Raw genomic sequence first — 141832 nt, forward strand, 5'->3', positions numbered from 1 at the left:
GCTTCTTGCTTTCAAGGTATACTTCACACAAATGATGCTTCTAAAGAGACAGGCTGTCAGGGATCTCGTGGGCACACGTCCAAAGGGCCTCTACCTGATAATGTCACCTCCTGAAGATTCTACGTAGAAGCTGCAAAGTGCAAAACATGCTGGTTTAGGCAGAGCAAAGGTGGAGCTGACCCACCTGGCAGCTGACCTTGCACTTCCTACAGAGCTGAGCTATTTTCAGATCACAAACCTCTTCTGGCTTTTCCCTGAGCATCAAGATAATGACTTTCTGGGAAAAAGATTGTTCCTGCTCCAGTAAGCAAACCCAAGCAAACCAGAACATGACCCCACACTCAGTTTTCTTGTTGTAGTTGAAATAAACATATGTTCCAACAGCCCTGATGCAAGCTTAAGTGTGAGTGGTCACATGGAGCTCCTGGTGCAGGCAGATGTCCCCATTTACACACAGACAGGTTTAGGACATGTTTGCCTTGTTCAAAGTAATCCCACCAGTGCTTTGTGTGGACTTCTCCCTGCTCTCTTGGCTGTGATATGGAGCTTACCTGCACATAATTGGTGTTCCTGCTCTGGCAGGGGGATTGGACTAGATGATCTTTTGAGGTCCCTTCCAATCTCTAACATACTGTGATACTGTGATAATGGAACTTTTGCCTGTATCTACCCCAGAACAGCACACACCTTATCGCAGCTTTTCTTTGCCTTCCCTGATGGACACTGGGACTCTCCCAAATGACAGTGGCCTCACAGAGATCCCCATGACATGCAAAAGGAAGAGCCTTCCAATTGCTGTGAAGCGGCACAACCCCCATGGTACATTTGCAGTGCTCAGGAGCATTGGGAGTCCAGCTGGATCCCAAGTGCAATCTCTTATTGTTACCACTGTGATCCTCCTAGAAAAGAGATAAGGTTCTCAGACAGGAAGCATCGTAAGGGGCATAGTGTCCTGTACCTGGGCCATTAGACTAATAGCTCGGAGCTCCAGCTCCCTGCACCGACCTTGCCCTCAGTGTGGTGGGGAAATCTGGGCTTTTTAGGGTGTAGGCTCCTGCATCCTCTCTGGAAGCATCCCGCCTTCTTGTGTCCCACACTCAACTGAGACTGAAGCGTCTCATCCCAGATCTGACTAAAGCTCCTTTTTTGCCTGCAAGGACATTTACACTTTTCTTCCCTCCTAAAGAAACTTGTTCTCTGTGAAGAAAACATGGAGTAAAACACAGATTAGGAACTGACAAGCAGCAATGCTAAAACATGCAGTGGAATCACCCAGACCCTCTGAATCATCATTAGCTATGAGGGTATTTCAGTCAAGTTTGCAAGGTGCTTTGTATCAGCCAGAAGAGACTTTCTAATCAGCAGAGTTTAAAGCCTTTTGGATTGGGAAGCACGTCCGTAGGAACCTGAGCCCGAGCTCAGATGTATAAAATTGTAGGTGATCAAAGGTAGAGCATCCAAGGCAGGATTAAAAGACATTTAATACAGCTTTTCCCAATAAGCCTCAGAGATGAAAGAACTGCCACAAGGCCTTGCTGGAGGCTTAGAAATTGCTCTGTGAAATCAGCTGCAATTGGTAATTAAATGGAAACCTTGGGGGTGTTCTGAAGACTTTTTTCATAACCCGGTATAAGGGAACTCATCTTTAAATTACATAGACTTTTACCTTCACAGAGGTGAAAGTAAAATACCATCCTGCTGTTCCTACACGTCCTGCCTGGCTTTATGCATAAGCAGAGGTGGCTCCTCAGACCTCTCTGTGAGAGGGCCAGCGTGCAAGGTGCTCAGGAGCCCCTCAGGACACTCCTGTCATACCACAGCCCAGCTGTGAAATGTGTAACTCACCACTCACACCGAGTCTGCAGTTGTGGCTTGGTGCTGCAATGACTGTGCCCCCACCTCATGCAACACACACAATCAGCTGTGCTATGGAAGCCTCCCAGTAGGTCCCAGAATCTCCTCCTTCTTGGAAGTACACATAGCTTCAACACAACTTCTTCCAGCCTAAGTCTTTGTTCTCCTACAGGGAGAGCCCAAGGCTGGCAGGAGGTCCCGTGGCTGGCTGAGATGTGGGGAAAGAAAGGAAAAGCCTAGTCCTGGTTAAAGATAGGAGAATGACTGAAATGAAAGACTGGAAGTTCTGAGCATGCACAAGAAGATGAGGGAGGGAAATCAGACCATAGCAGAGAGCACAGCCCTGTGAGCAGAGTATCCAAATGGACCTCAGGAGGTTTTGCCTGGACTCTCAGCTCTGCTACCACTTTCCTCACTTTGACTGAAGCACAGCCCTTCTCATGGCCCACTTCCCTTCGCTGATAATAAAAGAGGTCAGTCCTTTTTGATGTACTTGCAAGAATGGATTATTTACTGTTCACTTGCAGAGTTCCTTGGGTAACAAGAGCCATAAACAAAGTGAACCTTGCACTTTGGACTGTAGATTCAGTGTTTAAAATGCCTGGTTGATGCAAAGTGCTTTGTTTTCTGTTGTAGCCCTTCCTTTCTAGATGGCATCACGCTCTATGGCAAAGTACTCCTAGGGAAAGCTGCATGTGCTGAGAAGCAGCCCTGGATATCCCATTCTCAGCAGAACAAGCAGCAGCAGGTGAGGGCAGCTCAACTCCAGACACTGCATCAGCTGCTGGAAAACAAACTAGGAGAAAACCTGTTTGAAAAAGAATTAAAAGGAGGTTTAATTTCAAAACAAAGTGCTAAATCTCCAGCGAATACAAGTAGCCAGAAATAGCTGCCCTGGGAGAGACCGACAGCTGATATAAATAGGAGTGAGTTATGGTGTAAGGGGGAGCCAGTTCAGGGGAGCAAACTCCTATCGATTGCTCAGACAAAGCCTCCTACAGCAAACAACCCTGAAGGTGCAGGCCTAAATACTGCCAGGCATCTGGAAATACAGAGCTCAGGATAATATTGCACAGGCAGACAGGCCTTTGTGCCAGCCTCCTGTGCAGGAACTGCTGAGGATGGCTTCGGTTGCTGGGGATGACTTTGATCTGTGGCCCAGGACAGAAGGATTTATGCAGAGTATCTCAGACAGATGTCCATGTATCAAATGTGTTCAGCTGCTGCTGCAAGCTCTCCCCTGAGAGTCCCTCCTTGAGGACTTCACACGCACATTCTTTTAGGTGAATGTGACCCACACACACATACAGGGTTTGGGAAACAAATAACTGTCCTTTCATTTCCCAAGGACTATAGCTGGGAAGCAGAGCTCCAGGCCTTGCCACCCACTGGTTTGCAGCAGCTGCCTATCTTACACCAGCTAGCAAACAGCACTCACACACACACGCAAGTGATTCTCACTGCTGCCCACCTGCAGTCAGAGCCCATGGGCAAAGTCAAACCAACCAGAGAGGAGGGATATAACAGGGAGAGGTAGAATTAGTCACAGAATCCCAGCCTGGTTTGTGTTGGAAGGGACCCTGAAGCTCATTCAGTTCCAACCGCTGCCACAGGCAGGGACACCTTCCCCTAGAGCAGCTTGCTCCAAGCCCCATCCAACCTGGCCTTGAACACTGCCAGGGATGGGGCAGCCACAGCTTCTTTGGGCACCCTGTGCCAGTGTCACCACCCTCACAGGGAAGAACTTCTGCCTAATATCTAATCTAAATCTACTGTCTTTGACTTTAAAGCCATTCCCCCTTGTCCTGTCACTACCTGCCCTTGTGAAAAGCCCCTCTCCAGCTTTCTTGTCTGCCACTTTAGGTACTGGAAGGCTGCTCTAAGGTTATCAAGAGCAGAAGACCATTCACACCTGGAAGGCATCCCCAGGATACCAGTGAAATGTTGACTATCTGGTACTTGTAAATTCTTTACCTTCCTTTTACTTACAGGGCCCTAGTAGCTAGGCCTGGAGGAGATGCCAGCTCTCTGCATCCAGTACTTCCAGCCTCTGAAATTGCTTCCTGCCCTGTGCTGATGTTGAAGTCTATCCCACACGCAGAGCAAGCCTGAGGAATAAGGGAGTAGGAGCCAGCACAGGCAAGCCAGCAGCTGGGATATTGCACAGAAATGGCAGTCCCTGCAACACAGAGATGCTTTTAGTTCAGCTGCTTTCATTTTTCCACCCCTCCATATAATTCTGTAATAATCACCCTATTAACAATGTTCCATTTGCCACACAGCTCGGGATATTAATCCTATTAGTTCATGCTAATCCTCTGCAAAACAAAATAGAAATATTCATTTTCTCAGGGTAAAAAAAAAAAAAGAGAGAAGGAGGTGGGGGAAAAAGAAGACAAATTTGCTTTCAGAGCTTTGCTGTTCTGTAAGGAAATTGAATGGTACTGGGTCTCCTGTAGTCTTCATATAGGATTCCATTATCACATAATGGGGTGTCACATACAGCCTGTTGATAAGAGATAGTCTGTCAGATTATGCATTAACTATCATATTCGGAAACCAGGCATTTTTCTACCCATTGGGGCATCAAAACACAATATCCCATTTCCCTTTCCTTCCCCAACCCCTTCTTCCTTTATTACCCACTAATTAAAGAGCAGGGGGAAGACTGGGCTATGCTGTGAGCCCAAGATAAACTTTGCTGAGTAGGGAAAAAGAACTGAAAAGAGCATCCCAGAGAACAGAGGTCTTTCCTATAGGCTTTCTTCTTCCCTCCCACCCCCTCTGGTGCTGTATTTTTTCCTACTGCCGTGCAGGATTGCTAGCAGCTTCCATTCTCCCCTGCTCCACAAGGTGAGACTGGCACCTACTGGAACCCGCCTGGAAAGGCTGAGCTATTTTCATCACATTATTTTCCCCCTCCATCAGACAAACAACCAGCACAGCAGACATAGCACCAGACAGCACATGCTGCATTAAGGGTTTGACACAGCTCTAGCTTTTTAAAGGTGCTCAATTTTTAAGCTGTTTTGTAGTATTCGGTGGTAACCATCATGAGTCACTTCATTTGTGTCAGCCCATATGGAGGGAACTGCAGGCACAGGTCCTGATAAAGCTCCCAAGGTTATTCTGGGTCTTTAAGGCTATTCAACTCTGCTATGTCTGAGTACCTAACGGAAGCAAGAGCAAACATCCCTCCAGGTACAACATCTCTCTTCATTAGTTTCATCTCCCCTTCCTACACACACTCTATGCTGGTATTGAGTATTTCCTTACGTGATGAGTTCATATGCTGGCTCATTCTCTCCAAAATGCTGCTCTTCCATGCTTTTCCCCTCACCACAGACTTATTCTTTGATGTCCCTTCCAAAGCCCCACTGGCCAGCATCAATGGAGCAGCAACTTGGGCTTCATTCCTCTCCCTGCTCCCATCTTTCTTTGCTGGCCCCACTCCCCGCCATAAGAGCAGCCTTGTTTCAACTCCAGACCTCCAGGACAGCTCACACAGACCTCCAGCAAAGCCCAGCCATCCACTCCTGTTCTCCAGGCTTCTATGAGCCCAGGAGAACACATCCTGACTCCACCAGGATCATGCAAGAGAGCAGCTGTTTCACAAAGGTTCCCTGCTCGTTTTGCTCTGTACTACACTGTGTATTTTATCATTTGCTTCAATGCATGGAGCAATGTGCCTCCCAAATCAGAGATCATCACACCAAAAGCCACAAGATAGGTGCCACAGATAACACAAAGGCACACGAAACAGGGGGGAGGAAGAGCTGATGCCACAGCATGATCAAGGAAGAATAAGAGAAGGAAAACTGGAGAACAGAGCGAATCCAGCAGATTTTTAGCTGGAGGCTTGCAACATCTCATGGACTGGAGGTGCCTCCATTATAGGGCTGCAGCTCTTGTTAAGGGGTGGTCCTCTCTCTGTTTACACTCTGTCTACCCTAAGGCTGCCAACCTGAGCACACATGACTTACTGCTATGAATAAAGCTGTTCCAACACAGGGCAACACACACCTCCTGATTAGTGAGGGTAATCCTCCCCCTCCAAACCCCTGCATTAAGGAGCTCTGGCTCAATAGACTCCCCTTTTGTTTGAGAAGCAGGGGGCTTGTCAAAGACGTGTCAGCACCAAGGGCTGAGACCTGACTCATGTCCCCCAGCCGGGGATGTTTCATATCCTCTGTCCTCAGGAGCAGTGTGCCTTGCTTTGAAAAACACAGAGTTCAGGTGTGGTAATTGCTGTGGGCTGCACAAACACACAAACAAACAGACATTTGTTTGCACAACAGCTCTCCAGAGCAGCCTCCGCAGCTGTGTGTGCACAAGGCGGGTTGAGATGTTCTTCCTCACCTCCCAGACTGATCTGCTCTCAGCTGGGAAGAAACCAGAGGTGCACAGCATGGAGCTGCTCAGCAGCCTCCTCCTGGGTGCAGCAGAAAGGAATAGAGACAACTCCTTCGAACAGAGCTTCAGAGTGTCCTGCTGCCTTCAGCAGTGTACTGGATAATGACCAGGGATCAGACACAAGCCAGAGAAGAAAGGGCTCCATTACTTCAATGCAAGCTTGAAAGGGCTGTTACAGCATCTGTGAAATTCCTCTGGATTTACGGGGGGGGGGGGGGGGTAAACCAGAGTCAGCACTCAGCTGCAGTGACCATTAGCACCTACAGCCACTGATGGGAACTGGACAAAGAGAATGATTTGGTCTAGGGAAGTACATAAGTGTTCAGGCACCAGGCAGCTCATTGCCTGCCAGCAATTCATAGCCTGGTTCTGAGATCAATAGATGCTGAGAGCGCACAGCAGACAGGCGAAGCCAGGTCTGTAATTCTGAGCTGCTAGATTATTTTCTTCAGGTTTTCCAAGAGGAACAGTTAGTCACAGTGGTGAGTTACTCCCCTTCGTAGGCTCAGTTTTCCTGACTGTCAGACCTCAACTTCCTTTCCAATCCTGGAAAGTAGAGTGTTTTCCAGCCTCCCATCGTGGCCCCTGTTACCTCAGTGCTGTCAGTCTGGGGGAAGCAAGAAGGCTTTGCTGGATTTTAGAGTACAACTTACTCGAGAGCTTCATGGATGTCATTCCTTACACCATTCCTTACTCCAGCAGCTACACAGATCTCTGAAGAGGAGCCAGCTTTACTGGTGCTTCCAGGAACAACTACATCCCAACCACTACCAGGCTTCCTGCAAAATCCCACAATGGATTAAGCCGGAGGACCAAATGCTCAAGTAGAGCATTTAGTGTCTTGGATTATCTCCTCATCTGTGTTTGACAGCACACACTTAAGAGACCCACCTATGGGTCCTACGGCTTAAGACAGACTCGATGGGACAATGGCATTCCCTTTCATGATCCACATTTGGGATTTATTACTCCAAACACCAGCCTATACCACAAGCCCTCTCTTTTGCAAAAGATGATGTTTTATTCTCCTGAGAATAGAAGACTTTTCCACCAACTACCAGTACTGAGCTGTGACTCTCATTGCTTTAAAGATACTGCTTTGTGTAGCTGGTGACAGAGCCCACTGGGCTTCTTTTAGGAAGGAGAACTATCCCCAGCACATCTATGCACTTGCACTGCCAGAAAACTGTAGCTGGCTCTCTCACTGCTAGGAACAGCCTGGGAAAGAAAGATTTTGACCTCTTTCATCTTGACTGGGTCAAGAGAACACTGACTCTGGTGATGGATGGTTGACTGTAACTCCTCCCTACCCATTTAATCAGTGTGAGCAGACAGCAGCATGACCATGCTCAATAGGAAAGCAGTAGGCAAGGGTGGAAATCCCAGAGGCTCTGCAGTGCAGGGAGGTGTGAAGGTGAGGTGCTGGCAGGGGAGCAAGGCACTGGGGTATAGTTCTGAGATAAGAGACCACGGGGAAGGAACCTGGGGCTTCTCCTTGGATGAGCCCTGTAAACCTAAAATCCCCTCTGCTGGCTGTGCCATTTCAGAGGCTGAAACCATGCTGCAGTGAAAGAACAGCCCCAAGAGTAGCATAAACCACAGCATGGCTGCATCCTGCCTGCCCACAGGCAGCCTGCCTGCCATAAATACATGGGGGCACTCAAGCATGGAGGAGAAAGGAGGGGGTCCAGCCATACCCAAAGCTACTTTTACAGTCTCATGACATGAAAGGCAAATAAATCTGCTCTTAAGGGAGCCTCCCATCTATCAACAGCCAACACACGCACAGAGTTCAAGGCCAGAATAGACCATGTAGTCTGATCTCCTGCCTAAAAACGGATGACCAGTAAATTTTCTCTGTTTCCTGACCCCAGTAACATGCCCCAAAACCAAGAGCTCCCCACCTCCACCCCTCAGCTCAGCAGCAGTGTGCCCGCAGGACCCTGGAGCCATTAGAGCATGTTCAAATCAAAGCCGGTGGTGTGGTGTAGGGGACCCTCCACGTGCTCCCTGAAGCTGGCACTAACCTCAGCTGCCAGCCTGAGGGCCAGTGGGTCAGACACACTGGAGCAGAGTGCCATGTAGCCAATGAAGTGGAGACAGGAGAGGCCAAAATGGCATTACAGCATTTCTGGCCCCCTTCACAACCAGCAGCAGTGAAGCAGCCACAGCCACTGAAGCACGGGAGCAGCACGATGAACACATCCAGGTTGTGCTGTCAATGAACAGCCTGCTCAGAAGAAAAGGGACGCATTGCGAACCAAGGCCAGCCCTAAATGTCTACTCATGTAGCAGGAGTACCCTCTAGTGGGAGAACAGCTCGGAGAAAGCCTTGAAAATCATTACATGGACACACAAATGCAGGATTTTAGATCTCAAGGAAAGAAAAAGCAGTGAAACTGAGCATAAAACAAACAGAATGGGCTTGAAAACCAAGGGAAAAAAAATATCATGGGAAATACAGGTATAAAGTCTGATTATCACTTACAGTGTTATTTTTTACTTTTCAAGGAAAGCCAGCTAAAAACATAGTCAAAGCCACTCCTTCAAGGATTTCTATGCCAGGAGAGCACTGGCTTGGAAACTAGATAGAAGTGTACTCATATTCATGAAGCCAGGTCAAGCCTATTTAAATACCCAAAGGTCACAGAAAAGCCTACGGCTGTGTGTCTTAATCCTGCTTACTGCCTGAAAGCTTCTGGGGGTGGAAGTAGTCTCTGTACTCGTGGCAGAAGCCCAACACGTTTCCTGAGGATATCAGAGCTGGTGAAGCTGCTTTGCTTTGGCTCCTGGATGAAAGATTTTGCTGTTAGAGCAGGGGGGGAACTGGGCAATGACTGATGTGTTGGACATAAAGGATGCAGAGGATGCTGTAAACTGTACACAGATGGCACCAATATGTTCCCCCCAGTGCCCTCTTTAATATCACACTGACACCACAGTGACAGGTGAGTATTAGAATCTCAGCAGAGTGGAATTATGTGGTACCTCCAGCGCCCTTGCCATGCAAAAGCCTATCTACACTCAATGGTATATATCTAGACATCCCTTCATCCACTATTGAAATGCACCTACCTCTAGGGAGACATTTGTGGTGTCTAAACCTCCAAATCTTCTGATTTGGGCAAAGATAAATACAGCTGGGGCTTCTGAGCTCTTTTTTTCAGATTAAAGAGCGAAGCATTGTTTTCTGCAAGACAGCAGTTGTAAAGGATTTAAAGAAACAGAGTCCACTCTAACAGCCAGGGATAGAAGGAAACTAAGAAAGTCCATCCCAGACTCCACGTAATCTTTTCTATAGAGATGTCACTCAGTTAAGAATCCCACAGAAACCCGTGCTGGTAGAAGTGCAATCAGGTGAAGCAGGAGTGGGAGCAGAGCATTGGGATGCTTCACAGGTCAATTTAGAAATGGTGGGAGAGGTGACAGACACAGGAAAGTGATGGGTTAAGCCCAGCATCCCTCCTGAGAGACGTCACAGTGCTCCCTCTGCATAGTGTGCCATGTGCAGCCCACAAATTCCCTACTTCCTTCAAGCTCCAGTTACCCCCAGAAAACGTGGCTAAGTCAGAGTCCCAGTTTGTGGTTGTAAGTACGAAATTCCCTTTTGGGCCCACCTTCAGTTCAAAGAGCCTCCTCTCAAAGAGCAGCTGCCCCACAGCAGAGCTCACTGCCACCTTCCTGGGCCAGACTCAGCACCCACCTGGCTGCTTCAGCCTATCAGGACTTCCCAGCCAAGCACTGACACAGCAAAGTACAACGTGACAACCACAGGAGCAGGAAAAGATGCCAGTCCTAGACACTGACTCCACCTGGATCCTTCTTATTTCACTGGGAAGCATCTGGGAAAAGATAATTACTCATCAAAGAGAAGGGAGGAGCCTGGCCCAAGGTGACTGGGCTGCAGAACTGGACCAAAGCCCAGACCTCTCCCAGAGGTTTTCCTCTTCCAGAGGCAGAGGGAGGGTTTGGCTCTGTGGAGGGCTACTTTGCCTTCCAGAGCAGAAGGCTGTGAATTCCCCATTCCCCACACTACACACTCAGCTAAAGTGACAGACGACTCTGTGTGTGTGTGTGTGCATGCATGAGCCTCCATCACTGTAGCAAGGAAAGTGCAGATGACTGCTCAGAGAGAATGGAAGAGAAAAAGAAAGAAAAGAAAACAGATGAGAGAAATTTGACGTAGACTTCTGAGGAAAGAAGTGGAAGAGACTCCCTGGATGCAGAAGGTGCCACTGCAGAACCAGGGACACGCAGTGGAAGAGATTCCCTGAATGCAGAAGGTGCCACTGCAGAACCAGGGACATGCCAAGGAAAATCCATAAAAAGTTTAAACTTTAAAGGAAAAGCAAAGCAAAGAAAAAAAAAAGGCAGAGAAAGGATCCTATTAAGATTAATGCTTTTTGGCTTTCCATCTCCCTCCAGCATGGCTCTTCCATTTCCATAAACCCATTATCCTCACTGCTGTTTCACTTAATTGGAAAATGCCTATTGCAACCAAGCATGTTCCAAGACAAACCTTGGATGTATATAGAACAGGCACTTAAAAGCTTTCAAATATTTCAAATTTGCTCAACACAATTATGTTAACAAAAGCCCTGTGGGACTCTGGTTTGGGTTTTTTTTAAGCAAAACAAAACCCACCAAAAAGAACAACCCCCACAATAGTCATAAAGCATGTGTTCACAGAGCTAGAAACACCATTACACTGCTCCTGATTAGCATTCACTAAGCTTTTATGTGCACACACAGTTATTGCCAGGGCAGGGAAGAGGGGAAAGGAGGAAATGACAGTAAATTATTTGTCTGGTGAAGGTCAGGGAACTGAAACAAGGATATTAGTTTCACTGCAGTGGCACAGTGTCAGCACAGGGAGGCCGTGCTCCAAGGCCCCTTTGAGCTGTATCCTCATGGGAAGGCCCTCAGCTGAGCTTGGGGAAGGCAGGTGGGAACTGGGCAGCTTTAGGGGCAGTGAGCAGAGCTCCAAGTGGCTGCTTAGGAGCTAACTTGGAGGAACTGGGCCTTCCTGGTGGTTCCTGTCAGTTTCACAACTCTAAGAAGCAGATAAACTCCTTTACCACCACTCCTCCTGATGTCTTCCTTCCCCCCATCCCCACCTACCTCTCACAGCAGCACTACTTTGGGGCAAGCAAGGCATCAAGACACTTTACATGCATTCAAATGTTCACTGTGGGAGCTGGTACAAGGCATTACCTGGCTGCAGGCCAGCAGGAGTTGCACGAATCAGGTCAGGGATGTGGTATTTTCCTACCCTGTAAATGGTGGCTCTACTGGTTTTTAGCTGGTAAGGATCTTAGCAGAATATTTTGAAGTAGACTTCTTGCACATATGCGTGGAACAAGCTTAGGGCTTCCTTTAGAAGATAATGGCTAATTTTTCTATTGTCACATGTCCAGCTAGTCTCATCATGGTCATATTACCTTGATAATGAATAAACTGCTACTCTTGTTTTGTACAATAACCTCCATCCCATCACGCCCCAAGTGCACATCACTATTTAAGTGACAAGAATGACAAAGATTTCAGTGAGCTTTATAAAGCCCTTTGGGGATGAACTCCACAGTACTCAAGGTAAGTGCCAGCCCTGGCCCCAAGAGCTGTGTTAGGGAACAAATCTCTCCGATATTTGCTCTGCTCTCCTCTCCAGCTCATCCAGGCTGCTGTCCACAGACATTACTCTCCTGCTGACGTGCCCACTGTGTAATGATATTACACCATTTCAAAGTATGAGATTTCCCCTCGCTATCTGTGCATCTGGCTCAGCCCAGCAATACTGTGAAGAGAATGCCAAAAATGTTTCCCATCTACAAGAAATGCAGGAAATCCCCTTGACAGTGTCCCTGACTGCACCAAGAGTGGTGTTCCTGGCCCTGCACCTTCATCCTGCCCATTATACAGAGCTGAACAAGCCAGGGTTTCTACCAAGTATATCGCAGCATCTTCACCTCCAACCTTCTCCCTCCTCATCCACACTAATAAAACACCTCTCCTCAGACCTGCCTTTGCCTCTTTGGGGAATACTGAGAGCTATGGCACAGGCTGAAAGTGGAGGCAAGCCATTATTTGGCAGCAGCACAGAGACAGCAGTCACCAAGCTGTGTGCTGCAGAATGGCATTGCCTGTGCCAGGGCTGGGCTTTGTGTTCTCAGCTGAACATTTCCTGAGACAGAGCTGCTCCTCTTCCAGCCCTGTTTGACAGGCACTAATCCTTCCTGTAGAAAGGGCCTGTGCTGTGTTTTGGGCTTTGCAATGTGGAGAATCTGCGAGCTCCTAAAGTCTTTTTGCAAGAGTTGTTAGGCCCAATGAATGAATGTAATAGCAGCAGCAGTGATGGAGATGGTGGTGGAGGGCATCCAAAGCAGTACCTTGAAGGTGGCTGCAGTTGGGTTTGTAAGTGAAACAACTGCACACCTTAGGTCTTTTGCACTGCAATTGAGTGTGAGGTCTGAGGTAAAGAGATGACTACCCATTCTTGGGGTGTCCAGGCTGAACTGAGAACCCCTCTTCTGTAAGGGACCAAAGAATGAGGGCTGCCAAAGGTAACTGTTGCCTTAGACTATTTCCAAGGCAGCACATCACCTAAAGTCCAGCTTTGTGTGGCACATCTAGCAGCCAGAACTTACAAAAACCAATTTGTGCTGAAAGCGAAGTGTGAGGGGGCATGCAGTTAAGAAGCAGGTTGTGGAGCATTAGCAAGATCTGAGCACTGTAGGGGGAGGACCAGGACGAGGTGAAAAGAGGGTTCCTCCTGGCCAGGCAGAAGACAGCCCATAATAAATCATTACATAGTGGGAGAGAAATTCAGTGTGAGGTGTACCTGCCCATGGCAGGCGGTTGGAACTGGATGGTCTTAAGGTCCTTTCCACCCCAAACCATTCTGTGATTCTACGATTCTATGAACCTAAGAAACAAGGATGTACGCTTTAGAGGACCCAGTCCCAACTTCCATCCAGCCACAGCTATATGATCCTTTTGCTCCAGCTTTATTCTTGGCTAACACTGAGGCCTGATATGGCTGGTAGAAAGATAAACTCAGTGCCCAGCTAAGGAAATGCTCCTCTAACTTCTGCAGAGACCGCAGAGCCACGTTTCCTGTGGGAAGACCACAATTACTCAGCAGCCTGTTATTCCGTGCCAACAGAAAGCACACGCAGGGTGATGGAAGGTACATACCAAAGGTACTACAGAGACTGAAATATGACCACATTTTTCCCTCCCCAAGCATCAGGTGCTGGCTAAAATCTTGCCCAGACAAGCAGAACACAGGAAAAAGGCACTTTGGGTTTATTGCTAATTCACACAGGGAAGAAGAGGTCTCAGTGACCACCCAAAAGCCAGGCAGGGAGGTGTAGAGAAGAGCAGCAAATCAAGAGAAGACAAACAAGCATCTCCCCACAATTCAGAAACTCACCGCTTCCTTCCCCCTCCACTGAAGTTCTGTTTAACCCAAGAGACAAATTTATTGCTCAGCACAGATGTCCAGACAGTGCAATTTATTGTGTCCAGACAGAGGCCAGAGATGATAGGTCACTACACCTACGTATTTATTTTAACTGCCAAGACAAAAGGGTTATGCTACAGTCGTGCTGACAGCATGAGTGAGCAGGAAGAAACAGACATTTTGGAACACAACCAGAGAAAGCAGCAACTTCACTGGCATCTGATGCTGCAGCATTAATGCTTTGCAGGGCTTTGCACTACATCAGCAACTAATTTCCTCATTTAGCTACCTCTAACTCTTAGTCATACCTTCTCCTCTGCTAGTTTCAAAATCACTGCCCCATCTAACCGGTTTTCAAACATCTCCTATCTCAGATACAAACATAACTGGGGTTTTTTTGAGGCCAGCACTACATTTTTATGTGAGAGAGATCCTATGCATGTCTCCAGAATGACTAAGAGGAAGTGGAGGCTGACCTGCCTTGCTGCTGCACAGTGCAACATGCCTTCAGCATGTGAAGGCCCAAATGCAGCTGTGTTAGCTCAGCTTTTCTGCACTGCCTCCTCTAAGCCTGCTGGCCCATCACACTGACAGAACAGCAGCTCCACTATCTCTTGCCCTCAGGCTGTTCTTCCCTTCCCTACCCTCCTCTGGGCCCAAACACCATTTTCCCGACATGATTTCCTCCTTCTCCATCACAAGAAGAAAGCAAGCTTCCTCACTTTCTCCTCTAATGGAGGCTGCACTTGATGAAGCAGCACTGTTATTAAGGGAATGGACTGTTAACAGCATTTGGGCATTTCTTGGTAATAGGGGTAGTGAGATGGAAGGGAGGAAGTAATCAAAAGACACGTACCAGATGAGCTGTTTCAGGCACATTTTTCTCCCTTAGCACCTGTGAAGGGCATTGGCTTTCAGCAGGGATACTTTTTGTAATGAAGTTAAACCCACAGAGCATGGTGGGACAATTCGTGTCTCAGACGAGAGGAAGGAAGGAAAAGCACTGTCCTCAGAGGAGTCTTCTGGCACTAAAGTGATTCTCCCCTGGCAAAGCCCAGAAGAGGGGGCTGAGAGCCCCATTTCTCTATCTATTCCCACCACAAGCAGGTTGATTCAGTCTCCTCAAGCTTGTCAATGCTTTCTCTGTTATGGGCAACCATTAAGGGGGACAAGGGAACAGATGGAAAAGTTCTAAGCAGCTGAATGACACAAAGCTGTACTGCATCTCAGGCTGAGAAGCCAAAACCACAGCCCTAACAACAGGACATCAACTGCTGCATTAGCTCAAGTCCCACCATTCCCTCAGACTTCGCAGTGGTGAAACACATCTTTAGGACAACACAGGGAACAGCTCTCCTTCACTTCAGAGAAGCTCAGAAGTGCAAACACAGGGCAGGGTGAAGCCTTTCAATGTCTCCAGGAAGCCCAGACACTGCTCTGGCAAAGCCACAGCTCCAACCACTTGTAGGGGATTGCAGGCCCTGTAAGGAGCTGCTTAAGGAAAGTTGCTTCAGACAGGGAGAAGGGATGTCAGAACAGCAATAGATGCCTCTGAATATGGAGAGGGTTTGCAAAAAGATGCTTGCAAAAGGATGGGAAGTCCTGGGTGTGAGATGGGGACAGAGAGTGCAGTGGGTTTCACTGCTGAATCAGGGCATGTTTGGGTAAACCAGACAACTCAGCCAGGGGCCACCATCTAAAACCAACAGTACCTACATCAGTGCTGGGCATCACAGGACTGTATCTATCTGCTACAGAGATGAGCAAGCTTTGTGGGCAGCTTTACTACAAGTGCCAGGACTGAGGCAAGGACTGTAACAGGCACTGAAATGCAGAATCTTTCCCAGCCACCCCAGAAATTTCTACACGCTACAAGTCTCCAGCTTTCCACCACTTGTTGAACTGAGTGCATATCTCCAGCCTTGAAAAGGGAACAGCGATAATTCCAACTCATGTTGCTGAGAGGAGAACATAATAAGATGGTAATCCTGCCATTTGCATATGAGCTTTATTTACCCAGCTGTTACCTGCAGATATGACAAGGGTAGAACAGGCAGAGCTCCAGCAATGGCAACAAGCAAAGATGTTCCATTATCTTTAAGCTGACACAGTGAGGACGGAGCTTTAACATGTCTTCCATATATTGTGCTGCAACAACTCTTCCACTGCCCTCATCTGTTTGAAAACCATCTCACAGAAGACAGAGGGTCTAAAGTAAAACAACAAAACCCAGCTCTCAGTGCACTATTTATATGAAAGAGGCAGCAGGAAATGGTGGGTAAAACCTGCCCAAGGCATTTGGCTTTGCAGGACATCAAAAAATCCCAACCAACTGTGCTTGCATTCAGAGAAGGACGCAGCCACAGGCTGTCAGCACACAACTGATCACCAGAGGACTGTTGTATTGCTCAGCTTGTTTTGCATTTATACAGAGATAAAGTAGCAGGAGTTCCTCATGCAGGAAATGGTGGTATCAGCTCTATCTTTTTTTAAAAGGGAATTTAAGGTGAAACTTGGGAAAAGGTTGGGGTTTGCTTTATTTATTTATTTGTATCCCCTCCCTGGTCCTGTTTGCTTTCTAGTCAAGAACTCTGCTTCTTCAAGTGTGCAGTCAATATTAAATTGCCTCTTAGTGTACTAACAGGCAGACTTCTCTTGAAGAATATGCTCCAGCATCAAGAACTCACAGCATTCGTCAAGGAGAAAAGGATTAAGTGAACAGGGACTCCAGCCAAGTTTGCTTGAGGTTTTTTTTTCCCCAGGTACTGGTAGATAAAACCCCCACATTGCCTGGATTGTTCATTTGTTTCTTTTTCCTATGGCTACAAAAGCACTTTTTTTGTGGACAAAACCATCTCAGGCTCTAATCTCAGCCACCCACACCACCAGCAGGACTCACCCAAGGTCACAGAGTCACAGGCAGGGAATCAGACTCCATCTCCCAGATTTTAGCCTTATAAATCTGGCAATGGACAGATTCTTTTTGTCAGGAATATCTTGAGCTCACTATCCTAGAGCCGAACTGGAAAAGAATGAAACACCGCCTCGATGTTCAGAAAAAAAGGGCTTTGCCCCTGCACTTCAGTTGCAAGCACACTTCCAAGAAGGGCACTAGCACGGGCACTGCTGACAGCACCTCCAGTGCAGAGCAGCACAAAGCTAGTTGTCAGCATGGAAGAAACTCACTTCTGATAGGGAAGTATCTCTCAAGCCTACAAAGACTGTCATCTCTGGGGTCACCTTGTGATAAAGAGGATATTTTCCTCCCTGTATTTCAGAGTCAGCAGTTGGGAATAGCTGCCTTCAAACTAAGTTTTTAGACACACATGAGCAGCATCCAGAGGGAGGGATAATGTGTGAATTCAGAAATACAACGCATCCTTTGCAATCACTCTTCATGGCCCTGACTCCTTAAAACACTACAGGCTCCAGCAGTGTTCCATGGACAGTTCAATCGCCCTCCTGCAGCACTCCACCACCCACTTCCTGAGTTATGGAAAGGGGCTCAGCTATATTTCTAATGAGAACCACATTAGCCAGTAGAATGATCATAGCTATAAGGATCCACATTGATACTGCTCATTGCCCAAGAGGTCAAGATCCTTGGGATGAGGGCAGAAGAGGGTGAATCTCCCTCTAAAACCAATGCTGAAGAAAAAGATCTGGCAAGCTAGATCCCGAATATCAAAGCAGAAATGGAGGAAGGATCCCTCCGCTCTACAAAGGAGGCTCCTGTTTCCCCATCCATCCACAGAGTGAGTGAGAAAGGTTACCTGGAGGGCTGCAGAAGTCTGCAGAGGGAGGGGGACTGGTATTATGAAGACAAAATGCCTCCTTAAAGCACACTGTCTCTCTGAACTAGGTCCCTCTTTTTTAATCCAGGGATTTCTGCCCTCCCTGAGAGGGCAAAACAATGAGAGGGCTCCGTTTGCAAACCCTAAAACTGCCTGCAGGGAGAAATGGCACTGGAAAAGTCCAGATATGTTTATCCTCCCACATGTCATGTGGCTGCCTCTTAGGCAGGATAACAGCTAATCCTAGGTATGAATCCCCCTTCCCACTGATCCAACAACACTGCGGCAAAAGCCTTCCCATTCCTATCCTCAGAGTACCGAAAGCTGTAATCCTGATTAAAAAGCCTCCAAGGCAGTCCAGTTTCCCACCCAGCTTTTCCAGCAGCAACACAAATCCCAGTGCTTTTAACTCCATTGCGCCATAAACATGCAAGCACTAAAGAGTCCTGAGAAGCATATTTCTGAGTGAGCCTCAGGGACCTTGGGCAAAGCAAATAAAGTGGCAGAAAGCCTTTCCAGAGGTTTCATAGCCTCTGATTTCCTCACCCAAAGGTCACAAGTACAGCAGCTGTCACTTAAGGCTCTCAGCAATTCACACATTCCAATCAGGCTCTTGCTGTTCAGTGTTTGAGAAACACTCAGTGCCATCTCCTCAACGGTCTCCAGAGTAAATAACATAGCAGTATGACAAGAAAATCAGAGGCTGTAAAGTCTTGAGAAGCAGTGGTAAGGTAAACTGCCTTGCCCAGTGCAAGGTGCATTAACTTACAGCCCCTTGTAAGTCATTTCTCCCTGCCTAGAGTTTTTATTCAGAGCAGATACCAGCTGAACAAAGCAAAGCGGATGGTGTTGCATTCAAAGGACAGAGCACCTAAAGGCTCATTAAGGGGATTTCTCCAGCCCAGAGAGAAGGAAAGCAGAGGTGTCTCAAAGCTGAGTGCTGGAATGAAGGTTGGACAGATGCTTAACTGGTGGGATGTGCCTGGGGAAGAAGGGACTTCCAGACAAGTGGATAAGCAATACAAAAACCTGCAAGCACAGAGATGGAGGAAGAGCACTAGTACTGAGACAAGGCCTTGATATACAGTAGAGGTAAAATGGGAAGAGGACTAGGTTCTCTTCTAGGTTCTAGGAAGGGATAAAGGAACAACTTACAACAGAAAGGCAAATCAAGTGAAACAAAGGAAACAAGCAACACAGAGTGCCTGATTTCCATGATCACGGGCTGGGGGCAGGGAGTGATACTGCTTTTCAGCAGATCTAACCTGCTATTCTGTGCAGCACTCTTTCTTTGAGAGGGAGAAGGAAAAGTGAAGATGGAGAGGAATAAAGACAAGAACTGAAGGAAGCCAAAAAAGGCAAGGGATCAAAAGCAAAAGGCTCCAAGGCATGCAGTGCTGTAACGGAGCAGCCAGGAGGCTTCTGCCAGGAGCCCTGTGATCCACATGGGATCACAAAAAGATTGTTCTGTGATACCAGATGTGCTGCATTTCAGTTGTCACAATAGCACAAACAGGGCAGAAATAACTGGGTGACTGTGAACACCCAAGACACAGAAATAAGATCAAATAGCCTAGAACAGAAGAGGTTTTGGCACACACTCACTGCCTGCAAATAACAGAGGATCTAGGTGGGTTTGGAGACTCAGTCCTTCCAAGACCATCCAAAGGATGTGACAGGAGAAAGTGTGAGAGAGGAGAAGCATTTCCACCAGAGAACGAGCAGCAGAGAAATCTCATCTCCTGTAGCCCAGTTGAAAGCCACAACACGCAGGCACAGAGGACCACCACGAGGATGTGCAGTGGAACAGAAGGTTGAACAAATGGAGGCTGAGCTTTGCAGCATTTCCAGGTAACTGCACACATTGCTTCCAGCTCCTCCACTCCCTTCCCAGCCAGGCTGCCCAGAACCTGGAAAGCTGCACTGGCACAGTGCGAGGCCTGTCTCAACACACCTCCCCAGCAAATGGGCAAGAAGTTGAACTCTGGCAAAAAGATGTGCCTTTAGTCATGCTTTGTGCCTGAGAAGCTTCTGGGCTCCTTCCCTAACGCAGAGACATGGCAGAAAAAATTGCAGCATAAAAGTTGGGCTTTTAAAGAAAAAAGCTTTTTCTGCTATATCCATCATTACCCAACAATACAGAGTAGCTACTTAGGGTATCTCTAGGTTTGTTAAGAGACCTGATTTAAAAAGCCAGCCGCTCTATCCATGGCGCAATGTATCAAATGCAAGCTGAACTGACACTTATGCAAGTCAAAGCAAATGTTTTTAAGATGTGACAGCAGAGCCATTACTAGCTTCATATATTTCATTCTACTTTTGTGCACACAACCAAGCATATTATTGGCTTTTTATTTCCCTTCTCGTTTGCTTCAGGATTCTGATTAAAGCAGGGACATATTTCATGAACTGCCAGGTTGTGCTTAAACCATTAGGTCCATCTATGAGAAATATTTATTGTTTTAGGAGAAAAGGAAAGCCACAGTCCTGGTGATACATCTCGTTCACTTAGAAAACAGAGCAAAAAGCTTTTTTTGCTAGCCAAAGCTCAAGTTTGGGAGAGGCTGAACTTGGCTGCGTATCAAAAGCTGTAACAGCCAGATGATACAGAGCCCTGATCTGGTCTAAAGCTCCTGTATCTCTTCAGCTTTGTACTGAAAATGGTAATGATGATAACAGAATTTATGCTTGGTTAATGGCTTGTAATACAATCCCACAGGCCTCTGCGACAGTGCTTTTTACACTCTTCCCACTCCTGATGCTGTTTGGGGTCACTGTACATGACTGCATGGCCCCTTAACCTTCAGACTGAAGCACTGAGTCTTCTTTGGCATGAGCCAGTGGTGTTTTACTGCTAGCACTGCTGAAAAATACTTGCTTTACCTGACATGAGATGGCAGGAGGGCAAGCAAGGTCCCAGAGCCACAACCATCTGTGGTTTGTAGTACAAATGCAAGCAGATTTGGGTGCAAGTGCTTGACCTGAAGAAGCTCCAGGGAAGAAGAGAGCAGACAGTGCAGCAGTTCAGTGCCAAATGACACTTGCAGAGCAGCCCATCTCATGCTGGTATCACAAAGGTCTTGTGCAGTGCTGTTCTGAAGCTCTGAAGAGGGGTCACCCGTGAGACAAGGACTCCCAGCAGGAACTAGGCAGTGCCAGAGCAATGTTCCCCATCTCCAAGAGCACTGTTGCAAGGGGTCAAAATTGACCAGGAAAGCAAAAGGCAGGACCAGTAGATACTGTCCCAAGAAGTCCCACCATGCACAGGTATTCAGTATGATTCAAGATGGAGGGAGGTGCAGCATGCCAAAGGCTTACGTCAGCACACAGTCACTACGGTACCACCTTGCAGTGGCTGTGCAACTGCTTTATTTGTACCCACATCCGGGTTAACTGTGACATTACAACCTGAAAGACTTGTCCTCTAGACAGCTTAGCTAAGCAGAAGTGGGGAATATGCACATTCTCTCATTGCCAGATATGAAATAAAGCAGAGAAGGGAGGCACATCGTTTCTAGACTTGCTTGGGATAACAAGACACTCTGCTGGGTTCTTTTCCAGCCATGCTTGAATAACAACCTGCAGAGTTTCACCACATCTTAAAGCTGGGTGCAGTTTAAAACCTGAATAGCCACAATCAACATAACCAGCTCAAGGGCAGGCAAAACCCAACCTCCCCTTTTCATTCTGTAGGGCACAGCAGGAGCTGTTCTGCAATGAAGCTGGTGGACATCAACCAATGAAGTTTCTGTTGTTCAAGCTTCCCCAGGAGTGAGGGGGGAGTCAGAGCTGAGGTTCTGGCATCTCCAGGGCAGGAACAGAGCTGAATGAGAAATGGACAGGGGGCAGAAGAGGAGGTGATTTATTTTAGAGGTTTCTAAACCAGTTCCCTGACCTTCTGACAGTGACTTAATCAGCACAAAACATTGTCTTGATTTGTCACCAGGGAACGGCAAAATATTCTCGGAAGAGCATCATATTTTATCTTACGAACTATTTACATCAAGGAGGTTAAGACACAGCTTTAACCGCTCATAGAGCATAACCTTTGGAGCACAATCAGATTTGCTGTTCTTAAGAAATGCTAACTGGGAACAAAGTCTTTCTTGTCTTGACTTGTATCTGCTTATCCACAAAGCAAAAAGCTCTGTGTTGCACCATTTTTATTCATGAAGATAAATCCATTGTGTATTTTTCTAATGATCTCTTAAGTCTGAAATCTGCACCATTTTATAGCACTAAAAGTTAGAGATGCAGTAAGCCATGTATTTAATGCTGGTAACTTAATAGAAATGGCATTAACTACTATTTCAGATTTTTAGTTATGTCCCCTCCCCATCCTTTGTAATTACCTTGTTACTTACCAGCAGCATCAGCAATTTTATTGATGTGCTTTTAGCACAGGCCACTACCAGAGGACATGCATGCTGGAGTATGATACAGACTCCAGAGAGAGTTTTATCTCCTACTCTTCCTAAAAATATGAATTACCACCCTTACATATCTGCATGCACCACCCAGGCCTGCTTCACAGGCAGTTTTAGCCAAGCATTTCCTAAAAGATAAAAGATCCCTCTTGTCCCCCAAATCAGAACCCATGTTATCACAAGAGATAATATCCTTTAATAAGCCTGGCTTTCTCATTTCTCTGGCAGCCTTTTGGGGTGAGGGATGGGGAAACTCTGCAACCCCATTACAAGCAAGACTAATTCAGGATGCAAGTCCTTTTGACTAGACAAAAAGAAGTAAAGAAAGGCTTAACAAAAAGATCATTGCGATCCTTCACTGGCCTGGGTGATAGGTGCCTGTGAACCTCAAAATGGTCCATGCTCACTCGCCCTGCTCCCTCCTCCTCAGATGAAGGTTCTGTGGGACCCCACGTGAGCCTCCCACTCAGTGGCCAGGCCTCTTAACCAAGGAGAGACACCATGCCCACCAGCAGCCTATGCCTATCAGCACATGCCAGCACTCCTGCCCTGCTCATTTGCCTTCTCAGCCTGATGAGGCTGTCTTATAAACCAAATAATCCCACATTTGGCAGTGTCCAACCAACATCCACCTTCATTACTGCATTTTCTGCACATCCCCACAGCTGCTAGGGAAAACAAACACTGTCTTCTATCAGGCTTTATATGACTGGCAACAGATCTGGGGAGTTGTATCCACTGTTCTATTGTGCACTTTGTCCTGTACACATGCAGCAGGAGAAGACAAAAGGTCTAGCACAGAGCTTATCAGCATATGGCAGGCATTTGAAGCCATCTAGCAAAGAAAAAAAACCATTGTACATGTAAAAGAAGGAAATCCCTAATTGGAAACACAATTGTCTTGTAAGAAAGACTCCAAAATCAACAGCCACTCCAATTTATGTGGTGTTTTATCAAGCCAAATAGCCCTCAAGAGCTTTGCAAGATGAAACTCTAATAAGGCTTATAAAACTAACCCTCTATTATAGAGGCTAGGGTGGGGAAAGAGGGAGTTAAAGGCCTGGGAATTGTAACAGGAATGTAAGCTTGTCAAATCTTCAGCTAATAAAGGCTGGAGGAAGCTCAGTGGGGATATGCAATAGTTTCAAGTGCAGAGGTTCGTGGCAACAGGTAGAGCAGTTGGGATCCAGCCACCCGGACTGGGCAGCCAGGGCAGGCTCTGACGTGGGAGCAGGCACCGCTCTCAGCTGTTGACAGTCACTGGCTGGATCACTGCCACGCGTGCAGGACACACAGGTCGCAGCATTGCTGGATCAGCTCAGAAGACACCCCTGTGAGGGGGTGAGGGATGCCTTGTCTCACCAGCACCAGCCTTCCCCGTGGTCTCTAAAAAGAAGCCATGGCCTTCATCCCAGGCACCAAGACATTTCACAAGAGAATACAATTTTATGCCTTTTTTATTTCCTCTTTCCCTCTCCACCATGTATTAGAAGAGAGGCTGAAGGAAAAAGAGGGGACAATTTTATTTGAGCCTTTATGGTGCATCTGGAAGGCAATGATATATTACAGCAGTGAGCATGTGCTAAGGAACATGAACAAGATGAGGAGGACCAACTCTGAAATGTGCATGTAACATCATCTGCAGGAGCATACCCTTTGAGTATCATTGCTCCATCATCACTGTCCTATCCAAGTGATAATACACAAGTCAAGCAAAGCAAAACCAGGCTGCATACAAGTCACACTCCACTGCACACCTCTGCAAACGACACTGAAAAACCCTTAGAGGAAAGAACTGTTGCACAAGTAGTTTCAAGTCTATTTTGAGTTGCACACTGGGGTTGTCAATACCTTGTTTCTGGCAGGTCTGCAGTGGTTTACAGAAACACATAAATTAGCCATAGAAAGCCCAAGACATAAATTTATTGTAGAAAGAAACGTCTCCATTTTGCAACAGAGAGAACAAGTGCTTTAATTTGGTTTACATTTTCTGGTTGATGCTGTTTTGTGAACAAGTCTGTAATGGCAGCTCTGTGTTTTGTGGTGATGATCGAAGAAGGATGGACCCTGCTCGGCTGTGAAGGTTGCGCATGGCCTGGTTTTGAACCAACGCATGTGTGCCTGCCGCTCAGCTAACAGATTGAGTGAGGCTGTCACTAGTTTCAATGTCTTTAGGATCATCTTGCTGAAGTCGGTGGGAGGGAAGGGGAATCTGCTTTAACATTGCCTTAGACTTATAAGTAAGTGGTACATGAAAATCACTGTGGTTCCAAGGCTACAAAGCATACCCATCCATAGGGAGATATCTGTATTTCAGGAGCCACATGTCTGAGCCTCAACTGCATCAAAAGGCTCTACACTCTTTCCTACACATGCCTTTAGGACTCCCCACAGCTCAAGATTCCAAACCTTGGCAGAGACTCTGACCAGCCGATAGAAGCAACTTGTGTCACCAGACCTGCCCAGCTGTTGTTGCTGAGGTACTATGAGATTGCATTGCATGGCAGGAAGGCCTCTGCTTGTCCCACTGTCACCCTCAGCTCCTTGCTCATTCTCCCTTGCTGCTTCCTGACAAGAGAAGCCTGCAGTTATGCCTGGAGTTAGTAACATCAGCATTAGAAAGGAACAGAAGCAGCCAGACAGGCAAGTAACTGGCCTAAATAGGAGACCAGCTTCCTCTGAAAAACACAACTCAGGTATGACTAATGCACCAGAAAGCTCATGTCTCAAGTAATCCCCTGCTTAAGACTTTATCAATAATGCAAAATTGGATTGTGGAATACAAAACCCCTGAAACTTAACAGAAGAACTGGTTTAAGCACCACGTTAACATCATTGAAATTGATGAGTAAGGAGAGACAGTTACAAACAAATTACACCTTAGAACCAGATAAGGCCTAATCTCCAGGAGACTGGAGGAAAGACAAGGAGCTCAGAGTAGCTGTTCTCACATCCAGAGTGAAGAGGCTTTGAGCAGAAAACAACGGGTATAAGAATTAAAAACACTTCCCAACCAGATTCTTCAGAACTGAAGGGTTATAAATTGAAGGGGGGGTGGGAGGGGGTGTCTGTCTAATGCTATTTTAGACATTTCAGTAATTGGCAAAAATTCATCCAAACACAGGGGTGGGGATGTTGGTGCTATGCTTGCATTGTGAAAGCCCCGGAAGGGCCACACATGTGGGTGTCTTGCACCCAGCTCAGTTTCTCTTCACATCTGTAGATTCCTGTGCTAAAGTCTTTCTGCACAAACACCCTGGGACTGTCCTGGCAGAGGCATGTGCTCAGTGTTGTCATGAGGGCAGCAACAGGGTCAGCCACAGCCCAGCATGTTGACCCCAAACAGGCTTAGTCTGGCCCTGGAATGGGCAAAGCTGCTGTAGGAAAACAGACTCTGGGAAAAACTGGATAAAATCAGCACAGTGTAGCACACAGATAGGAAACTTCAGAGGCAGCAGTCACATGGGCTGAGAGAACAGGGAATGGACACTGGGTACTGTTCAGACTGGAGCCAGAACTTCTGGACCAACTGCGGATGGTGCAAAAAGGAGGGAAGAAAAGTTTAAGACGAACTTACAAAAAGCTGAGATGAATACATGCCATCGATTCATGCAGACTGTGCAAGCAGTGAACTGCTAAGGTAAAGCGTGCATACTACACCACAAGACCTGCCAGACAAAAATCACAGTTTCTAAGGCTTATCCTGATCCTGACCTTTGGATTAAGGCTGTGCTGGATTCTCTGTTACTATTTCAGTGAGGGTCTTCTTCAGAGAATACCAGCTCCCTGGCTCACTGAAGCCCAGGGGTAGAGTTTGGGTTGCATGTTCCTCACAGGAGCCACCCTGCACCCTTCCTTCTGACTCACAGAGCCCCTCCTGAGGTTGTACAGCTGTTCTACAGTGTCCTCAGAAGACAGCAAAGGCATCAGCACTTCACATCACATCAGCACCCACAACTGGCATGCAGCAAGCTCCAACAGTACAAGCAGAGCACCAGAGGAGCCTGTCAGGGGCAATTAGCCACACACGCCTCCCCCTGCTCAGGCACAGGCTAACAGGACAGAACAGACAAGCCCAGCAGTTCTCATGAACACTTTACACGTTGCAATCCAGGGAGAGAACATCTAGTCTGCAGCCAGGCTCCAATCCAGCTCCAAGTACCAACTACAGGGAGTAGCTGAAATTACAGGAACGCAATTTCAATATCCTCATAGAGGTAAATGTGCTCAGTTGCCTCAAGGGCTCTCTAGTCATTAATTATTAACTTAATGTCTGTCTTCCCTGAGGTATCCATTATCCTGTGTATTAATGGCCCTTCCAATACAGCAGGGGGTAAACAGCTTGCAGATTACCTGAGAGTATTAATGAAAGTTTGCAAATTGATTTGGTTGGATTAGAAAGTGCTTGGCAGTTAACTGATCCCAGGATTTGGAAAAACAGCACAGTACAATGCAAGATGCCTTCCTTCCTCTCAGCTTTATCTGCTCAGAAAATGAGAGGAGCCAGTCACAGGAATGCTGGCTGTTCTTTTGGATGCTTCTCTTTCCTGTCTCCCATCCAAAGTGTAATTAAGGGAAGCCTCAGGCAGAAAACTCAGTCATAGCAAGAGGTAACATTAATGCTGCCATGTTCTAAATGCCCCTTCACAAAAGTTAAGTCAATCTCATTCCTAAAACCCAGGCATTTTCTCCAGGCTGCCATATTTTCACTGCCAAGCTACGGGACAGGCCTGAGGGGTCAGATTCACAATAGGATTTTAGTGAACAAACTCCAATCCAACCCAACACTGTGATCCTCAGAGCTGCCTAATCCTTTAAATACCTCCAGATCTACAGACACAGAGTGAGGTAAGGGCGACAGGCTGAGTGTACAGACATCTACAATTTGCACCTTCTTCTTGCATAAGCTGCTGCTCAGCTTATTTCTGACTCCCAGAAAGCTGCTTTCATAACCTCCTGAGACATATCATTTATTCGAAGGAGTATTTGTTCATTAGCACTCCTTGCAGCAGGATGCATATGTCAGCGTGGGAGTTCAGTCCCTGAGGATATGACAAGACAATTCATACACATAGACTCTGGAGATGCTTCTGTTCCAAGTTCACAGCTCAGCTCTCACCCCAGTTCCATGGGCTGCCACCTCCACCCTGGTTAAGGTATCACAGTCAATTCACAAGCAGGACAACCACATCTGCAGGCTGGTCAAGATAAGACTGACCAGCATCCCCCATTCAAAAGATAAGGCAAGCCTGAGCAAATTACCAGTACTGTTTGTGATCCAGAATACCATATGCTTTTAACAGCCACATGCACAACAAGCAGCAGGCATATTTTCAATCTGCCATGCACATTGCTGGGCCCCTTCTGCTTGAAGAGAGATCTGTATTCTCTGATTCTATCTGAATGTCAGGGAGTGATTTAAAGTGAGAGCAAGTAATTGACTTCCATTATAGATTTTTGGATACATGGCAGTTTGCTGGTTAGTCAGGTGGCATCTGTTTTTCAAGCAGAGAAACATGATACTGCTCTTTCATGTAAATTTATGGAAGAAGATATGATTTTATCCTACATCCTAATAAGGATTCGGACTCAGTTTTTAAAAGGAGAACCTTGTTTGTGGTGTTTTGTGCCTGTTATTTTATCATAATTTAAAATCAAACCAGTCAGACACTAAATTATTTCCTGCTGAGAAATGTGCAAAAGCTCCTTTTATTCCTATATCCTCTTTACCGCTGGCATCTTGTATTTATAGAGTGCAGATGGAGAACTTAACATCCATGTTTTCTCCTTTTAAAGTCTCTCCTTTGATCTAGTCATCCATCCAGGAGATTGCTTTGATCCTTGCAGTTTTGCTGATTCGAAATATGCAATTATGCTTATCTTGTCCTGGAGGATCTGGATGTTTAAAGCTGTTCCTCATACAGTGCAGTTTACCAATACACCACAGCTGTAATCAAAAAGAACTTGTTCTTGCCCAGAGCACTGCAGGCTACAGACTGCTCATGTGCCATTCCGTAAAACCTAGGAGAGCAGGTTCCTTCTTGCCTGCCTGCATCACAGGGTAACTGTTTGTGAACTCATTGTGCTGAAAACTGAGGTTGGTGAGCAAGAAGAAGAGTCCCAAAATAAACGGTCATCATGAGGAACGGAGTTCTCGGCTCTCAAGACAGCTGCACCAGCAGGAAGCCTGTAAGGTCATGGGATCACACTGTCTTTCTCTTCCATCACTTTTCAGTCATTCAAAAGTCATCGCTTACATCTGATGCCAGGAACCAGGGGTATGTGAGGAACTGGACGTCATAGCCCATGAAGGAATAGGGAAGGCAGCAAAAATGGCACAGGAGCAGTTCTCCAAAAAGACAACCATACTCCCCCTCCCATCAACCACAAGAGTGGGCTGAGACTCTGATTCCAGCCTGTTTATTGCTTGTTTCTAAATAACTTCTCTCTTACAGTATCATTATGCCACACGAATGAAGACTATGGTTATCTAAAACTGCCTGATCTCTCCCCAGGGAGCAGGGAGGGAAGCAGAAGAGAAGGAATGCCATTATTTCATGATGGGATTTGAAGTAGTAGGAGATTTCCTTTCAGGTTCCAGAGGACTGAAACAAATTGAGACGTATCATCCTAATGCTTCATTGCTCAGTATTTTGACACTACATTGTTGCTTAGCACCTGAAACTGATCTGATGGCAGACGTGACCACAGCCATGCTTCCCTCTCTACTACTAACTTCTTGCTTGACATTCCCCATTCTCCAAAAGAAACGAAAATCTTTTCTAACATGTTAAAAGAGTTACAGGAAAAAACTAAAAAAAAAGGAAGAAGACAATGTGAAGAGACAGCAAGTGGCCACAACCAAGGTATAGCATTTAAACAACTTTCTTATGTGAGCCCAGCCAAGCCTGCTGGAACTGCATATTCCTCCCATTGGAAGATAAATGCAGGTTACCTTCTCTTTCCTCCTTACACAAAGATTAATACTTCTGTTCTTGCAAACTGAAGGTTAAAGTTGCAGTTTCTGCACAAAGATTTCTTCTACCAACAGCACACGGAAGGAAAATTACCTCCTATGGCTTAGCCCCACCCTGGCACTACCAGCAGCTTTTCAAGTGGCCGGTAACACGTGGAAGGTAGGGAGGCGAGCCGCTTATCACTCTCTTCTATCCAGCAACCCCGTCAGCAGCAAGGCAAAGCACATTTTTCAGGCTTTGCTTCAAAGACTGACAACACCCTGTGTTTAATAATCAGCTAGGAGAGTAAAGAGGACTTTATTTTGCCAGTCCGCCCTAATGAGAACTACTTCTCAGCAGCTCTAGGTAGTTCAGACAGGTACATGACTGAGGTTCAGTGTCTGCCCTTGCAGAGTGAATCCCGATGCCACACCGGAGTGCAAAAGAGAGGCTTGCAGCTGCGAGAAGACAACTGTTAAGTGATGCTGCGTGCCCAATCCTGATACACTGCTCTAGAGAAAACCCTTCCAGGCAAGTTGGAGCAGTGGAAAATGAAAGTAGGTGGCTGATGATGGAGCTCTTCTGAAGTCATCTTTCCTTGCACACTGCAAAGCTCTCGTGCAGGCAGAGTTCGCTGCCTCCAGAACTTCAGCAGCCACCATCACCTGAAGCTCCAGGCAGGGTCACTGAAATCACTCAGCAGGGTTGTGTTTTGCAGACTCACCACTTCAGAATTGCAGCCTTTTTAACCAGCTCTTCCAAGCTGAATTTCTTGCCTGACATTTGATAAATCTCAATGAACTCCCTTTCTTTGTAAGAGAAAACCTCTAAAACTCATTCTTCCTTTTCTTACAGAAATTCCCATCTAGTCCTCCTCTAGAAAAGCTTAACATTGTTTATGCTGCAACAGGGCTTCCTACCCCAACAGATTTTAGACTATCAGGTTCATCTTGCTCTGAAGAAAGACCACTCACTAGGTGATACCACAGACATTGAGCTGAAACATATTTAAAACCTGGAATTCTAGTACCTCACTTTTCTGTCCTCAAAACATCTGTCTGCATAGGTGGTTCACCTCTGGTGGCATGGGGTGAAAACAGAGAGAAAAATGGGAGTATGTGGAGGTCATACATCTTGGAAAGAGGAAGAAGAAGAAAGAATTGTTCAAATCTCATTATTTTGCATGTAATACAACCATCAGCTATATAACATAACATGGTCCAAACTAAATGGAGGCACCTAACCCACTCCATCTGCACAAGCAGCAAACAACCCAACCATATCTTGGACAATAGATGTAGGGTTGGCACGTATTTATCACTTCACTATCTGGAGATTGATCATCAGATAAGCAAGGAGACTCTTAAACAGCATCTGCTTCACAGCACAGAAATTTAGAAGCTCATACTCCGGAAGCTGCCTAGATTTGAAATCTGCTCTATTTGATTTTCATGCCTGTTTTACCCCTAAAAGATAGAAGGCTCAAAGCCACCTGACATTTGTACTAGGAAGCCAGAGCAAACAGACAGAGCTGGATTAGGGCTCCTTTGCTATGTGCGCTAACAAAGGAATGGACAAATACGTCAAGTCAAAAGCCAGAAGCTCTGGGAAGACTGGTGGACAAGGCTGCACCGCTGCACAGATCCGGAACGAGGGGCTGTAATAGTTTGATGTGCCGTGTGACAGTAGCAGTAAGCAATTCTCATGGTTGCAGATGCCATTGATTAAGACACCTCCTGTTTTAAGGACGGATGTCTCTGAGGGATGAGGGATGGCTCCGGAGGAAAAGGACCATACAGTAATAGAGGGAAAACTGGAAACTCGGCCTTCCACAGCATCTGCTTGCCTTGTGAGGATGTGATGTGATCCACACAGCCACTCTATGCAGTCACCCTCCTACCAGCTCGGCCGCTTCCAAGCTTGGTTAGATTGCAGAGCTGGATAGCTTGGGGTTTACATTACACATCAGAGGCTTCTCACGGCTGGTTTAAAAATCAGTCTGACCTCTGTTCTAAAGCACTTTAGGGAATCTTTGTCCCAGAGCTTGAGAAAAAGGTTGAGCTATAAATTAAAATTGCATTAGGAGCTGCTTTGGTGGTCCGCAGAGCAGGAAGGAGAGAAGGAGAGAAATACTTTTTGCATTTATAAAAAGTTATACCCCAAAATTAGACGTAGTGCTTCAGCACGGCAACACAAACCCGCCTAACAGCAAAAATAAAGCACTGTATTGCTCAAAAGAGAGGAAACGGCACCACTGAATGAGCGAGTGCATTCACTGCCATGCCTAATATTCTCGTAACCCTCTGTGTCCTTGATATCTACATAAAAACACAAACTCTCATTTTTTCTGAAATAATTCTTTCTGTGCAGTTTCATATACACGAAATGTACAAAATTTGGACACTTTTACTTGCAGTTTGCACTATTTCCAGGTGATTTCTTGTTAGCGCTTAAAGAACTTTGATCTACCTTTAGCTAAAACTCGAGTTAGATTCCACACATTGATTTTATACTTAAACGGTAGTCTGAAATTAATCCACAGACATACTATTTTATTGCTTTTGTACTGTATTTCCTGTTTTAATACTAGATTTTTTTGATGGAAGGTGGCAATCTTTTAAACATTAAGAACAGTCATCTTGGGGACACAGTTGTCAGATTTAAGGATCAGAAATTATACAGGCAACTATAAAAGGGTAGGAAGTGAATAGATCAATATTATGAGGTCCAGTAATTCTTTGAAGTATTAAAATGAAATGGGAGAACTGTTTGCAAGGACAAGTTAATGATTTAAGTTATGCAGCAACTCCAGGGGCAGGTAAGAAAGCAGCAAGCAACCTCTGTAAGGTGCCCTGAGAGAGTTAAGGACATCTTTATCAGAAAGGTTTTCGCTCTGAAGCAAGGGCAGGCTAAGTCAGACTTACAGCATGATCCCACTTGGAAGGCTGGAAAACAGAAAGCCTTGACAATTTTAGTGCACACAACAGTGCTGGCAGCCACTTCATCTGCAGGAGAGTCACTGAGGGGGATCTCTACCATTACACACCCCCTTTAGAGCATCCTCTCAGCACCCTCCAGATCACTATTTACATGCAGAAAGCAAGCAAGCTATCATTGAATTAACCTTCCATTTCCACCACAGAGACAGTGAAGCATGCTTATGAGCAAAGCCCTGAGCATGTAGTAACATCCTGCTTGGTGCTGCCAATCCTAAGAGAATCTGGCATTGTTTGGAAGCCATTTGGTCAATGAATTTTTAGTGCTGATTTTGCATGCATAGGAGGAGGAATGTCCCATCATATTAACTAGAACACAGGTTCCCTCTAAGGATGCAGGTATTTGAAAGAAAGGTAGGATACAGCAACCCCACCACTTTGAAGATCTATTCACATTAATTCAGGAAGAGCTACACAGCTCACATGGAAATGCATGGAGTCGGAGGAAACCAAAGCTCAGTTAAAAAGCTACACACAGGGTAGAACAAACTTGGGTATCCTATTCCACTCTGAATTTCAACCAGATACTTCTGAGTGTCACTTGTTGTGCGGGAAAACTGATCCAGATCAGTCATTATTCATCCCATCTGACGCTAAGCATGCAGTACAGGTGAGTTAAACTCTTAATCTAAAATGACTTTATGCATTTCACTGGGATTTCAAAATTCACCCTGCACACCTAAGCACTTCAGACAGGTCCAAAAAGCAGTTACTTCAGTTTAGTGATTTTTCTAGGACACAGACATTTAAGGCTGCAGCATGAAAGTTTGGAGCCTTTAGTAGTTTGGTGGTTCTTTGAACATGACAAAGCAATTCCCCCTTGTTGTGCAAGTCCAAACCAACAATCCAGATGTCTCTTCCAATCCCATCTGAGGATAAATCTAGGGGAATTCCCCTTTCTTCTGCCTTTAGAAGGTAACTTCCTATCAGGGAAAAAAAAAAGATTATGACGAAAGTAACTGCCTGTGGATCATTTTCCTGGTCCTGGTATTTCCCAAACCTTTTCAAGTAGGTCTTTGTTGACACATCATAGCAGGGTTTGGCTTTGAATCCAAAGTTTCAGCTCAGAGCACTCCTAAAAGAGGTGTTCCCAACCTGGTTCATTTGTACTGAGTAATGAGAGTACACTGGGAGATGGAGATCACTTTAAGTAACACACTTCCAGAGCAACAGTCACCCTGGTTATCCCACCGAAGTACAAAGGCAGAATCATTTACCTCCTGTGTTTAGGCATGCTCCCTCCCAGGCACATCTGAGATCCAAATCGGAAGCCTCTGATTTCAAGGTTTTGCCAATGACTTGGTCTGCAGTGGCATTAGCCCAGGCTTAAACAAAGATTAGCAATTCAAAATATCTCAAAGCAAGGACATAATCCTTACAGGGACTGGAAATTCTCCTTTCCTATATTTTCTAGCAGCAAAATGGTAGAAACCTAAATTAGCAAAACCAGGGCAAAGCGTGGAAGGGTCCCATGGGAGAAAGGTTAACCCGCTTGTTTCAGATTGCAGTACCAGAGTAACCTCAGTGCCTGTACTTTCCACGTAGTGAACTCAGCAACCATACCTGAACAACTCATTTCCAGTAATAACTGCTCACACACTACATAATGAGGTCCCATCTATAGCCCCAGAAGTTGTTTAACCCTCAAAAGTGACTTATTCCAGGCTATCAGCCAAGCAAATGCTTAAGTAGAATATATGTAGTGATGATCTTCACGGGCTGGTATTCATCTTGTCCCAGAAACTGTTTAGGGCAGAGAGGTTAAGAAGAATAGAGTGCAGGTTTAAAAAAGATTTGTTTCTAAGAGACACTTCACTGGATTCATTCAATTTAGTGAGGAAACTAAGGTTAGGAGAATGCCTTTTAGAAACCATTGTCTCACAGTAATTTAATACATAGGTTTTCAGAAGCAGACAGAAAGCAGTTAAGAAATGGTGCAGTTCTGTTTGATAAGAAGCTATCTCATTAGTATGGATTAGATCTAAACACCTTAAGAACAGCTGTCAGCCCCCTTACACAGCAAATCCTCTACCACATCCTTTTAGACTCTACAAGCCAATCTACACAGAGATTTTAAGGGATCCTGTCATATCACAGACCAGTCTAAAAATACTCTGGAAATTAAGGAGAAAAAGATACTGATCTAGATAAAGCAATTACACCTGCTTTAAGGAAAATTCACAGATCAGACAGGCATCGTTCTCATGTAGCGTTATAAAGCACAGCAGCTCCTATCATAAGGGGAAGGACTCTTCAGAAAGACAGAAGAGAGAGTAAAATTCCTAGCTCCGAGCCTGAATGCAGCCCACACATCTCTCTCCCCAGGCAAAGAACTAGCAGAGCTGCTGCTTGGGGTTTTTATAACAGTGTGAGACCAGTTAATTTGGTTTCATCTGCAGCAGGTGGGTGCTTCCGGAACTGGGGGCATCTGCTCAGACAGTTAATGTGACCTTGTGTATAAAGATAATGGTGGAACTGCAAGCCTACTGGCTTTCTCCAAAATACCAACAGCAGATGATAATGGAGATGGAAAAGGTTTTTTTAATGTTGTTTAAATGTATTTGCTTTAGTGTGCAGGTGTTTTCACTCACTTTATTTCAACAAGATTCTAGATTTTGGATAATGAAAGGGGCAAAAGTGGGAGCCAGAAAGGGACAGGATGAGAAGACAGAGGGACAGGCCAAGCCTGGGACCTGATTTTCTAGGCTCCAGCCCTGCAGAGAAGGACCTGTGGCTCAGACAGCAAGAAAGAGAATGTGGAGTTATTTGGCAGGAGAGACATAGAAGCTAAATGACAGCTTCTCAGCTCATCTTAAGTCATTTGCAAAGCCCTTCAGAAAGAAAGAAGAGTTGTATTTCACTGAAAGGGAAGGGATAAGATATCCCAAGCAGCAATAAACCCACATTCCCCAACATGCTCTGTAGATACACAGAAACAAATAGCCCCAGAAGCAGCATTTGCAGATAGGTCAGAGGTTTTCCATTTGCTCTGCCTTTGTTTTTATCCCATTTCCCATGCCCCAGGGTTCTGCAAGTGAGGCAGAGGTACTGTGACAACCCATCCCCTCTCCAGAGAGAAAAATTAGGTATTTGGCAACCATTACAATTCCCACTGTTCGGGCAGGAACCCCAAACCCCAAGTTCCAGCACTGACATCTAGGTGCAGGATCTATGCAGCAGAAGCAGCAGCAAACAGCCCATCCCTAGAGGGCTATTCTCCGCATAAACAGCTCTGCAGTGGCAGTCACAATCTGGCTCTGGAGACTTTTATGTCTCCAGTTTCTAATGAGGACCAGTTTAATACTTTTTCTGACATCCTGACTCCCTGCTGAAAGTCAGCTCCAGCGTGGAACTGGCTTTAAGAATTGCAGTCCCCTGATCGTAAATGCTTTCAAGAGATGTGGCATGGTGATCAAGGCGAAAGTTGGATTAAGGCTTGGACTGCAGCTTTTGGGAGTGATACAAGTCACTAAATACACATGCAGCCCTCAGCACAGCAATGTGTAACACCACATACTACTTTAGGGAAGATTCAAAGAGAAATAAAGCAGTTTAGCATTAAAGTAAGAAAGTTCCCTGTAACATTAAACACCAGAATTTCGCTCCAAGCAGAGGTCTGTCTATGCCTCCTTAGGAGGAGGCATCCCGAGGCTCTATTAAAGCCTAGAGATAACAACTCCTACACTTGCTGAACAGCAGAGGCCAAGAGCTGGCCTTTGTCACTTTATACCTGAATTTCCATTTGCCTTCTGAAACATGGTCTTGTTTCAGAAGACCTGAAGAAAGCCTAAAGAGTGCTAATACTTCATATGGCTAAAGATATCCCACAGCCTCCTTGGGCAGGACAAAATGGAGCAACTCATTATTGCTACTCAGGTATCAGAGTGAGATTAGATCTGCAATCAGGCGTACTTCAGTCCCACATTGCTGACAGCAGGGCACAATCTATACTGAATTTGTTTAGGAGTTTCTTTCATTTAACTGACTTTGCTTTGAATGTACGACACCCATACAGACCAGCTGTCAAGTACAGACTTGACAGATGTGGCTTGAAAGAACACAGGAAAGTGCACAGCAGCCTTGGGACTACTTTGTATTAAAGCAGAGAACACAGATTACCTGAGACGCAAAAAGAAGTTAAAACTGCCTTGGCCAAACCTGTTCTCTATTCGTACACAACTGCCACTTAGTATAATGAAGAAATGGATAAGAGAAATTGGGAATGGGAAACCTGCAAGATTCGTGGCTTTTAAGATAATGAGCACACGTATGCCTTTAACACAACCAGCGCAGCGCTGATGGGGACAATGAAAGGGAGGCACCAATTAAATTGCACCATTCTATTTCTGGTCACAAGTGTTACTTTGCAGGAGAACTGTTCAGAAGTGTTTTAATAAAAAGCTGTTTGCATTCAAAACCAGCCTTTTTACCAGCAGCCCTAATGACTTTGCAAATGAAAAAATAAAAAAGAAGTTTGAACTTTTCCAGCCTTTCTTAAAAACATTCCTGGTTTTCTAAGCTCAACTGGAGGTGTCTCAAAGAATGCGATTAAAATGTCTTCAGGTTTTAGCAACAGTGATTTCCTAACCAGATCAACTGCAACACCTTTCAGCCATGGCTTCAATCTCACTCTCAAGGATGTAAAACTAAAATTTTCCATTAAAATTTTGGAAAAAAACCTCCTCCAAGCATGCAGGAAAGATGAAGGAATTTGGGAAATGCTTTGAAACAAACAAACAAGAATTTGTCAAGCGATTTTCTTTCAGCTTTCCTTTGTTTTCCAAAAGTAGGTATCATCATTCAATCAGCGCCAACATGTAGCATGAGATTTGTGTTCACTATACCTGCATGGCTAATGATGCTGGTATAATTTGCAGCAGATGCACATTTGGGGAGAAATCAGTTTCCTCAGATTCTATTTGTGTGGGAGGATGAAGTATGGTTGTAATGAAGGTGTTGTGGGAGCTGAATGACTTTGCATCTCAAGTACAGGTGCACTTGGGTGTAACTTAAACATAGTTTGCAATCTCTCTAAATGGAGCATTTATAGCCAATTACACTTGTCATTCACCTTGCAAATACCTCTATCTAATTTAACAGCATATACAGTAAGCAGAAAAATAAAGGATATTCTATTAGCTGACAGCAGAACAGAGGTGTAGATATCAACATCTGTATCTATCGCACATTTGGCAAATTTCTGAACCGAAATATGATGGATTCAAATACTGCCTCCAATGCCCCTGTTCTCTCCGCATCAGAAGCCTCCTGTCAAATGTAATTTCCTCCAGGAAGACATGTATCTAGCCGAGACTTTCCAAAACCCATCCAAGTGATTTGGATGCTCACTTCTCATTAGCATTAACAGCAAATGGCCATAAGCAGCCTTTGGAAATCTCTGACGCGTTTTCTGTGGCCGTTAAATGACTCTTCTGGGCAACCTACACAAGACATGACAAATCTCACATTTGTTTCCCTGTACTCACATATTCATAATGCCCATGTACCAAATGTCAAGATTTTCCCGCAAAAAGACAGCTGAGATGGGATAAGAGGGAGGGAAGAGTCAGACTTTTGCTGTGTTTGGATTAAAGGACAAAGTTCACATTCCAGAACTGTCTCCTCATCAGAGGGCTGTATATACTGATTTCAGGACACTACCACAGTCACTGTCATCTTTTTGTCACCGCCTGAGGCTGGCACGTCAGTGCAATGGGAACAGGGCTGCAGAGGAGTTACATGGCTGCATGTGTCACATGCACTGAATCACAAGCACTGCCCTGGAGCATGCTAACGTGGAGGGAAAGGAAAGGTGAACTCCATCTGTACACCTGATAGTACGTCCCAAAGAAGGGAACAGCTACTCTTTTGAGAAACAAATTTTTAGCATTACACCTTAGATCCTATTAAGTTCCATTTACTGTTGCAGGAAACACTCTTCCTGTCCATAAGAAGGAAACATAAACTGAAATCAAGCAAATTCACTTGTAAACTGGTAATAGATTATATTCTTCCCTTTCCCCACCAAACCAAGTGTCAGAAAGAGGCTTGTGAGAGATTTCATTCTTGTTATATCCAGCTTCCACTTTTCACACTCTAAGAAGCCAGAAAGCCTTGTAAGCCACTTCTCAAACCAATCCTTTCAGACTGAACTGCCATCTACCATTCTACGTTTTACTTCACCATTAAGCTTGTAGTAGCTTTTCCTATCAAAACCCTAACAAAGTAAGTCTAACCAACAAATATATATGCAAATACATGAGGAATATTGAGCTTTACAACTCCCTTCCCTGGCTTCTTGATGTTATTTAACTGACATCACTTCTCTTTTTTTCTAATGTATTTCATGTACATATGTCTGTTTTCTATAATCTTCTCCATTTCTCTTATCACTTCTATTTTAATAAACCACATGTCCAGATTCAGTATCTTCTTTAGTAGCCAGACAGGGAGAGAGATTTGTTCATTGCAGTTATTAAAATTCTAAGTATCTCCCTCCCTTTATTTGATTTTACTGAGATTCTGGACATTTTCTCAACACCAAGATGAGATTCATTGGAACCTAACTCTGAAAGACATCTTGCATCAAAACTTTAATTTTGGCTCAAAACCTCACCTATTTAAGATATCCCCAGAAGATCTGAACAAGGTGAATCTTTTTATCTGGACTATTTGCAACACTGTTTTAAGGAGAAGCAAAAAAAACCGTATTTAGTTTCATAACACTGAGAAAAACCCACAAAGAAATCTTGAGATCATTATTCAGCTTTAATGTATATTTCAACTCGTGACAGCACTGCAGATGATCACTTTGCTTAAGCACAGACAAACTCAAACCTTTAAATCTGACTTTTGGGGCATTATCTTCCCTGTATTAGTGGAATAAACTACTTAAAACAGAGTTCTGCACCAGTCTGTCATTGGTGACTTTACACAGAGAGAGCATCATATTAAGAGGCTCATCTCAGCAATGCCAGTATTAGCTACCAAGAGAGACATCAGCAGTGATTCCTTGTTGATCCTTTGAGAAACAGGAGTGACTTGTCTCCTCATTTTCTCTTAGCTTTCTGTGAACCCAGTGTCCTGAGTTTTGTGGAGAGCCACTCACTGGATATATCACTCTATTCACAGCTGTTTAAAGGTACATCTTGGCCAAAGTGGGAGTTGGAGGAGTCTGTTCAAATAAAACTGTAAAACCCACAGTAATTTTCATTCCTCCCTTTGCAAGCATACCTTCCCACCCCAAAGAGGAAGTCCCACGCTAGTTGAAACTTCACTGTCCCTTCCTAATATACTCTAAAACCTGCCAGCCTCAAAAAGATCAGAAGATGCAGTTTCAACTTTCCACACATTTCCTTGGGGCCACAGTGGAAGGAAAGCAAAATTAATGCTCTAGACTGAAAAGTCTTCAGTTACATTGCTCAAGAGAGCTGGAACTAAGAGTGCCCCAGCTTTGCTGCTTTTATTCCCAGGCCTTTCAAAAGCAACCATCACTTGTGTCAGTCTCTCACTGAAAAAAAATAACCTGAAACTCACAGGTGCATTCTGCAACCACGACATCAGGTCATCAATCTTCGGCCTCAGCACAAGAGGGAAGCCCTTCATTTACCTGCCCATTTTAACACCCCCCGCACCGAAGAGAGCCAGAAGGCAGTTCATCTCACCCTAACTGAAGCCTCTGAACCGCCCTCTGCAGGTTCACAGCGGCATCATCATAGATTATAAAACAGTCTCATCTAGATCCGTTTTGCTGACTTTTCGCCAGTAAAAGTTAGGGAAGCAAATCCTACCCCTGCGAGGCTGCTCAGCTGCCTCATTTAAATCCAATAACGACACACTGCAGTGGGTGTCAGCCCTTGAGTCTATCTTTCCATCTCTTTCACCAGGCTCAAACACACAATGAATGAGAGCTCTCACCGAAGGCATGCTGTGAACACCATGCTGTGCCCCCAGCAAGCTCTCCCTCAACACTATATCTTTTCCCGGGTTTCATCATTTTCTTCCCCTGTAAGATGTCAGTGTTAATGCAAACTGTTAACACCGGTCACTGCTGGTTCTGTAAATAACTTCCTCAATGGTACATCTTTTCCAAAGCAATCTGAACAATTAAGAACGTAACCGCATTAAACACATATGCTTACCTTTACACCATGCCTGTCAGATGCGTGGTCTTCGAGCTGGAGGGACACAGCCTCTTCGATCAGCATTTTAAAACTGGAGCATAGTGCTGGTCTGGATACCTTCCACATGAAGTCAACCAGCAGTCAAGAAATCCCTCATGAACTCCCTGAATCCTGCAATTCCTCTTCTTTGACTCAAAGCCCCAGATGGATTTGGCTGGGGGAGCTTGTTTCTTTTGTTTTGGGGTTTCCACCACTTCTGCGCCACGAGGGACAGGAAAGTGTGCCTCTGTTCTGGGCTCACAGATTATTCAATTGTCCGAGAGCAAAGTATTGCACTGTAAAGTATTGCAAAGAAATGCAGACAGGCTACTTTACAGCCAAATCCTATTGATCAGAAACGCTTATCTCATGGCGTTCATCCCAGTTTTGTGACCGGACATTGTGCTGCTCATCCGCAGCTTCAAATAGTGTGGCTTGTGTAGCGGGAGTTTGGTGTGCTGACAAAAGGCACTGTAGCTCGCCTTACAACCAGCTGGAGGCCAGCAAAAAGCAGGTACATATCTGGTGAAGCAAATCTCTCTGTTATGCTTCATTCTGTATCTTATGCCTCATACTCTGCCTTTGAGGTACAGCAAAGCAGGTCAGAGACAACCCAGCTACTACAACTCACACAGCACCCTATCCTTGGCCAAAGGCATGAATCCTGCTGGTACTGTGCACAGCATCCACTGCAGCTCCCTCAGCAGCTCCTGGCACAGCGCAAGAGCACATTCAGCAGAGGAACAGGGCAGGCTACACCACAACAAAGCAGACAGCAGGGCTGCAGCCGTGTGCCCACCTGTACTGTGATGAAGGGCTGTTTGCGGGGGAGGCTGAGGTCTACATCAGCATCTCTGGGACCTTGGATGGCCTGTGTTGGAAGGTTGCGCACAGCTCAGCACCTCAAGCCCCCACACGCACACAGTGTAAGGCTCTCGGAAGCACAACGTCAGGAGACGATGAGGCAGAGCACCGCCTCAGCCCTGTGAGGGGCCATTCTGAAGCCCAGAGCACATGGTTAATACCTCAAACCCGCACCAACACGGCGCCACTCTCTCGGGAGGGCCGATGCGAGGGAGCTAAGAGACGGGTCATCGTTCATCAGCCTTGTCTGCCCTTGCCGCAGCCGCCTCCGGAAGCCGGGGCCGCGGCATCGTCTCAGGCACGGGAACCGGCTAGCGCCATCGCCTCAGGCACGACGAAGGCGGGAAAACGCTGCCCAGCGCCTGCGCACAGGCTTCCGAGGAGGGCGCCACCACGGGGCGGAAGGGGCGGAGCGCGGCCCGGAAGCTCCGCGCGCCGCGTTTGAAGGCACCGCGGCGGCGGCTGCGGCCTAACGGGAGGGCCGGGGAGGGAGAGGAGGAGGCCGCCTCCGCGGGCTGGAGCTGAGGGCGGGATGGCCGCGGTGTGAGAGCTCGGTGAGCGCTTCCCTTCGCCGTGGGTAGGGCCGGGGCCCGCGGGCTGCAGCGGTGGGAGGCTGCGGTTGAGCCGGGGCGGGCAAGGCGGGCTAAGCGGCCTTTGGGGAGGCGGGGTTCGTGTGTTGAGGGTTAAAGAAGGGCTGTGAGGCGGGTGTGGAGGGGGATCGGGGCCTGAGGGTGGTGAGGGCTATGGGGAGGCAGCTGTGGAGCGGGTCTGGGTGAGTGGGTGAGGATCGGGGCCTCCGAGAGCCCCGCAGCGGGCACAAGGCCCTCAGTGTGCCCTCTCTCGTTCGCAGCACACACGGAGCAGGCTGGATGCCCACAGGCAGCAGGACACTATCGCAGGCTGTCCGGGCTCTCGGCAGGGGCACAGAACTGTTCTTCCACACACAGGTCTCCTTGCCAAGACCCTTCTTTTGCTGTGCTGGCCTCCCCGGGGCCAGCCTCAGTTGCTGGTACCAGGTGCTGTTAAAGCCTGTATCCCTCCGGTCTGCAGGCAGAAACCAGGGTGGTGGTGCTGGGGCTTTCCCCTTCTCCTTGCTTGTGAACACTTGGCTTCGCCAGGCCTGCACGGTTGTAAAAGACATGGCAGAGCAGAGGTACTGCATAGACTATGCCAAGCGTGGCACGGCAGGCTGCAAGAAGTGCAAGGAGAAGATCGTGAAGGGAATGGTGCGCATTGGGAAGATTGTTCCCAATCCTTTCACGGAGTCTGGCGGGGACATGAAGGAGTGGTACCATGTGAAGTGCATGTTTGAGAAGCTGGATAAGGCTCGGGCCACCACCAAGAAAATCGAAGACATCACAGACTTGGAAGGGTGGGAAGAGCTACAAGATGCAGAGAAAGACTTAATCAACAAGCACATCTCAGGTGAGATACAGGCAGCACCTTGTTCACTTCTGTACTTTACTTATTTTCAAGGTATGCCACCAATTGCCATGCTTTTACCATGAAATCCTCACTGGTGTGATGACATCAGTATGACAAAGTGCTACTCAAATCTGTGTTTCAGCCATATAGGAAAGATAAGAATACTCAATTCTAAATCATTTGTCACAACCGGCTATGGAAAACGTCTGAGTGATTTAATTCCTGGGCAGATAAATCCCAGGAAGATGCATCAGTTTTGTTTTAGTTTCCCTTTCAGCTTTTTTCCATGATCTTTACTTTTAACTTGAAATATGAAAAAACATGTTCATTTTTTGTCCTTCCTCACCAGTTCTTTTAAGACTTACTTGTTGCAGTATCTCGTAGGTAGTTTATTGCGTGATATATGAGGTTATTTCTGACTGCTGGTTTGAACCTCACTGTTTTACAGAAGCTAATTCCAAGGCTGGAAGTACACCGAAGAAAAAAGTGATAGTCCAAGCTAAGCTCACTGCCACAGGACAACTAACCACAAAAGATCCATTAGGTCTCAGCAATCCATCACCAAAAAAGTTCTCTGGCTTCACAGGTAAAGACTTAAGAAAGCGATTCTGGGAAATCCTTCTCTTCTAATATCAGCATCAGAGGTGTTTTAACTTGGCTCAGATAAGTAGTTTTTATCTGTAGAAGGCAGTTTAATTTAAATACTGTTCTAAAATCTCTTTTGCCAGAAATGGTTAGTGCTTTCTTAGGCTGTTAAGTCTTGAGTTTGTAGTATTCCCAAGGGAACAAAGTTTATGCAGTAACCCACCTTGTCAGGCTGACTTAGTCCATAGGTCAACTTAATCAAACTGTGAAAGTCTAGACTAAAGATACACCATGTGGAGCTCAGAATCTGTAAAAACTTGGTTGTGAGGGATTCCCAGTGGCAGTGTGCATGGAAGGGAAACCTGTTATTCCTCAGCAGCTTGTCCTGAGAAACCACTGTTGGTGTGTGAGCACTGCCAGACCTGACACAGACGTGTAGCTCTGAACCACCCACTTATCTCCCTGTACACAGCCAGAGCTGGGAATGTGCAGGGGTTTTGGTATTGTAAGAGAAGAAGGGATGGAGACATTTTTTTCCCCTTTTTAGAAATATCTTGGAAAACATCTTGCTATGAAGGGCAAAAGCCTATAAAACAGAAAGAAGACAGAAGCATCTGCCAGCAGGAATGCCTTTTCACCAAGGATTAATCGTATTAGTTCAGTAGAATTATGGTCCCAAAGATTCTGGTATACTGTGAAGATCAAAGCTAGCATAAAAATAGGTTAGGGTATTTTTTAAGTCACAAATTTTGGCATAGCACAGGTCATTCTTCAGCTCTGAAGCTTTGCCAGCACACGGGGGTTGTTCTTTTCAGCTTGCCAAGCAGAGGTAGCTACAACTGCAAAATTACATCATACTGTGTTTGTTAAAAAGGCAACTTCTCTTCTTGTCTTTGCAGCCAAGCCGAAGAATTCAGATGATATCTCTGTAAACTCTTCCCTCAAGTCAAGCCTATCTGCAAAAAAATGTGATCCAAAGCACAAAGACTGTTTGCTGCGTGAGTTCAGGAAGCTCTGTGCCATGGTAGCTGAAAAGCCCAGCTATAATGTGAAAACACAGATCATCCAGGATTTTCTGAAGAAGGGATCTGGAGGAGGTAGGATTCCTGCTTGGTGTTTTCAGCATATGAAAGCCTTCTCAAAACGAACCTCAAAGTATCACTTCAAAAGCAAGGGTGACGTAAAACCTGCTTGCTGTGTGTTGTGATGATTCCTGAACTATGGAGATAACATTTGCAAAGTGAACTCTTTATCTCCATAACAAATTCAGACAAGAATGTCTCAGTCTAGAATTGCTGAGAACATTCGTAGGTGCTGCCAAACTTAGTGCTGGGGTCACATTTGGAGGGCAATTGTGAGTGTATCCTTTAAGGAATCTTTTATGTAAAACGGAACAGCATGGTGAAAAGAGGAAGCCCTGGCTGTAGGGTTTTACTCCCAGGGCCATCCTAAGGGGCACAAACAACCGGAGCCTGTGTGTGAAAACAAACTGTGCCAGTTTCCAATGCTGTGTGCTGGTTTTTTTCCCAGATGGCTTTCATGGTGATGTGTACCTGACCATTAAGCTGCTGTTACCAGGCGTCATTAAGGTTGTTTACAACCTGAACGATAAGCAGATTGTAAAGCTCTTCAGTAGAATTTTCAACTGCAACCAAGAAGAAATGATCCGTGACCTGGAGCAGGTGAGTACAGACACCAGTTCTCTTCCCTCCCTCGGTATGGCAGTGCTGTAATGGGGTTTTTAACTCCTACTTGAAACATAGTGAGCTTGTGACTGTTAGAATGAGAGTTAGCGATTTTGGGGGGTTTGGCCCCTTGCATAGCACTTCTTGCCATCTGGAATCTTTAGAAAAGAATGTTTGAACAGAAAACAACATATGAATTCACCTGCCCAACTTTAGAGAGCAAGACTGAAATATTTAGGCAATTTGGGCTGCATCTGCTTTGTCTAAGCTGCTTTGTTGAGCGTATTCCTGCATAACTGATTTATATTACAGTTTTTGTAACATCACTTATCAAAACCTGTGATTCAATTAACAGATCTGTTCTTGTGAGCTTAATGTGGTTCATACAATTAATCTACACTCATACAATTGTAAGTGCTCATGTGTGCGTTTAATTCTTGTGCACAGGAGTTGGTAATGGACTCTGCACGCTTCTGATTCATTGCAAGATGGAGAAAATGGGTGAATTAATGAAGCTAATATTACACCTCTTTACTATCTTGGTATATACTGTCTTCTAGTGACATCACTATACTGTTTCAGATCCTTGGATTTACAAGTGGATTCATCCTGAGGAAATAAATGGTCTGTGATGCTGCAGCAGTGAAAAATAGAGCAGTGAGATAATACTGGTACTCTTACTTACCTTTCTTTTGCAAGTGAAACTGCTGAGCAGCTTTATTGTGTGTCATGGCAGCCTTCTTCTGTTTGATTCCAATTCCTTCATGCAATTCCAGCATCATTCCTGTGGTTTATCCTACTTATTGGAGCCATATTGAATCCCCAGTGATATCCCCATTCTGTAGCCATAGCCCTGATCCACACCCTTATTTTCTTTCTGGAGCCAGGGAGATGTTTCCGAGACCATACGCCTCTTCTTTGAACAGAGCAAGTGTTGTCCTCCAGCAGCCAAAAGTCTCCTGACCATCCAAGAGGTAGATGAATTCCTCATCCAACTATCAAAGCTCACTAAGGAAGATGACCAGCAAAGTGTGCTGCAACATATCACTCGCAGGTGAGCAGAGTAATTGGCCTCTGAAGGTTTGCCCTAAAACTGGGAGTAGTTATCACAAGCTGGAACAGGTGAAAAACCAGTCATAGCCACAGAGACTGAACCTCATGTCTTCAAGCTGCTATTAGTGGTTTGATTAAGACACCCTGACTGCTGACCAGCAGTGGAAAACATGTATGGCTCCTGTTCCTGCTGGAGAATTTCATCCTGGCCTGACAAGCCACTGTTCAGTCAGTACTAAACAAATAGCTTGCAAAACTACCTTAATGGGACTTAGCTGTTAATTAAGTTGCTGTACTTGGGTATGTTGGGAAAAGCTTTCAAGCCATTTAGACAGGTTCAAGATTCTTGGTTTGTTTTAGTCTGTGTTGATCTGATTTGAGGATGTTCCTGTCGCTTCCTTCAGATGCATTAGTGAAGTGAATTTTTGAAAGTGTGTCACCACTGAGGCAGAATTAGTACAGACATTCAGACACAGAGATGCTAAAAAGCTTTTTGGACATCCTTTTGTGCCTCTGAGGTGTCACTGGTAACGTGTTCTTATTTAATTTTAAACCCTCCAGAAGGGGAGGACCTTTTTTGATCAGTTTCTTCTGTTCAGCTGGCAAGTAATTAGGTTAAATGTCTGCCACTTCCGAATCTTCTCTCACATTTCAGATGTACGGGCAATGACCTGAAATGCATCATCAGGCTAATTAAGCATGACTTGAAAATGAATGCTGGAGCAAAGCATGTGTAAGTCTTCACCTTTCATTGTGAGAAGCCCACCAGAAGTGGGCATTAGCCTCATAAGCCAGGAGCAGCAGAGCTGAGGTTGATTCATGCTTCCTCCTCTCCTCAATCTGTTGAAGGTTGGATGCTTTGGATCCCAATGCTTACGAGGCGTTCAAAGCTTCACGCAACCTCCAAGACGTGGTAGAGCGAGTCCTGAAGAACCAGCAGGAGGCTGAGAAGATGCCAGGTCTGAAGCGGACCCTCAGTGTGCAGGCCTCCCTGATGACCCCTGTGCAGCCCATGCTGGTAAGGTTGGCTCCCCTGTAATGAGCACTTTCAGCTGCTCGAGAGATGGGGTTCTCACATGCATTGTCAGACCCTCACCTATAAGAAGCATTAGATGGATAAATGACTGTGTGTAGTGTGAGCTAATAGAGCATGCAGTGCTGATTTAATACCACTTTAGAAAGTGTTTTCTACCAGGAGGCCAATATTCAGTGTACTTGCATCTTCAGTGCCACTGCAGAAGCTAAAATCTTGACTTGCTTTGAGTCCAGAAGTGACTTTTTTGTTTGCTGTCATTCCAGAAGTCCATTCTTTCTATAGAAGTAGTGTAAGCTTTTAACTGCATTAGAGATTCAAATAAGTTTGAGGTTTTATTTGAACAGAGTTAAATATTTACTTATGGGCTAAGCACAGTCCTGCTAAAGGCACAGTACTTACACCTTTAAATATTTGGAGGAGATAAGCACTGAAAGCCTGTAATTATCTGGGTATGTGTAGATGATTCGAAGTAAATGAGTAATTTAGAAAAGGAAAACTTCAACTGGATATTAGAGACCCTGGACAAAAAGAGTTACAAGGCATTGTTAGTTCATGAACTTAACTAAAAGGAACTTCATCTTTTAATGTATAATCTGAGTGAGTTTGGAATTTGTCTCTCCCCACCTTCCTAAGGCTGAAGCCTGCAAGTCCATTGAGTATGCCATGAAGAAGTGCCCCAATGGCATGTATGCAGAGATCAAATACGATGGCGAGCGGGTGCAGGTCCATAAAAATGGAGATCATTTCAGCTACTTCAGCAGAAGCCTCAAGCCTGTCCTCCCACATAAAGTAAGCACCTATCAACCACCTCTCCTCTTGCACCAGCTCCTCTAGAAACATGACTGCATTTCACAACCGTTTCTGTAAGCAAGGGGAATACCTCTTGTTGTAGACTTCCCTAATTTATGTAGACACATGGAATCTGGAAAAGCAACACTTAATAGAATTGTAACCAGTTAGTTTTGGTGGACATCCAGAGCTTGAAACTAACATTAAGCTCTCTGCTTTAGAGTCCTCTTTACACACTGCATTTCAGGAGGCCTGATACCAGCTGGGTGACTTGGTTATATTTGTTCGAGAGTCATTTTTCTCTTTGTACACTGTACAGTGCATACCGTAGTAGAACGCAAAGCTAGCGCAGATGTGCCGACACGTGCCTCAGACATGCTTCTGGGAGAACCATCTGCACTGGGGTGAGTCCCTCTCTTCAGCCAGTAGCTGTATTTTTCTGTCCTTTTCTCCAAGGTGGCCCATTTTAAGGACTTCATCCCTCAGGCTTTCCCTGGTGGGCAAAGTATGATCCTGGATTCAGAAGTTCTTCTGATTGACAACAAAACTGGCAAGCCACTTCCTTTTGGGACGCTTGGTGTGCACAAGGTAAAGAAACTTTGCTGTGGTTAGAGGCTGTTACTCTGCCGACTTCAACACACCAGCATGTGATCTGTTATCACAGGATCATTTAAGAGATGTGGGGAAAAAATAAGATCCCTGAGAAGGTTGATACCAAAGAAAAGGGACTGCTCTAATACAACAGATTTGATATTAATCTAGCAGGACAGTAAGATTTCAGCTCAAGATGAATATTAAAACCCCTTAGAAAAGCCTGCAGTTCTGTCATTGAGCAATGTGTGGCAGACTGGAACACCACAGAATGTCAAGTGTTTAGTCCATGTGAATGTATACAATATCTAGACTAAATGGTGGTGAGGAAGAGGACAGTAACATGAAAATTAAGCTCTAAGGGCTTTAACTTAAAGTGGCCATTAATCTGAAGTCTGGAATGGTGGATGGGTTTTTGTTGCAGCAGTAGTGATGGATGGATGTTACACTGCCTAAAGTCATTACTATTTGTAGTAATGTTTCCCTGTCACTAGGAAATTAGCATGTTTTAGTTTCTTTCTCTGTGCTTTGACACATTCAGTCTAAATCTTAATTCTTAGAATAATTCTGTCTTTTAGAAGAGGCCTAAGCTGCTTATAACTAAAAGATTGTGGAGATAAGAATACATCCTTTTTTTGCTGTTATCTTTCTAAACCTGCCTGTTGCTGCTTGCTATGACTGCAGATTTCTTTTAATCACTCTTGATTGTCTTGCAGAAAGCTGCTTTCCAAGATGCCAACGTTTGCTTGTTTGTGTTTGACTGCATCTACTTCAATGATGTCAGCCTGATGGACAGGTAGGTGTCCGGCACAGTGTGAGAGCCCAACCAGTTTCCCAGCATGAACTTGCCACAGAGGAAGAGGTTTATGTGGGCTTTTGAGCCTCGAAAATCCAGACAGCATGGGGGGATCCTTACTGTGCTGAGGAGTTTCACGGTGGAGCTCTATCTTGCTTTGCAGTTCCAAAATACCACGTTTGACTCTATTTCAGTGAGTGTGGTTGAGTGCCCACCTCATCTTCTGTCTGAAACAAAATGCATGCTTAACATAGAACTTCTATTTTACAACTCACTCCCTGGAAGAAAGTAAGAATTGATTGTCCTTTCTGGAACACTGTAGGATACATCATTTAATTCTCTAAATAGCTTTTCTCAATGTTCACATGACTGCTACTTGCTTGTCCTTCATTCTCCAAACCTTCCTTCAGGCCTCTGTGTGAGCGTCGCAAGTTCCTCCGCGATAACATGGTTGAAATCCCCAACCGGATCCTCTTCTCAGAGATGAAGCACGTCACGGTGAGTTCAGTGTTCAAACTGCCTGGCTGGTGACCTCATTGCTTGCACTCTGGACACCCCTTTGCTCCTTTACCGCAGGGCCTTCTGACTAAGGCTGCAAAGCCAGGAATCCCCTGCATGTCAGGATGGTTCTGCTGTCTGTACAGGACTCCTTGAGCGAGTGGTGTTCAAGAACACTCTGCCTGTGCTCCCATCTTGAGCAATGCAGCCACTTTACATAGTTGAAACTTGCACATCTTTTTATTCTCTTGGCTTCTTAATGATTTTGTACCCATCATAACTTTGTTGCTAGGAGGAGCTAAATCCTCGTGTAACTTAGTCTTTACTGTGCAATGCTGAGCTGTGGAGAGAGACTGGAGTATGACTGAAGGGAGCTAGACTGCTTCTGGCAACTTCAAGTGCTACACAGCCCACATACATCCCGAGTGCTAAAAGCTGCATTTACACAGCAGCATGCTTGGTTTTTCCTTTCATTGCTATGCACAAGGCATATCTCCCATTATTTTTCCCCACTGCTACTGATTTCAGTAGCATCTTGGTTTCGGTGGGGAATGCTTGGGCATTTGGGGCAGAGGAAGCATTTTAGGAAGAAGCAAAGAGGATAGGAACCAAGGCAGCTGGATAGAGCATTAGGCAGGCTGAGAAAATCTCATCTTGCAGATATAGGACATACCTGGGACACAACCAATGTGATGTGTCCTCATCTCTGAGGAGTTTATGTAACTAACCACCCCTTCTCTTCTTGGGACAATATTCCCAAATTAGTTACTGGATGTGCAGCAAAGAGAACATGGTTTAGTGCACCACTGTTCCACGTAGAAAGCCTGAAGACCACAGCCCTTTGACATTCTTGAGCTAACCATGATGCCTTTCCATTTCAGAAAGCTTCAGATCTGGCAGATATGATCACCCGAGTCATCCGTGAGGGACTGGAAGGACTGGTGTTGAAAGATACAAAGGCAGGTTCATATTTACTCTTCACTGAGTATGCTGGGAGTTGGGGAATAACAGCGGACAGATCTGTGGATGAAGCACACAAAGCTGATCATCCTTGAAATTTGTGGGTTCTTGCTGATGCTGACACCCAGTCCAAGTTGCTCCTTATAGATCTGAGCACTGCTGTGCTCTTGCAGTGTTAAGCTGGATAAAAGCAAGGGCTGTTTGAGGAGACAGCTGTCCCCCAGATGATCTTTCTGACTGGGGGTTCTTGCCCTGTTCTGCACAGGGTAATTATGAACCAGGAAAGCGGCACTGGCTGAAAGTGAAGAAGGATTACCTAAATGAGGGTGCCATGGCTGACACGGCAGACCTGGTGGTGCTGGGAGCTTTCTATGGACAAGGCAGTAAAGGTAAGTCTCTGGGGTTGGCTTATGCTGATGCTGTGAAGCCCTCACAAGCCCACAGTCCTTTGACACCCCGGGATGGAAAAGGGGTTTGGTTCATTACTTTGCTTTTTGGAAAGCTGTGGCATGTCCTGTAGAAGCTGTGAACCACTCTGCTCTCCTCTCCTGCAGGTGGGATGATGTCCATCTTCCTCATGGGCTGCTATGATCCTAAGAGTGAGAAATGGTGCACTGTGACCAAGTGTTCTGGTGGCCACGATGATGCCACCCTGGCACGTCTGCAAACAGAGCTGGATATGGTGAAGATCAGTAAGGTGAGAGGGGCTGCGGCATGGAGGTGATCAAGGACTGCTCAGCAAAGGGCTTGTAAAAGCCACCTTCCTGCTGAGCTACACCTGGGTGCTGGCTTCCTGCAGAACTCAAGTGCTCTGCTGGGAAGAGGCTCCATTAGTGGTAAAGCAGATAAATACCTCTGACAGCAGTGAGATGTAGGTGCAGCCACCTCCCAAGATGAGGCACTGCCTGAGATTAGACACTGAGTGGGAAGCCAGACACTATCTCTTTCCCTCCCAAGACTAAGTTTTATCGGGAGGAGCAGAGCAAGTGCCTTGCCTTTACTGCAAATTGCATTGGTGAAGACAGTCGCTAGATGGGGCTGCGGGTGAGCAATGCAGGTCAGGCTGGTTTGTGGCTGGACAACCTGATGTGTTGGAGTTGAGACTTGATGTGAGTTAGGAATCTTTACTATTCAATACTTGACAGAAAAACAGCTGAATTTTAGTATTTACTTGACATCCTGAAGGCCATTTGAATCTTAAAAAAGGGTAGTTTCATGGGAGCACCAATGTTATTGTTCACATATGAAATGTCAGTAATCAAGAGCTGCTACAGATAGTCTATGTGATTCTCTGCATAAGATAAACTGCTGCAGATCAGTGCACCCTGCACTTCAGGCTGACAGATTTTCTCCATACAAAGGCAATGCAATACCTTTGATAGACTAATGTACTTCTGGGTTATCTTTCAGCAACTTCTTTTGCAGAAGTAGGTTCATATATGCTCATAAATGCTGTCATTTTGGGTTTGTGCTTTTTGTTAATAGGATCCCAGTAAAATTCCAAGGTGGCTAAAAATTAACAAAATCTACTACCCAGACTTCATTGTCCCAGATCCAAAGGTAAGTCACAGTCATTTAACTATGTTTTCCAGCCCTGATACAACAATTACTACACTTCATTTAAATGTACAAACTGTCTCTATTACAATTAGTCTTCTTAGCTGGAACAGGAAATTAAGTGTTTATTTCTGAATCTTGCAGGTGTATTTGAGGCTAAGAGCTCCCTGAAGAGATCGTACCTGCAGCACTTCTGGTACTTTTATGCATTAAATCTCTTCCAGAAGTGAACTCCCTTTAAATTTGAGGCATGAAAAATCTGACTTAAAACATTTGAAGCACAACTGTACCCCAAAATTTAGGGTTTACAGAATTTATTAGCATGCCTTGTGCCATGTATGGCTGATTGATAGAAAAGCTGCTGTTTAGAAGTTGGCATTCTGTGTTATGGCTGTAGTGATAGGACAAGGGGTAATGGGTTAAAATTTAAACAGGGAAGATTTAGGTTAGCTATAAGGAAGAAGTTCCTCCCTGTGAGGGTGCTGAGGTGCTGGCATAGGGTGCCCAGAGAAGCTGTGGCTGCCCCATCCCTGGCAGTGTTCAAGGCCAGGTTGGACGGGGCTGGGGCATCCTGCTCTAGTGGAAGGTGTCCCTGTCCATGGCAGGGGTTGGAGCTGGATGAGCTTAAAGTTCTTTCCAACTCAAACCACTCTGTTTCTATCATTAGTTGAGAATCTTTAACTCACTGAAAAATGTTTGTCTAATGAAGGTGACCAAGGAGGTGAGTTTGTGGGTACGGAATTGTGTGCTGGGGCGGAGAAGCAGGGTTGTGGCAGGGGTAGAAGAATAGAGACACACTGAGTTAGTTCGTGAGAGAGCACAGGAATGTAACATGGCTTCCTCAATCCTGTGTTTAGAAAGCCCCAGTGTGGGAGATCACAGGGGCCGAGTTCTCTAAAGCTGAAGCCCACACTGCAGACGGGATCTCCATTCGCTTCCCTCGCTGTACCCGCATTCGAGATGACAAAGACTGGAAGACAGCCACCAACCTCCAGCAGCTAAAGGTGAGTTAATGCAGTATGTCTGCAACGTGTTGGAGAAGTTCTGACAACAGTCTATATTTAAAAAGACAAATTTGGATAGCAGGGTACGCAGTCTGCTGGTTGGTACCTCTGATGGTACCTGTTTAATCTAGGCTCAGGCTGCTTGCTGGGTCATTTTGATGTGAATTTTATTCTTTTATGGGGCCTCTCAATCCTCTTGTGTTGTGCACTTTCAGAGAAGTCTGTGCTGGCAACTGATTGTATCAGCTCTTGTAACAGCCTTCATGGTGAGGCATTTCCTTCCTGAAAGAGGTGCCTTTTATTCTCTTGTTTATGGTCATTCGGTCTCCTATTAATTGCTGAGATTGCAGGAGGCATCTGGGAGGTGACATGGGGGAACCTGGCCCAGTTCCAGGGCACAGGGGCCAGGTGACAGGCAGCCAGGCCTCCTGGGCTGCACCCACCCCACACAGCTTCTTTACCTCCTGAACTGGCAATTGGGCTGGCCTGCTGCCACCCCAGCTGCTCCTGAGGTCTTAGGTCTCAGCCTAGTTCTTGTCATTTGGGCTGTCTTCACACTGCCTACAGGGATCCTGGCAGCAGACAGAAGCACTTGTTATGCCATTGAAGCAGGGAGGGATTCTGGCTCCCTATGCAGGTGAAGGACAGAAAAGTAAAATACCTTCTTCAGACAGACTGTTCCCTGTGTGAGCAGTGGTGGTCCATTTTCAGGCTAGGAACCAGGCTCTGAAGAGGTAGTCTGTTTTGCTCTGTAGCAGATGTGAATGGCTTTTGGTAGTATGGCTTCCCTTAATGCCAAGTAGCTGGGTGGAAAGCAGAGAGTTTGGACAGAATAGACAAGAAAATGGCTACAAAGAGGAAGAAAAAGTATTTGAGCAAACACATCAGGGGGGAAACAAACTCGAGAAGACCACACGTTACAGCTCAAATCTAATGTCAGAGGTTTTTCCCTGTGGTTAAAGGCAATGCTCTGTTTCTGGTGGGTCAGGAGCTGTACCAACTCTCCAAAGAGAAGGCTGATTTCAATGTTACTGCTGGGGAGGAAGATGAGTCCACGGCTGGCAGCAGTGGAGAGAATGAGGGAAATTCCAGGTCTTCCACACCACACAGCACTATTAAAACTCCCCTAGGCAAATCACCTGCAAAAGCCCAGAAGCCAGAAGGTAAGATGGTGCTTTTGGGAGAGGAACCTCAGGATGTGCTCTGTGCCTTTGGAGAGGCTGGCTCTGGATCTTTGCCTTCTGTCATGTGCTCGAAGATCCTGTGGCAGCTTCCATGTGTATGTCAGGGATCACGAGCAAAGCTGTGTTTACACCCTTGGCTTGGCCTGTGTTGCTTGAGCACAGACTGAACAGCCACAGCTCTGAGCTGGCAGTGAGAAAAGATGGGAACAGCACTGATGGTGCTGTTCAGGTTGGTGTTCAGGCAACTCACTTGGACAATAAAAGCTCTCTGGGATTGTATGCTGCTTGGGAACAGGTATCTTGAACCTAGCAGTGTCTGTTATAGTTTGTACCAAAACTGCTTTGGAGTGATTCCTCTGGGGCTGCAGTCCGTTTAATCTGACTAGCTCAAGGTCCTTAGCAGAAGGTGTAAGACTGATCTGAACAGCAAACCTACTGCTCCTGTTCCTGCAGATCTCATGCCCTCTGGTTAGATGTTTTTTGGCCATAAACCAGTATTTAATGTTATTGGCTGAAGTTCATGCATGTAACAGGGCACCTGGATGCAGGGGATTTCCAATTAGTAGATTGCAGAGCTGTGACATGAGTTTGCTTCACCAGCACTTTGTCACTGGGAAAGAACTGAGGCAGTGCAGTGACAGCCAGGAGGGAAGCTCAACAGCTCAATGAAGGCAGGAATACGCCCCACACCATTTGCAGTACAAAGGTCTTACTTAGTTACATTCTAATACACAGGTTTTCCCGAAAAAGGAGGGGAACTTTTCCCTTTTCCTCTCTTCATTCCTCCCCCCATTTTAATGAACAACCAGTAACTGGACAGAGGGCACAAATGAGACAAGGTTTTTGTTTCTAGAGAGCAAAGCAGTCATTGGATCCCCTCAAAAATCAGAAGAGAAACGAGGTGAGAAGAGGAAAGCATCCGAGATGGAAGACAATGGCAAAAAGGTATGGTCAGCTGGGCAGCAGCCACTTTGGGTGGGAAGGAGCTGAGGCACCTTTGGTTGTCCCTTCACTTTTGCCTTCCATGAGGAAAGTTTGAAATGCTCCTAGAGCAGCACCCTAAGTTAAAATGACACATAAAGGCAGAAATAGCAGCAAGTCACCTGGTAAAGGCAGCAGATGGCTGAGCTCTCCTGTCTGCAGAGCTGATGTAACTGGGTTTGTTATGCTGAAGGCCAATGTTCTCCTCACCCACCGACAGTGTCCTGCTCCACGAAGCATTGAGACTGCTGAGCAGCTGCTTTTCCTGACTGCTGCACATGGAAGAGTTGGGAGCTGTAGAAGGAGAGAACTGTCCTTTCTAGCCCATTGTGCAGCAAATTGCGGGAGTGGAATAAGAGTCACTGAGCTGTAAATTTCCTGATGAGCCTGGAGTAGCTATTTTGATATAAACAGCAAGTTCTCCTCCGGGGTTGTTATGTTCTCCTACTTTAACTATGAAGCATCAGCTTGTAAGGACAGAGACATTAAGATCATGTTTACTGGACCACATCAGCATCATCACTAAGGCGAGTAATGGGATAATAATTCTCCTTAGCTGGGGCAGTGCTGTTCAGCTGGATTATCTGGCTTGCAGAGGAACCATGTGGGTGCTGCTCCTGTGCAGTCCCGTTATTAGGTGTGGGATTAAAATGAGAACCCTGGGAACTGCCAATGGACCCACTCATGCCTTCAAAGATCTTTACTGTCATTTTCAGACCAGTTTAATGGCTTTACCAACCTGTGCTTCTCTCTCTCAATCTGCAGATACTGCTGGACATATTCACTGGTGTGAAGCTCTATCTATCGCCCTCTGTGAAGGACTTTGACAAAATCCAGCGGTACTTTATAGCATATGATGGGGACCTTGTGACAGAGTCTGACACAGCCTCAGCAACCCACGTGATAGGAGACATCGATGACAATCCTGGTGCTAAGCGTGTGTCTCCCAGGTGGATCTGGGAGTGCATCCGGAAGCAGAGGCTGGTAGCCCCATGCTAGCAATGGGAGGCAGCTGAGCCGTCCTGACACAAGAACAGCTGAGAAGTAGGTATGTGGAAGAAATAGTGAGATTCCTCTGTGGAGACGTGGATAGAAATAAAGTGCCCGAGACCATCCGAGGTAGTTCTAAAGATCCATATGGAATCAATTAAAACAGCTCTCTGAGGAAGTGTCACTGTTGACTCCATTTTTCTGCCCATACTGTAGGCTGCTGCACTTACTCTGGTGCTGCTTTAGTCTCTGGGTTTTTAAAGTTTGGGTATTTTTATAGTTAAATAAAACTGAAGCAGTTGCTCCTTTGCTGTCAGGACTTACTTCCCAAAAGTTAACTCTCTGCCTGGCCAGGAACACAGCCCATCAGCTCTGTGAAACCACCAGCTGTGAACTGCTGCATGGCTCCAACTCACATGAAGGACACTTGTCCTTCTCCTGCTTTGACTTTGCTTTCCTAATGCTCAGCACAGGTCTGTATCTGGTGGCAGTGCGCACCTCTGCGGTAGGTTTCATACCAAAACTGGGGCACCAAATAATCTTCCATTGCAGCAACTGCTGTAGCATTCTCTCTGAGCATCCCCTTGGAGGGTTTGTTCTCTAGAATATGCTGCTCTTGTTTCATCACGTAAAAGCTGAGGCAAGAATTCTACCATCTAGGTAGTTGAGACACCTCCTTCTCCGAAGCTGTTCAAAACTACTGCAAGTACTTGAATATTAAGGAAATAAGGAAGATGGGGTTTAGGAACAGGGGTTCATTTTAACTATTATGCAAATACCACTGTGACTCTGCATGACATACTCATGACTCTGCATGAGCAGGGCAGGTGCATGTGTACATGATGGAAGGAAAATCAAGTTGACCAGTTTACTGGTTTCTTTAACCTCAAGGGTGCTCTCCCCTTTGTAATCTCCACACCATTAAGACTGCACTGCTGAAAGTTAGTGTGTGTTTGTTACCTTCTTCCCTTCAACCTCTCCTGTACTTGTCCCCCACCTACTGCTGACATTTAAGCGCCTGCTCTCCCAAGCCTTTCCTGGTTGAAGTTCAGAAGTAGCTGTAGGATCTCTGCTTTCTCCTGGCCTGTTGGTAACAGTCGGAAACCAAGGTGAACTAAATCACAGTTCAACTTTATTATAAAATTATAAACCAAACTTCTGTACCAAAACTAGGAAGTTTCACCATCATCGTACCAAGAGGATTTAACATGCTGTTTCAAGTAGAATATGAACTTTTAAAGTATGTACAGTGGACATAAAGCACATAAATATTACCATTTATTAGTTCATATCATTATATTCCTTTGGATCATTAATCAGTTCCCTCCAGATTTTGATTTGCCTTTAAAAACAACTCAGCCATAAGGAGAGAATCGTTTTTGCAAGGGAAACACTGGAGCCAGGAGACAAAAACAGAACCTCCTCCCTTCAGAAAGCATGTTTCAGAGTCATGGGGGGGGGTGTCTTCTCATTCCTAAGGTTTCAAGCATTGATCTGCAATTTGATTTATCTGCTGTAGAAAATAAGCCTACCCTCTCCAGGTATATCTGTCTGCAGGGGAATCATCATCTTCCTGCTTCCCCCCAGCCCTGAGTTTATTGAAAACTATGACAACATGAATTTTCACAGTGAGTTTATGCATGAGGCTGTTCAGCACTTTGTGTATTCCTGTACCTCTGAGAGGTCCCTGTGAACCTCCTGAAGAGGAAATACAGTGACTGCTTACCTGCCCTTTCTTTTTTTAACATGATGCATGGAATTGTACCAGTGCTCATCTCCTGCTGGAAGCTGTTAAACATTAAGCCAAAGATTAAAGAACAACCTGAACAGAGAAAGAGGTAAAACTCTGAATTCTTAGTTCAGTAAACCTCAGCACCTCAATAGTGCAGCAATTCTGCTACCAACTGACAGATTTCTTCAGCTTAAGTGCTTTGTTAATACTCATAGAGACCCTCCACTCCATGCCAGTTGAGAAGCAAGTTGCTACTCATGCAATACTCCATGTTAAAGATGACACAAGTTTAATTCCCTGTTCACATACGGTACCATTTATGCAAAAGTAGATGTCTTTGGTGATGGTTTCTGTAACTGCACTTCTGCTACTCCAGGAGCTGTAAGTGGACACTTGGTTATGTGCTGTTCCTCTGCTGGCAGCTCTGCAGAGATGCAGCTTGAACACTTAAGTGATCATTCCCCATGAAGGGAAAAGCTAGACAGGGAAGAACCTGCAGCAGAAGATACTCAGCAAGTGACTCAAAATGAGTGTACAATCCTACGGTGGCTGAAAACTTAAGGCATCAAGATTCTGAAACTCAGGGAGAAATATGCCAGCTACAGCCCTCTCTAGCAAGGCTTCCAAATGAACATGCTGCTCCTGAGGGCTTGCATTTGTCATGAATCAGACCACAGAGTCTCCTGTCCATCCTCACAAGCAGAAAGAGTGAAAATCAATTGCTTTGATAAGCAGTCTGCATGTACAGGAGTAAGAGTGAGCAAAGGGGAGGATGGGGGAAGCTGTTTACTAAATGAAGCATCTGTAATGATTCGAGGGAGATAAAGCTTCCTTTCTTTCATGTCTCCTCTCTAAAGTCACCTGTACTTACATATGATTGTGTATCAGTAGAACCCTTACTGCTCTGTAGCTGTGTCTTGGCCTCACTAAACCCTCTAAAGGACTCAAGCCTTAGATTTGTAGCTCCTTAATCAAGTGAAATGAGTCTGGTTTAAAACTGAAAGTCAAAGGGATTTCCCTGGCGTGTAAACCAACCCACCACACAAGGTCAGGCTTGATGGGCCAGAGTCTCACTCCTGTTCTGGCTTTCAGTACTACAAAGTCCACCTTCAAATAAAACCATACCATTGTCCACCATTGCACTAAGCTAGATGTGTTTATTGTGCTGTGGAGGGGGGAGGCTGCCTGCCTGTCCTGCAAGCATAGGAATTCAGCATTAAATTAAAGGTAAAAATTAACAAGTACAATAAGTTTTCATCTTTGAAAATGAAAGTTGTTGCTGGGTGTTGAGCCTAAGCAGCAAAACAAAGGTCACTCTTTGAGATCCCACTGCACTTGTATTTAGTAGTCAGGGGAAAATATGAAGCCTCTGAATCTGAGCTTTGTGGTGGGAAGCCAAACATCCCTGGATCCCCACCTCTAACTAGAACGTAGGTTGTTAACAGTTTGTGTGTTTGCTGCTGGCAATGAGCTCCAAGGAGTACAGGCACTGTGGTGTAAAGCACTATCATGGGAAGAGCACAGCCAGGCATAGCTTGGGTAAGAACAAGTTTTCTCAGGCTTCATCCTTCCCTCACCTCCAGCTTCCAGTGGGGTCCATGTGCTAATCTCTGACCTAACTAGTAGCTATTTTGACCATTTCTCTCACAGCAGATGAGGCTTTAAGGCATTTCCAGTCTTCCTTCCACACACTTAGGACTTAAAGACATGGACGGCCCTTATCACATACTGCCTGCAGATGGGACACTCGCTCATCCGCTTCCCGCACTTGGTGCAAGTGACCATGTGGCCACATTCCAGCAGGACACAGTCAATGGGTGCATCCATGCAGATTTTGCAGAGGTTTTCCTCCGTGCCTGGGAGCCCAGCACCACCTGAGTAAGCAAGAGACCAGGGTTGGCATGAGACAAGGAAACAAGGCAGGTACGTTGTCTCTGAGCAGTGTGTGAGTTGGCTTTATCCAGCTTCTCTGATGGACTTGTGCATACTGAAGGTCTGAAAAAGAAATGCTTGTGTCTGACTAAACTGATGTGGAGGTATCTGCTCCATCAAGGGGCAGGAAGTTTTAGCTTTTAGAGTCATTTGTGCGATGAACACGGAAATACCACTGAGATTCTTAGCAATGAGGCAACATGGATCTCTCTTCACTAAGTGACAAGTGATAGGACAAGAGGAAATGGCCTCAAGTTGTGCCAGGGGAGGTTTAAATTGGATGTTAGGAAAAATATCTTCCCCAAAAGGGTTGTCAAGCACTGGAACAGGCTGCCAGGGAAGTGAAGGAGTCACTGTCCCTGGAGGTATTTGACAGACATGTAGATGTGGCACATGGCGACACGGTTTAATGGTGGACTTGGCAGTGCTGGGTTAACAGTGGGACTTGATCTGAAGGGTCTTTTTCAACTCACACAATTCTAGGATTAAGAATATCACTTACCAGTTTGATCATCAGTGTCAGAAACTGCAACAGAAGAAGAGAAAGTTATTTGGTGAGTAAGGGAAGCTGGGGAAAGAAACATGTTTCTCAAGCAGTATTATTAACAGGAGAGGAAAGCCTTGAAGGGAAATTACTTAAACCAAAACTGCCTTTTCTGATACCCATGCAGGGGCTCAAGCTGAGGCTCTTTTGCTGCACTTGCACAAAAGCCAAGGCTTCACAAAGCTCAGCAGCCACCTACATTGATGTGCCAATGCTTAACACAGAATCGATGCGGTGCTTGGTTTCCAAGAACTACACTTTCAGTTTCTTTGGTGTTTCACAATCTCACCAATATTGCTGAGCACAGCCGAGACAGGCAACAGTGACTGAGAGAAAAGGGCAAGGGCTGTCAAAAGCACAAGATCCAATGAAAGAAGAATATAAACCCAAAGCAGTTGTCTTAAATCTTGTTACCATTCACAGAGGACAAAGCTTAGTTTTTAAGAAAACAAAGCTACATTGGACAAACAGTGAGAAACAAACCCCTCTATGAAATCAAAGTGTCCCAAGCCATTTCTCTTGGAAATCATTTACAAGTGTATGTCTCTTTTAACCCTAGAACTGCAGACTGACACCTGCAAGTCAAGCCAAGCACATTCTCTATGACCTCTAGCACACCACCATCCCTCACTGGTCAGCATGTAGGCCTGGCAGTGCACTGGAGGAATGCTCTTGTGATCCAGAGTCAAAGCACAGCTCCCCATGCCTAGGCAGCAGTGGGAGCCACCTTCCCCAGGCACATGCCTCCTCTGAAGTGCCTGGCTGCTTTTGGGTGGCATTTTCCTGCTCACTTTGCCAGTCACCATGAGTCAACAGATCAGAGCTCACCCAGAGCTTACACTCATCCCTCGGCAGTCGCACATCAGCTGTTCTGTGGGTGATGCAGTGACTGCACGATCTGCCACAGATGAAGGGTGCAGAGTTCTCCTTTGTTGCTAACAGAGGGAAGCCACTCTCCAGAGCTAACATAATGCTCTCCTCTTAAACAAGTACAAGTAGCGGTGAATAAAAGTTTAGCTACTTTCACTCTAACATATGTAACACTTTCTCCTCCCTTGCACTAAACAGAGATGTTAAGTTCTAGTTCCTTCTGCAACTGTCCGTAAAAAGGGAAAACCTGGAAAACAGGCACATGTTTGCTTAGTTTCTTACCTAGATGTTGAAGGTCTTTCTCTTTATAAAGACGAGTCACCCTCTCCAGCAGCTCCCACTTTTCACAGCAGCCTTTGTAGTTGACAAAGTTGCGAGCAAGGATTTCCTTCAGCTGTCGCACAGAGAGCGCGTTGATGTCTCCAATGCTTGTCAGATCAGATAGAGAAGCCTTCCTCCCCTGCACCAGGTTATCTTCAGAGTCCGTAGACTGAAAGGCAACAAAGATGGAGTGATTCTTGCCCTCAACACACAGCGCTACAGCTTAAATCAGCTTTCAGTGTGTACTAGCAGGAATTCATGTTTGGATATAAATACAACCCTGATTCCTCTGTGAATTCCTCCATCTATCAGGAACACAAGTCCTAGGATGGAAATAAGTCATTTCTATTAGTATAATGTCCAAGAACACCAGTTCTTGCGGAGGACACGATGATGCCAAAGAAAGGGGTTGATTGGGTCTGCCAGTGGGCAGCCTGAGTTACTGGTTAGCCCCCCATCTCTCTGTAGTAATGATTCTGTGGCAGCAAATACAGCCTTGAAAACCTGGTATTCCTGGTTATTAATTCCAAGACACACAAACCTGAGTCTCCTCCTCTGTTGGCGCTTCAGCTGCAATCTCAACTCCTGTCAAACCAACTTGGCTTGGAAGCACGTAACCATTTGCCTAGAAGAGGAAATAACGCTTTCACTAACAGCATATCTGTGTGTCCAAAGCAAAATAAGCTCAATATTCAGCATGAGCCTGCCCATGGCCGGGGGCTGGAACCAGATGATCTTTAAGGTCCCTTCCAACCCAAACCATTCAGTGATTCTATGATCATTCAGTAACTGCAAACCCTGCCGGCTGGAAGCACAAACTGCAGCACAAAGTACAAGTGAGGCACACTCACAGGAAGCTTTTCCTGTGCATCACTTACAAAACCAAGCTTGGGATAAGTAAAACTCTGAAACTGAAGTCACCATCTGACCCTTTAAAGCCTCGCTGTATTTAAACCCTGATAGAGTGTTTGTACAGCAAGATCCCACATGAGGTTCTTATGAGGCTGGATCAAGAGGAGACCAAATCTATACACACACACACACACACACACATATATATATATGCAGTCCTTCAGTGCAGTGTGGCAGTGTGCTGTGGTATGGTATGACAGCACTGATGGTACACTGCTGCCAGTACAAGGCTCTGTATAACACAGTTCAAAGTGAACAGGTCATAGAATCATAGGATAGTTAGGGTTGGAAAGGATCTTAAGATCATCCAGTTCCAACCCCCCTGCCATGGGCAGGGACACCTCACACTAAACCATGCCACCCAAGGCTTTGTCCAACCAAGCCTTGAACACCACCAGGGATGGAGCATTCACAGCTTCCCTGGGCAACCCATTCCAGTGCCTCTCCACCCTAACAGTAAATAATTTCTTTCTTATATCCAATCTAAACTTCCCCTGTTTAAGTTTGAACCCGTTACCCCTTGGTCCTGTCACTACAGTCCCTGATGAAGAGTCCATCTCCAGCATCCTTTTAGTGCCCCTTCACGTACTGGAAGACTGCTATGAGGTCTCCACACAGCCTTCTCTTCTCCAGGCTGAACAGCCCCAACTTTCTCAGCCCATCTTCAAGTAACCACGAACACCTCCTCAGGTGGGTTCTGGACTGGACAAACAGGAGATACCACACAAAGGACCAACAGCAGCAAAGCTGGAGAATGAGGAGGAGCAGCTTTGAGCACTTAAAGTGAAAGGCACGGCAGTGTCATTCAAGCTGACTCCCCCCCAGCAGCTGCCATTCCTCTCTGTGGTTTCCCTATGACAAAGGAGACTGTAACGTTACCATCCTACTTATCTAAGTGGGGACTTGTTAGTATTTACCAAGTAAGAGGATAACAATAATGATGAAAGAGCCTGAGCTGCAGCAGGATGCCATGCAAATGGAGACAAGCTGACATGTATCATGGAGGCAGTAAGGGAAGACAACAGAGCTGAATGTGCTGGTAAAAACTGGAATGGCAATAGCCAGAAACCAGAAAATGAAATGGTCCCTTAATGATTTGTGAGAACTGTCCTCCCAGGAAAGCTCTTCTTTTGCACTACATACATCTGCTGAGGAAGCAGGAGGTACATACACTTTCACAGCTTTGATCCACAGGGAACTAAATACACCTATTAACTTCCTAATAGGACTAGGAGCAGATGTCAAACATGGAGTAAACTTTCCATAGCAGACAGCAGAAAGACAAACAAAGCAAAGTCAATGAAAAATAATTAAGCTCCAATGCCCCTGCCATGGTTCATTACAGACTGCAGAGTGAATAACACCCTCAACTTTGTCTTCTGTTGGTCTGAGTGCAGAAGGCACCAGAAACCTCACCCATCCTGCAATCATCCCTCATGAGTTTCAGTTCCAAAATGGCTTTAAACTGTGCCTGTGTCTTGCACATGAATTAAACAACAATAATAACCATTTCTTCTAACACCTACAGACAACTGTCAGAAAGTTGTCAACATCAACACACCAGACAGATCTGCACGCTGACACAGCCATCGGCTACCACAGCAATCAGCCACAGAGGAACTAGTGGCAATGGCACGTTTGGACCAGAGCACCAGAGGAAATGCGTCTCAAAACAGTGGTGGAGTTCTTCAGGTGAAAGTTCAAATATATTCAGCACTGCCCACCAAATTCCATAGTGTATAATGGGAACAGCACATCAAAGCTGGTGGTGGCATGTTGAGGTTTTGGCTGGGATAGAGTTAATTTTCTTCCCAACAGCTGCTGCAGTGCTGTGGTTTGGATTTAGTGTGAGAACAATGCTGATAACACACCGATGTTTTAGTTGTTGCTAAGTAGCGCTTACCCAAAATCAAGGACTTTCCAGTCTCTCCTGCTCTGCCAGTGAAGAGCTGCACAAGAAGCCAGAAGGGAGCGGAGCCAGGACTGCTGAACTGAACTAGCCAAAGGGATATTCCATACTACAGAACATCAGACTCAGCACAGAAACTGTGGGGAGTTGGCTGGGGGCTGATCGCTGCTTGGGGACGAGCTGGGCATCAGTCAGTGTGTGGTGAGCAATTGTATTGTTCATCACTTGTCTGTCTTGAGTTTTATTCCTCTCTCTTTTTCTTATTATCATTGTTACTACATTCTACTTTGTTTCAACCATTAAACTGTGCTTATCTCAACCTGCAGGTTTTACCTTCCTCCTATTCCACTCCCCATCCTACCAGGGATGGGCAGGGGACAGTGAGCGAGCGGCTGCTAGTACTTAGTTGCCAGCTGGGGTTAAACCACATCACAGCAAGTCAGTTTTACACACAGCAAGGCAGCGTAAACTAACTCATCTTGCTTCCTAATCACTCTGTAAGAAAGTGAGGTTCTCAGTGCAAAATCAAGAACAAACCCAAGAAGAGCAAGTATAAAACACAACTGAAGTATTTTGTCATCTGTTCTATACAGAAACCTCCTTGCTTTTTAAGCAGGTATAACATAACACTTTTTTTAACATAACACTTTTTTTGGCACATAACTACTTGGAAAACCTCTTGCACCCTCAATAGCTAATTCAGAAATAGAGAGGAATGAGTTTGCAAAAGATGCTTCTGGCTGGAGACTGTACCTGTTCATGTTCGGGAGCTAGTGAACTTGAGATGGGATCTGCAGACCCTGGAGACGCATCATGTGAGGTAGAAGATGCTGGGCCGGTTGGTGGGAGAATCACAAAGTCTCGCTGACCAGAGGCATTAGTATGAAATGGATTTGTTCTTATCTGATCTTCCTGGGTAATTACTACAGGCTGCTGGCCAAGAATCAGCAGTACCAGGTCCTCCTTTTCACGACACAACTCTGTGGATATCTCGTGGAGTGCCAAATAGTCTCGCAGATCCTTCACCTTCATCTTTATCAACTCCTGCCGCTGAAAAGCTGTGGCTCGGAACCGCTGGCAGAGGTGGCAGAGGAGGGGACCACCTTCAGTCTGGCTGGAGCAGGATGTACAGAAGTTCTTCTTGCAGTCCAAGCAGACGTGCTGGTAATGAGAAGGGAACAAAATCAAACCCATCCATGAATTACAACAGAGGCGTGCGACGGCCACGGGCAGCGCTCCCCTACCACCTGAAAGGCAAAGGAAGCAACAGCCTCTGATAAAGCATCATCAAAACCTTCTGCTGTATGAAAAAGTGTCAAGTTTGTTACTCATGTTTCTAAATCAGGAAAACCCCCATTTACCCAGAATGAAAAGTTAGATTCTTAGCCCTCAGATGACACGCATGTTCTGCACCTTATTCAGGACCTGTTCATGCAGTTTAAGCCACAGGTGAAATCAGGAGACACCTGTGAGGCAGCAGACTTTGAAGTAAATTACACCTAGTTGTGCACTGCTTTATAAACCAACCAAACCCCTGCAAATTAAGAAAGCCCCGGCACTGGAGGGAGCTACTTAAAACCCATTCTCCATTTCATCAATGTAATACTTGCTATGAGTGACCTTCACCCTTTTTTCCTTCCCCAATTCGCTGCAATCACTGAATGAATCTCTTTTTTTGCCATAAGAGGGAAAGGAAACAGCAACGCTGAGTGTCTGACAGACATCAAAGAATCCAACATTTATTTATGCAACAAAAATAGCCAGCTTCTGTTGAAAATACCAGGCAGGCCGTGTGCCAGTTAGGTGCTAGGCAGAAAGTGTTGGAAGGTTTGGAAACAGCAGGCCCCAGATGTTTAAATCTCTACAGATTCAGTTCTGTTGGTCAATGTCTCTATTTTATCCTGTTCTGGTCTCCTCACTAAGGGCTCCCATTTTCAAGCACTCTCAGTCCATGGTGACTTCTGCAGGAACTTGGCTCTTCAAGTGGGAAGTCAAATCCTACGTTTTCCAACAAGAAGAGCAGCAGAACAGCCCCATCACATGCCTTTTAGAAAGTCCAGAGGGAAGAAAGAACTGGTTTCAGTGCTGGTTAAAAATGCTAATTCACAGCCTTGGAGAAGACAAGCATCTCTATGAAATGCTGACATCTTGAGCCTTTGGAGCCATGCAAGGAAAAACACACAAGTGTATTGTATGTGAGTGGAGAAGCAAAAAAACTCAGAGACACAAATATTGCTTCATGAATTGCTTCTCCTGATTAAAGAACATTTTTAACTTCACAGTCCAAAGCAAGCAGATGTTCCTCATGTTTTAAAGGGTGGAAATACACTCTGTGCTTACATGAGCTCCTTCTGATCCCCTGGTAGTCCCCTTGCCCCACACACCCCTTAAAATTATAACCAATAAGCTTCTCATTTCGACCCTGTAATAAACTTACAGTGACAGTGGAAAGAATCTCCATCTCCTGCCTAAGCACTTTAAGACATGAAAGTTTCTACCACAAAGAGAATCTCTGGTCATGCAAACTTGAAACCTCATCTCCAAATTGCTGTTTGGGGGCCTGCCAAGTAGAAGTGACTTTCATCAATGATGCAGCAGGAAAGGAAGGGCAATTTCCACATACCCGTTTTGAGAAGTTTTCCTTAACTTGGTCATTAGAATAGAACCCCATTAGTATTTGCCTGTCTTCTTTTGACCTTACAATTGCAGGAGCACTCCAGCTTCCCAAGGTAGAGACAAGAACTACTGGTTGTGCGCATGTCTAGAGCAGGGGAACAAACATTCCACAAAGGCAGAGGAATGGGAAATAACCCCACTGACAACACTCACCCTCTCTTAACCATCCGTCTGTGACAAGGGGAGCAATGAGAACTGAGGAAGAAAACAACCAAACCCCAAACAGCCCCACTTTGCTCTGGGCCAGGGGAAGCCTCCACCACACTCCAAAGGGAGCCATTGTATGGCCAAGGACCTTCCAGCCAGAGAACTCCTACGTATTTACATGGTTAGGCATCACACAAGCAACCCCAGTACAAGGGCTGCATTACCCAACATGGGTTTTGGAAGCAATTAACAGTAATAACACAAGTCTGCCTTAGTTCAAATGATGCAGTTGAGGAGTCAAAATAAACCCAGGCCTGTCTCTGGCTTATCAGTTCACCACTAGGATTTATCTTCAGAGAAAAAGAGTTCCCCAGCCTGTATCTAAGCATCAAGCATTTAAACATGCACAGAAGCTGTTTGTAACCATCTCAGCATTAAACAGCTTTTACAGCTCTGAGATATTTGCTGAACTTTAAAGACACCAGTCTCTTCAGAATGATTACTTTCAAATGTTGCTGTAAATGAAAATCTGTTCCAAAAAGGTCAGGCCACTTCTGACTGATGCCCTAACTAACAGTCACAGCGTGAGCAAACACAAGTGAAATACTTCAAATCAGCAGCCTGTCCAGAGTGGAAGCTGCTCCTGGTTGTTTGCTCTCACAGCCAGCTTGCCAGAGATACCAGGATGGGACTTTGATACACTTGGCTCTTGTCTGTATATGCAGGATAAAAAGGAATGCCAACATTCAGGCTCTCACTACAGCTACTGTTGTTCAGGGGGCGGTTTTAACCTTACACTCCAGCTTGCCAGAGCTTTTCCTCTAAGTATGCAAAGAAAAGCATCTTCCTGAAAATGTCAGCCAACTGAAGGCACTGAAATCAAAAAATGGGGGAGGAAGGAATAACAATGTGACATATCCACCAAGAATTCCTGCCACAGCCTTCTATCAGCAGAGCGGGAAATGGAGGATGCTTGGTTTACATTGAAAAGATTTTGGGGAATTGGTTTGCTGCAGAACACTAAGATCAAAAGTCACCAAAGAGAAGGAAAACATAAAAAAACTCAGAGATTTTTGCTCCCACAATTAAATTTTACATCCTTTAAAGATGCTCCAACAGTTACTTAAGAGTGTCTCATAAGTACATTCAAATGTCCCCTACCCTGACCCTTTTAGTAGGTGCCATGTTGTACAATAATTCCAATACAATTAGGATAAAAGATCGGGTTCTCCACATGCCATCATCCGGCTTTGGGGCTGGTGGCTGGTTGTTGGTTTGGGGTTAGGTTTTTTTTTTTTAAGGAATCTAGGTTATCCTTATGGACACCAGAGCAGAAGGAATTCATTTTTATCCATTGTATTCCAGTAGAAACATTAACTGGACACTAGAGTTCAAAGGTATTGACTCTCCAGGGAGCGAATGCAGAGTTTTCCATGCTCTTGTTGCAGCAGAGTGAGATTTCATACACTTCTCAGTCCGGCTCATCAGCATTAAAGAATTAACATGGCCACAAGCATGTCAGTGTTCTGTAAGTTCTGGATTCAGTTCCCTGCTGGAGACCAGGGAGGGGTGGATGAGCTCTAGCAGACTTCCCACGAGCTGTTTAAGCTTTGCTACCCAGCTCAAGTCAGTCTCAGAGATCACTTCTCTGTGGTTCTGGTGGCAGAAGGAAGGTGGAATGAAGGTTCAGGAGCCCCCCTTCACAATACTGAATCTAAGCCTCAAACTCATTTTCATTGATAGCCTGCCCTGAACGGGAGCAGCTGAGACACAAGCACACATTGTACTCTGCTGCCCCAGTTATGCTGACAGCCAAGTTGCACAGAACAGCATCTGCTGGAGGCAGAATGTCTTGAACTGCTTCAGCAGATCCTCTACAACGTACATTTGTGCACCACAGCTTTACCTAGCCCCAATCAGTCAATGTTTTCACATATCTGGAGCAGTAGTGATTGCTCTTATACAAGACATTGCTTCAAAGACAGCTTACACAGAACACAGAATTTAGAAGATACAAGGAAAAATGGGACTATGGTTCTAGCACAGCTGCCGTATAATTCATACTTAACTGGGTGAATTGTTTCCATTTCAAAAGCAGAATCATCTACATCCACTATTTGCTACTATGCTCAGTGGTAGGCACTGGATCCAGAGTAACTCCTTCCACAAGTGTTTGTGAAGGCACAACACATTTATGAGGACAATGTTGAAGATGACACAGTGTGTGGAGTGACATGCAGTGACTGCACTATTCCAGCTGCCCCAGAACCTGCCTACTGCCAGAAAAAGCCTAAGCATCCCTACATACCCAAAATACATGATTGTATATGTAAGACACTTAAACCACAGTGTGGACACTGAACAACTTTCCACACAAAAACATTTTTCAGGCAGCATTATAGGAACCACCATGGCCAAATAATGTCCTAGACAGGGTCTGCTGCCCAATTAAAAGTCTTGTGGCAACAATTGGTTTGGTATCTGTACGCTCATAAATGAACTTTACAAGCAAGTTAAAATGGATTTGGTCTTTTATAACTTTCTTCTACACACACTCAATAAACTTCTATGCTTTTTAGTTTAAGCAACAATAGTCTGGAAAAGAGAACTGTAGGTCCTCCTTGAGTGGAAGCACAAACAGATGACTAAAATGCTGGCCACAACTAATTGAAAGGACATCAGTGCTTTCAAATGAATTTCAAAACTCAAGTTCAACTCATGCTCCTTCAAATGGTCATAAGCAGTTTGGCTTTCTTCTTTCAGAGCCTGGGAAAGCCAAGTGCACTGAAGGTTAACTACCACATTTCCAATCATCTTTAACTATGCCTGCTAAGGGTGAAAAAATGAGTAAAGACAGAAGGAAAGGCAAGCTGTCTTTTACCATATGGAGTGTCCTCAAATCAGAGGCTACTAATGTGCACTCTTCAAAGTGGCTCTGTTGTTAAGTGGAAGTCACATATCATACTGCCAGGGAAGACATTTGCAACTCACCTTCCTGGAGGAGCTGTCAAAGCGCACCCCGCAGGCTTTGCAGCTCTGCTCCGAAGTGGCTGGAGATGGGTAGGAGCTGTACCCAGGGTTGGAATAGGCTTGGGCTCTGGCTCCCTGCTCTGGCTGAGGCTGCATCTCTTCAGGTGAGCCATCCAGACAAAACCAATTACAGCAGCTTGCCCACATAGTAACTGAAAGAGGGAAAGATTCACATTAGAAGGGCCATGGGAAACAACCTGTCAGCTAAAGGGAGAGCAAAGCATAAAATGCCTGTTTGAATTTGCCACCATCAATTAGTTTCTGACAGTGTGTTTGTAAGTTTGGATCTTTAACTTTCAAGCACATGCAAAAACCACACATCCAGTCCAGCATGGAAAGCCTTTGGTGTGAAAGGACAAATAAAGTTCAGGAATTATCACTGGAATTCCTTAGAGTTAAGATATTACACTGAAGATACAATCAATTTTATGTTCCAATTGGCTGTATGAGACTATGATCCAGTTTGCTGTAACAGGCTGTGTCTATTCCACAGAAACCTTATATACTGACTTTGGGTTTTGTGCTTTGGGAAAAGCAAGCAGAAGTTGTGTCCCATCCATTGTTTAAATAAGATCAGCAGCAAGATCATAGACAGTGTTCAGTTTTATTCTAAATCCTCTCCAGATTTACAGATACAAACCTAAAAGGATAAGAGACAAGGACAGTGGAGCCGCTGATTTAACATATGCCAGTTCTCAACTGAATTTGCAGCATTACAAGGCTAAACCATCAGACAGCAAGTAAATGTCAATAACATAAGAAAATCAAACACCAGCTTCTGGTAACACACTTGGGAAAACAATTGCATTTGAGATAGAATCACTTGGGGGTTTATTGTAAGTCAAATAATGAGAGAGAGACAGAGAGAAAGATACACACTTACCTAAAACCCTAACAGTCCAGTGCAACCTGCAGTTCTGGAGTCTTGGAAGACCACCCCTGCAGCAGTATTCCAGAAATACACTGCTGTAAACTTGCTTTTGGGAGTTTACAAAGAAATCCAAATGCATCTGGGCATTCAGTTTCTAGAGCATACCCCATGTGTCATCACTTACTGGTAAAGAGAATACAAATTGCCTCCTCTGCATTTCTGTATTCACACTGGCGTTCCTGGACTATGTTTATGTCTTAAAAATCAGCTCCATCACTGATAGTGTTCAGCAACTGCTCCATTTTATAAACTTCTGGAAATGAAACATCTCTCAGCTACACAGCCAATTAATTTCTTTCCCCTCAGTAAGTATTGTCACTGTAAAACTCCAACTTCCTAAGGGATTGGGGCTGGTGTGAGTCCTAAAGGTTATTTGGTGTAATATAGCAAAATACTGTTCTGCTGATTTCTCTTTTTTAAGCTGTGTTAAGTCTTTTGGGTTGATGGAGTTGAATTGGGAAGGTTTTGCAGTTTGGTGCTGTTCCAGTGTCTGTAGCTTTAGTGGCATCTTTAATCCTTTCAAAATATAGCTGAATTTGGCTCATCAAAGTTGCTGCTGTCATGGGAGTGGACATATGCCTTTGAAAGCCCACAATGGTGAGCTTACCAATGAACTCTACCCTGCAGGCTCAGCACATTTTAAAGTTGAAGTGAAATTCTACAGAATCATGACATGATGAACAATTCTTCATGTAACTGATGTGCACAGTGCTGCAGTATAATCTGCACTTAGACTGGCAACTAGAGCTTAATACATGGAGAGAAGCATTCCATGAACAGAAATAAACTCTCATGCATTTGTTCTCACTCTGCACTGCAATCAAAACACATACTTTAGATATTATACAGAGAAGAATGACTCCTTTTCCTTCTGCACATTCATTTGCAAGCTATCGGTCCCCACTCAGAACTTAATACGGCTTTTCTATTGCAGAGATCCTGAATTTCTATTTTAAACTATGCTGTCTGGAGGTTTAATTTGTTCCTAGGAATTGCAAATCTAAACAACACAAAAGCTGCACAGTCAAACGAGTATTCCCAACCTCCCCAGAGTGGAAAGCTGCATGCACAGTGAAGTTGCCTTCCTGTTTCAAGGACCCCTACAAACCAAAGGCCACCCACGATAACCAAATATGTAAATGCTGCTGCCTGCCCCTAAAACTTTGTTTTCCTAAAAGAAGACAGCCCACTAATTCACTCTGGAACATTGCAACATGACAAACGTTGGGAAGAAAAACACAAGGGAGCACACAGACCAGGATAAAAGAAGACAGAGCTCAGCATTCAGCTGGAGTTGTAGTTTTGTGTAATTGCCAGGAAATGAAAAGGTTGACAAAAGGCTCAGATGTTGCTTTAGAAGAACCTTAATCCTGCCCAGCGACAATGGCATGGAAGGGAAACGGCCATAAACAAACAGCAAATAACCAGGACTGGCCTCTGCTCTGTAATGTTTTCCCAAAGGTATCTCCCATCTTTAAGAGAAAGGAGCATATGGAAACACGAACAGCCGTTCACACAACTCAGGCATGCCACTTCAGCCTGTGCCTGGGTGCACCACTTTTAGTTATTTGAGGACCTCTACACACAGGTGTAAGTTTCAGTTAGGGCTTATCTACATGCAGCATTTACACTGACAAAGATGCTCCACTGACAACCGCTTTGTGCTGACACTGACAGCCACACTGAAGCAGAGAGCTCTCGCTTCTCTAGCAGCATCTCAGGAGACTGGTGGGCTCCTGCTGAGTACATCCTTTGCACTGGGAGCAGGCATCCCACACTCCTTTTGTGCCACCACCAGCTCCTACACAAAGTGGGAATCTCCTCTAGGCACATGGAAAGGTACCTGCCAGCCAGGTGAGTGACCATCATCTCTCACCATGGCATGCAGCATGCTCCAGCTCAGACTGTTCCAAGTGCAGGAAAAGAAGCTCATATACATACTTCTGCCTATACAGTGGCCATTGTGCTCTGCATCTAATTTTGTATGTATCTGCTACCATTTCCTAAATCCCAGGAGACTATAATGGCTGAAAAGCAAGAATTACACCATTGACACCTGGAACATGCAGTAGATGCTACATGGGAACTTAAAATGCTGCCACCAGTTCAGCAAAGCTTTGCTAACTGCCAGCTATGCTACCAAACAGGTATAACTGAGGCTTAAGATGCTAAAACATCTCTGTATCTACCTACAGCTGCACTAAGACAACAACAAGAAATGCAGGTAAGATTCAGCAGCTGCTTCAAGAGCGATTCTGTATAGGATCAGTTTTAGATCTGAGGAAATAAGCATTGGTAGGGTGGAATTTCAGGATGTCATTTCCTAGACATCTCTACAATGTTTGCTATGGCCTAATTATTCCCTTATTTATTTTGTTACCCATTCAGAGCTATGTGGGCAGCACCATCCAGAAGTTGATAACTGCTGTAAGCAATGCTTTGACAGATGGATGGTTGTTGTTACAGATGCGGCAGAGTTTGAGCATCATGAGAAAGCACCTCCCTGTGTAAATCCTGTCAGTCTTTTACAGATGAACAGAGCCAGGAGCTCCATAGTTATGCTGAAGTGACAAATAAATGCCCAGCCAAAAAAGTTTATCAGCAGAAAGAGCTACTTCTTTGTTGTGCTCCAAGAGTTACCTGACTATTTACTAACATGTTGGCTTGGAAAAGCTACCACCACCAGAGATTTCAGGAATTCTCAAGCAACTTCCTGAATAAAAGATGTTGACTTGGTGGTATGACTTAATGTTACAGGCATTACTGGTATCAGAAGTCTTCATTATTCTTGGACATCCTGCTCACACTGGCCAACAGGAGCCACAGAAAATCACTGTTCTAACTCTGGAGCTGAACGTGGGTTTGGGAAGCTGAAAGCTGTATGGCAGGCACTCAGTAGATAACTTCTGGCAGCCAAAGAGTACCTGCCCTAAATCATAACTGCATGTTGTGCTTGGAGCATCTGCAAGAGCAAGGGGAGAAGAAGCTTCACCAAGGGTGGAGACAGGAGATCAAACACACCCACCCACATGGCAATCATCACACTGGGCTGGGGTTGGAGAAGTGAGACTGTTTTATCTTCTTATTGAGTCTCTTTAAGGAAAAACCAGAAGAAATCCCATAAATACTTGATGAGGCAGGGAGCTGCTTGCCACAGTCTGCGGGCAAAGCACTGCTAGCTCTCTATCATGCTCTGCTGCACTGCCTTTTTCCTGTTTATTTCCAGTAAGAAGCTCTGAATGCCGTGACTCTCTCATTTTAACAGAAGAGTGAAATTCATTTTACCACCCATTCATTACCATCTATACATCACCAAGAGCTTTGTATCAATTTGCAAGTATGATTTCATTCCGCAGGAAATACCGGTGATATCAAAGTTTTCCTGTTGAAGATGGTATTCATGATGCAAGCCTGGAGTTTTAGACTTTCCATCTTCACTTTCAAAAGTCTTCCAACTCAGGTTCTCACTACATACGCAATATACAGTGAGAATAGCTGGAGTACCAAAGATCACTGTCTACATACAGGATTTATTACATATGCTTTGTGCGCTTCTATCAAAGGGAAGGCTTTGGCTCTATAGGAAAACTGTGGCTTATGTTTGAATATAAAATTTCCCTTTATTTTCCCAAGAGTACAAATGATAAGGGACTACAGCAAGCAAAAGAACATCCCCCAATCATGGAGCTTTCAGCTCCGCCTAATAAAGCTCTCAAGGACTGTGTCTGGCTTCTTTTCGTGACTGCTCACGAATTTGCGGGCTGGAATGTAGTAGCACCAGCAAGACACTTGAGTTAAGGGATCAAAAGGAACTGAGCTCCCACAGGCAGCTGATTTTGCTTCTACAAGAGGGCAAGCCACAGCAACAAGTTCTCCTCCTCCTGAGAGGCCTTCAACCACCGGAACACCAGGGTTGATGACCCTTGAGGCTACTGCAAATGGAGAAGGGTGCCAGAAAGGGAGGGAGATGCAAGACAAACAGCAGCTGTGCTAGGGCAAGCTCTCCTACAATAATACGTGCTCATTAGCTCTATCAGCTGCCCTTGCACCTCTAGTTTGGAGGAAGACTGTTCACCACAAGGAGCTCCCTGAACCATCACACTCCTCTTTCCATATCATTCCACTGGCCATCCTCTTTGACTACCTTCTTCTTACATTTCAGAACGCCCCAATGATCCCAAACTGTCTTCTCCTTTTTCTCAGCAGTTTCCAGATTACTGCAGAATGTCTCAGTCTTCTCTCTTTTGTCAAACACCAGGCAACTGCCAACCTGCAGACTCCAGTGAGGTCTGTGTGCTTCAGATACAGATGCTACACAACAGTCCATACCCAACCCGTTATCTACTGTGTGGCCTCCACAACAGCAAAACCACGTTCACTGGTAAGACAAAACTTTCAAGGCAATACACTAAGGCTGGGATGAACGCTCTTCACCAAAGCAGCAGTTTCTGCCATTTCTAGTAGCTGAAAGATCACTGAAATCTGTTCAGGAAGGCAGCAAAGGGCAGTGTGGCTCTACAATGTTTTGTGTCTTGCAAAAGCACTTCTTAAATTATTGTTTTGCTATTATTAATCCATGTTGCATCCCTGCAAAGTTAATCAGATCAGACTTTCGCTAATGCTGTTTTGAAATGGCTAAAGTGTGAGTTAACCATCTTGGTGTCTCATTAATAGCACAAACGAGCATCAATGCTCATTGCTCCAATTTTCTTCTTTATTTATCAGCAAACCTGCACTGATAAGAAATGCCTTGCCAAAATTAGTTTCACTAATAACCTACCACTTCCAATCTGTAATCACAGCTTGTTTGGTCAGAAATTAGTATTTACTTGATAACAGAGCTGTAACCTGCTCAAATGACATTTATGCATGCAGCATTATTTTCATCAGCCCATGTCACAGGCACACAGACCCGAGTTATGATAAATGGAAGTAACCAGGTGGAAGTCAGCAAATGAGCTACTCGCAGGAGGCAAGAGGAATGAGGCAGGTTGCCAGTCTGAGCAGGACATTGGCACAAGGAGTGTCTGAACCAGTCCAAAGCATGAGAAAATGATGAGCAGGAACGAGCCCTGGCTGTCACAAAGTACGTAAACCTCATTTGCTGTATTGAGCACATAAGCTTTTTATCTAGGGATAAAAAAACAATGTGTTTATGAGTAAAGGTACTAGTTCACATGTGCCTAAGGTGACAGCACACACAGTGAAAATGGTAAGTGAATAAATATCAGCACTGTATCACAGCTGGAAACATGAGTAGACAGGGGGAAAAAGAGAGACTGAAATTTTCCTTTGGAGGGATGAGGCATTTTGCCGCTTTGTTTTGTACCTTTGAGACATTTCATGTCTCTAATCATCTAAGTATGCAATACCAGTAATCTTTACAAAGACAAACACATGATTGCTCACCAGTCTGATCAGCAACTTGGATGCCAGTCTAAAGATTTTCAGGCGAGAAACTGGCCAGCTACGAAGGCAGAGGACAGGGCATTCAGGTAACCTGCACTGAGCTTAGTGAGAAGCAGGTATCCAGGTTAGCTTCTGTGGCTTCTGAGCATCCAAATGTGCCTATGCTATCAGGCACATCAGGGTGAGCAGCTGCACTTGAACAGCATCTCCAAGCTCACATCGACTGGCTCCTTCCAACAGACAGAGGAGGCTGACACTGGCATCCCATGCCCATACACTGTCTTAGACCTTCCCTGTTGCATGAAGACCTACGTGGCTCATAGTTCAGCTTGTGCCTTCCTGTAATCCATCTTCAGATCCTCTCTAACAGCATTACACAGTTGCATCTGTGCTTCTCCACCTCAGAGATGCCTTCAAAAGCCTCTACGTGCAGGCGCCAGGCGTCCCAGAAGTCAGGAGTCACAGTACATCCCACCACATCCAGATGCAGGAGCGTGGCACACAGCTGGATTCAGCAGCGTTTGTGCTTACAAGGTGCGCTGCTCCTCCAATTGTGCGAGCCCAAAAGAGAGAGGATTTGGCTGCACACCAGCATTTTAATCAAGGAAGTGACATCCATTTCCCACAGAGCAGAAAGCAAACAGCGTGGTTCGCTGGGGCAGCGTGCAAAGCAGCGCAGGGAAAAGCTGGAATGCGGCCACAGCAGTTCAGCCACACACTTCACTGAACTGCTCTCGCCTTAAATCACGGCTGATTCGAAGAGGAGTACCAAAAGTAACTTCAGTTACATGGTACAGAGGAAACCATCATGCAGACAAAGATCCTTTTATATTGCTAGAACCTGGCTGACATTGGAGTAAATCATTTACAAGGTAAGCCTTTAGAAAATGTGCTTAAGTGAGAGGAAAATTAAGAACTGCAGTTCTTGAATACATAGGAAAAAAATACAGTGGCTATTCCAGAACACTCTGCAGCTTTTATCAGTATTTATCAGCACACTGTTAGAGTCATCTGCAAGCTTACTGACAAAAACACTTGCTGATGTTCTGTTTGGTGGAAGATTTACACACAGATCTTCAGTGAACTCACCTTTGCCCATCAGCAAATCCCACCAATGTTACAAGCACAAAGGATCTAAACTTCAACCGTTCTTTGAAACCAGAGAGCTGCAGTTTTCATTGTAAATTGGAGACAGCAGTCTCAGAAAGCGGTGTGATTGTAGAGCATTGGACAGGAAGCTCATTCCAAAGGCAGAGACCCCTTAATTCGATCCCCAGCCTCGCACCTGACCTCAACACTCACTCACTTTCTCCTCTGTAGCACAAGTAAAACCAAATGATTTTCCCCAATTTTAACAAGAGAAGCTTGGAAATTTTTTTGTTTCAAAAGGAGCTGGGTACCTGGCGGGTGCATTAGCTCAATAGAAACTGTTTGGTTTGACCCCAAATTGCACTTTATATATTGAGAAATATTTAGATATAAAATTCTTCTGGCTACTAACTGTAATGAAGTTTGCAAGCATCTGCTAAGATGGAAAATCAACAACACTCTTTTTCATTTGCAAGTCAGTGACATTCTTCCAGCAAGTTAACCCAAACCAAAACATGGTTAATGAAATGAGGGGACTAGGTTTAGAAAATGATTTCTCTTACCCAGTCCATGTTAATTCCGTATTCCAATGCCCCTTCCCAAATACTGTGCTCTGACAGCAGACAATCACAGAACCACAGAACGGTTTGGGCTGGAAGTGACCTTAAAGCTCATCCAGTTCCAATTGCTGCCATGGACAGGGACACCTTCCACTAGAGCAGGTTGCTCCAAGCCCTGTTCAACCTGGCCTTGAACACTGCCAGGGATGGGGCAGCCACAGCTTCTCTTGGCACCCTGTGCCAGCACCTCAGCACCCTCACAGGAAGAGCTTCTTTCCAATAGCAACCTAAATCTACTTTCTTTCAGCTTAAAGCAATCCCCCTTTTTCCTGTCACTATCTCCCTTTCTACTCTCCTGCTATGCTGAAAAGCAATTTAAAACCCCAGTGCATTCTTTCACACTAGTGAGCTGTTCATCAGCAAGACAAAAATTAAGTCAGCTGTAACGTAGACCACAAACCAAGTCAGAGGAAAGACATCTCTGTAGAAATAAGATTCCAGAGTGTTCCATTTTATTACTATTCCCACCCTCCCAGCATCCTGCATGGGTGTATGAGTGTCTCTGTCTCTCATCCCACACACCAAAGCGGCAGCTCTCTGTCAATACTTCAGCAATGAGCAATGCAGGAACCCTGAACTATCACTGTCCATTTCAATCCATCCTTTCCATTACAGGGAAAAAGGTCAATGCTGGCTTGCACCCAGAATTTCTTTCCCTGTGCATTCACAACATCACAAGTCTTGCTGGGATTTACTTTCAGCCAGATTGCTTTTTCAAGCAGTAGGTAGCTGCTAAAATTATCATTTGATACGTAGCAATAAACTGCTAAATTAAACCTGAAAATTAAATCAGAATTTAAATAACATGTAGCTTCCTTAACCAGCTCTACTCAAGGGAGGCCATCACTTCATCCTCTCCAGGCTTCATCTCAAACCCCATCTAGAACATCCTACTGTGACAGCCACGTGGCAATAGCTGGGGGAGGTTAGCTGGATCCATGCCCACCAGAAAGCCAGAAATGGTCTCCAAAGGCTCAACATAAGCTTTTCAGTGAGTCCTCCTCCTCGTAACGATACAAATACCTCACTTTCTTTGCAAATTCTACATTGCCCAGAATAGAAGGTTGCTCAAACTGAGTTTCTGTTCTGCTGCAAAGCGCTGCTATGAAGTAAATGACTTCAGCATTCAGATATTACAAACAAGCAGGAGCAGTTCCACAATTCCAGCAGGGACATCAGGGAACAGCTTTGAATCTCCTCAGCTGATACTTTTCTCCTAAATGAGGGGAATGCAGAGAGCTGGAGAGAAAAGGGGAGGAGAAAGGATGTCAATTTGACATCACATCACTAGAGTTCCCATTTCAGACAAAAACAGATCAAGATATTTCCATTTAAATCCTTGGCCCAAGAGGCCTATGAGACAGCTGCACATCTTGTTTCATTGTGACAGAAGGTTTCTCTCCAACTGAATAACTTACATATTCAACAGTTCATCTTTGGAATGAAGCACAAGCATATGAGGCAGTGAATGGAGGAGAAAGAGGCATTATCCCAGACACAGCTCCTCAAGCTTATAAAAAACCTTATCCCAAATCTACACAGACTCAGGAAATGAGGCATCTCACCACAAATTGCAGCAATGGGCACAGAAACTCCCTGTCCCACCTGGTGTACAAGGATTCAGAGAGATGAATCACTCTAAAGCATTTATTCCTAAAACAGAGACAGTTCTAAGTACAATCTTCAGTCTTGCAGTGTTACTCATCCGACAGCTGAGCTTGGGTTGGAGGTGGTACAGCATCAGTCAGAACCACATTCAGTTTGGATGGAATTGGGACTGCAGTTGGCACTAATGCTTTAAAGCTATCGCTGTGTCTCAGACACCCAGAATTGAGGGTTTGCTGATAAGCTACACCACCACTTGGAAATCCCATAAACTACTTTTTACAGCAAGCTTCAGGTTTATTTTTAAACAGTAAACTTCTACTTTTTTTTTGCTTCTATTTTCCCCCAGAAATCGAAGATAGCCTCAAAATTCCACACACACAAAGCCTGCTTTTCCCTCCCTTATTTCAGGAGTTAACCTAAAAATCAACCTAAACCCCATGGAATTCATGCACATGGGAAAGTGCATGTGCAGCAAAACTGCACGCCACAAGGATGTGTGCAGACTGGTAGGCAACCTCTAACCTATTTAACTGCAGCCTGAAAAAAGAGCATTTTTATCTGGCTAGGCTGAAAAAAGATCTGAATGTATATAATTGAGGCCCATTATAACAAGTGCAAACACTGCAGACTCATTTCCTAGCTATGCCTATTCCAAATGAATCTGAATTCAAATCCAAACTAGGTGCTGAAATAGAATCAAATGCAACTGCATATCATCTCCTTTGGTGGACATGTACAAAGACCAGCACATACGTCACATCTGAAACAGCGTGGAAAGCTCTCCTCTCCCAGACCACAGAAATACTCAGGAGTTTGTCAGCAGCTAAAGAAAGGTCTGGGATTCTGAGACAGCACTGAAAAGCAACAAACCTGAATACCAGTTTTGTTATTGAGACAACAAAAGAGACAGGAATAAAGAAGTCTGTTCATTTAAGGCTTAGTCACCTCATCTGAGGATGAGGAAAAATACCCCACCCTCATTTGAGGCAAGTTGGTACAGGTGAAACTTTGAGAGACACTTTGAAGTTGCACTCTAAAAGCATTTCCATAAATATTAGCTATTACTTTTATACCAATCTCCATTTAGCACAAAAGCATTTGAAATTAAAAAAATCACTTACATGCAGCCCTGGAAAAGAGCTGGAAAACCAAGGGAAAGTTCAAGCTTTGCCTTCTAGTGTCTGTCAGTAGGACTGGCATGAACTACTTACAACATTCATAGGTTATGTTGTGGAAAAGTCCATTTCCAACCATCTACAGTGGTTGTTTCTAGGGAAGAAAGACTCTGAATTGGTGATTTTACCACCACCTATGTTCAATTGCCATGCCTCTTCTTCCAGCCTTGATCTCTCCAGAACATTAAGGACTAGTAAATCCAAGCCAATGCAGACTGGAACTTGGGCTTTATTTAAACTGAGACATGAACAAACCCAACAGCCATCTTGTCCCATATTTTTGGCTACTGAGTTGAAGGGTAAGATCCCGAGGAGATTCTGCAGGAGCTCACCTACATCATCAATACAAACCATACAAGTAAACATTTGTCTCTTGGAACGAAAACCATGACCTCCCACAAAGGTAATTTTCCTTTATTGCCACATCTCCATACATATATTATGGCAGAATATTAGAATCCTTTGTCAAGCATTTTAAGTACATGTGTGAACTGCCAACAGAGGCACAACAAGACATCGTTGAAGGCACAACTCACCTAAAACTGCTGCAGTTTATGGTGATCAAAGCAGAAAGTCAGGATTGATGAACATGGAGTCATTGTTGGATCCAACCTGTACAAAACAGTTATTTTTTTAAAGACTGAGAGGATACTGGGTAATGAAAGCTTCAATCAGCCCTTAAGGACCCACATCTGCTGGATTCCCCACTTTTGTCATGAAGAGGAAATTTCCCATATATGGCCCAAGCCAACAAGCAGACCAGGGTCACATTTCAGTTCACAGCTGTTGGCAAGCCCAAGCATTCAGACATGGTGAGTCAGTGCTCCAGAAATCATTGGGGTTTATAAACCAATAAATCTGGTTCATTTGGGGTGTTTTTAATTTGCTTGGGTTTGCTGATTGTTTTCTCTTAATGTTTGCCATATAGCAGCATCATCACCTTTTCATTTTGCTTCTCTGTATCTGGGAGGAGCACTTCTTTCCCCTTGGGTTTGTTTGCTTTGTAAAATGACGGATTAGATCTTCGTATTAGATTAAATCCTGGTGTTGAGGCATTAAGACAAAATCCCTACCAGCTATCACGGAAGTTGGGAACAGACACTCTGCTGTCTTGTCCTTTAACAACAAAGAACACTTATTTTTTAAATAAAACCTCAAAACCTTTGGGATCTGTTCTCAGATCCCAAACAAATAACAGCTTATCTGGCCTTCTAGCACAAGCAGACATGAGTTCTGCTGCTAAGAAGCTCCCTGTGACACAATCTTTTCCACCACTAACATCAACATAGACTTGCTTCCATTCTGAGCTCTGCTTTTCTCAGTTCAATAGTTCAGCAGCAACTGCCCCAGGTTTGATTACACACACACACAATCACATACCAGTTATTCCTATTAATAAGAAAACAAAAAGACCTCAAGTTCACCAGAATCCATTGGGTAATTAATTTCAGATTAGTAATGGGATAAATAACATGGGACAGCTGAGACTGAGGATTTTTGGTTTCAGTTTCTAGCTCTGTTACAGACGCCTTGTGCATCCGGCCACTTCAATTCTCTGTACCCCAGTTTTCCACCCATAAAATACAGATAATACCTCATCAGGGAATGGAACTGGGTTACTATTTCATTTCTTCAAAGCAGTACCGTAATCATAATGATATTGAATACTTTCAGAGAGCTATCACAGCTCACAGAAGTAACGCACGCCAAACCTTTACAGGAAAGAACCTCCTTGCACGTTTGCAGAGTTTCCTGACATTTTATCATCACAAACCACATAAATATATGCAAATAAGGACAAGACAAGATGATTTTGAGGCCAATTTTAAGTTTCACACAAGTGCAAAAGACAATGCAAGTCACATTAGGGTTTTTGTCCTTTTTTTGTTGAGCTTTGTTTGAACTCTTTACCCGTTCACAGTGAAAGCTAAGGTAACGTGCAGAATAAAATACTGCCCTGTACATTTGTTTTTACTTAATGAGGTATTTTAATGTTTTAAAGAAGTGCCCCTGCCAAATGTGGCCTTCTCAAAAAAAAGAGGCATTCTTGGTACCTGAGACAAGAACAAGGTCTGAAGGAGGCAGCACACTATCACACTGCTGGTTAGAAAAGCATCTCGGATTTTAGATTTCAGTGGATGTTGTAAGAATTCCCTTCTTTCAAAGCTCAGAAGGTTCAGTAAGTATTTTTAGACTGTTTCCTCCATCATCAAGGATTGAAGCGGATCAGTCAAGCAGACAGTAACAGTTTACAGCCTTTTCCTCACATTTGCTTTGATTGGGGGAATTTTTAGGAAATAACTACCACATATCACAGATTTAATTTCAAGCTTGCATCTGTTATTCCAGACAGAGCAAGAAAAGCCTGAACTTGCACTATAAAGAGCCCTATCCAGAAGTAAAAAAGACAAGCTTAGGCCTCCCTAACAATACCTTACCAAGTTACTTGGGTTTTGAGCAGAACGCCAATTGGAAAATACTGATGAAGAGACAGGCCTTGTTCCAAGAACGATCATCTTACTTCACTTAGACAAAGCCTTTCATGAGCTCGGCTTGGGTTTGGCCTATGTTCTGTTGCATGAAAAGGCTTCATTATATGCAGTTGAGCATGTTGTTTGAAAATGTGATTCAAATGGCATTTAACGCAGTGAAAAGGTGAACAAGCTAAAATGGTAAAACTGCATTAAATGTGCTATATATTACCTCTGAAATAGACACATTTGGAATATCCTGAAATAGGTTTTCACCCACGGAAGAGTTCAGAGATGGTATCAGCACCAAACATGACTATCAGATAAAGCTATTTGCAGGTTTAAGTTGTCTCTGAAGGCAGATAACAAAAAATGCTGCAAGTACTTTGTTTTTAACTGCGTTACTTTGCTAGATACAAGTAGTCATTTACTGGCACTTCGAATTCCAACTGCATTCTCTAAGCACACTTTGTCGGCATAGCAATGCACTCCTGAAGCTCCAGCAGCAAGCTGAGCAATATATTCCAATTCTTTTCAGGAATTTCTTCCTTCACTTCGGATGACATTCCTGATGTAGTTATTTCCATTGCACACTCTGCGATCTGTCTTCACATCAGAGAAGTGAGTAACAAGAAGCAAGAGTTATAAATAACAACAGGAATAGAAAGAACAAGAAGTTTGTCAACAGGAAGGCTGAGGTTTGGGGCTTTTCAATCAAATACCTGCATTAACTCCCTCTCACTTCTGCATAACAGACAAGATCTAAATCATCTCACCCAAGAGCCCTTTGCACAAAAGGATGCACAAGGACAGGCTCAATTTGACTAAGCCAACAAGGAAATGCACAATCACATGCAACAACTGATAAGCCTTTCAATCCGAGAAACATAAGGTAGGATTTATGCAAGTATCAGCCTCTGATTGGAAGAAACCTGCATTTCTGAGAGCATAAATCAGCCTCTATAGAAACACTGGCTTCAATTTCTACTTTTATTTTGATTAGACAGTCAAAAGGGACTTTGAAATCTACACTTTACGTGGAATCCAAAAAATAAACTGTTTCCAAACTATTTTGCAATGCTTGTGTAATGGCCTCAAGACAGGCAGTCATTTAGACAGCTGTGCAACTGGCCACAGAAGCTGCATTCTAGAAATGCCCCTTCTTTGGAACAATTCAAACTTTCTCCAGGACGGGGTCTGCACACAGGGAGCAGTGTTTCCCTGCAAGCATACAACAGTTTCATTATAGTTTAAACACCAAAAACCAGCTCCAACTATCTATCAAGCTTGACATTTTATCCGTCTCTGCTGCTAGCCAAGAATACAGGGCACGTATAGGAAGAGGATGCACAGATGCAGTCAGAAAAGTTAGTTTGTTAATCTGAACAGGGAAGCATTTTCCTTCTTTTAATGATTAAGTTGCCATTTTAAAACCTGCTCAGCAAACCATGGGCCTGTTTGTCCTCCAGATTATCAAATCCAAGGATCTCTAAATACATCTACGCCGCCAGATGAATCAACACTCCATTTTAACTCTAAGGCAATCCTATGTAGAAGGGATTCCTCACTGCAGCAGAGCAGCAGCACCAATTGTGGTTCCAGCCTAGCCATGGTTATTGTAATACCAGACTAGAGCAGAGGATTCACTTGCTCCTCTCCAACCCTCCATTCCCAGGAACGCCACTGCTCAGCAGTTTTCCAAATAACTTTGGCTCAGGCAAAGTCCTAAGAAGCACCAACACATTCATGGAAGAAAACAGCTCAAAGCAGTGGGTGAATGAAACATGGAAGCCAGTAGTAATTGCTTTCTGAGCAAGGTATTTTGACATCAGCAAAAAGCAGAGGCACATCAGTTTCAGTCTGGAATTCCACGGGGTGCAGCGTTACTGTTTCCAACTCATTTGGGAAACAAGCCAAACCAATACAAGCTCAGGCACACGGTAAGTGGCATTGATTCAATGATGCCACTTGTGATACTGCAATTTGAAGTTATCCATGTGTTCATGTAGAATACATAATGGCCAAAGGAACTACCCTTCTGCAGTAGAGGTTACTATGCAACAAGCTACTCCCAGAAGAGACTACTGTAAATTTGCCTGTTTAAAGTCGCACTTAACATCTGTCTAGAGGCTAAACTGAAAGATCCAAAGCATATGATGCTTAAATTTATTCTTATAAGCATATCCCACAACCTCCTGAATAGAAATAAAAAGGTGGCAGCATAAAAAGAGCTGATGTTAAATTAATATTCTAGTCTCCACTGAAATACAATGTGGAAATTCCTATTCTAAGACTATGTGGCAGAGAAGCTGGAAGGCATTCGAGGAAGAAGCCTAATTAATATTGTGGAGTAAAGTGAAAACCTCAAGAGCAATTAACATGGAGAATCTGTAGATTTTATGGACACTCAACAGAAAAAACAGTGTCCCAGAAAACAACAATTCCTTTTTAAACAAAGTCCCTTATGGGAACATAAATTGAGAAAGCTAAAAAGGGCTTTCAGAGCCATCTCTTAGTTCTGAGCTCTGGCTGAGAAGGAAGGGAGCAACTAATAGAGAATCTGAACTCTGGATCTGACAGTCATACTCTTGCTTCTGAAAGAAAAGCATAAGCTTTCAATCTTGCAACGTTCTTTGGAGACTGAGCAATAAATCTGGAGGGCCCATACCATCAGGTGGGTTAGAAGACTTGGTAAGCAGGTGAGTTCTGTTTCTGACATCAATTCAGTGTTGATGTGATTCTCCCCACCTGGGAAACAGAGATTGCGCTTATTCACCCCTGCAAAGCATTCCATGCCCCCTGAATGCCAGTAGTGGGAGTTCAAAGTACTAATTTCTGGCTTCTCATAGTGACAGCCTCTGGAAAGTGGAGGAATATGAGCTCAATATCGGGAGACACTGATAGGTGCTAACAACAATGACTGGAATTACCCTGGGGAGCAGGAAACTGGCTGGGATTTTACAATGGAAGTGGGCAGTCACGAAAGGGCTGGAGAAATACTGGCACCACATGAATACATATGGCGTATGTAAATCACAGCAGCACAGACCTTACCATAGCACTGACGGTAACACTTCTATCAATACTCAAGTATTTAGCCCACACCAGCAGTATTCAGGTAGTTTAAAGCCATGCTAAGCTTGTAGTCAGAGCTCAGACTATAGAGAAGTACTGAATTCCCTCAGGTTTTACTATACCACATATCAAAAGGTCCTCTTGTCCTGGTCAGCATGGATGCATCCACACACAGTTGTGTCCAAACCAGTGCACACAACTAGCTGCATCTCACATTATGCTTCTGCTGCAAAGTGGTTTATTAAGCCCTCTTGATTGAACATACTTTCTAATTCCTTATCTTTAGAACAGGCACTGTATCCCTCAGGACTGGTCGAAGGCTTTAGAGAAGAGACACTCTGAGATACCCTGTGTATGAAAACTCACTCTTCCTGTAAGGGATAGGAAAGTAACCTAAACCAAATTAAACCCAGTTTCCCCTCCACATATTACAGCAAACCCAACACACAGTAGCTGAGGACAGCATTTTACCTGGCTGGATGTGAGGACACAGAGCTGCAGTACCAGGTCAGACACAGCCTGTCTATCTCCACAGCTGCCTCCAACACACATCCAAGGGATTCAGGGGCAGACACACAACAGATGACTGGGTGAAAACCTGTTACACCCTTTCACCATTCAAAAGCTGGTTCAAAGTCTAAAGCACAGGTTTTAATAACCCTGCTATATATAGAACAAGCAATTCAACTCAAATCCTGCTCTAGCAGGATGGAAGACTTTACACTGCGAGTTGTTGAAAACAACAAACAGTGTATAAAAACAAATGAAAGTGACACAAGCTAAAAACCAAATTAAAACACAACACAGAACCACACTAAAGCCAACCCCAATAAAGAGAAAACTGAAGGCCTGGAGAAAAGAAGAAACACAAATGGTGACCACCAGCCCCAAAATATAACTTAGATATATTGTTCCTTTGTGCTCTCACTGCAGAGTATTGCATTCAGCTCTGAGTTTAAATTGACTCCCAAGAGCCCAATCACATGTACCTGCCAACAAGAATGACAAAGCCTCACCGAAAGCCTACTTTTTCTACAATTAAACACAATACTTAAATGATGGCTTTAAAGCTAATCCAATCCAGCATAAACTTGAGTAACGAAGCATTAGGCCATGAACAGCAATTTCAAGGCAATCAGCTTTTAATTAAAAGCTCAATTGCCACCAGCTGAGTGGATGTGCAAACACCCAGCGCTGCAGTCGGTAACCCTCCACCAGGGCTCCCACAGGCAGAGAGAATTGTCCATAGTGGAAAACACAACAGCCACAGTAGATTATTTTGTTTCATTAGACCCAAATGTTCTACCAAAAGCAATTATGTTTTCAAAGAATGAAAACAAGATCCTGCTGCCCATCACTGGGAACACAAAATGTGCTGAGGAGATAAGAGGGTTTCACAGAATCCCAGACCGGTTTGGGCTGGGAGGGACCTTAGAGCTCATCCAGCTCCAACTCCCTGCTATGGGCAGAGGCACCTTCCACTAGAACAGGTTGCTCCAAGCCCCATCCAACCTGGCTTTTTATTTGAGAGGAAGCTAAATACAAGGATCTGGAATTCATAAGAAACTTTCCAAGATCCCAGCTTTCTGTTCCACTTCTCAGTGGAAAACAAGGTAACAGTGGAAACAACAAAAGGTTAATACTCTTTTGGGCTTTTTTCCATGTACGTGCCTGACCAACTATTTCTCTTAAAATGTGGGCCTCAAAGTTTTGAAATACAACCCACTATGATGTAAACACACTAAAACCACCTTACAGCACTGTCACTTTCCATTCTAGTGAAATGGAGAACTTCACAAGCATTCCGCAAATCCACTAAGTTCTTCACCAGCTCTATAATCAGGTTAGAAAGGCCAGAAAGCTGCCACGGAACAGTTCTCCCAAGGCTGTGCTATCCATGGCAGACACACTCTGCACCACAGAGGAGGAAGTGAGCTCAAACAAAACACATCCTTTCACATCTCACATTAAACATTACCCTGAATATATCTTAACCAAAGAACCATAAAACTAAAACATGCCTATCAATGCTTTAATGTTATACTCACCTCTATGGTACCTCAGCAAGCCAGACCAGCCTCACAGTGCTTGAAACACGTGAAACTCCCAAGTGCAACACTATCACACAGCCACTACATCAAGCACATTCGTCCTTAGCTGGTTTGCCTGTGTATGAAGGCTCACTCTTCCTATAAGGGATGGGAAAGTAACCTAAACCAAATTAAACCCAGTTTTCCCTCCACATATTACAGCAAACCCAACACACGGTAGCTGAGGACAGCATTTTACCTGGCTGGATGTGAGGACACAGAGCTGCAGTACCAGATCACACACAGCCTGTCTCGCCCTGCAAAGGCTCAGCCTGGGCCACGCGCACGCTCTCGCTGCAGGGAGCTCGCAGTTACCAATGTGCAGTCACACACCGAGCTACTGGCCAGGCACCGATGCGATGCTACGTCAACACCTTCTCCACAGGAAACACCTTGACCAGCTTCCAGGACAAAGTGTTCCGAATAACACCCCAGTGCTTTTGTGTTCCGAGCTCCTTTTGCCTTGCGCGGCGCAGGGAGGACTCGCACAGCTTCCACTTTGCTGTACAACCCCGATCTCCAGCAGAAGCAGCAGCTCATTAAGGGAACAACTCAGGTCCTGGTCACCAAGGAATCACCCACCCACTGCCGCCAAGGCACAGTACTTTAGACATGCTGAAACGCTAAGAGACAATGATTTAAGCAGAGCCCTACTGACGGCTGCTGCTTATCCAGATCCCCTCTGTTCTCATAGCATTTCGAGCAGAATAATCTACTGAACCTCACTGAGCCTTCGGGAGCGTAACTCGGAGAAAAAATGTGTTTCTCAACTCCACTTTCTAAATCAGAGGAAAGAGGCTGCACCTGATTCTCACTGGCTCTCGATAGGGAACCCCTGCAAGTGCTTCCCATCAGGGAACCCCTTTATCTCATCTCCCCACCACCAAAATCCAGGTGCTTGCAGCCTCCTTCCAGCCTTTCCCAGTGCAAGCGGCCCTGTTCTCCCTCAAACCCTGGCAAACTCCCTTACCAACACCCCCAATCCACAGCCGTTACCCAGAGCCGCTTCATAAACCTCAGAGGCAACTCCATTACCTCATGGGCCCTACATTTACCCGCACCCTCCCGTTCCGATAGTCCCACACCAGGGCAGCCCCCACAGAGGCCTCACCCCCACACACAACGGGCAGCCCCCTCCAAGCCCCTCACCTGCCTCCTTCGGCAGCCCCGTCCCGGTAGAGGCCGAAGGGGCCGGGCCCGGCCGCGGGTCAACCCCGAACCCACGGCTCGGCGCGGCGGCGCTATGGCAACAGCGCGGCGCGGCGGCGGCCTGCCACGGAGAGCCCGCCCAGAGCGGCGGCCGTAGAGCCGCGAGCTAGACAGCACCGGACGGCCCGCCCCCGACGGCCTCACTAGCGCCACCAGGAGGCCCAGAGGGTAGCGCCCACCGAGGGCACGCGGGTTCGAGACCTCGTCCGGGCAGCAATGGGAGGGGGGGAACTGTGGGGCCTCCTGTTCTTCGTAAGGGTTTCTGCTCGATGCACGGGGGCTTAGCTACATTAAACGAGAAACACACACAAGTACACCTATATAGAGAGACATACACACAGGCATATATACACAGACCCCCATACATGCATACATATAATCACACTTGTATTTTGTATATATGTACACATACAAGTCCTCAGTGCCAAAAGGCATCCCCATTGCCTGGGACAAGGGGTGCCCTGTCAGCCCCGAGATTGGTTTTATCACCCCTTTCCGGGCCTTTCCAGCTGATTTAGGCAATGGGAAGGAGCAGGGAGAGGGGATGTACCCATACACCCTGGTACAGAGAGGCCCCAGCGTACAAGGCTGCAGAAGTGCCTGTCTGAGCCCAGAGAAAGGCTGGATGAGGACATTTAGGTCTGAAGTAATTTCCAGGCTCATTTTACTATGCAAATTTAGGGCAAATCAGCTGGGATAAGCAGTTAAGTTCTTCCACATCAGGTAATGGATTCCCACAGCCCAAACCCTTCTGCTGCACACACACCGAGCAATGACCAGCACCCACAGCAGCACCTTCCCTGCCACGGCACAGCCAGAATCCATCAGGACATCACTGTCACCACACACACTGCCTCTTTGCCTACCTCTGCAGCAAACCCAGGAGCCAACAGCCACCGCATGAAGCCCTGCCCCATATCACATCGTCCTCCCCAACCTGTCCAGCTGCTTCCCAAGAGGATAAAAACCTCCTGCAGCTGCAATCAGCTGATTGCCAAGGAGAAGATGCCCCCAGGTCATGGCTGTGCCCCAAAGCCTGGGACGGGTGGCTCTGGAGGAGCACAGCCCACATGGCATTGCCTTTCCCCAGTCTCTTCCCCACAGATCAGCACCATCCCCATTGAATCACAGCCCCATGACTGCTCCCTGGTGACTAAGAGCATGAGCAAGTGATGCTTGTCATTTCCTGAGGCCATGGCAAAGATGCATACTGGCCATGAAGCTGATGCAGGGTTCAGAGCAGGCTGCTTCACTTCTCATCCTCTTGCTAGCTAGGGGAAGGAAACAGCAAGAAATGCCCCTTGGTTCAAATATAACCAAAGAGGTTTCTAGTTGGCTCTTCCCCTGCTTCACGCTCCACCACAAGAGCTTTGCCTCCCCTGCAGAAACTCAGGCAGAGAGGGAAAGTAGCAGCACAGTTTTGGCTGAAATTGGTGTGTACCAGCTCTTTATACACAGCTTCAAGAGATACAAACAACATTCTCTGCTGCTGAGGACCAGCCATATCAGCTCCAGCAGATGGGAAAGTCATCCTCCTCCTCTTCACCCCAGCAAGGATGCAATGGCTGCAGCCAAGCCTCCCCTCTCAAGCTCATAAAATGCAAATCAATGCACAACTTTAAAATACCTTTATTTTTACTGAGACCTGTTGAATGGCACAGCCCACAGCTCACATTGCTTTGGCACATTCCCCTCCTCAGGCAGCCCTTCCAACAGCACCCCTTTTAGCTGCCTCTTCCCTCCAGCAGCGACTGGCTCAGGAACACAGGGCTGTACAGTGTTATATCTAACACTGGAGAAATTAGCACCCAAATTGTGGCTAAATCAGCCTCCTCTTTGCCCAGCAGAGCCTTAGAAAGCTCCAGGAGCTCTACTGCTGGGTCAGTAGCTTAATAAGCATGCCCTGATGAGTCTCAGCCCCCACAATCTACATCAGCAGCCTTGGAAGTGCAAGCCAGAGCTCAGCTCACCTACCAAGAAGGCTTCTTATTAAGCAGTGGGATAAGGGTGTCTAAGATACCTGGGATCAAGAGGAGAGGCCACATTCCATCACAGCTTCCTGTCTCCTCCCCAGCACTGCACAAGCACCCATGACGTTGCCCAGAGCAGGCAAGAGCAGCTGGAAAGCATTGGAGCAAAGAGAGATTAAACTTCATCACATGCAATTGAGTAGGAGCTTGAGCATGAGACAGGGTCAGCTGGTCCAGCCAGGACTCATCCACCCCAGCTGATGCAGACCATAAACTTCAGCAGTTAACAGCAACTCTTTCTGAAGCACAGCAGTGTGCCAAAACCACCAGCAGCTCCCTCCAGGGCCTGGTGTTAGTCTGGGGAGGAGGTCAGATGAAGCATTTGGTTATGTCCCTGCTCATCAGCAGCCTGTCCCACCTTAGTCCTGCAGGGGACTAACCCTAATTGTAATGAAGTTAACAGCAGTTACCATTAATTGAACTCCAGCTCTGAACCACCACAGCAGTGTGCAACACCTTTCATTTCTGAGCCAAGACCACTGTGGGCTGCTCCCAAGGATGATCAGAGCTCTGGGACCAGAAGGCAGGGAGCTATGGGGGAAACAAAACTACCACGAGGAGTCATGGTTTTGTATAGGAACACAACAGCTGGTCCCAAGCCAATACCTGAGGACAGGGCAGGCTCTGCTGCTTTAAGACAGGCCTGCAGCAGAAGAGACAACCTGGTTGTTGTGCTGCTCACACAGCCCAGCCACTGCAGGCAGCATCTGCTGAGGCAAGATCTCCAGGAAGCCTCACACTCTTTCTCCCCAGTGCAGATGACAAGAGCTTCTTCACATTGGTCCTTCCCAGCGCTGCAGGACTGAGTCAGTCTGTAAAGCCTCCAGTGTGCTGGTCTGCTTTTTTGCAGCTCTTTTGGAACTTGTCATTTGGTTTTCCACCCACATTAGAGCCTCTCTGTGGGTGTCACATCAGCACTTCCAATATCCAGCTCCGCCTGTATCCCAACTGGCTGCAAGGAGAAACAGAGAGGTGCTTAACCTCACCCTATCCATCACTCCATCACTGGCGCCAGAGCCAAAGATCCCCAAATACATCCCCTTGAGCATTTCTCTCTGCTGGTGCCCTTCATTTTAACTGGGTCTGCTGAACACAGAGATACAAATAGAGAATGCAATTTAGTAAAGAAAGAACAATTTGGCCTATCCCCAGACACACTTATTTAGCACATCCAGGATGCATTTCTCTGCCCAGCACACCTCCATATCCAAACCCACTTGGATCAGGCAGCAGAGCAGGCTCAAAGCCAGGAGGCTCAGACAGTGCTGTCTCGTACTAGGCAGGACTCAAGCTAAAGTCACCTTTGCAGGTGTTGGAGCCGTTTCTGCAGGACTCCCACTGATCAGGAGAGCAAGACAAGTCCAAGGAACACTGCAACCTGCACTGGAAGTGGTGCCACTCATTTATCATGCCTATAAACACAAGCCCAGGCTGTTGCAAACAGATGCTCTTCTCTTCCACAGCACACAACCAGGCTGCATTTGCTCCCCTCTCATTGCCATGCATCACCCATGAGACCTGATGCTGCCTGACCTGCAGCAGGAGCCTCACCCTGCTCCAAAGCCAGGTCCAAGTCACACAGCATCACCTCCATACCTGAGGGACCAGCCCAGGGACCCTCACCTGCCGGGGTGACTTAGCCAAGGAAGCAATGCGTAGGGTGGTGGCTTTCTCCAAGGTGACTTCTCTGCTTTCCAGCAGCACCCGGGTGCTGGGCACGAAACTCCAGGAACGGCCAAGGGCTGGCTTTGGTGGACTGGGGCTGCTGTCCCTTGTCACCTGGTTGGTCACCTGCAGCACAAACAGGCTTATCAGTGCCCAGGAAAAGCAGTGCCATGCAGTGTAATGAAACACCAGAGATCACCAGGAGATAACGGCCAGTCTGCTGCTTCTGGAGTGCTTTTTCTTCTCCATCCTGTGCCCTCCCTTCTTGGCACACTCATGCCATCCCCTTTAAACACAGCCCGTGCAACTGCCCCAGACGTATTCAGATAGGAACTCACTTGTATCTGCAAGCTGCAGGGACTCCAGGTGCTGAAGGCACCTGCAAAGTTTAAATGTGGAGCTTCCAAGCATCCTTCCAGACACCCCATTCTTGCCACTTCATTGCTAATCAAAGGGCAAGACTGTCTCAGCACCTTCCAGTGGCAGGTTTAGCAGAACACTGTTTTCTGTTGTGGCCTTCCCAGTTCAAACACATTAACTGTGGTCCCAGCTACCTTTCTGGGTGCACTGAAGCAAATGCAATTGCTGGGCCAAGCACTGGGGAAGACTAGAGCAGGGCCCCTTCCAGTTCCTAGCTCCTTCTGGATGATGCAATGCCCTGCAGTTTCTCTAAGGTAACTGAGCAAGAGGTTACTTAGAAACTGGCCAGTCCCTTAAATGAATAGTGTTATATCAAAAATAAACAACCTTTCAATGCATCTGTACTTAACTTTACCTTGCTCAATCAAGTTAATGCCTCACTGGCTGAGGACAGCAATAAATCAGCCCTGTTGTTGCTCCACACTTGCTGGAACAAGCTGCAGTGCACTGTGGATACAGGCCTTTTGCTCCTGCTTAGCTGGGACTGGGGTCCCCTCCTTCCCAGGACTCCTCGCCATGGTACATGCCAGCACGTGAAGGACAAAGCACAGCAACACTCACCACAACAGCAAGGCTGAACTCCCTGGCCAGTGTCTTCAGCTCCCTGGCTAGCTGCATCATGATGGCCAAACCTGGAGGAGGACAAAGGATTTGGGTGTTTCAGAATCAACCCTCAAAGTACTTCTTGGAAGCAGGTGACATCTGTATTTGCATGAGCACTACATTTAGTGCCAGTGCTGGTGCTCATAGACACTTTCAACCCATTCCCATTACCAGCACCCACTGCACCTGCAAATACCAGAGCACTCTGGCCAAATGGATGTGGCATGGACAGACCAATCCTGAAGTTGTCCCACCACCTCCTTTCCCATCCTAGAAGCCCTGAGGTCAAAAAACCCTGCAAAAGCACCAGGAGCTCCAAAGTTGGTCTGGTTCATTTAAAAGGTTCAGGGCCCGTCTCTCCAGCTCACAGCTTTATTTCCTACAGCCCATGGCTCCTGTGATAGCACTGGCTGCCACCCAGGTCTGCAATACCCTCTGGAAGGTGTATGAGGGGCCTCCTTGGCATCTCAGCCAGCAGGAAGCCCCTCACTCCTGATTTATGGTCCTTTCTGGCAGAAAGAGCCCCAGGGGAGCTTTGCAAACCATGCCAGCAACCACAATGTACTTGCGACACTGTAAGCAGAGGTTTTAATCTGTGGGCAAACAGCTCAGTGCCTCCTCTGTCCCCTGGCTGGGTTTCAGACCACCCACATGAGCTTGCATAGCCACAGCCAGCTTGAATGTTTGCTGATAACACTGCAGACAGACTTCCCTTTATATGCAGTAGCAAAGGAAAAGCTGGGAGCTATGGCACCCACATCTGTCCTGCCCCAGCTCCAGCCCCAGCATACGTGGAAGATGCTCTTCAGGATGAGCAGAGAGATCTGCAAACTTATTGCACATCCCAATGAAGCAGCTTACCCTCTGACTGCTTCCCACCCAGCAGCGGGTAAATCACAGCCGAGACAGAGTCGATCACCACGATCTTGAGAGGACCCACAGAGCTTACAACCTGAAAGAAGGAGGCACCATGTGGAGTAACACATCCAGCAGTTCTGGAGCTCATGAGCTGCACACAAGCTCAGATGTCCCCAGGACAGGGTGATGTGGTGTCATTCATCAGGCACACAAGCCCTGCTGCTCCCAGTGCAGCTCTGGGAAAGGGAGAGGGGCCCGGTCCCTTGCTCCTACCTCCTGGGAGAGGCGCTCCCGCAGCTCCTGCAAGGCGCTCAGCATCTCATAGATGTCAAACACACGGACCACCTGGATCCGCTGCAGAGCCTCCAGCTGCAGCACAAAGTGGCATCACCAACAGCCTCACCCCACCAGGATATGTTATATTCCTTCTGCCCCAGCTGCTACCAGCTCTTTGCATTGATACCATGGAGCTAGGGACCCTTATTTCTTCCACATTTGCCTCCACCCCATGAATACTCTTGTCCCCATTGCACTGATGGAAGAAGCAACATGGATTACGCTCAGGGAGCAAAAGTGTGAGCAAGTACAGCAAGTTCTCTCCTTCTGCCCAAGAAAAGCACCTAAAGTGCAGTGTCTGTGCCTGAGCACAGCACCCACCAAACCACGGGAAGAAGGCTGTGAACCCAGAAAAGCCCATGGGGATGACAAAGGCAGAGCTGGCCAGACAAACCATCTCCGGGGGTTGTCTGCAGGCAAGAGCCAAGTGCGAGTGCAGGGTTCAGCTCAGGGGAACTTGCCTGCTCTTCCTCTTCCTCTGCCTGGGCTCGAAGCATCTGGTAAAGTCGAGAAGCAGTGAACCCTCCAGTGGAATCGAGAAACAGGACGTGCTGCTGGAGGCCAAGAGACACACTGGCTGCAATGCGCAGGCACACCTGGAAAGGCAGGGAGGTCAGACAGCCCTCCCAGCCCCCTCTGCTTCACATGCCTGAAAGCATCATCTTCATCCTACCTGTCCTCTCTCCCCCCCTCTGCTCCATCCCACTCACCTGCGTCTTCCCACTGCCTGGTGCCCCCATGAGCTCTGTCACTTCCCCTGTGTACAGCCCAGAGTCCAGCAGCTGGTCCAGGCTATGGGATGAACACAAGGTGGGATTATCAACTCCCCTTCAGCTAGAACGGCAGGAGCAGCAGTCCCCAGGTGTTCGTCCCTAGAGCCTCCTTCCCAAATGCAGACAAGTGCCTCAGCCTCTGCTCCTTCCCAGGACATCACCACATTGAGATTCAAAGCCTGTGCTGGGGAACCATGGCCTTCTGCAGCAAGCCCAGCCCTGGGCAGACCCCCTGGCTCACCAAGCAATCACCCACCTCAGGCTCCCGGTGGGCAGGATGGCTGTGGAGCTCCTGAGCTCCTCATAGAGGTCTGCTCCGTTGGCGGGGAAGGCAGAGAACTGGGCCAGGAGCACCCGTCTCACTGCAACCAGTGCCTGGTGGGCAGAGAGATGCCTGGAAACAGGACTAAGGAAGTCCAGGGACAACACCATGCTGCAGGAGGTGTCCCCAGGAAAACCCATCCAAGTATGAGCTGAACAGCTCTGAGGTCCCCAGCGAAGATACCAGGACTTGGGAGTCACCCTTTACCTTGTAAGACAGGGAACACTTCTGGGCAACGTCCTCCAGGTCTGATGACACGAAGTCCACCACTGCAATAACATGAGAAATGAAAAGCTGGCAGCCAAACCTGGACAGATCATGGACACTAGACGATGACCAGCTTAGACAAACCTGCCTGCACCAACAGGCAAAACATCTGCACCCTCTGGCAATGCTTCAAGTGGATGAGTAGGATGCCCCACACAACGTAAAACTGGAGATGGCCCCACCGCCCACTGCAAAACAGATCAGGGAGAGGGGTAGTAAAAATCCTCCCTGCTCTGCTCAAGAGCTGCCCAGCACCATTTGATAGCTGGGGCCAGCCAAGAGAGTCCCTTTTTGCCAGTGTACCACAGCCTCAAGGGGCTACTGACTGACTCAAAGTGCCAGGAAGGGCTAAAGCCACAGGGATTAGAACTAGCAGCCTCATCTCTGATCTCAGGAACCACTCCAAGATTCTTTTTTTCAGATAAATGTGTTTGTTATTGGTTTAAAACAAGTCAAAAGTAATTCTTAGAGGGAAAACAAGGATTACAGCATCCAGGGCGCCAGCAGCCACAGGATCACACAGGCTCCAAATAACAAGAACAAAATAGTGTTTTCCCCAGCTCTAATCCAGTCAGAACAAGTAAAGAACCCACCCAAAGTCTTTTCCTTCCCCCTAAGGGCAGGAGGTGCCCAGGGTGCAACCTGCCAAGAGCTTGGGCATTTTTCAGAGGGAAAACCACACAAAACCTCCAAAAATGCTTTCCAAAAGCCTCTACAAGAGCCCTACCACATCCTAACGCTCTCCTGCTTCTATGGAGAAGTCCTGACTGCCCAGGCTGGCAGATGGGTCCTGCACAGGGAGAGCCCTGTACCACCCCAAATGTGCTGGGGGTGCCATTCCCCAACCCAAGACCCCACTGCCCCCGTTACCCGTTTGGATGCTGTTTGCTCTGAGAAGCTGGATCATCTCCTCGGTGAGACCAGGGCAGAGCCCAGCCCGCAGGACCACCATGTCCTCAGTCACCCCAGGAGGGAGAGCCACGGGGCCAGGGAAGGAGAGACCTGCGGAGGAGATGGGAGAGCAGATTTGGCACCATCCTGTCACTGACCATACCCGCTCCTGCAGCCACAGGCGCTGGGGAGATGCTGCCTAGGGTGTGTCTGGGATGGGTGAGCATAGTGAGTGCTCAGTATCCCTAAACACGGAGGAGTGCGAAGGTACCTCCCGAAGTAAGGTTCCCGCTCGCTGCTCGTTCCCCTTCCTGCTTCCTGCCGGCAGCGGAAGCCCCGTTTGCTTTCCCGTGTGGCTGCTGTGACCGGCAGCTCCCCCGGCCCCGCGCCGGGGTCCGGTCCACCCAGAGCCAGCGGGTCTCCCAGTCCTCCCCCCGTCCTCCAGCCGCTGGTACCCGGGGATGCTCATGGAAGCACACAAAGGGGTTTCCACTCATACCAGAGGGGAGCAGAATGCGCTCAGAAAAGGAGATACAGGAAACAGAAATAGGAATTTCCTCTTACGTATTGCAGTCCCCCCCCACCAGCTGCTTTTAAATGACCCTCAGCATAGGTGCCAGCAATGCTGCAGCCCCCCCAGGCTCTATAAGTAACAGCCCCACAGGCTGGTCTGGGTTATTTGAGGGGCAAATGCTGTTGCTGGGGGTGGTAAAGTAAGTTAGTTTGTGAATTGAGCAAGGCAGAAGAAGGCAGTAGAGGTGAAGCTGCTTCAGTCTTCTCTCAGAAAGGTCTGAGTGTGGTTTGTTTCACTTCTAAAGCCATAGTTTGTATCTAGAGCTGGCTCTGCTGCTGGTGTGGTTGAGCAGGGCCATGAGCCCTTCAGAGCTGGCAGGGACTGAGTCCTTGCTGGGAGAATTGCTGATGTGAATGGGGGAAAAAAGCTTTCATTATAATTTCTGTGGTTATTTCAGAGCTGAACCTGAGCTCTGTGCAAGCCATGAGTGGAGGTTCCAGTGGGGCGGGCTCCCTAAGGCCCCGTGAGGAGGAGGCAGTGTGGGTTGTGAACTGGCTTTCCATCCCAGGGTGTTCTGGAAGGTGCTGGTGCTGCTGCAGCTGCTGGCACGGGGCCGCTTGTTCCCAAGGCTCAGCTGTCTCATGCTTCCCTAAATAGAAAGGGAGAAGGGTCTGAGCACTGTGGTGGGGGTCAGTCCTCCCAGCTACGGGCTTCATTGGCATGAACCCCGCCATTCCTGCTCCCCACACTGTGCAGCTCTGCAAGTAGAGGGAAGCTGGGGTTTGCTTGCAGAGGTGGCAGAGGATCCCCCTTTCTGTAGAGAGAGGCTGCCTGCTTGCATGCAGATTGCCCCCCCGAGAATGGCTGCTGACAGAGGCCATTCCCAGGCAATATATAGCACAGGGGGACAGGCTGTGGTGACAGGTGACATTGACAGGCAGCAGGAGCTGCCAGGTCCTGCCCAAACTCGGAGAGGGAGGCAAGCTCTTTGCTGAGACACATGGGCTGTCTGTGGCACTGGTGGACTCCAGTTCTTTTTCTCTTATTAACTGAATCCTAAGGATCTACAACCGTGGGGTAAGCTTCTGTGAAGCTACAGCCTTGACCTTAGGTCTTCACTTTCAGAGCTCTTCAGCCTGGTAAGCTGCTTTTATTAATGTGAGTGTTCATTATATGGCAACCTTATGGTGGGGTAGGCAGGCGGCCCTGGTGACACGGGCAGTTGGAATAGGACACAAATCGATGTTTTTCCTTAAAGCTCTCCAAATGGAGGATCCCATCCAGCTGAAAGAGGAGGGCAATAAGTACTTTCAGGCCAATGACTACGAGAAAGCTGCTCAAAGCTACACTCAAGCCATAAAGCTCAACAAGGACAAGGCACTGCAGGCGGTGCTGTACAGGAACAGGGCAGCATGTTTCCTCAAGAAGGTGAGGGAAGCTCCTGGTTTGCCTGGGCTGTGCTCAAGGGGAGAAGAGCAGAGAGGCAGCCCAGGGTGCTCCTGTGCTGCGCGCTGTGTGTTTTGTCTATTGGTTGAATAGCATGTTTCAACTGGCCTGAAATGATTTGTTCTGGGCTTGTCCTGGAACCGTAAAGCTGCCTCCCTGCTTCAGTCCTGATGGTTCAGGTTAGAGATGATCTCACATAATCACTTTGAAGCAAAGGCTTTTGGCAGCCACAAGAGCACTGAAAGCCATGGGCTGGGATGCGGAGGCATTGCTCTTGCCATCTGTCCCACCACAAAAGAAGCAGAAGTCAGTGTTTAGCAAACTGAGTTGTTGGTATCTGTACCAAAACCGTCTTGGCTCCCTGCAGTCAGCTTGTAGTGAGTGACCTGCTGGGGGGTTTTAGCAGATCTCTTGCATGCTCTTGAGTTTGCACTAACCCAGAAGAAACACCAACCCAGAGCAAGCTGCAGACAGGCTGCTGTGAGTATCCCCTCTGCCCTCACTGCCCACTGTCTGCTGCTGCAGCAGCATATGTTGTCTCACCTGCATCAGAGACCTTTTCCTCTTCTCTTCCATCAGTGATGAAAAGGTACCCAAGTCCCCATCTTTCCTCCAGTAACTGCTGCTGGCTTCACTGAGGTGTCCTATGGGAACAGATGGGTCACAGTGTGTCAGCAATGGGGACATTCCACTGCTAACAAATCTCTTTCTTGCTGGTTTAACAGGAGGAATATGCCAAGGCAGCCTCAGATGCATCTAGAGGTAAGGAGGGGGCTGTTTTGAGAAGGAAGAGCTGCATTGCTAGGTGTGCTTGCTCCACCCTCCACCCTGCTTTCACATCTGTTTTTGGGGTGCTGTGGTCTTATTCCTTCATGTCCACTAACACCCAAGTGCTGAGGCCACAAGGGAATTAGTGGAGGGGGTTGAAAAGAAGAGGCACCAATTTGTTGTATTGGTGCTAATCCACAGTAACTACATCTCAAAAAGCTGTAGTCACTGTAAAGTAAATCACAGTTTACACAGGTTATTTCCAAGAAGCAGACTCTGATGGCTGGTGTTTTGGATCATTCTCCCAGCTATTGACATCAATTCCTCGGATATCAAAGCCTTGTACCGGCGCAGTCAAGCTCTGGAAAAACTGGGAAAATTGGACCAAGCATTCAAAGATGCTCAGAAATGTGCCACCATTGAACCCCGCAACAAAAACTTCCAGGAGACCCTGAGGCGACTGGGAGCCAACATCCAGGAGAAGGTGAATGCCAGGGAAGCAGTCCTGGGTTCACAGACCAGGCATGGGATGGTCTTGCTCTGGGTTACATTAATAGACCAGTATTGATCGTACTGGAAACAATGTACAGGCATAAATAGGCTGCATTTACTGGGAGCTCATATTTGGTGCATGTAAATCTGGGGGTCAGATTGAGTTGTTAAGTTAAAAAGCAGCTCACTCCTCAGGCTGGCCTGGTCCTGAGTGTTGTGGTAAGGTCCTGGCAAGGAACTGGACCAGCTTTGGGCTGGATCTGTCAGTTGCCACTCTGACATCTTTACAGGGTGTTGTGAAGAAGTCTCTGCATCACTAGGGATGGTTAGGTCTCAGAAATGATGGGAATGGGCTGGCTCTGCTTGTGCCTACAAGTCTGAGATGGGCAGTAGGTGCTGGTTGCTGAGAAGTGATGCCTGATTTGTTAAACTGTCCATGGTTTGAGGGGCTATGATGTCCTTGATGTGATAAAGCAAAACAAAACTGCGCCTCAGGTTTCTGCCTCTGATGCTCCATGCACTCTCTGTTGGTACAGCTGCGCATTCAGTTCTCCACAGACTTGAGGGTGCAGAAGATGTTTGAAATCCTGCTGGATGAGAACAGTGACAAAGAAAAGCGGGAGAAGGTGAGAACTGTCCTGGACTTGGCAGAATTGCTATTTAACGTCAGGGGCTGCTCTGAGGAGCAGGAAGGTGCATTCCCTTTCCCTCCTGCCCTAGATGGAGGATGAGGAAAGGAGCTGGGAGATGAACTGTGCTTGGAGAGGGGAAGTGTTCCAATGAGGCATCACCCTTGTGCTGAGGAGGAAGGTGAACTTGCCTCCCAGTATACCAAAGGTGGGATCAGACTGGACTTATCAGGCCCATCTCTGCCACCTTCCCGTATGTTCCTCTCCAAGCAGTGACCCACTTTAATGGGGCAGAGTGAAGCCAATACCCAGCTGTACCTGGAGAACTGTGTGGTGTGGTCTGAGCTGATCGTCTGTGTCTGCCAGGAGATGGTGGCCATCCCACAGATCCCAGAGCTGCACAGAGATGTTCTGCAGGGCTGTGCCACTGACCCCAGGTCTGTCTCCCCCTCCCAGGCTGCAAACAACCTCATAATCCTGGGACGGGAGGAAGCGGGTGCTGAGAGGATCTTCCAGAACAACGGGGTCAGCCTCCTGCTGCAGCTGATAGAAACCAAAAACCCGGAGCTGGTCCTGGCAGCCGTGAGGACGCTCTCGGAAATGTGCACAGGGCACAAGGCTCGGGTAAGCAGCCTTCGCTGCTACTGCCTGGCACCGGGGGGAGTGGAAAACTGCCATGGTTTGATGCTTGTGAGCAGCGGAGGATTAAATCCTACAAGTAAGACTTGGAACATGATTGAAAATGCCCCTGATCTCCAGGGGTGAAAGCTGTACCTGTTTCCTATGGTGCCTTCATGTGTGCTGGTGAAGTAGAACTTAGCATGAGTTGTTCTCACAGGAGTTGTGGCGAGCATGGTTGGGTCAAATCCATGTCCTTCTTCACAGGTCTCAGAAAAGCAACAAAGAACAACTAACTTTAGGAAAGCTTTGTTTAAGGCTTCCAAGCTTATCAATGCTCTTAACATCATCTTTGGAAATAGACTGTTAATTACTGGCAACTCTAGATGTTAGTTTTTGTCTTATTATAGATGAAAATAAGGCTGAAAAGCAAAACTCTGCCTTGTACTGACTCGGGATTCACCCTGGAAAAGAGTTCCTTTGTACAAGCTGAGCCTAAAGTACGCAAGAAGGAAAGGCTTTTGCTAACGGCTGCCCTGCTCTCTCTTTTCTGGTGCCAGGCCGCTGCCATTCTCCATTACCTGGGCATTGACAACATTTGTATGTGGATGTCTGTGGACAATGAAGAGATCTCCCTGGCTGTCTGCAGCCTCCTGCAAGCCATCACCGACTGCTTGCTGGGCCAGGGGAAAGAGGAGCAACACGGGAAGGAGGAGGCTGTAGTGCTCGGTAACTCTGCATGACCTGGTGGTCCTGTGGTCTTGCTGTCAAAGTGGGGTGAGCAGAGAGGACTCTGCTCCTGGGATGTCCACCTTATTCCTTGTTCTTTGGGGAAGTGGGGACTTTACCCTCCAGGTGTCCAGGATGACAGCCTGCACATAGCTCATCCTTGTGGTGTTAAACACCAATATTCCAGCCATGTAATGGCTTTGAATGCTTTTCACTGAGTTCATCTGCTTTTGAAGATAATGTCTTGTAACTGGCTGCTACTGTCTTGCTTCTGCGTAGATACTAAGAAAGATTTGAGGATGATCACAATGTGTTTACTGGATATGTTGGTCAGCAAGAAAGTGTCTGGGCAAGGACGAGACAGAGCTCTCAACCTCCTCAACAAGAATATACCAAGGAAGGACCTGAAAGACCATGACAACAGCAGGACCATCTTTGTCATCGACAATGGTGAGTCCTTCCCTTCCACCCTGTTCTGGTCTGGGAGATGTGGAGCTGTGTATTCTTGCCTGAATACCTGTAGAACTGATCCTCTGTAGCTTTCTTTGGTGCATGCAAGCCTGGAGCAAGGTTAGATGTATTAGCAGGTAGCAGTATTAAGAGAGAAAAAAGCTGTGTATGAGAACAAGACTTTTTCAGTTTCTAGAGGACTGACTTCTCTGGTTCCTTTATTCCAATGTATTTGCTAATGTTAGGAGGATTTGGCTTGGATAACTTGTCTATCTTCAGATGAGATGAGCACCTGCTGAGCTTGCTGGACCCTTAATCTGATCATTTCTAAAACTGGAAGGGGGTAAGACATTTGCGTGGGGTGTGTTTTTATACCAGTTCCAATGCATATGGGGTACCATTTTGGAAGGTATGAAATAACACTTCAGTAAAAGGAGGGTTAAGACATCCAGGATCCCTTGAAAGTCACTGACTTTTCCTTAGTCAGAGCCTCCAGCCTTGGAGGTCAGTAGGTTTAAAGCCTCCTGACAAAAATAACTGATCCAGCCAGGGACCAGATGCAGTTTTGCTTATCTCACTCTGAGAGCTGGATAAAAGCCTGATGCTGCAAACCTGCAATCTCAAGAGCAGAAGCTCCTCCCCAGTAAACATCTGAGCATCTTCTTCGTTTAAGACTTACATGATTAGGCTGCAAAGTAATTGAAAACCATCCAAACTGGCTATTTCACTGCAAGAAACCAACAAATAGTATCTTGAGCTGTGTACAGACCCCTCCCCTCTAACAGCCATATGACTCCATTGTTACCAGGCTTAAAGAAGATACTGAAAGTGGTGGGCCAGATTCCTGAGCTGCCTGACTGCCTGCCGCTGACAGAGAACACCCAGCTGAGTGCCTCTGTGCTCCTAAATAAGCTGTACGATGACCTGCGCTGTGACCCGGAGCGTGACAACTACCGGGTGATCTGCGAGGAGTACATCAAGTGAGTTGAGCTCAGAGGCACAGGACTGGGAGGTCTTAAGGATGAGGTGAGGTACTTGGAGTCCACTTAGATGCCAGACTGAGGATGTGGGAGATAATGATTGGGTTGAGATCCTCCTGGATCCTTCAGCTGGGATCCTCAGATCCTTGTGTTGTACTCCTACCTGCTGGATCACAGCCTTTGCCTGAGTTTAGGCTCAGCTGTGTCCCATGTACCTACCATCAGAAGAGCTCAGTTCTTGATCTGAGGGAGGATGCTCCCTACTCAAGGGAATGAGAACTTAAGCAACTGCTCTTCTACATGCTATTCCCTCTATCTATCCCATGCAGGAGCAAAGTTGACCCACAGGACATGGATAAAACGCTCCATGCCATCCAGATGGTGTCTGGAGTTCTGCAAGGGCCCTTTGACTTGGGCAACAAGCTGCTTGGCATGAAGGGAGTCATGGAGATGATGGTGGCCCTGTGTGGGTCCGAGAGAGAGATTGACCAGCTGGTGGCTGTGGAAGCCCTCATCCATGCCTCCACCAAGCTGAGCAGGGCCACCTTCATCATTTCCAATGGAGTGGCCCTCCTGAAGGAGATCTACAAGAAGACCAAGAATGAGAAGATCAAAATTCGAGCCCTGGTGGTAAGGATGGCAGCCCCTGCCACACTCACCAGCTCAAACCCTGGACTTGGGAGAGAGGGATGACCTGGGAACATGTTGGATTCATTCGCTTCATCTGGGAAATGGTTTATGGTGCTTTACTCACAAGGAAGGGGGAGATGGTGAACCAGGACAGCATAGGGAATACTGGTAACCTTGGTTCATCTTGCATTATGGACATCCAATAACAGCACAAAACCTCACCTTGCTGTGCTACAACCTCAACAGTCTACTGGGTATTTCTTTTACATACTGCTTCCTCTGTTAGAACTGACTTCAAACTTCAGAAATGGGATTAGGCTGTTTTGGGGCAGCAACACTAGAGGATTAATGAACCTTTCTCACTGGTGTATCCTCTTCCTTCTCTTCAGGGTCTCTGCAAGCTGGGCTCAGCAGGAGGTACTGATTACGGACTGCGGCAGTTTGCTGAGGGGTCCACTGAGAAGTTAGCCAAGCAGTGCAGGAAGTGAGTGACCTTACTTTGTCCTTCTGTTGCTCTGTACCTTGCAAAATACAGTATGATCCTTTCCCAAGAGATCCTGCTCACACATTACCTTAATTTACTGGTGCTGCCTGAGAGGTGACAGGGCCCCCAAAGCCATTGCATTGGGACCTGGAGCTCTTCTGTACCCGATGCAACCATATGTTCCTCCTGCCTTAATATCCAGAGAAGCCTTTCTCCCTCCTTGACTTCCCATGACAGATACCAGACATGGTGATTCCCTCTTTGCCAGAATGGTACAGACTAATTGAGTGCTATCTAGAATATGCACAAGTGTCTTTTGAAGGTGGGTGAAAGGAGGAGCTGGGATGAAGTTAGGAAGTGACTGAATGGGTGATCATTGCTCCTGACAGTGGAGAGCAGGGCATCACATGTTTATGTGGTGGTGAAGGCAAAGCAGTGCTGAGTACCTGTCCTGGTCTGTCTTTTCCTGCAGCATTTAGATCCCTCAAGCTGGGCCATGGGAGGAAGGTCATGTCTCAGGGGAAGCATCCCACAGTCTTTAGAAGCTGCAGCAGAACCTAGGGACATGTTTGGGCCTGAAACAGTCTCAGTGTTTTTCCTCCCTCTTCTAGAGAAGTTATTCCTGGCTCCTGAGATAGAAATGTGGATGTTTTTCTGTCTTCCAGATGGTTGTGCAACACCAGCATTGATGTCCGCACGAGGAGATGGGCTGTGGAAGGGATGTCATATCTAACCCTTGATGCGGATGTGAAAGATGACTTTGTTGAAGACGAGCCAGCCCTGCAAGCTATGCTTGAATTAGCCAAGGTCTAGCTCCTTACCTTGTTTCCTCATTCCTCTAGTAGCATCACGTTCTCCCAGCTCTCCAGCCCAATACTGTCTCCCCAAACAGGAGGAGCTGTGACCCCAACCCCTCTCTTCTAGTTTAGCAAAACTCCAGCTTAGGCTGTGTGATAGACACCTCAAGGTTGTCATCATCCTTCTCTTCTCCCAAGGCTGAGGAAGGTTGCTCTTGCCTTTACTGTCAGCAACTGCATGAAAATCAAAGGCGTCAAGGTGTTGACAGCATCTGATGATGTCAACAGCCTGTTGGACCATAAAAACAGTTGTTTTTCCCTGCCCTGGGCTATAAAGCTGGGGCTAAGCCTAAGAACACTTCAGCTAGAGCAAACCACCACAGTGGCAGTCCTAAGGGACCTGTTTCCCTGCAGTGTTGTCCCTCACCCTCACATAAGCTTTCCTTTTTCTGTGCAGACAAGTGACAAGACTATCTTGTATTCTGTGGCATCTGTGCTGGTGAACTGTACCAACAGCTATGACACCAAGGAGCTAGTCCCAGAGCTGGTGCAACTGGCAAAGTTCTCCAAGCAGCATGTGCCTGAGGAGCATCCGAAGGTACTGCAGGGAGCTGGGAGGAGATGCTCGGATCTGAACACTTTCCCTGGTGTATCTATTTTCACAGACCTCAGGTCTCCTGTCTCCAAGGCTGAAATTGCTTTGCTCTCCAACCAGGCTTGGCTGTAGTTAGCCGGATGGCAGTTGCTAAGGGGCTAATCCCTTTCCAATGTCCCCCCTCAGGACAAGAAGGATTTTGTGGTGAAGCGGGTGAAGCGGTTGCTGAAAGCTGGTGTTGTCTCTGCCCTGGCCTGCATGGTGAAGGCAGACAGTGCCGTACTGACAGACCAGAGCAAGGAGCTCATCGCCAGGTACTTTCACTGCTGTCGTAGGAGCTGAGAGCGCTGGCCAGCCCATGTGCCACTGAGATGGGCTCCTGGCCTGGCTCTCTGTTTGGTGGGGTGGTGCCTTCTGCCTATGGGGGAGGGTTAAAAGGGAGAGAGAGAAAAGATTTAACACCAAGTCCACGTTCTGACCTCAAAGCTGGCTTACAGGCCTGCTTTGCTAGACTGCATCTTGAATTTCCAGTCCTCTCTATTGATTTTGACTGGAATAGAGTTCGTCTTACAGGCCTGAAAACTTCTTAGTGTGCCATCTGTGGTTTTCTCCTAGAGTGCTGTGGGGCACTGGGTTAAACATCTGGAATTAATTGGTGGATCTGGCACCCTTGCAAAACCTTAGGCTCCTTCTGTGAAGGATGCTGGCTATTGCCTTCTCATGTGGCTGTTTCACTAAATGATTCTGTGCTTCTGCAGGGTGTTTCTTGCCTTGTGTGAAGACCCCAAGGACCGTGGGACCATTGTCGCTGAAGGTGGTGGCAAGGTGATTACTCGTATGTTTGCAGCCCAACCTGATGTGCAGTTTGTCTGTAAAGTGTCTGCAGTGAGGGAAGGTGCCAGAGAAGTGTGAGCTGTCTTGGTATAGCCCCTGGGGCCCACACTGACACTCCAGTCCTCTCCCTGTGAGCCTCCAAAGAAGCAATCTTCTTGAAACAGCTGAATGAGCTACAAGCTCTGATGTGGTGCCTATCTGAGAACAAAACACATCACTCTGGGCCACAGTGCAGGCCCATTTCTTCAACAGACACATCTTTAGGTGTTTTTAAACTTATTTTAGTATATTAAGGCAATCCTGTAAATCTTCTCAGAGGCATCATATACTTTCACATGTGTCACTAGGCCCTGATACCTCTGGCTCTGGAAGGTACAGAAGTTGGCAAGATAAAGGCTTCTCATGCTCTGGCAAAAATCGCTGCTATCTCCAATCCAGACATGGCATTCCCAGGGGAGAGGGTAAGCTTGAAAATACACCGGGAATTAATCTTGACATTTCCTTCAGCAAATGAAAATTGCCAAGACCTGAGAGCTGGAAGAGCTGAGACGTCCCTTCTCTTCTTAGGTGTATGAGGTGGTGAGGCCCCTCGTCAGCCTGCTGAACACAGAGAGAGATGGCCTCCAGAATTATGAGGCTCTCTTAGGTCTCACTAACTTTTCAGGAAGGAGTGATAAACTTCGGTGAGTTTAACTGGTTTCTGGCTTTCTGTCTTCCCCTGAGTACATGTGAATGTCAGCCAAACTGGTCAGTTTGAGATACGTTTGGCAGAGCTGCAAAAGCCGCAGAACTAAAAGATGAATGGGAACAGGAGACTGGCACTTTTTCCTCTAGAAAGAGGAAAGATGTGAACATCGTAGTCTGCATTAGATAGGAAATGAACCATATCACAAGCTCCAGTGCTGCAGACACTGATTGGTTTCAAGGCTTTCCCTTGTCTGCAGTTAATACGGTGTAAGTTGGTCATTGCTTGTCTCATGATAGATTTTATTTGACTGCTGTTCAACACAGGATGAAGATAGTCAAAGAGAAGGCCCTGCCAGATATTGAAAATTACATGTTTGAGAATCACGACCAACTTCGACAGGCAGCCACAGAGTGCATGTGCAACCTGGTGGTCAACAAGGAGGTAACTCACTGGGCAGCTCAAACTAGACTGTGTGCACTGGTTTTTGAGCCCCTGTGGCGAGACATTCCTAAATGTATTATCCCTGGATATCATGCGTTTGGCTGTTTTTAGGTTCAAGAGCGGTTTGTGGCTGATGGAAATGACCGGCTGAAGTTGGTGGTGTTACTGTGTGGTGAGGATGATGAGAAAGTCCAGGTTGCAGCGGCAGGAGCCCTGGCCATGCTTACAGCAGCACAAAAGAAGCTCTGCTCTAAAATGACTGAAGTGGTAAGACCCTAAGTCTGATTATTGGCAACAGATAGACCCTTGAAGGGGCCTGGCTCAGCCATGAAAACGCCACTCAGAAGGAAGGTGTAGTGCACTAATTTGATAGTGAGGAACTTGGTGAAGTTGAGACCTGGCTGTGTATGCTTCTAGTTCATCCCTGCCTGAAGTAAACCAGCCTATTTTATAGAAGACTACATCTCAGAGCTGAAACATTTCTATACAGCCATTCCTCAAGCTAAGTCCAGGATGCTAACTGTCAAGCAAGGTTAGGAATGCAGAATATTATTCTATAGGCTCTTAACGCTTTTGATAAATAACCTGAGATCCAAACCTTGTTTCACTCAGACATGAGAAAAGCTTGATAGATAACGTATTAAGCTTTACAGATCCCCAAATATCTCAATTTCCTGCACAGATCTGTAAGTTCTGAGGACTCAGACCCTGCATGGTTGAGTATCTCTGAAGAGCTGTGGTTGAGAACTAATGAACTCTGTTGTGTCGATGTTGGACACCAGGCCTTGTTAGAATATAAGTGATGAAACAAGCCAAAGAAGGGGCTCAGGAAGATCAGTGCGGGGGGGAATGGGAATGGGTGGTCTGCTTCAGTTATGATTGTGTCAATATTCTGATCAGAATCTTTGCACAGAGATTATGGCAACCTAAACATGAAACATGTTTCATGCGGTGCCAGTGCCTTTGATTCATGCGCTTCCTTCTGCTAAGAAATGCCTTTCCAAACTCACATTCTCGGTTGAGGTATTCTTCAGATCAATACTAATGATCTCTCTCTCCCTCGAAGACCACCCAGTGGCTTGAAATCCTGCAGAGGCTCTGCTTGCACGATAACATGGAAGTACAGCACCGAGGACTGGTCATCGCTTTCAACTTAATCAATGCTGACAAAGACCTAGCGAAGAAGCTGGTGGAGACAGAGCTCCTAGAGATCCTGACGTACATCGGCAGGCAGGAAGACCCCAAGAAGCAGCACATCATTAACGTAGCACATGACTGCCTCACGAGGTGCATGGATTATGGGCTCATCAAACCCCTCTCTCAGGCATGAGGAAATGAAAAGCACCAAAGATAATGTGTTTAGGAAAAAAGCCACTGAGAAATGTGTAACAGTGAGAGCCATGAGGGAAATCTAACGCCATTGTTATGGCATGGAATCATCTGGGGGTGTTTTTGGAAGATCAGAAACAACATGAGGAGAAGGGGGACTGGGAGAGTTGGAAAGTGTCCATCTGAGTAATTGGTGTTAAACCCTTTTTGCCCCTTTGATAAAGGCTTCAAGGCCCAGCTGTAGAAGAGTTGGTTGTGTTGCAAATGCACTGTGGATTGTAGAAGGAAATTCAATTGAGCTGAAATCTCTCCTGCTGCCATCTACAGCTCCTGGTAGTTGTAGAATTCCTAGCAGTGGTGGAACAGGGAGGGTTAAATGCCTTCTGTTCTGTAGTCAGAAAATAGGTTGGGTAATAGCTGTGTGCTTTGTTAAATTATGGTAGTTTTAGACAGCCTTAAGTGGTGGGTGAACTCTTAATAAACTCACATCTTTGTTCCATGTGGAATTCCTCTTCTGTTTTTATTAAGCAAAGGGAGAACTCCCACTTGCAGCCTTGTATTAGACCCAGGAGGCTGGAGTAATGGGTAGCACCGGCTGGATTCTCACCACTTGCAACCTTACCCAGTGCTGCTCAAATGAACATGCGAAGTCACTGCGAGAGGTTCCAGGAGCTTAATGGTTTAAGCTGAGGTTCACACCAGGGAACAGTGTTTGGCTCAACAGGGAATGCTGAAAAGAGCTCGTTGATGGAAGAAGCAGAACAAAGAAAAAACACAGCAGTTGGTCATTACATTCCACTTTATTATATACATTTATATTGAAATCATGCCCATATACAACTTGCAGCTGAAATAGTAATGTTATGGCTTAACCTGCCTCATAAGTTTTTCCCCATGAAAGTGATCCAGGCTGGGGACCACTCTGGAACATCCTCAGTGTCACGTCCCTCCTTGGGGTGAAATTCCAGCCAAGGCACTGAGATGTAATGGGAGGACTGAGAGCAGGGAAGGGTTTGGGCTTCACTGCAAAGCCTTGAGAAGCCTCTCACAGCAGTGGATGAGAATTGTTCTGAGGGAGGAGATGAGAGAAAATGAAACTGCAGGGAGCAGAGCAAGCAGGACCAGAAGGAAATAGAAAGAGGGTCTGTTTGTGGGCAGGATTACAGCTTCATGTACAATATAATAACGCTTTTTAGCTTTTCATTCTGTACTGTGTAAAAGAGAGTCCCCTGTCAGATCCCCTTGGCAGGAGCCAGTCTTTGCTTTGCCCCTTGTCTTCCTTTGCCTCTCTTCAGATTGCATTCTGGTGTCCTGGGCTTTATTCCTTACATCTGGCCTTAAATACGCATTTTATTTTAACTTGCACATTAAACCGTGATGTTTTTCCTTCCAAAGCACCTCAGTGATTTGAATATTTTTATCTATTTTTATTTCTCCCTTATGGTTTATTTCTTCCCTCCCCTCTGTTTTGATCCCTCAGCCGGTTTCGCGCTGCCCCTCTGTGGTGGAGCCGCTGCTACACAATATGCCGCCGGGACAACCGGGCTCTCGGGACTGGGCGGTGTTTGAGGCGGTAACTTATTGCCGTCGCTTCGGCTCCGCAACCGGTGTCGCTGACGAAACGGAACACAACATTAACGGGCAAGGGAAACGCCGGTGGATCATCCCGCCCCTTCCCGTCCTCTCAGGCCTCCTCAGAGGGCGGGAAACGCTCGTACCGCCCTCTGCGGGCTAACGCGCCTTCCGATTGGTGCCCACCCGGGCTCGCCGGTAGTGCCGCGCGCTGCCATTGGCTGTTGGCGACTGGGGGTGGGACAAAGGCGGGGCAGCTTCGCCTCTGCGTGTTTGAGCCTGCCGGAGCGGTGTGAGGGGGACGCGGTGGCTGCGGGGCAAGGGGGGGGATCGGGGCAGGGTGGCTGAGGGCTTGGGGTGTGGGCCAGGGAGGTGCGCAAGGGGCTGGGGGGCGTGGCTGGGAGGGGGAGACTCGACTGAGGCGGGGGATCTGTGGCTGAACGGGCGTGGAGGTGAGCGGGATGGGGGGTGGATATCGTGAGGCTGCAGGGGCCGACTGGGACTGGAGAAGGGGCGCTGGAGGGTGGTGGGTAGGGGTAGAGGAATGGGGGACTGAAGAGCTGCAAGGGTCTGGGGAGAGAGTGCAAGGAAGGAGGTGGGGAATGGGTGGTATGAGGGTGGTTAGATCGAAATAGACCTCTGGACCCTCGGAGAGCCACTGGATTCGGCAGCGTTTGTAGGTACGATGGGAACTTTCCTCTTGGTTTTGCCTGGCACTGGCTGTCCTAACCATGGAATCTCAGCTCGTGACCTGTCTTCCCTAGTTCCAGTTCCATTCCATCAGCATGTCACCTTCTTCCCCTGCTAAATGTGCTTTCTCCCCCTGTTACCTGTAACAGGAGGTTGTGATGAGGGGAAAAACCACACTATTAATTAATGGATGAGCTTAAAACTTTATCTGCTGCGTGCTTGCAGATCAGCTGAAGCTTTAATGAATGCTTATTTGGAGTTTTGTATGCCTTGTGGGGTGGCTTTGTGTATAAATGTGTCAGGAGGAAAGAGAGGAAGGATGCTGGTTTAGCTAATGGTGTTTGGGAAGGGGAAGTGGAGTTTTGCCAGTGTTATTCCACCAACACAGCTTTGTCATGCACCGGAGCTCTTCATGGAGAGACTACATACATCCTGATGGTGCACAGTACCACCTCCATCCTGCAGTGTGAAGACAGAAATAGCAGCTTGGGGCTCAGTTTCTTGTAACAGCCATGCCTGTCTGATCTCCCAAGGGTTGCTGTTAACTTACTGCAAACTCCATCCTATAGAAAGCTGTGTGATCCTGAAAAGAATTAACCCAAACCCCAAGTTAATCTGTGTTTGAGTGTGGGGAGATATCTGTGTGTATGGTTTTCCTTCAGGGAAAAAACCTTTTCTGTTCTAGTTTCTGAGTTGGGAACAAGCTTCTTATTGAATGGAAATACACTTGCCTGAAGCAATGATGAGTGAAGTATGGTCTGAACTGGTATTGCTGAGACTTTGTGTCTTTGCTCTGACCAGGGCATGATCACATAATCTTCTCTCTGAGCTTATTTAGGCTCAGCTCATCTGGACTAAATAGCTTTGCTGCTTGAAACTTTTTGATGCACTGTAAAAAAAACTGGCAAAAAACCCCAACAAACAAGCCCAAACCCTAAGAATCTTAAAATGTAAAACATCAAGAATTTGTAGCCATTTATTTTACTGGGAGAAAATGAAAACCTTGATTTGGCAAGTGAGTAGTGCAAACACTTGTTTGGGTTTGTGCATCTTGCTGAAATGCTGGGTTTAGAACTGAGCTTGCAGCAAGGGAGGGTTCTTGTTTTGTCTGTCTGCAATATAGCACATGAGACTGCAGATGCTCTGCCACTGCATCTTCTCTGTTTGTAAGTACAGTGCATTTTACTCTGTGAAATGGAGTTTGAGCTATCTGTCCTGTAGGCACCTCATTAGCAGTTGGTTCAGCTGTACCCTCATCTAGTGATTGCTAGGAGGAATGGTTTTGGAAGACAGTTGTGGTGTTGGGCCTGGCTCTGGTGCTCTGCTCTGGAGGAAGTGGCAGGGGAAAGGCTGGGCTAATCAAGAAAGTACAGGAAAAGATCTGGAGCTATTCCCTAATTAAGTTTTTAATCTCTTCCAGGTCTTGATGATGGCTCTACATTCATTTCTCTCTTCCTGTGGAGAAAGAAGCTTCTATAGAGAGTATATACCGAGGAATATAGTTATGGTGGGTTTCTCATAACAGGAGAAGCAATGTGGTTTCTGTAAGGAAGTGAAGAAAGCAAGTCAGTTGCTAATGCACTCACTTTCTAAGTGTCTGGATGAATTGTGAATGTGGCTTAGCTTCATTAAAAGCTTTTTAAAAGACTTCAGGTTATGACAGTAACATATTGGGCAGCTCCAGTGCTGCTGTTAATGTTGATGTAATTGTATTAAGCCGTAGAACAAAGCGTCCTGAATGTATACATATGTGCCTGTATAGAAGTCACAAATCGGTATGTAAGTCTGAAGGATGGTTTAATAAAGTTGATATTCCCTAAAAAAAATCTTGTCTAGGCCATCATGGCTTTAATAACACTATTATATTTAAAAGCACATGAAAGGGAATGTTTGTATAATCCAAACTGGTTTGTAGCTTTGTTTTAGAGCAGTAAACCTGATAAAAGGGTATGTATTTGGCTCCTAAGAACAGGAGGGTTAGAAGAAGCAGTCAAATCCAAGTTGGTATTCTGCAGGAACACTTATAAAATCTGCCAGATGACTGCTGAGCCTGTCACTGTTGTGGGCTTAATGCTTGTTAGTCAGCTAAGCATTAAAAAGCAATTTAATATTTAAGAGAGTAATTACAGCTGTTCAGAACTGTGGGGCTTAGATGTGGGTGGTTCTGTGCAGGTCTCGGAGGTGCTGTGGAGTTGGTCTGGCAAGGACAGGGTGTTGTGTGGTGTAAGGTGGAGTGGAAGCAGCCAGGGCCTGGCAGGGGGGCATCCACTCTGGGGAGAGGGAAAGAAATTAACCCTGGAAGAAGGAGGTGTACAAAGGGCAGTCTGTGCACACAGGCAACTTGGGTTGTGCTTAATTTGGAAAGTATAGGAAGCATAAAAGGAAATTAAACCTATCCTAAAACTGAATCATCAGTCAAATCCTCCATCCCTTACGTAAATAAGTGGCTGCATTCAGTCTCCAGGACACTCAGGCCCACGTCTGTCTGATCAGATGGGTACTTACAAGACCACACAGCACATGTGTGGAGTGGTTTAGATGCTGTTTTTTCACAGAGATGATGATTTCTCTGTATGAAGCAAGTGATGTGAATTAACAACCAGCTCAAAGTCAGCTACATTGAAAGTGAAGTCTCAGAAAATCTTGGCCCTTTCTGTGATTTCTTTTCCAGCAAGATGCATGTGCTCTTCCTGTCTTTTTAAAGGGAGAGGTGTCTTTAAGGATCCATTAACTACTAAAGGAAAAATGAGTTTATTCTTATTCCATAGTGGCACAGGTAGAAGGGTCTGGAAGTTGTATAGAGCTAGTAAGACAAGTGACAAATCTCATTTGTTACAGCAGGTGTTTTCCAGAGCATCTTTAGGATACAAATTGCTGTCTTTTTCCATGTTATTCAATAACCTTGCTCTCTTGCTTACAGGTGAGGCAGGATATTGGAGATTTTTATCTTCTGAAGCAAAGCTAAAGTGCAGAGGGAAATGAGCTGACCCGGTTCAGTGGATTAAATGTTAGAAATTATCACTTAATCTGGAAAAATCTTATACACAGTGAGCAAACTTTCCTCTTCATATTCTGCAAAGGATGTCTTGGTGGTGTCTGGTGGAGCTGACTGCTGCTCCCTAGAGCCCAGTCAGGAAAACACCTTCCATCACAAACCCAGGTGTCTCACGAACCAGCCATAACGTTCTCTCTGTTCAGCAAAAGGATGCTTTGCTATGATGTGAATGTGCTACATGGTTGGGACTGGAGTAATTGCCATGCAATAATTAAATGCGGGCATTAAAGATTCTCAGCCTATAAAATACGCCTATCCATTATAATCATCTGCAAAGATGAAAGCTGCTTCAGTCCCGTCTCCCTTGTGTAAACAGAGCTCCTCTGTTTTTCCAATAACCAGAAAAGAATTAAGGTTCAGTTCTCAATCGAGAGAATTTTGCTTTATAAAAGCAGATAATAACAGATGCAAAGACTTAGTTAACAAAAAAGCCAACTCCCATCATTGCTTCTTTGCTCTGGTTCATCATTTTTCTCCCTTGTGCACAAATGTAATGTCTCTCTTATCTCCTTGTTTGCACACATCAACTTCTCTTCCTTTAAAAAGTCAAAACCTTCAGTTAGAGCTGTCAGAGGAATTAGGGGGTTGATGTTCTCAATTCAAAGGTGAGTAGCCTGAAAATTCAGGGGGACCCTGAAGAACAGCACAATCAGAGCAGAGGTTTGAGCCTGTCTCTACCTCTGTGACAAGCACTAGTGCCAGAGCTTGCCTCGGCAGTGCTGAGAAACTGCTGTGGGAGCAGTAAGTCCCCTGGAGAAGTTTCCCTACCTCTTCAATTTGCTGGCTCATGTCCTTGAGTGGGGAATTTGCCAGTGATGGTCTTTGATCTACATTCTTATCCAAATCAATGCTTCTTCCCTTTCGGTTGGTCTTTGAAGGTGTTTCTGTGCTGGCTGACAGATCAGGGCTGTCCAGTCCCTCTGAGACTGTCACGGGATGTTTGAACAGTTAATAAAGGGGAGAGCCTTACCAGAATTCGCAAGGGCAGCAAAACTGATCTATCACCAAGTTCAAAGCAGCTTTAGAGCTCACTGATGAGCTGTAGTGGTCCAAAGTCTTTTATGGAACACAAGTAGGAGAGAATTCTGGCTCAGTGCTACCCACCTGCTAGGTGCAGCGATGGATCTCTCAGCTCTCAGGAGAGTACAGTTTGACAAGATGCTGCAGCTCTGTGGCATAGCCTGTGATGGGGCAGCACTGATGAGCCTTCACGTACCCGTACGCACAGCGGTAGCAGAAGACAAAGCCAGATGTGGACAGGGCTGTGGCGTTGACGTGAGTTTTGTGGCACAGGGGACACACAGTCTTCAGTTTGGGTAGGAGAGTGGAGGTGGGGTTGAGGTGCACCGGAGGTGGAGGAGTTGGGAGCGCGGTCAGAGATTTGATGGTCTCCTGGTTTTCTGAGGAGTACCACCAGTCCAGGAACTGGAGAAAGAACATGCTGATAGACAGTCCGGTGGACAGGGAGAAGGCAATGGTGCCCAGGGCTTTCCTCACTGCTGACTGCACCTGGGTTTTAATGCTGTGGCAGAGAGAAGGTATTAAGTATATTAATATATTATTTTATATAAATGTATTATTATAAGAAGTTTATAATATGTATTATTATTATAAATCATATATAAATGTATTAAGGTATTATATAAGGAAAAACTTACTACAACATATATAAACCACAGCAGAAGGGATTGCTTTACACAGCTTCTTAACACTAAGTTGGTCAATGTATCCCATGTTTATAGTAAGGCATCTGCTAGGGTGTTTCTCTTGGTATTTTAAGAAAGCTTCAAGTCCCATTTTATCCAGAAATCTAAATTGGAAGAGTTTGGATTGAGCGGGCCTGGATCACAGAGCTTTTCACCCATGGATCATCATTTTACAGGGCATTAAGTGTGGTCATGGCTAGCTGCTGCTCAGAGGAATCAAAGAGCTAAGTTTTAGTCCTTTTAGCAATATTGTTGCAGTCTGATTCCCTCGTTAGAAAAGTGCAGGTGAAGACTGAACAGGATAAAGGCCAAAGTGCCAAAAAGACCACCTTTTTATGACCACAAAATCTTGTGAAACTGATCACTGCTACTTGATTCCTTATTCACGCTGACAACACACCCTTTTGGAGCACATTTTGCCAGAGGTAAACTTCCTCTCGAAGAATTTCTAGAGAAGTTTTCAGCTTTACTTGCAGCATCACCTCTAAATTAACACACCCACAGAACCCCTCAAGAGCAGCTGAGCCATGTTCTGACATGCCTGGGTGTAGGATGTGAGGTGGCTCCCCCCAGTTTCTTCTCCAGGGCCAGGATATCCTCCACAGTCTATCTGACCAGGCGAACCCCAGCCAGGCGCAGCACGGGTGAATGATGCTGAGCCTTCCCCAGGATGTAGCACAGCTGCTGGATAAGGATAAGCAGGCCTCCCAGGTCATGTTTACAAAGGGGTAGGCAGCTAGAAAGGCTCTGTAGAAGCACTTCCATGACAACGAGGGAGGGTGGATGGAGTACTCATCCTCTTCCCTCAGGGTGGACACCAGTGTCTCCAGCTTTCCTTTCAGGTAAGGAACAAGAACCAGCAAGATAAGAGACTTCCAGTGCTGCCTCTTTGGCAGGCCAGCAGTGGCCAAGGGTTGCTGTCTGCAGTCTCCTATGGGGATCCTCTTTAAGCTGTTGAAGTTTTCAGAAAAGGAAGCACTGCACCTAGCCAGGTAGTGCTGCTGGAGCAGCATGTCCAGAAGGACACAGATCTCATCAAACTAGTGCCAGAGGAAGCCGTATTGGCCAGGATTGGACTCAGCAAGCACCTGTTGAAAGGGATACAAAACAGAAGCGCATAAAACGGAGTAGTGTGCTGAATAACAGGAACTAGCATAGAATAGTTTGGGTTGGAAGGGACCTTCATAGGTCATGCCTATGGCTGATAACACCATCTGGGTGGGTCAAAACTGTTGTAGTCGTTCATAAATGTGGTAAATGCTGGTGGTGAAGGGCTCAGCAACGCTGTGCAGTGTCCCCAGGGCCCATCTGCAGCAGCTTCCCCACACAGCAGCCACCCTCAGGCACCGCTCAGCTCAGCGCCCTGCTCCCTCAGGCCTGCGGTTGTGAGGTGCCGCCGGCATCCGCTCCCCTCCCTCACCCCAGGCCTCGCACGTACCTTCACCAGGTGCTGCAGGGCGGGTTTCACGGCCGCCATCAGGCTGTTCTGGGCCACCGCCTCGAAGATGGAGGGGCAGTCATCGCCGGCAGAGGCGGCCGTGAGGTGAGCGCCGAGCTCCGCCATGACAACGACTGCGCTCCGCCCCGCCGCCAGGGGGAGCCCCCGCGCGGTCCCCGCCTAAACGCCGCGGAGCACCTCCTCCCGGAAGCGTGGCACGGCCGGCGGTCTGTCGCCTCCCGCGCTCCTCTATGGTGGCAGGGCGCGGCCGCTCTAGGCGGAGGAGGGTTTATTCTCGCTCCTGCCTCCTCCACCCACACCACGCTCGCCAGCGCCATCTTGGAACGAAAAATGGCGGCGGCGCAGGCGCGGTGCGGCCGTTACCACGGCAACGCGGCCGCCAGAGGGAGGGGCTGGTCTCCATATGGAGGAATGGCGGGTACACGATGGCGCCAATGGTACCTCACCAATATGGCCGCCCGCAGGCACCGTACACAAGATGACGCCTCGCCAATATGGCCGGCCCCAGGTGCCGTACACAAGATGGCGCCCAACTAATTTGGCCGCCGCCGGGTGCCGTACACAAGATGGCGCCTCACCAATATGGCCGCCCCCAGTTGCCGCACACAAGACGGCGCCTCGCCAATATGGCCGCCCCCGGGTGCCGTACACAAGATGGCACCCAACTAATTTGGCCCCTGCCGGGTGCCGTACATAAGATGGCGCCTCACCAATATGGCCGCCCCCAGTTGCCGTACACAAGATGGCGCCTATCCAGTGGCGCCCCCAATATGGCCGCCCCCTTTCTCCCACTCTCAACATGGCGGCGCAGAGCCGCACTCCAGATGGCGCGGGCCATGAAGTGCTCCCACCAAGACGCCTCCCGCCGCCTCCCCTCACATCTCCTTCACCCGCATTTCCCTCTTCGCCTCCTCCATGGCCGCCCTATGGCGGCGGGAGGTGCGAGGCTGGAAGCGCCAGACCTGCGGGGCGGGAGGAGGAAGAGCCCAAGATGGCGCCGCCCTCCTGTCGTGTGTGTATCCCCCGCCGTTCCCACTGCTTTATGCGGTAAAAGTGATGTAATTCCCTCTTTTCTATTGTTTTATGAGGTCAAAGTGATGCAATTCCCTCTTTTCCATTGCTTCGTGAGGTAAACGTGACGGAATTCCCTCTTTCCCAGTACTAAGGCAAAAGTCTGGCAACACCGGCTTTTGCCCGAAGGGAGCCGAGCGGAGCCGAAGCCGCCCAAAGGGGACGGAGCCGACCGGAGGGAGCCGTGCGCAGCCGAAGCCCTCCGAAGGGGGCGGAGCCAACCGACGAGACCCAAGCGCAGCAGAAGCCACCCCAAGAGGGCGGAGCTGCGCGAAGCGACCGGAGGGACTCCGATAGGGTCCGAGAGGAGCCGATACCTCCTATTACCCCGCAGTACCCTCTATTAACTCCCTGTTATCCCCCATTACCCCCGTTCCCCCCAAAGGCCCACCCCCACGGGGGTCTATGGGGGGGATTAGGGAGAATATGGGGCTCTGGAGTCCCTACATGGGGGTCTGTGGGTGAGATTAGGGGGCATATGGCGGTCTGGAGTCCCTACATAGGCGCCTATGGGTGGGATTAGGAGGCATATGGGGGTCTGGAGTCCCTACATGGGGGTCTATGGGTGGGATTAGGGGGCATATGGGGGTCTGGAGTCCCTACATGGGGTTCTGTGGTGGTCTGGAGACCCTTTATGGTGTCTATGGGGTGTCTGTGGGGGGACTAAGGGGGACATGGGCATCTGGAGTCCCTACATGGGGGTCAATAGTGGTCTGAAAACCATTCATGGGGTTCCATGGGGGAATATGGGAGGATATGGGGGGATTTGGGGGTCTGGAGCGCCATGAGAGGTGTCTATGGGAAGATATAGAGGGAATTTGGGGGTCTGGAGTCCCATTGGGGGGGTCTATGGGGGAACATGGGGGGATTTGGGGGTCTGGAGTCTCTCCATGGGGTTCTGTGGGGACCCTTTATGGGGGTGTATGGGGAATATGGGGGGTGTGGGGGTCTGGAGTCCATGACAAGGGGTTCTAGGGGGAAATATGGGAGGATATGGGGGGGGATTTGGGGGACCGGCGTGCCTACATGGCGTTCTATGGGGGTAGATAGGGTGTCTATGTGGGGATATGGATGTCTGGAGTCCCTAAATGGGATTCTATGAGGTCTACAGGGGGCACATCAGGTGTTTACAGGGGGATATGGGGGGCTTATAGGGGGATTTGGGGGTCTGGAGACCCATAATGGGGTCTGTGGGGGTCTATGGGGGGATTAAGGGAGATCTGGGGTCTCTGGTGACTCGGAGAAAACTCCAGGAACAAACTGGCCAGCAAAGGTTTCCAGTTGACAAGCAGGTATTCTTTATTGCAATCTTGGTCTCCAAGTCCGAGATACAAAGTGTGAGACCCAGAGTCTGGGTCACAGTCTCAGCCCCAAAGTTTGAATCCCAGAGTCTTAGCCATTAAGTCTCAACACCAGAGTCTCAGCTGCAGTGTATCAACCCTAGAGTCTCAGCTGCAGATTATCAGCACCAGAGTCTCGGCTGCAGAGTATCAGCCACAGCCTCAGCTCAGAGTGTGAGCCCTGGAGTCTTAGACACAGAGTCTGAGCCACAGCTGTAGTCTGGGTCCCAAAGTCTGAATCGCAGACTCTCACCCATCTGAGCCAGAGAAAGTGAAGCAGAAAATTAAAGCCACAAAGCACCCATGGAGCAAACAGCAAGCAGATGTGGAAAAACCAAGGCACTCACCGAGCAACCAGGGAGCAGCCATAGGGCCAGAGCCAGGTATTACAAAGATCCAGCTGCTGCTTATCAGGGTGCTTTAATCCCAGCTGGTGGTTTGCCCCTCCCCTGCCCCAGGCCATGGAGGGAGGGGTTGTGGGTGGGGCCTGTGGTCTATGAGGCCCAGCCTTTCCTCAGGGAGCTCATTTGGGGTTTAGCTGTCATCAGGGTGAGTGCCAATTTTTTTCTCTCTGTGCTGGGTTTTTTACTCCTGGTCCCGGCAGGTCCTGGGATTTTTAGATTTTTAGACAAAAAAAAAAAAGAAAAAAAAAAAAAACCCTAGCCGGGGGAGTTTTTTTTTTTTCTCCCCCGGCTGTGTTTTTTTTTCTCTGGTCCCAGCCAGTCTGCAAGGCGACTTTCATCGCCTAAGTTTGGGGGCAGGCCAGCGCAGGGACAGGGTTTTCTCAGGCAGGGCATTTTCAATGTTCCCGGGAACATCGTTCCCAAAGATCTCTGAAGTCAGGTTGGGGGTGTTGTCATGCATTAGCAAAGAAATGTTGTATGTTTGTAAGACGGTAGGACAGTATATTTTGCTGCAGTTAGTGTTGTGTTTTGGGTGGAAATTGTCAGCTTTGCAGACACATAGAAAAATGTCAACTGTGGCGGGGATGTTTATAGTTGATATTGTAATGATCTGGTTTGAAATTAATTTCTGTGTGCAGGTTAGTTTGTCAAGAGCCGATACTGTGGAGAGGACCTCCCTCCGTTTTCAGACAGCTAGGAGGAGCCTGTAGAACTTTCCCGTCAGAAGACCTGTAGCGGCTGGTGCAAAACCAAAGACGGTTTCGGTGCCAGAAAATGGACATGTGACTATTCATACGTGACAAAGCAGGGTAGGTGTACAGTGTGAAGATTCGTACGTGACAAAGCACGGCAGGCATACGGGTTGGAAGACGGTTTCGACACCGGAAAAGAGACGTGTCATGATTCATATGTGACCAAACACGGTAGGTGTATGGCGTTTTGTGTGAGTCATAAAGAGTTGTGGGATTTATAAAGATGAGTTGTCCATTGTGCAAAATGTCATTTATGTATGTAATTATGTATAACTGAAAGGTAGAATGTGAGTCATTTCTAAAGTAAATGCAAGGTCAATGTTAATTGGATCAATTGTAGAATGATTGTGTCAGTTTCGGAATTAGGATTGAGATTAGGATTAGGATTGGGATTGAGATTAGGATTAGGATTGAGATTAGGATTAGGATTGTGATTAGGATTAGGATTGAGATTAGGATTGGGAATGGGATTGGGATTTAGATTAGGATTTGGGATTAAGGTTTGGGGATGGGGTCAGGGTTAGGGGTGCAGTTAATTTCTGGGGGGGGCGTGTTTAGGATTAATGGGCAGAGTTGGTGTTGAGGGCCTGTCCAACCCTAAGGTGTGGAGACAAACCTAGGGGCGTGTCCAAGCCTAGGGCGTGTCCGAACCTTGTGACATCAAAGCACCTACCGTGCTTTGTCATGTATGAATAGTCACGTGTCCATTTTCTGGCACCGAAACCATCTTCAGTTTTGCGCCAGGCACTACAGGTCTTCTATAGGGGGCGGAGTCAGCCTAAAGGGTGTGGCTAACCCTAGGGGGATCAGTCAAGCGTGGGGGCGTGTCCAACCCTGGGAGGGGTAGAGTCAGTCTCGCGGGCGTGGCTAACCCTAGGGGTCAGAGTCAAGCCAGGGCATGTGAATAACCCTCGGGGTGGGTGGAGTCAGGCTCGGGGGCGTGGCCAGTCCTATGGGGTGGAGTCAAGCTAGGGGGCATGAGTAACCCTGGGGGGGTGTGGTCAGGGTTGGGGGCATGGCTGCGGTTAAGGCTGGGAGTTAGGCTAGTGGGCGTGGCCAGGACTAAGGGGTGGAGTTAGGGCCGGGGGTGGCATTAGCCTGAGGGGGCGGGGTCCGTGCTCGGGGGCATGATTTAGCTGCAAATCCCACCCAAATTCGGAAAGGCAGAGGTTAGGTTCAAGACCACCGAAAGACTTCCATGGAGCAGCACTGGCCTTATAGTTCACATAGACAGAGCACTATACCAGTAAAGGTAAAGACCACAGTTTCGAGTCCTGCCAGGTACACTCCCAGGTTAGAATTAGTGTTATGGAGGATAGGATTAAGGTTAGGGCTCCATTACATCTATTAGGGTTAGGGATTACTGTTAGGGCTCCATTACATCTATGACATCTATTAACACCTCTTGCTCCGTTACAACTATTAGGTTTAAGGTTTAGGTTTAAGATTAGGGCTCCATTACATCTATGACATCTATTAACTCCTGTTGCTCCATTACAACTGCTAGGGTTAGGGATTAGGGTTAGGGCTCCATTAAATCTGTTAGGGTTAGGGATTAGGGTGTCCTAGGTTCAGCAGTAGCAGTCATTTTTCCTCCTTCTTAGTAGCTGTTGCAGCACTGTGTTTTTGACTTTCAGCCTGGGAACAAAGCTGATAACACAGATGTTTAGACTGACCAAGGACTTTGTGAGTCTCATGCTCTGCCAGGGAGGAGGAGAAGGTGGGAGGAAGCAGAGACAGGACACCTGACCCAAACTAGCCAAAGAGGTATTCCATACCATAGCACGTCATGCCCAGGATGTAGAACTGAGAGTTACCAGAAGGGATGGATACTGCGGGGTGGGGGCGAGGTACCGGTTGGTGAGCGGTTGTATTCTCTTCCTTGTTATTTCCTTTATCATTATTACTATTAGTGGTAGAAGTAGTGATTTGTGTTATACCTTAGTTATTAAACTGTTCTTATCTCAACCCATGGGAGTTGCATTCTTTCGATTCTCCTCCCCGTCCCTCCAGGAGCAGAGGGAAGAAAGGTGGGGGGGAAGTAGACTGCGTGGTTCTGATTTACGGCCTGGGCTTAAACCACGACACAGGGTTAGGGCTCTATTACATCTATGACATCTATTAACCCCTGTTGCTCCATTACAACTGTTAGGGTTTGGGTTTAGTGTTAGGGCTCCATTACATCTATGACATTCATTAACCCCTGTTGCTCCAATCCAACTATTAGGGTTAGGGTTAAGGTTAGGGCTCCATGACATCTATAACATCTAGTAACCCCTGTTGCTCCATTACATCTATTAAGGTTAGGGTTAGGGAGTAGGGTTAGTTTAGAAATGGGGAAAAATTGGTTAGAAAAGTCCAAACTGGCTGCAAAGATGTTAGAAATAGGGAGAAATGGCTTGAAACTGACAAAAATGGCTTAAAATGGGTTAGAAATGGGCAAAACTGGGTTAAAAATAATAAAAAAAAAAGCTTTAAATGTGTTAAAAATCGGGAAAATGTGTTAAAGGCCAAAAATGGCTTGAAATTCGTAAGAAATGAGCAAAATTAGGGGTAGAGGCAGCAGGTTGCTCTGTGTCCAGCAGGGGCAGTATAGTGCCACAGGGTCAGCCAACTGCTCCTCCCCTCTGGTCTATGGGGGGCTATGGAGTTATAGGCATGGAATTGGTGTGTCTATGGGGTGTCAATGGAGGATATGGGGCTCAATGGGGGGGCTATTGGAGACTGTGGGGTGTCATGGGCGTATATGGGGTGTCTATGAGAAAGTTATGGGTGGCTATGTGGCATCTATGGAGGATATGGGGTGACAGGAGTATTATAGGTTTGGAAATGGGGGCTCTATGTGTCTCGATGGTGGGCCTATGGGGCGCTACGAGTGTCTATAGGTCTCTATGGGTTCATATGGTCCCTTATGGGGTCCCTATGGGTCTCTGTGGGTTCCTATGGGTCTTTACAGATCCCTGTGGGTCCCTATGGGTCTCTATGGGAATGAGCCACAATGGCTTAGAATGGGCTAGAAATGGGCAAAATTGGGTTAAAATGGGTTAGAAGTGTGCAAAATTGGGTTAGAAATGTCCTAAGATGGCTTAAAACGTGTTAGAAATGGGAAAAATGGGTTAGAAATGGCCAAAAATGGTTTAGAAATGTCCAAAATGGGTTAAAACAGGTTACAAATGGCCAAAACAAGGTTAGAAATGGACAAAAAAGGCTTAAACCAGGTTAGACATGGGAAAGGAAGGCATAAAATTGTCTTTGAAATGTCCAAAACTGGGAAAAATGGGTCAGAAGTGGGAAAAGTTGGGTTAAAATGTCCTAAGATGGCTTAAAATGTGTTAGAAAAGGGAAATACGGGTTAGAAATGGCCAAAATGGCTTAAAATGTGATAGAAATGGGCAAAATTGTGTTGAAAAGGGTTAAAAGTGGGCACAATTGGGTTAAAATGGGCTGAATTATGCAAAATTGGGTTAGAAATGTCCTAAGATGGCTTAAAATATATTAAAATTTGAAAAATGGGTTAGAAATGGAGCAAAATGGATTAAATCCGGCTAGAAGTGGGCAAAAATGGCTTAAAATTGGTTAGAAGTGGGCAGAATCGGGTTAGAAATGTCCTAAGATGGCTTAAAATGTGTTAAAATGGGGAAAATGGATCAGAAATGGACCAAAATTAATTAAATTTGAGTAGAAATGGGCAAAATTGTCTTAAAATGGGTCAGAAGTAGGCAAAGTTGGGTTAAAATGTCCTAAGATGGCTTAAAATATGTTAGAAATAGGAAAAAGATGGGTTAGAAATGGCCAAAATGGCTTAAAATGTGTTGGAAGTTGGCAAAATTGGGTTAAAATGGGCTAGAAGTAGGCAATATTGGATTAGGAGTGTCTTAAGATGGCTTAAAATGTGTTAGAAATGGGAAAAATGGGTTAGAAATGGCCAAAAATTTTTTAGAAATGGGCCAAAATGGCTTAAAATGGGTTAGAAATGGGCAAAATTGGGTTAGAAATGGACAAAAAAGGCTTAAACCAGGTTAGACATGGGAAAGGAAGGCATAAAATGTCTTAGAAATGGCCAAAATTGTGAAAAATGGGTCAGAAGTGGGAAAAGTTGGGTTAGGAATGTCCTAAGATGGTTGAAAATGTGTTAGAAATGTGAAAACTGGGTTAGAAATGTCCTAAGATGGCTTAAAATGTGTTAAAATGGGAAAAATGGGTTAGAAATGGAGCAAAATGGATTAAATCGGGCTAGTAATGGGCAAAAATATCTTAAAATGGGCTAGAAGTGGGCAAAACGAGGTTAGAAACGGAAAAAATGGCTTTAAACGTGTTAGAAATGGGCAAACTGGGTTAGAAATGGGCAGAAGAGTTAGGAATGGGCCAAAATGGCTTAGAATGGGCTGGAAACTGCCCAAATTGGCTTAAAACGGGTTAGAAGTGGACAAAATTGGGTTAGAAATGTCCTAACATGGTTGAAAATGTGTTAGAAATGTGAAAAATGGGTTAGGAATGGCCAAAATGGCTTAAAATGGGTTAGAAGTGTGCAAAATTGGGTTAAAAAGTCCTAAGATGGCTTAAAATGTTTTAGAAATGGGAAATACAGGTTAGAAGTTGGCAAAAAATGGTTAGGAATGGGCCAAAATGGCTTAAATCGTGTTAGAAGTGGGCAAAAATGGCTTAAATTGTGTTAGAAGTGGGAAAACTAGGTTAGAAATGGTCAAAAATTATTTAGAAACACCCAAAATGGGGTCAAACAGGTTAGAAAAGGCCAATACAAGGTGAGAAATGGGCAAAAATTGCTTGAAATAGGTTAGAATTGAGAAAAGAAGGCATAAAATCTGTTAGAAATAAGCAAAAAATGGCTTAAAATGGGTTAAAAGAGAAGAAGAACAGGTTAGAAATGTCCTAAGATGGCTTAAAATGTGTTAGAAATAGGAAAAAGATGGGTTAGAAATGGCCAAAATGGACTAAAATGTGTTAGAAGGGGGAAAAATTGGTTTCAAATGGGCTAGAAGGAGGCAAAATTGTATTAGGAGTGTCTTAAGATGGCATAAAATGTGTTAGAAATGGGAAAAATGGGTTAGAAATGGCCAAAACCAGTTTAGAAATGGGCCAAAATTGCTTAAAATGGGTTAGAAATGGCCAAAATGGATTAGAATGGGCTAGAAATGGGCAAAATTGGGTTAAAACGGGCTAGAAGTGGGCAAAACTGGGTTAGTAATGTCCTAAGATGGCTTAAAACGTGTTAGAAATGGGAAAAATGGGTTAGAAATGGCCAAAATTGGTTAAAACAGGTTAGAAATAGCCAAAACAGGGTTAGAAATGGACAAAAAAGCTTAAACCAGGTTAGACATGGGAAAGGAAGGCATAAAATGTCTTCGAAATGGCCAAAATTGTGAAAAGTGGGTTAGAAGTGGGCCAAATTGCGTTAGAAATGTCCTAAGGTGGCTTAAAGTGTGTTAAAATGGGGGAAATGGATTAGATGTGGACCAAAATGGATTAAATTTGTCTAGAAATGGGCAAAATTGGGAAAAATGGGTCAGAAGTGGGCAAAGTTGGTTTAAAATGTATTAAGATGGCTTAAAATGTGTTAGAAGTAGGAAAAACTGTGTTAGAAATGGTCAAAATGGCTTAAAATGGGTTAGAAGTGTGCAAAATTGGGTTAGAAATATCCAAGGGTGGTTGAAAATGTGTTAGAAATGTGACAACTGGGTTAGAAATGGCCAAAATGGCTTGAAATGGGTTAGAAGTATGCAAAATTGGGTTAGAAATGTCCTAAGATGGCTTAAAATGTGTTAAAATGGGAAAAATGGGTTAGAAATGGAGCAAAATGGATTAAATTGGGCTAGAAGTGGGCAGAAACGGGTTAGATATGTCCTAATATGGCTTAGAATGTGTTAAAATGGGGAAAATGGGTTATAAATGGACCAAAATTAATTAAATTTGAGTAGAAATGGGCAAAATTGTCTTAAAATGGGTCAGAAGTGGGCAAAGTTGGGTTAAAATGTCCTAAGATGGCTTAAAATATGTTAGAAATAGGAAAAAGATGGGTTAGAAATGGCCAAAATGGCTTAAAATGTGTTGGAAGTTTGTGGAGACATGGTTAGCAAGCAAAGGTCATGTTCCCATATCTGAGCTTAATTAAGCACAGATTCTGTGAAAGTGAGAAAAAACACCAGTTGTGTACAGTTGCCAGCAGTGTAAAAACCCTGGAAGTTAACCAATAGAGATAGAAGACCAGCTGGCCAACCTTGTAGCTAAAAATTGTCTGTGAACTAGGAGCAGAGACCTTGAGGGGAGGATGTGTATATGAGCAGGGGAAATCACCGAAATGCACCTGGAATGTACCCAATGCTGTATATGCCAACCAATCACTACGGGAAGCTGTGTGTACGTGTCAGTTTGACACTATATATACCCATTGTTTGAGCACAATAAACGGATCACTTTTATCAATCATATTGATTGTGCATGTGTTCCCTCCGTGCGCGACGACATATTGGCGCCCAAACAGCGACCAACAGAGGAACCCGGGTACCCGTAGTGGCTGGGAGAATTGCGCACGGAGCAGGAAAGCACCGGAGAAGCAGCATTCGGAGGGCTGAAAGAAGAAAAAATGCTCGGTTTTGCTGGTCGAAGATGCCGGGCAGAGAACGGGCAGTGAAAGAAGAAAAAAGAGGCCAATCCTGAAAGAGAAGAGGAGCCTTGATAAAAAAAAAAAAAAAAGAGAATCGGACTACTAAGTAGTCCTAAGGTAAAGCCCGGAGAAGAGATAGAGGTCAATCCTGAAAGAGAATAGGAGCCTCTGAGCCTGGAGGACGAAGAGGGAGCCTCCGCCGCCCGCTGAGTTGGCCTGCTTGCTGGTGAGCTGCATTGGTACCAAAACTTAAAAAAGAGAGAGTAGTGAAAAATGGAAAGACAAGCGGCCTTTGATTTATTTAAGTGCTTCTTAGAGAAGTGGGGTTTAGGGAAGGACATGGATCTAGGAAAAGGGCTCACTGCCCTCTTTGATTATGGAAGGAGACGTGGGGTGCTATCGAGAAAGTTATCTCCAGGAGAGGAGCTGCTGGAGCACTGCGAGTGGAGGAGCCGCGGGTGCAGACCTTTGCGCGGGAGCTGTGGAGGAAGGTGCCCCGGGAGGCACGGCCGGAGCTCTCGGGCCGCGTGGCCGAGCGGGCAGCGCCGGAGCTGCAGCGCGACTGCCAGAAACTGCGGCCGCGGCAACAGCAACAACGGCAGCCGCAGGAAAACGCGAAGTGGAGTGTTGTGAGTCCTGGTAACACTCCCCTTTGTGCGACAGGGCGAGGGACAAGGGGGTTCTCCACAATGAGCGACAACAACCCTCAAAGCCTACCCTGGGGGAATCCTCCCTGCTGACGACAAATGGGCCCCTACAAAAAAAAAAAAAAAAAAAAAAAGAGTACCCTTATAGCCTTTTGAACATGTTATATGAGTACTGTGGCAGGCTGTGGACTTGAAACCCCATATACAACTCATTTGATAGTCTCTCTGTGATCCACATGTACTAGAAGTTGGGAAATATATATCCATGTATATCTATGTTTCTATCAGCCCTTGGAGACTTTTTAAGGATATTGCTGACCACTTCTTCCAATGTAGGCTGGCCACCTGCATCGGAATGAGTGTGCATTTTGGTCAGTGTAAAAGGCATGAGCCCAAGGCTCATGCGATGTGGGGGGGGCAGAGCCTCTGCGGGGACGCCCGCTAAAGTTGAGCCTGCCACCTCACACTGCGATGATGCTGCTTGGAGCTGATTTTTGTCTTCACAGGGTCCTTACTCCACGTTCTGTATGAGGGACCGTATAGTGGGAATAATGATTGTCTAGGTTTTGTGTTTCAAATATTGTAATTGTATGGAGTGTGCTTGTGGGATCGTGTGTGTGTGTGTGTGCTGAGGGCGGACAGTGCTCTATGTATTTTTTGTTGTTGGGTTTGTATAAAAGTTTTAATGGGTAACAGATTAACATTTCGGGCAAGAAAGGGTTAATGCAAAAGTGTGGTTGCTAGCAGGTATTTATGGCTGCTGCTAAGCAGGCAGGCAGCTGTAGCTTCACATTCTTTTCCCATCAGAATGCCTTTGAATCACTCTAACCCAGCTCCTTCTCAGGAGCTGATAGCATAGGATAGGGGGTATGTTTGTATCCTCCTACCTACAGATCCATGGTGGCTACCTGCAAAGTTTGTTAACCCTTACCATAAGCTGGACAGACAAGTGGAGAAACCTGATACCTCAGCTATAGGAGCTGACAGTAAATACCCCGAGCAGAATGAGACAGAGGAAGAGAAATATAAATGATTGCAGGACATCACTTGGGGGCAACTGAAAAGTAACAACTTGAATATGTGTGCTTGTAACATAGCTATTATTAGAGGCTGTGATTTTGTGTATAAAACCACCTGTATTTACTAGCCAGTTACTAATGAGAAACTATACCTTGTACTGTGTGGATTTGTTACTTGTAAAAGATGTTAGAGCATGCAAATTTGCAGCAGCTACTAGAAAATGCTAAGACAAAAACTAGAAAGATTGCAATACAATGGTAGTGTAGAGGGTAAAAAAAAAAAAAAAAAAAAAAAAAAGCCGTCTTCAACATGCTGCACAAGAAGCTGCACCAGTAGACCTGGATGAGAGCCTGAACATCTGGACTCTTATCAACCATAAACCTTGAAAGAAGTGAAAGGGACAAGTTGGGAAGAACCGGAGAAAGAACATCGGGTGGAACCGAAGAGACAACAGCAAGATAATTTCTGAGGACTGTAAATTTGAACACAGGAGGATGCTTAAGACATGATAAAGAATGTATAGTCAAGGGGAAGTGAAAGTTTCGATATAATGAGTAGTGATGGCAAAGAACTATGTTTAGAAATAATTGGTCAAGCAAAAGTGCGTGGACAGTAATGTGATTGGCTGAGAAAGTGCGTGATCAATAAGATTGTTTCGTGATGGAAAAGTACCAAAGGAACTAACCCACTACTAACCGCTAGGCAGAATACTATAAAAGCCTGTAAGCTCACTCAATAAGGGATTTTGTTTGTAGCCAGAAACGGAGTCTGTGCCTTAGTTGCCACAGGATCGGGCCTGGCAGGGGGTGCTGTCCCTTATAAAGTCCCATATAATTGCCCATGTACAGTAGGTATCTTAGGCATGTTTATCCCTAATAGCACTATGATAATATACAAAAGAGGATTGTGTTCTTGAAGGTCAAAGCATGCTTTTCATTTGAGCTGTGATGACAAAGTAAATTTTTGGAACCTGGGTGAAATAATAGCTGCCTCATTTTTAGCTCCCAAAGTAGCTAGAGCTCAAGCTTTAGCAACATTAAATAAACTAGGCTGTTGGCTTGCAAGACAGACAAATGCTACTTCACTTGCTATAAGTGGACTTTTAACTGATGTCGATAGTATTCGTCATGCCACCTTACAGAATAGAGCAGCAATCGATTTTTTGTTGTTAGCACAAGGACATGGTTGTGCAGAGTTTGAAGGGATGTGCTGTATGAATTTGTCAGACCATTCGGAGTCAATCTATAAAAGTATACAACAATTAAGAGAAGGGGTCAAGCGACTAATGAAAGATGATGGGATGGACTGGCTGACAAAACTCTTTAGAGGACGGCGAATTTCTGGATGGCTTAAAGATTTGCTTATGCAAGGTGCAACGATATTATGTGCAGTAGTTTTATTCATATTAATAGCAAGTTGTATGCTGCGATGTGTGATATCAATGCTTAAGAAAAGTGTAGCGTCCGTCTGGCTTGCTCAAAAAGAAAAAGGGGGAATTGTGGAGACATGGTTAGCAAGCAAAGGTCATGTTCCCATGTCTGAGCTCAATTAAGCACAGATTCTGTGAAAGTGAGAAAAAACACCAGTTGTGTACAGTTGCCAGCAGTGTAAAAACCCTGGAAGTTAACCAATAGAGATAGAAGACCAGCTGGCCAACCTTGTAGCTAAAAATTGTCTGTGAACTAGGAGCAGAGACCTTGAGAGGAGGATGTGTATATGAGCAGGGGAAATCACCGAAATGCACCTGGAATGTACCCAATGCTGTATATGCCAACCAATCACTACGGGAAGCTGTGTGTACGTGTCAGTTTGACACTATATATACCCATTATTTGAGCACAATAAACGGATCACTTTTATCAATCATATTGATTGTGCATGTGTTCCCTCCGTGCGTGATGACAGAAGTTGGCAAAATTGGGTTAAAAAGGGCTATAAGTAGGCAATATTGGATTAGGAGTGTCTTAAGATGGCTTAGAATGTGTTAGAAATGGGAAAAATGGGTTAGAAATGGCCAAAAATGGTTTAGAAATGGGCCAAAATGGCTTAAAATTGGTTAGTAATGAGCCAAAATGGGTTAAAACGGGTTAGAAGTGGGTGCAATTGGGTTAGAAATTTCCTAAGATGGCTTAAAATGTGTTAGAAATGCAAAGAATGGGGTAGAAATGGCCAAAAAGAGTTTAAAAGAGGGTTAGAAATGGACAAAAATGGGTTAAAATGTGTTACATATGAAAAAAAAGGCTTAAAACTTGTTAGAAATGTACCCGGGCCTCTTCTGCAGACCGCGAGCTCCGCAGCGGCGCCAGTCGCATCGTTCCAGCTCCTCGCTTTCGCACCTAAAAATCAAATCGCACGCAACTTCTCCGCCATTCGCTGCCAGCCATCCCGCAGCACAGCAAGCAGAGCACAAATGTTAGGCCTCGGGTCCCACAGCTGAAGAGCTAGGAGAGAAAGTTGCTGCCGGGCCTCATCTGCAGACAGTGAGCTTTTCAACGGTGCCACCCACATTGCTGTCGCTCCTCGCTTTCCCACCTTAAAGTCCGTTTGAGTCCAACCTCTCCAGCACTTTCTTCAGGCTGTCCCACAGCACAGCGAGCAGAGTACGAGTGTTTGGCCTCTGCTCCCACAGCCAAAGAGCCAGGACAGAAAGCCGGTGCTGGGCCTCTTCTGCAGACAGTGAGCTTTGCAACAATGCCACCAGCATTGCTCTTACTCCTCGCTTTCTTACCTTCAAGTCCACGTGTTCGGAACCTGCGTGGCTCCCGCTCCCAGCCATTCCATGGCATGGAGCAAAGCGTACAGACTTCAGGGCACAGCTCCCACATCCAAACGGTCGTGACAGAAAGCTGCCGCTCGGCCTCTTCTCCAAACCGTAAGCCCCGCAGCGGTGCCACCACCATCGCCGTCACTCTTCGCTTTCCCACCTAAAAGTACAATTGCATGCAATCTCTTTGGTGCCCGCTCCCAGATTTCCAGCAGCAGAGTGAGCAGAGCAAGAATGTTTGGCATTCACTGCCACAGACAAAGAGCCAGGAGAGAAAGGTGCCACTGAGCATCTTGTGCAGACAGTGAGGTTTGCAATGGTGCCACCGGCATTGCTCTTACCTCTTGCTTTTCCACCTTAAAGTCCCAGGCACAGAGCCCCAGCCCCAGAGTCTCAGCCTCAGAGCTACAATTCCATAGTCCTGGGCACAGAGTCCCACCTGCAAAGTCTGAGCCCCAGAGACTCTGCTCCAGAGCATCAGACACAGAGTCTCGGCCCCGGAGTCTTGGCTGAGAGTATGAGCCCTAGAGTCTCAGCCCCCGAGTCTCAGCCCCCCAGTCTTAGCCATAGTCTCAGCAACAGTTTCCGTCAGAGTCTGAAAGTATCAGCTCCAAAGTTTGGGGCCCAGAGTCTATGGCACTCTCTCATCCACAGTCTCAGCCCCAGAGTGTGAGCAACAGTCTGAGTCTGAGAGTATCACCTCTAAAATCTGAGCCCGAGTCTCAGCTATAGTCTGAATCTGAGAGTATCAGCTCCAAAATCTGAGCACCAAAGTCTCTGCCCCCGAGTCTCAGCTACTGAGTCGCAGCACCTGAGTCTTAGCCCCGGATTCTCAGCTATAGTCTGAATCTGAGAGTATCAGCTCCAAAATCTGAGCACAAAGTCTCAGCCGCAGACACTCAGCCCCTGAGTCTCAGCCCCAGAATCTAAGCCACACTCTCAGCTCAGAGTACGGGCCATGGTGTTTTAGCCACAGAGTCTGAGCCACAGAATCTCAGCTGCAGTCTCAGCCCCAAAGTCTGAATTCCAGAGTCCTAGCCATAGAGTCTCAGCAGCAGCCTCAGCCACAGTCTGTGTCTGAAAGTATCAGCTCCAAAGTTTGAGGCTCAGAGTCTAAGGCACCATCTCATCCACAGTGTCTCAGCCACATTCTAAGCTACAGAATCTGAGTCTGAGAGCATCAGCTCCAAAGTCTGAGGCCCAGAGTCCCAGCCACCGTCTCAGCCACAGTCTAAATTACAGTCTCGGTCACAAAATCCAAGAAACAAAGCCTGAATCCCAGAGTCTTAGCCATTGAGCCTCAGCCAGTCTCAGCTCCAGAGTCTCAGGTGCAGAGTATCAGCCCCAAAGTCTCAGCTGCAGAGTATCAGCCACAGTCTCAGCTCAGAGTGTGAGCCCCAAAGCCTTAGAGCAGAGTCTGAGCCACAGAGTCTCAGCTGCAGTCTGTGCCCCTAATTCTGAATCCCAGAGTCTTAGCCACAGTCTCAGCTACATTCTCAGCCCCAAAGTCTGAATTCCATAGTCATAGCCATAGAGTCTCAGCTACAGTCTCAGCCCCAAAGTCTGAATGCCAGAGTCTTACCTATAGAGTCTCAGCAACAGTCTGAATTCCATTGTCTTAGCCCCCGAGTCTCAGCTATAGTCAGAATCTGAGAGTATCAGCTCCAAAATCTGAGCACAAGAGTCTTAGCCTCAGACTCTCAGGCCCAGACTCTCAGCCCCCAACTCTAAGCCACAGTCTCAGCTCAGAGTATGGGCCCTGGAGTCTTAGCCTCAGAGTTTCAGCCCCAGAGTCTCAGCTACAGTCTCAGCCCCAAAGTCTGAATCCCAGAGTCTTAGCCATAGAGTCTCAGCAACAGTTTCAGTCACAGAGTCTGAAAGATTCAGCTCCAAAATCTGAGGCTCAGAGCCTTCTCCAAGCTCAGCCACCATCTCAGCCCCTGAGTCTCAGCTATAGTCTGAATCTGAGAGTATCAGCTCCAAAATCTGAGCACTAGAGTCTTAATCCCAGACTCTAAGCCACAGTCTCAGCTCAGAGTATAGGCCCTGGAGTTTTAGCCTCAGAATCTGAGCTATGGAATCTCAGCTACAGTCTCAGCCCCAAAGTCTGAATCCCAGAGTCTTAGCCAGAGTCTCAGCAACAGTTTCAGTCAGAGTCTGAGTCTGAAAGCGTCAGCTCCAAAGTCTGAGGCCGAGAATCTCAGCCAATCTCAGCCACCATCTCAGCCCCAGAGGCTTACTCCGTAGCCTCAGCCCCCGAGCCTCAGCTATAGTCTGAATCTGAGAGTATCAGCTCCAAAATCTGAGCACCAGTGTCTTAGCCCAAAATTCTCAGTCCCAGAATCTAAGCCACAGTCTCAGCTCAGAGTATGGGCCTTGGAGTCTTAGTCTCAGAGGCTGAGCCACAGAATCTCAGCTACAGTCTCAGCCCCAAAGTTGGAATTACAGTCTTAGCCATAGAGTCTCAGCAACAGTTTCAGTCACAGAGTCTAAGTCTGAAATTATCAGCTCCGAAGTCTGAGGCCCAGAGTCTTAGCCAATCTCAGCCACTATCTCAGCCCCAGAGTCTCAGCCCTGGAGTCTCAGCCCCGGAGTCTGAGTCTGAAAGTATCAGTGCCAAAGTTTGAGGCCCAGAGTCTATGGCACTGTTTCATCTACAGTCTCAGCCTCAGTTTCAGCCCCCGAATCTCAGCCTCAGAGTGTGAGCAACAGTCTGAGTCTGAGAGTATCAGGTCCAAAATCTGAGCACGGGTCTCAGCAACAGTCTCAGCCCCAGAGTCTCAGCTACAGTTTGAATCTGAGAGTATCAGCTCCAAAATCTGAGCACAAAGTCTCAGCCGCAGACACTCAGCCCCAGAATCTAAGCCACACTCTCAGCTCAGAGTATGGGCCCTGGAGTTTGAGCCACAGAATCTCAGCTACAGTCTCAGCCCCAAAGTCTGAATTCCAGAGTCTTAGCCATAGAGTCTCAGCAGCAGCCTCAGCCACAGAGTCTGTGTCTGAAAGTATCAGCTCCAAAGTTTCAGGCTCAGAGTCTAAGGCACCATTTCATCCACAGTGTCTCAGCCACATTCTAAGCTACAGAATCTGAGTCTGAGAGCATCAGCTCCAAAGTCTGAGGCCCAGAGTCCCAGCCACCATCTCAGCCACAGTCTAAATTACAGTCTCGGTCACAAAATCCAAGAAACAAAGCCTGAATCCCAGAGTCTTAGCCATTGAGCCTCAGCCAGTCTCAGCTCCAGAGTCTCAGGTGCAGAGTATCAGCCCCAAAGTCTCAGCTGCAGAGTATCAGCCACAGTCTCAGCTCAGAGTGTGAGCCCCAAAGCCTTAGAGCAGAGTCTGAGCCACAGAGTCTCAGCTGCAGTCTATGCCCCTAATTCTGGATCCCAGAGTCTTAGCCACACTCTTAGATACAGTCTCAGCCCCAAAGTCTGAATTCCATAGTCTTAGCCATAGAGTCTCAGCCCCAAAGTCTGAATGCCAGTCTTAGCCATAGAGTCTCAGCTACAGTCTTAGCCCTAAAGTCTGAATGCCAGAGTCTTAGCTATAGAGTCTCAGCAACAGAGTCTGAATTCCATTGTCTTAGCCAGAGTCTCAGCCCCAGTCTCAGCCCCAAAGTCTGAATTCCATAGTCTCAGCCATAGTCTCAGCCACAGTCTAAATTACAGTCTCGGTCACAAAATCCGAGATACAAAGTCTGAATCCCAGAGTCTTAGCCACTGAGTCTCAGCCACAGTGTCAGCTGATCATCTCAGCTGCAGAGTATCAGCCCCAAAGTCTCAGCTGCACAGTATCAGCCACAGTCTCAGCTCAGAGTGTGAGCCTCAAAGCCTTAGGACAGAGTCTGAGCCACAGAGTCTCAGCTGCAGTCTATGCCCCTAATTCTGAATCCCAGAGTCCTAGCCACAGAGTCTCAGCTACATTCTCAGCCCCAAAGTCTGAATTCCATAGTCTCAGTCACAGAGTCTCAGCCACAGTTTCAGCCGCAAAGTCTGAATCCCAGACTCTTAGCCAGAGTCTCAGCCACAGTCAGAATCTGAGAGTATCAGTTCCAAAGTCTGAGGCCCTGAGCCTCAGCCCCCGAGTCTCAGCTCCAGAGCCTCAGCCCCTGAGTCTCAGTTATAGTCTGAATCTGAGAGTATAAGCTCCAAACTCTGAGCACTAGAGTCTCAGCCCCAGGCTCTCAGCCCCTGAGTCTCAGGCCCAGCCTCAGCTCAGAGTATGGGCCCTGGAGTCTTAGCCTCAGACTCTGAGCCACAGAATCTCAGCTACAGTCTCAGCCCCAAGGTCTGAATAATAGTCTTAGCCATAGAGTCTCAGCAACAGTTTCAGTCACAGAGTCTGATTCTGAATGTATCAGCTCCCAGGTCTGAGGCCCAGAGTCTAAGGCACCATCTCATCCACAGTGTCTCAGCCACATTCTCAGCTAGAGTCTGAGTCTGAAAGTATCACCTCCAAAGCCTGAGGCCCAGAGTCCCAGCCACCATCTGAGCCACAGGGTCTAAATTACAGTCTCAGTCACAGAGCCCGAGAAAGAAAGTCTGAGACCTGGAGTATGAGCCACAGGGTCTCAGCCCCAAAGTCTGAATCCCAGAGTCTTAGCCATTGAGTCTCAGCACAAGAGTCTCAGCTGCAGAGTGTGAGCCCCGGAGCCTTAGCCACAGAGTCTCAGCTGCAGTCTCAGCCCCAAAGATTGAATCCCAGAGTCTCAGCTGTAGAGTCTCAGCAACAGAATCTGAATTCCATGGTCTTACCACAGAGTCTCAGCTACAGTCTCAGCTTCAAAGTCTGAATTCCATAGTCTCAGCTACAGAGTCTGAGAGTATCAGCTCCAAATTCTGAGGCCCAGAGTTTCAGCCACAGTCTCAGCCACTCTTAGCCACAGTCTGAGTCCTAGATTCTCAGCCCCAGTCAGAAACCTTGAGTTTCAGTCCCTGAGTCTGAGCCCAAAAGTCTGAATCACAGACTCTCACCCATCTGAGCCAGAGAAAGCAAAGCAGAAAATTAAAGCCACAAAGCACCCATGGAGCAAACAGCAAGCAGATGTGGAAAAACCAAGGCACTCACCGAGCAACCAGGGAGCAGCCATAGAGCCAGAGCCAGGTATTACAAAGATCCAGCTGCTGCTTATCAGGGTGCTTTAATCCCAGCTGGTGGTTTGCCCCTCCCCTGCCCCAGGCCATGGAGGGAGGGGTTGTGGGTGGGGCCCGTGGTATATGAGGCCCAACCTTTCCTCAGGCAGCTCATTCTGGGTTCGGCTCTCATCAGGGTAAGTTTTCTGGTGTTAGCTCAGGTTTTGTGGCCTTAGAGCTTTGTGGTTTATTTCAGGTGGTTTTTTTTTTGCGGGGGGGTTGAAATGGGCTTATCACAATTAAGACCTTCAGGCCATGTTAAGACTTACTAGTGTATACGTTAGTAAGTATCTTTGTGTAGAGTTTGTTTTTAGGTGTTATATTTGTAGGCAGAGATGAGACAAGCAGAACCTCGTGGCCATTCTCGGGGGGAGGAGTCGTGGCAAAGGTAATCTTCGCTCAGCGTCCCGATTAGTTGCGCATCATTCCCATTTTGTTTTGCAGATGATGAAGAGGTGTACAGCTTAGAGAAGGAGTGTACCGGTTAGCCAACAACGGGGTTTTCTCCAGGATGGCTTTGGACCTCTGCCCTCGTAAAAGGTAAGTTAAAAGAACGGGCCTGGAGAGAGGCAGGAAAAAGTCATAAGGTCGGTGAGGGAGAGAGGCTGTTAAAGAGGCGGTGTCTTTGGGCAGATGTAGGGAGCACATTATCATTCAGTTTGAGCTTTTATCACTTTACAAAGCCAAAGCACAGCCAGGGCTCGTGCCTCAGAGGCTTGAGGTCAATCGTCTTTTGAGGCATAGCTCCAAGTTGTCTCTTCAGCTCTGTTATCTCAATGTATATTTTCCCAGAGCTGACTCCATCCAGCTATCTCGCCGGTTAATGCGAGAACCCGTTAACCGGCCGAAGCGGCAGCTGTATGCAAGATGGTTTTAAGTAGTCTGTCCTGGGTTCAGTAGCAGCAGTCAGTTTTTCTCCTTCTTAGTAGCTTTTGCAGCACTGTTTTTTTGACTTTTGGCCTGGGAATGGAGCTGATAACACCGATGTTTAGACTGACCAAGGACTTTGTGAGTCTCATGCTCTGCCAGGGAGGAGAGGAAGCGGGGACAGGATGCCTGACCCAAACTAGCCAAAGAGGTATTCCATACCACAGCACGTCATGCCCAGGGAGGTAACTGGGAGCTACCCAGAAGGGCACGTCCTCTTTTCTGTCGGGCTGTCTTTTCCGGCGGGCGGTATAGTATTCTCTTCCCTTGTTATTTCTCTTATCATTATTATTATTGGTGGCAGCAGTAGTGATTTGTGTTATACCTTAGTTACTGGACTGTTTTTATCTCAACCCGTGGGAGTTACATTCTTTCGATTCTCCTCCCCATCCCTCTGGGGGGGTGGGGGGGAAGTAAACTGCATGGTTCTAATTTACAGCTGGGGCTTAAACCACGACATAGTCGAAGGCATTTTTTTGTTTGTGTTTTCCAGGCGAGTCACAGGCAGGATAGAGCAGGCAGAAACGTCAAAGGGCGACGTACCGAAGTGGCGGGAGGGCTTCGCACCGGGAAGGCCGACGTTTCAAACGCCGTCTCGGCACTCATCCATTTCTATTTATTTTTCAGGTTTCACATCCAAATCGGGCGAGGCAAAGCCGCACAGTCAGCGGGGATGCGCAAAGCTAAGGGGATTTTGTACCGGACCGGCGACTAACAGCAGAGCGTAGTACAGTGGGAGGGTTCACGGTCTTTCTCACAGGTGCCGTGCAGTCACCTTTGGACTCAGACAAGTACTCTCGGGGAGTTGGGGAGGTAAGGAGAATGACCGTGGGGTCAGTCACTGCTCACCAGAGCAATGGTCACACATCTGTATGCTATCAGGTCCGGCAGGGGAGGCGAACCCCGGAGCACCTTTCAGAAAGTATTTTGGACGGGGTGAGCACCGTTTCGTAGAGCAGTAAAATGGTGAGATGGGACTCACAGAGGGGAGGCTGCAGCTCAGAGGACTCAAAGCCCATGTCTGTTTCTGCTTTTTACAGGTGCAGCAGCCGACTCGGGAGTGGTGAAGCCACACGTTAAGGACGGCCGTGAGGAGGTAAGAAGGTTGTCAGCATGTGTGGTGACTAAGAGTAGAGAATAACTTCGGATAGGGGTTTATTGTTTGTGTTTGGTATTGTAGGTCCCAAATAAATTTAGGAGTCGGAGGAGCGCTTGAGGTGAGTCAGGGAAGTAATAGGAAAAATTGCAGGGTCACTTTGTGCAGCACCGTGGTTGTTTGTATCTGTTGTACTCCTAGGTCCCAAAGGGGAGGAGAGGCCCGGCTTAGTATTCCGCAGTCGCTTCAGGGCCGGCAAATAAAAGGTCGGGTGGCTTCGGAGGACACAGGAAGAGTCAGGCGTCAACGGCCCGGGTGGCGGTGACGACGATCAGCACGATGCGTTTCCATTTCTTTGTTTGCTGCAGCTGACGAAGAGGACCTCGGCAACCGAGGCTACGTCCCGGGACAGTGACATGGGAGCTCCGAGCCACGAGGGTGGCCAGAGACCCACGGCACTACGGAAGCTAAGTAAACTGACTCCTTTTTGAAGCCGGAGGGTGGGGAATGAGGTCAGGATGGCAGGAAGGGGTTTGAAATGTAGCGTGGGGGAGAGGGAAAGGGAGGGTGTTACATCTCAGCGATTACAGTTTCGGAGTCGGGCTCGTAGCCGGACTGTCACAGCAGTTTCAGCTGTCGGCATGGGAATCGCACGGCCACGCCAAAATTTGTTCCAGGGCGCCGCGGGAGCCTCATCATCTCAATCTTGTCGGCCCACTGGCGATGGAGACAAACGGAGAGTTGCATTCAGGAAGCGGTTTACCACAGGAGAGTTTATGTCTATTTGGCATCACAGAGTCTGTAGCGTTCTGTTTGTGTGTCTGTGTGTGTATACGTGTTTGCTTAGGAGCTGTTATGCCCATGGTATGTAGTTGGGGGAGGCGGCAGGGAGCGGCAGGGCGATGCATTGGGTGTAAGCTTAGTGCTTTACTTGTGTATGGGATGTGAGTTGTAAACTAAAAAAAGTTTTGCTTTTCAGATATTGAGAACAACACAAAAAAATAGAAAAAACAAAACATAACCAAAAAAACCCACTTGGGGGAGGTTTTTTTTCTTTCTCCCCCGGCTGGGTTTTTTTTTTTCCCCGGTCCCGGCCAGTCTGCGAGGCGATGTTCATCGCCTAAGTTTGGGGACAGGCCGGCGCAGGGACGGGGTTTTCTCAGGCAGGGCATTT

At 46.5% G+C, this 141832-nt stretch overlaps 4 protein-coding genes and 1 pseudogene across 9 annotated transcripts; 2 read left to right on the forward strand and 3 right to left on the reverse strand.

Annotated features, from left to right (window-relative positions):
• The first annotated feature begins 41352 nt into the window (after positions 1-41352).
• On the forward strand, positions 41353-56246 carry LIG3 (DNA ligase 3). 4 transcript variants are annotated; one of them, XR_013958074.1, is made up of 20 exons: positions 41353-41482; positions 41779-42353; positions 42802-42939; positions 43838-44035; positions 44469-44620; positions 45511-45677; positions 46332-46409; positions 46526-46694; positions 47346-47501; positions 47958-48089; positions 48809-48888; positions 49299-49386; positions 50268-50345; positions 50612-50735; positions 50901-51043; positions 51832-51906; positions 52761-52907; positions 53870-54070; positions 54945-55036; positions 55838-55882. XR_013958074.1 is itself a non-coding variant. In XM_080630135.1 (20 exons), exons 2-20 carry the CDS (start codon positions 41798-41800, stop codon positions 56069-56071), a joined length of 2982 nt encoding a protein of 993 aa, XP_080486261.1. In that variant the 5' UTR covers positions 41353-41482; positions 41779-41797; the 3' UTR covers positions 56072-56246. The 4 variants fall into 4 exon arrangements, 3 of the variants coding, with proteins under 3 accessions (XP_080486261.1, XP_080486263.1, XP_080486262.1); XM_080630135.1 differs by having other exon boundaries at positions 53896-54070; positions 55838-56246; XM_080630136.1 differs by lacking the exon at positions 41353-41482 and having other exon boundaries at positions 41789-41875; positions 41979-42353; positions 53896-54070; positions 55838-56246.
• Positions 56247-56843: 597 nt separating this feature from the next.
• Positions 56844-89869, reverse strand: RFFL (ring finger and FYVE like domain containing E3 ubiquitin protein ligase). 2 transcript variants are annotated; one of them, XM_080630350.1, is made up of 8 exons: positions 89753-89869; positions 81504-81579; positions 70097-70287; positions 65036-65443; positions 62003-62086; positions 61423-61630; positions 60229-60252; positions 56844-59668 (listed from the first exon to the last, which is right to left on the reverse strand). In XM_080630350.1, exons 3-8 carry the CDS (start codon positions 70280-70282, stop codon positions 59487-59489), a joined length of 1092 nt encoding a protein of 363 aa, XP_080486476.1. In that variant the 5' UTR covers positions 70283-70287; positions 81504-81579; positions 89753-89869; the 3' UTR covers positions 56844-59486. The 2 variants fall into 2 exon arrangements, with proteins under 2 accessions (XP_080486476.1, XP_080486477.1); XM_080630351.1 differs by lacking the exon at positions 81504-81579 and having other exon boundaries at positions 89753-89805.
• Positions 89870-92680: 2811 nt separating this feature from the next.
• Positions 92681-98273, reverse strand: RAD51D (RAD51 paralog D). Its single transcript, XM_080629910.1, has 11 exons — positions 98249-98273; positions 97957-98088; positions 97027-97088; positions 96754-96872; positions 96435-96516; positions 96186-96320; positions 95662-95757; positions 95392-95482; positions 94489-94559; positions 93466-93633; positions 92681-92794 (listed from the first exon to the last, which is right to left on the reverse strand). The coding sequence occupies exons 2-11, from the start codon at positions 98036-98038 to the stop codon at positions 92729-92731; spliced, it is 972 nt and encodes a 323-aa protein (XP_080486036.1). The 5' UTR covers positions 98039-98088; positions 98249-98273; the 3' UTR covers positions 92681-92728.
• A 1484-nt stretch (positions 98274-99757) lies between these two features.
• On the forward strand, positions 99758-110402 carry UNC45B (unc-45 myosin chaperone B; the record flags this gene model as incomplete). The annotated part of the gene is made up of 19 exons (XM_080629928.1): positions 99758-99919; positions 100663-100699; positions 101014-101189; positions 101734-101823; positions 102283-102450; positions 103005-103173; positions 103453-103623; positions 104432-104603; positions 104933-105233; positions 105623-105717; positions 106383-106524; positions 106972-107112; positions 107296-107423; positions 107868-107934; positions 108291-108404; positions 108511-108626; positions 108955-109072; positions 109184-109339; positions 110139-110402. The coding sequence occupies 19 exons, from the start codon at positions 99758-99760 to the stop codon at positions 110400-110402; spliced, it is 2787 nt and encodes a 928-aa protein (XP_080486054.1).
• A 2892-nt stretch (positions 110403-113294) lies between these two features.
• On the reverse strand, positions 113295-119276 carry LOC308227599 (peroxisome assembly protein 12-like; annotated as a pseudogene). The gene is made up of 4 exons (XR_013958971.1): positions 118863-119276; positions 117966-118512; positions 116823-117240; positions 113295-116644 (listed from the first exon to the last, which is right to left on the reverse strand). The product of XR_013958971.1 is annotated as a peroxisome assembly protein 12-like (transcript).
• Positions 119277-141832: the final 22556 nt, after the last annotated feature.

This window comes from Psittacula echo (genome assembly GCF_963264785.1).
Source record: "Psittacula echo genome assembly, chromosome: 15".
Taxonomy (NCBI): Eukaryota; Metazoa; Chordata; class Aves; order Psittaciformes; family Psittacidae; genus Psittacula; species Psittacula echo.

Bases quoted from the DNA above. Each gene is read 5' to 3' on its own strand.
- LIG3 (XM_080630135.1), top strand. From the start codon at position 41,798: ATGCCCACAGGCAGCAGGACACTATCGCAGGCTGTCCGGGCTCTCGGC. The intron at 44,036-44,468 runs GTAGGATTCCTG...TTTTTTTCCCAG, and splicing joins GAAGAAGGGATCTGGAGGAG to ATGGCTTTCATGGTGATGTG. The intron at 45,678-46,331 runs GTGAGCAGAGTA...CTCACATTTCAG, and splicing joins CTGCAACATATCACTCGCAG to ATGTACGGGCAATGACCTGA.
- RFFL (XM_080630350.1), bottom strand. From the start codon at position 70,282: ATGTGGGCAAGCTGCTGTAATTGGTTTTGTCTGGATGGCTCACCTGAA. The intron at 65,444-70,096 runs GTGAGTTGCAAA...TCTCATTACCAG, and splicing joins TTGACAGCTCCTCCAGGAAG to CACGTCTGCTTGGACTGCAA. The intron at 60,253-61,422 runs GTAAGAAACTAA...CTTCTGTTGCAG, and splicing joins GAAAGACCTTCAACATCTAG to TTTCTGACACTGATGATCAA.
- RAD51D (XM_080629910.1), bottom strand. From the start codon at position 98,038: ATGGTGGTCCTGCGGGCTGGGCTCTGCCCTGGTCTCACCGAGGAGATG. The intron at 97,089-97,956 runs GTAACGGGGGCA...ATGTTATTGCAG, and splicing joins AGCAAACAGCATCCAAACGG to TGGTGGACTTCGTGTCATCA. The intron at 92,795-93,465 runs GTGAGGGTCCCT...TTCTCCTTGCAG, and splicing joins TGGCTAAGTCACCCCGGCAG to CCAGTTGGGATACAGGCGGA.